The 103593-nt window shown below is 40.4% G+C and overlaps 1 protein-coding gene across 10 annotated transcripts; it reads right to left on the reverse strand.

The window, feature by feature from the left end:
- Nucleotides 1–1073: 1073 nt before the first annotated feature.
- GTF2I (general transcription factor IIi) lies at nucleotides 1074–81532 on the reverse strand. 10 transcript variants are annotated; one of them, XM_059866328.1, is made up of 47 exons: nucleotides 81399–81532; nucleotides 71065–71170; nucleotides 69593–69731; nucleotides 61246–61380; nucleotides 60706–60889; nucleotides 60486–60514; nucleotides 59423–59471; nucleotides 58667–58710; nucleotides 57495–57512; nucleotides 57319–57396; nucleotides 50142–50198; nucleotides 48597–48659; nucleotides 47386–47520; nucleotides 46319–46381; nucleotides 45352–45453; nucleotides 39006–39068; nucleotides 38548–38661; nucleotides 36898–36960; nucleotides 35671–35775; nucleotides 35290–35352; nucleotides 33489–33674; nucleotides 33110–33172; nucleotides 31930–32034; nucleotides 30233–30295; nucleotides 28869–28973; nucleotides 28031–28096; nucleotides 26152–26335; nucleotides 24750–24802; nucleotides 23052–23135; nucleotides 22174–22357; nucleotides 21793–21851; nucleotides 21071–21142; nucleotides 20385–20568; nucleotides 19751–19809; nucleotides 19022–19105; nucleotides 18461–18556; nucleotides 16851–16916; nucleotides 14601–14784; nucleotides 13704–13747; nucleotides 13045–13152; nucleotides 12147–12230; nucleotides 11158–11341; nucleotides 10212–10240; nucleotides 8331–8405; nucleotides 6982–7020; nucleotides 3347–3421; nucleotides 1074–1583 (listed from the first exon to the last, which is right to left on the reverse strand). In XM_059866328.1, exons 2-46 carry the CDS (start codon nucleotides 71161–71163, stop codon nucleotides 3363–3365), a joined length of 4122 nt encoding a protein of 1373 aa, XP_059722311.1. In that variant the 5' UTR covers nucleotides 71164–71170; nucleotides 81399–81532; the 3' UTR covers nucleotides 1074–1583; nucleotides 3347–3362. The 10 variants fall into 10 exon arrangements, with proteins under 10 accessions (XP_059722311.1, XP_059722309.1, XP_059722308.1 ...); XM_059866326.1 differs by having other exon boundaries at nucleotides 50142–50201; XM_059866325.1 differs by having other exon boundaries at nucleotides 57495–57515.
- Nucleotides 81533–103593: the final 22061 nt, after the last annotated feature.

Genomic DNA, 103593 nt, shown 5'->3' on the forward strand with positions numbered 1-103593 from the left:
CTGGCAGGACACAACCATGCTGCAGCATGTTCTACCTGCCTGCAGAATTACTGCTAGGACTTGATTTGCTGTAAAAGACATAACTGCATGGACAGTCTTGAAAAACATCAGAAAGGTCTTTATTTCTTCATCAGGGAACATCACTTACTATTTGTGCATAATGCAATCATCTCAAATTCATGCCGGTAAAAGAGAAACCTCTGCAAATAATCTGCATTTTTAGAGATTATCATATAGCCAGAACTGTACATCTCTTATGGTTTGAAATTTGGGGGAAAAAAAAAAAAAAAAGATGTTTTTACGTGTTGTGGTGCATAACCAGGACCACAGGGGACTTAATTTAATTGTTGTATTCAGAGAATATTCTGAGTTTTTGACATAATAGGACTTAGAGCAGGTTGTAGCATGCTTCCATAACTAGTTCTAGATGAACAGAAGAGCATCCCCCACAGCCTTCAGCAGAAAAGCTCTCACACAAGTCCACACAGCTATTGCCTATGGCAGGACTGAAAGACCAAACCCACCACATGTAAACTGTGTGATACTCTGATATAACATGTATTTATTACTTTGAATTATGAGAACAAACTATGATGAGGTTTCATTTCAGTTGGTTCCTAAGCCACACACTGGAATACTGACCATTTCACAGGATGTCACCAACATGTTTTATGAAAAATCCTTTCCTTAGGATTTTTTCCTCCTGAGAAGCTGAGAGGCCTCAGGAACAAACTGTAAACAATGATTATCTACTGCTGTGGAATGCAGCAGGTGGATCTGGGATTGGTCTCATCTGGTTGTTTCTCATTAATGGCCAATCCCAGCCCAGCTGTCCAGACTGTCTCAGTCAGAGACAAACCTTTGTCATTCATTCCTTTTCTATTCTTAGCCAGCCTTCTGATGAAATCCTTTCTTCTATTCTTTTAGTATAGTTTTTAACATAATATATATCATAAAATAACAAATCAAGCCTTCTGAACATGGAGTCAACTTTCTCATCTCTTCCCTCATCCTGGGACCCCTGTGAACACCATCATAACAGTCTATCTCATTAATGCACACTAACCATCAAGTGGATCATTTTAACTTTTATTTAGGAAAAACATATGAATTATAATAGATATAACAGGAAAAATTAATTCAAATATACAGATGCTGTTGTCCAATGAAACATTAAACTAATAGCTGAAAATTAATGTAGAGGATTTTTTTCCTCCAAAGTAAACAAACTGAACTCTTTGCAGGAATTTTTTCATTACAAAAGTTAGGATGCATTCAGGTACAGTGAAATTCAGCTTTATTGGAAAATGTACACAGCCTGAGCTATATCCCTGTTGATTTTAATCCCTGCCATCTCCCCAGCATTGCTGCACCAAATTTAGTCCTTAAAATATATTCCAAAGTAAACTCGTACAATCCAAATCTACAGTCATTATTGGGTCAATTCACAGAACTGCTGAAAAAGTAGACATTTCTATATAATAGTACAAAAGGGTTTGTATAGAAGATACTTCTCTTATACAATTATATTACACAGCTCCAGACAGGCCGAGCAGGCTCTTCTCAGAACAGGCAGCTTCTGACTAGGTAAGAGAAATAAAAACATTAAGTTAAGTTCTGTTAAAAGCCTTGTGCCTTTTTACAGCTATGAGCAGTTTGTATTCTATTTTCCAGTTCTTTAGGCCTAGATTTGTCACCCTGTTCTTCTAAAGTTCTCCTAAGCCTTCTGATGTTTACATTTTTGTGATGGAGTTTCTCACGCACTTTCCATGTAAATAATGATTGGTTTGCATTCCTTTCTGGAGGAGGAGAGAATTGATGGACTGTTGGTTGGCCAGTGTTGTTGGAGAGGTGGCAATTTCATCCTCCAATCCATGGTCACTTTTGGAATTCTATAAATATCCAGGCCCTGAAATAAATGTGCCTTTTTTGCCTTGGACATCTCAGTGTGTGAGTGTCGTTCACTTCGTGTCAGATTGCAACACAGATTCAGCATGCAGAAACTGAATATTGCTCTCAATAAATATGAGATTTAATGTGTGCTCTAGTGGTCTCTTGACAGAACTTAGAACAAATATTTATTTTAGTATCAATTCAGTGGATGGCCTAAAGCATCCAGAACCCTGAACTACTGCAGCATTAAATTGTGCAGCCATTGCTCAGACAACATTTTTGTGACCTTTAATTGACAGGTGAAATGGTTTTTTTATTTCTCACTGGCTGCAGTGCATCCTATGATGAATCAAAGTTTTTCCTTCAGTATATTTTATCCCGCCACATTCAGTTTTATGACAAACACAGACTTCACTGATTTAATAAGAGCCCCACTGCTGTGCCTGTGGTGCTCAGGGCACAGCTGGGATGCTGGTTTGGCAGCTCCTGCAGCTTTCCACCACATCATTTCATTGTCCTGGGCTGTGCTCATGCTGTACCCATGGAGGGCCAAGGCTGTCCCTTGGCTCCAAAAAGTCAGATGGTGCCAGGAGTGAAACCCACAGGCTCCTGGCTCCCCTAGCCAATGCTTCATTTAACTTTACACCAATTAAATCAAACTGCTGAAGCATCAAATGCTGCATAACAAGGAAGATATTTGGGGTTCAGTATTACCAAAAACACTGAAATGGGAAGAAGTAATACCATTTTCTTTGTATGAAGCACAGAGACTCCAAACCATGTGGGTCAGCAATTTGGATTTGGTGATGTGATAGCATTGCTAACACTGCTCTCCACCACCACAAAAACATAATTTTTAGGAACAAGGGATGTTAAAAATACAGTAAGAGAAAGATTTGGACATTTGGGCATTGTAAATTAAACTAGGCTTTTCATAAAAGTTAAATTTATGAAAAGAAAAGAAACAAAACTTTTAGAAGAGGTTGGTTTGTCATCACAGTTAATAGCTTTACTGAGTGTCCCAAGCTCAGACAATACTGCAATCATAATGAAGAGTTTTCCTGCTCAATTACAATTTGGAAATGTATGTGCATTACCAAGAATAATAATGCTTGTTCACACAACCATGTCAGAGCTTTACATAAACACTAATTCCCTCAGCTTTCACTTGCTCTGTTTGAGATATGTGATTACCATCACACATTTTAGGCCACATTTTTCTAGGACTTCCTCAAAATTTGAACACAGTGTGCTTCATATTGTATTTGTATAAGAAAGTGCAAAACATCTGACATCTTATATGTGAGAACTGAGACACAGAATAATTCCCAACCAAAGTACTGGCACCTTCTGACATTCAGTATTGTACTTCATCTCTCCTTTCCCCAGCCAAAAATAGAAAAATATTTTTTCTTGACAGGTGTTGACTTCAAGAAACACTAAATTCTTTTACCCAGTGTAGATGAGGTCTATGACGTCAGGTCTGGATCTCGCTTTATTTGAAAATTTTCTTCTGTTTCTGTCTTATCTGTTAAAAAGGTAGTAGTGAATTAAAAAAGTAGAACTCCCCCACCAATTTTGTTACTGTTTTACTTAAGTAAAAATTTATAAAAACACGAAAAGCATTTGTTATCTCTTTAAACTAATAATAATAAATAAAAGCATATTCACAGCAATCTGATTCTGTGAGAATTACCATTTCCACTGCAATGTAAAGCAGCTTAGGATCTTAGAGCACTCTAGTTCTTAATGAATGGAAATAAAATGGGCATTAGTAGGACTGCTTCTCTCTCAACTAGATACAGATTTCTGCATTATTCTCTTTCAGTCTCTCCAAAACAAATTTTAACCCTAGCTAATTTTCAAAGTACAGTATGACATAGGAAAGCATTATGATATGTTTTTTTAAAATATCATGTTGGCTAAAGCATTCATCACCTCTTGACATGGTTTTATTCATTGCAGGGATGCCTGGAGGTAAATCAAAGGAATCTCGTGTCTGTGTAGCACTGTCCCTATGACCCAGAGCCCGATTCTGTTCTTTTTACAGACAATATGATGGTGGAAGGAAATTGGTTTTTCCCTGAAGTTGTTTGGAAGGTTTGGGGTGACAGTAATTCATCAGTACAAAGCCAAGCTGTTTCACCACATGATCATTTTATACCTTCCAGCCTAGTTCTGAAGTGATTTTTGCCACTGTATGCCTTTTCACAAAAGCATTTCTGTAGTTACAGGGTCTGAAGCCAGTTTGGGATGACAGATTTGTAACTGCTTTTCTGTCTCTTCCAAACCATCACACTGAAGGCCCACAGCTGATTTTCTTCCATGTGACAGCATTCAGGAAGTAGTGTCTTTCTCCTGCACCATCTAGCTTCAGCAATCCCACAGAGTTTTGGCATGATAAAGATATCTGATGTTCCAGCCTTCAAAACTCTGAGCTTCAAATCTGCAGCTCAGCTCTGCTGTGACTCTAACATTTGCCTTCTTTCTGTCTTGATTGCTACAACTGGGTCAGCCCATACTCCAAGAAAGACTGACTTAAAACCCTTGGAGTGAACCTGTAACTCAGCCTGTAACACTCATTCTGGTTGAGAATCTTCTCTTGGCTTAGACTTCAATGACCTGACAGGGGGAGCGAAGCAATGGAGGCAGGAAAGGGAATTTCCATGGAAAAGGCAGGAGAAGAACAGGATCACAGAGATTTGCTGCTTTTTCTTTTGGGGCAATGTAGGCAGGATTAGGGAATGAGCCAAAGTTGAGAGTCTCAAGATGAAAATTGCTGATGCACAGCAGCCACCATCCTAGGGCTGTTGGCTGCCACAGACACATCAGCAAACCCTTCCTGGGAGCACATGACACAAAGGCAGCACCCCAGCAAACTACCAGAGCCCCCTGGATCACCTTGGAACCATGGCAGAGACATCCAGGCCCTTCTGACAGGCTGGGGTGTGGCAAAGGCAGCACTTACAGGAGCAGAGCACACAGCAGACAACAACATCCCAACTCTCGGGTCAGTCCAGTATTTCTAACTCACCAAGCCCACATGCAAAAACACCTGGGGGATACAAAACCTACAGCTCCCTTACACACATCTATAGACTAGAAAACACTTCTTCACCAAAAAGGTTGTCATGGCCTGGCAGAGGCTGCCCAGGGCAGTGGAGTCACTGAGTTGGAGGCATTAAAAGCTGTGTAGATGTGGCAATTGGATGGTTTAGTGGTGCACTTGGCAGTACTGGGGCAACATTTTGACTTGATGCTTTTAGAAGGCTTTTCCAAACTAAATGATTCTGTAATTCTATCCGAAAAGTTTGATGTTTTCTAGAGTTAAAGTGCTAGAAGAACAAGAATGCTCCCCTCCCTTGCCCCCAACACAGTGTATCCAGGCCACTATGGCAGAGTTTCTGATGATGGCAATCACTCACTTGCATCACTTGTGGAAACTACTGCACTGATCAACTAGGTTCATCATCCAGGATATGAAGTCACTCAGAGCCTATGTACAGGCAAGACTCACCAACACAAAGAATTCACAGAACTCCTTTGTAAAATTATTAGAATAGTAATTTTTGCTGCTAAGTATTTTTCACATGATGCAGCGTGGTATTACTATAAATGAAGAAATGTGCCAGTGTCGTGGTTTGAGAGGAAATGAAGTTTTTTTTGGGATGGTGTGGTCACGCCAATCGGTGTTCAGATTTTAATATTGGCACCTGGTTTGTCCACTGAGGGCATGGATACGCCTCTGAGAACACAGGGGGTTAAAAGCTGTGAACTCCCAGGGGACACCTTCTTTGAGTTCTGGCCCTGGACCAGAGCAGACCTCCCCCTGTCCAGCTCCGAGCTGGGCGGGGGAGGGGAGCCCTGTGGCCGGAGGGAGGTAGGCCAGGCCTGGGCTGAAGGGTGGGGGAGCACTGTGAGGCTTCAGGCAGCCATCTCTTATTTCCCCCCCCGGAGGGAGAGAGAGAGAGCAGACTGTGCCTGTGATAGCACGGCTGGAGTGAAGGAGAAGGGGGGGGTGCCCAGCAGGGCAGCCAGCCATGGGAGTTCATGAACCAAACCGGCAGAGCCTGGGACTTTTAACCCTTCTTGGGACGATGGAAACCTTGCAAATGCTGATTCCTCCTGGAGTTGGTGAGATTGAGAGAAGTTGAGAAGAATCCTAGGTGGGAGGAGATGATGGAGTGGCCTTTGGCTGGACTTTTCCTTGAAATAGTCATGACAGAACCTTGAAATCTGGGGGGCTCCTGTGACACAGAGACTGAATCTAGGGGGAGGCAATGGCTCAGAGCCAAGGGAGTGCAGTGATGTGAAAGTGTGTGAACAGAGATGACGGGTGAGGAGGGTGGTGGTGGTGCCCTCCATCTTCAGAGAAGAGGAAGAGGAAGATGATCTCTGTTCAAGAGACCCCTCAGCCCCATGGGGTGAAATCTGGGGGGGACAGGTGTCCCAAAAGGAGAGGGACTGTGCTCTTTTATTAGAACTGGACAAAGCATCCTCAAAGAGAAAAACCCCAGAAGCAGCTCTGGTCCATGTGCAGTGGTGAGAGCACTGGACATGGAAGGAAGATGTCACGATGGCAAAATGTTCTCCAGGCAGTGCCACACGTGACATGGAAACACGAGAAATTTCAACTGTTTCCTGGGGAAGTCTGTGGTGCAAGAGGGACTCCTCTCTTCTCAAAGAATTGAGAATTGATTATCTAAAGGGTGGTGATGGACTGAGAGCGAGTGATCTATAGGGTGGTAACAGAATTAGGAAATTTGGTGGGGGGAGGAGGAGGAAATTTGGAAGGTTTTCATCCTGTGTTCTGTGTTCCCTGTAGTTTTAGGTTAATAAAGTTTTTTTTCTTTCAATCTTAAGTTGGAGCCTGCTCTGCTCTGTCTCTGATCACATCTCACAGTAGATACCAGGAAAAGAGGTTTTCTCATGGGGGCACTGGCATTGTGCCAGGCTGAAACCATGACAGCCAGGAACCAGTAAAAGACCTTTTCTTGGTTTTGAGTGACTTGACTTAAAAAACAGATGCAGCTTTGTTCAACATTGCTTAAAAATATTTCTTGATAGTAACTGAAGACAAACACTTACCTCCTAGAGATACTTCTATTTGGCTTGGTTCAGCTGGCTCTTAAAAGAAAAAAAAATACAGTCAAATGAATATGAATATAGTTTCAACAAGATGAATCAGATTAGGGAAATCAAGTTTTCCCTCAAAAAAGCACCTCATTTTTCTTAAACAATCAGACTCATATCTCTTTGACTGAGATAAATTTGTGTAGCTTTCTATAGTCTGCAACAAAATGGAAAATATCCCCAAATATTTATTACATTCAACTATGTAACACTTTCTCTTCTAAGAATGGTTCACTGTGGCAGACGTATCACCAAGACCCAGAACAGCATAATGAGCATTTGCACAGAATACACCAAATTTGGAACAGCTTAAAGAAAGAGTCCCCACTTCTCCCAAGCATTGTATTTTGGGGCAGAGTGGGAAGGTGCATAACAGAGGACAAATATGCTTTAATTCCATGCTGAGTTTGCTACTATCTCTGCATGGATTGTAGATGAACATGTTCTGGGAAAACCATTTAACCTTTTTAACACTGAGATGTTAAGGACCAACAGACTACAGCAAGCTCACAAACCTCCAGCAGCTGATCTCTCCTCCCACACCTCCACATGGAAACAGAGGAACCAGCAGTTTCCTTTATAATAATTCTCATCAGACAAGTGTCCCTTAATCTTAAAATGTTTATCAGATATTTTCTCTTAGTTTCCCAGCTTATTTGTGTAATGATTCATTCAGCCAATTGCAGAAGTTTTCCCCACACTACACCAACTTAGCATACACATTTTTAAAAGGTATATGAACATTTAAAAGCTGTATTGGATCAAAGTGAAGTTGCCCAACCACATTTCCTTTAGTTAATTCACAGCCCAAAGCTAAGTTCTCTGTTCAGACTAGGATAGGTGATGTGTGTGCAGTCCCAGATGCAGTCTAGCAGGGGTTACAGAGCTTGGCAGCAGGCAGAAACTCCACCCAGACCCCACTGCCAGCTATGCAGGCAAACTTCACTGGGCTGTACATGCAGACATGCACACATTTGAGTTAAGCAGACATTAATAAATGGATTGCCTTTACACATTGCCCCCACTAATCCTTCTTTCCAGCTCACTCATCATCTGTAAAAATCAAATGAAGGAACACACCAATGACACAGCTTGAAGAAAGTTCCACTTTCCACTAATATTTAACAGCTATTAAAGTTATTTAAAGTTTAACAGTTATTAAAGTTAACAGCTATTCATTTCTCAAAATGAAATGGCTCATCATGAGCACCTTACACCTAGGACATGACTGTAATGGTATCTGCCAAGATGCAGAACCCCATACCCCACCCTCCTGCAAGGACACGTGTCCCACTCTGCATCACCTGGTAGCACTGCTCCAGTAGGGGCTGCTGCTGGTGCTTCTGCTTCTCCCTCTGCTTCAGCTTCTTCTAGCAGCTCTAAGATGAGACATGATCATTGTTTTACTTCACAATGAAAATGGTTCACATGCAACACAAGAAAAACCTTTGAATCTGCAAATCCTGAAACTTCTCACATGAACAGGTTACTAACACTATGACTGAGATGCAGTTCAATTCTTTCTGTTACAGGAAAAACATTCCCTGTCTTGCCTGCAAGCACCAAAACTTTCCTTTTAAGTTTCCACATGTTCTTTAGATGAAGAATAAAACATCACACTTATAAGCAGTTGGCTCAGAGCCTTTCAATCATTCACCTTGGTATCCATCAGTGTAAGATCATTTTGATCATAATTAGTGAGCCTGTCACTCATTCACCTTGGTATCCATCAGTGTAAGATCATTTTGATCATAATTAGTGGACACAGACAATGCCCAAACCTCCTGTGGTCCATGGCCAATCTGCTCCCCCAGTCCCAACACACAATGACAACTGACAGCAGCTCAATGGATCCTTTCATTTCTAACTGAATTCCCTGGAAATACTATTCCACATTTACTTGCCTGGAAGGCTCCCCCTTGCAGAGAGACCTCTCTGCCACCTCAGAAGTGCCCCTAAGTCTGTGAGCAGGTCAGTGGGAGTCACTGGCTGCAATATCCTCTTGAGGACATCTCCTACTTGCAGTGCATGGGCCTCAGCTTGTGAGCTGGAATCCACTGGTGGCTGAATGTATTTGAACAAACACTGGGTTCTAAGGCTCCAGCTGGGCAAGGCCAGTTTGTGACAGGTTATTTGGCCTCTGAATTTCTAATCTGACACTGGCTCACAAAGAACACAACACAAGGATGCTGTAGTTACAGACTTTGTGGTTTGCTTTTTCTCCTAAATGACATCTAACAACTAGGTAACAATTATTTTAGCAACCAAAATACTATACTGTCACAGACATATTTTATGAAAAATCCTTTCCTTAGGATTTTTTCCTCCTGAGAAGCTGAGAGGCCTCAGGAACAAAATGTAAAAAATTCTTATCTGCTGCTGTGGAATGCAACAGGGGGATCTGAGATTGGTCTCATGTGGTTGTTTCTAATCAATGGCCAATCCCAGTCCAGCTGTCCAGACTATCTTGGTCAGAGACAAACCTTTGTTATTCATTCTTTTTCTATTCTTAGCAAGCCTTCTGATGAAATCCTTTCTTCTAGTCTTTTAGTATAGTTTTAGTATAATATATACCATAAAATAATAAACCAAGCCTTCAGAACATGGAGTCAACTTTCTCATCTCTTCCCTCATGCTGGGACCCCTGCAATCACCACCACACTACACCTTTCCCTCCCACTAATCCAAACAATTTCATTGTGAGGGCCAAATTGGCCATGGCACTTCAGCTAACTACAGTCTGCCTCTCTAAAAAGTTATAGTTTCAGCAGAATGCAGAATTTTTCACTGGAACAAGGTTGTGCAGCTACTGGAAAACTCCTGCTTAGTAACTGCTACTGTGATGGCTTTAAACCTACAACACAGCAACTGTCATATAAGTGTGCTGCTCAATCAGGATCCTCAATTTCTTTGGGACTCTGCAGCTGAAAAATACAAAATCAGAGTCTTGCATTTCCATATCAAGTCAATGCTAATCTTATGCTGTTTAAATGTAAATTTATCCCCCTGCCCTCAAGTTAACTGTACATCCATGTTTAGTCAGGAAATTTTAATGAGAAATACACAGGCAAAATTATACAGAGACCTCAACAACTTGGGGCCTCTGCCACTAAGACACAATGTAGAAAATGAATGCTGGTAGGTTACAAAAATACATTTGTCATCTGGGTCTTATAAATACTCACGATTGTTAATCACAAGTCCTGGAAATGGCCTGGAAAAAAAAAATAAATTACTGATGCTAAAATGCTCTGCATGGTGTTTCTTCCCAATGTGACCTCCCCAAACCTTATATAACAGAGGTCATGCTAAAACATGAAAAGAAAGGCAAGTAAAACAGAAGGAATAGTAGCTCTTGGGACTTTGGTTCTTCAAAAGTAGCATTTTGAAAAGTAACATGTATGGAAGAGCTAAAGCCTTCCCTTGGTCACTGCTACTTGGCAAGGAATCACCTCTTCTTCAGGGCTCAATTCAAAGCACATCAAAGTCCTTTTGGTTACAATATGTCACAATTAAGGGTTGAGAATTCAGATTCCTTAGTAAAATCTAAGAAATTTATCTCTCTAAAGATAAACTGAAGCTTTTAAACTCCTGTGAAGTCATCTGTGATTTGAGAAGTTACAGAAACTGACCAATTTTTATTTTCAACTCCTCCTTAGAATGATTCCAAAGTTTGATCTGTTCTGCCTCAATGCATACAAATTAATATTGGATATGTGTGTGTGTCTGTCTGTGGAGATACACACATACAAATGAAATTCCCTTATACTATCATTGGACAATATTATATTTTAAAATATTGAATAGAAACCAATGAGCTCTGGACTTTATATTATGACTGGGAGAGCAAGGCCTATAAAACTATAGGACTTTTTTAGCATATTATGATTAGATTTGAACTCAAAAGACAGCTTGCTGTAATATGCAGTATTGCTAATATGCCTTTTGTCACACCAAATTGGACATGTCCTCCTACATTCAGGCTAGGAACATCTGGGCTTCATGTGACCTGATAGACTGTTATCCAAAAAGAGCCAACATCTATTTCAAGATACACTAGCACTTCAATTCCCTCACATTTATTCCAGCTCTGGGATTGTACTCACAATCTAATTAATGGCAACTACATACCTAATGACAGTGAACTTGATAAACTCTGCTGAATCCAAAATCTTCCTCATTGAGCTGAGTTCCAGATAACTGGGTGCTTTAAATGCCACACCTGGAGGCATTCCATCCACCAACACACAGCCAGGGTTGTTAGTGATTTTCCTATATGGAACTTTCACAGAACAATTCATACCAGTGGCTTCACCTAAGTGAGAGAGGTCATGTTTATTTTCAAGCCCACAGTATTTCTGATTACACTGAAGAAAAAGTCCTCAGATGATTAAAAAACAAAATTCAAACCATGCTTTCTATCAGATCTGAAACAATGAAAATTCACCTGACAATGAAACAATTACAATGTTAGAAATGAGGTTCTGGATTACTTTAATGAACATTCCTATGAGAGCATTGGTCACAGCTCCAACTCTGACAGTTCAGCATATGAAGAACACAGACTCTGCTCTTAGAGAACAGTACAGAACAGGATATTAATGAGATAGCTGCATGAAGGAAAACAAAGCATCTCCTGCAATGCTATGAAAAGCAATTCAATGCAGCACAAGTGAAGGAATTTCATAGAAGGAAACCCAGGTCATTGCTACTGTACAAAGCAAAGTATAAAAACCAAAACAAAACTATACACAGCAAAAGGGTTAAACTGCATTTTTAAAATTACTCTAATCCCAAGTATTAAGAGGTCAGGATTATGAAGCCCTGAGAAGAACCATGGACTGCCAGCAAAATGAATACTTCATCCATGCTGACACAGAAAAAAGGAAAAGGGAAGGGGAACCATGAAGCAATCCAGACTCTTAGGACTTTGTTTAAAACACCAAACTGTCCACATCACTTACAAAAGATTCTTTTTGGAGTCAAAGCACAACATTCATATACAATTCTCAAATTTTAATGACCATATATATAATTCACTGTGAGTGAATATTCATTCAGTATGAACAACATTAATTGCACTCACACCTATATAAAAATGGGGAATAAGAAGCAATTACCAAATTTCTGGCTAAAAAGATCATTTACTTGCTCTCTCAATTGTCTGGCATTTTCTGCTTTTGGCACTCGCTCATTTTCATCATCTGCAAGAAATTGTTAGAACAGCATGAGAATTAAGCACAAAATTCCCCCCCTGCTTGTTTACTCTGCCTGTTTACTCAAAGCAGGTATACCCAAGAGCTTCTAAACAGGAACTGTCTTTGTTCCTCATTTTAGTGGTAACACCAAATTGCAGAAATACACAATAGATGGTTGCTAAGAAATTACAGAATCCTAGAATGGTTTGGTTTGGAAGAGACCTTAAAGATCATCCAGTTCCAAACCCCTGCCAAGGGCAGGGACACTTTCCACTAGACAGGTTGCTCCAAGTCCCACTCAACCTGGCCCTGAACATTTCCTAAAAATGTCTAGAGATGATTTTGTAAAGTAATTTAAACCAACAAATTGTATTTTACTTTCTTATGGAACACAGAATGGTATGTAAAGGTAAAACAAAGTGATCATTCAGTAGATGGTCATGGCATGCAACAAAAGAAGAGTAATTGGTGTTAAGATAAAGCAGTTCAGCCTGCAAGGTCATTTAATTCAGTTCTAGTACTGACATCTGGAAATTACCAAGAACTGCAAGTCAATATTTAATTTATTGCATCATAAAAATATGGATACTTCTTAACAGGTGGTTGGACTAAGAATATTCTAGAGATGTCACTGATGAGATATTAATGAGTGTTAGATAATATTTAACATCTCAGCAAAACCAAAGGTAACTTATGTTCTTTCTTGACTGTACTTGTATTTCAGCAAACCAGCCTGACTGTAGGAAAACATCAAACTAAGCAGATCTCATGAAGAATATAAGCACAAGTATTATGATGTGAAACCAGCCAGTATACACACCTTTTATGGTTACTTTAACAACCTTTAGGTCTCCAGCACCTTCAGCTGTTTTCACTGTGTTTTCTGTGGTCCTTGCTGTATTGGCTTTACTGGAGGATTTTTTTTTTCCTAAGAGGATTAATTTAGAAAACATTTATAGAGAGCTCAAAATCTTCAGTCTCATCTATAAAGAAAATATTGCAAAACAACAAATATTGGCAAAGTTTTCAAAGAGGACCTAGTTTCAGTTTCAAAATGGGAGCACTTATTCCGTGACCTACTTGCCTGACACAATTTTCCACTGGCTATCTGCACTCCTGTCTCTGGTGCCTGTGTCATTTAAATGATTTACATACTAGGAGCAAATAATTTATCTCTAGACCTGAATAACTCCTGTGAATCCTACATTACTGGCTACATTTTGATGGAATGCAATAAAGAATATATCAGAGGCACAATTATTTGTGAATAACTTGGAAAAATTATAACTGCATTGTTAGAGCTATATTTAAACTGTAACTGGAAAGTGCTTTTCCCATCTTAAAAACAAATAACCAAGCAAGTGCAATGTAGAATAATATCTTTCAGGATTTTTTAACACTATTCTGCTCTGATAATTAATATTTAACCCTTGAAATAAACTGTTTTCTGGAAAGTTAAATAAGAGTTGCAAAACTTACCTTGGGCATTTCTATCTTTGATAACTGCCTCAAGCATCTCAGGCCTGCAAACAGATTGAACATTTTACATACAATAATAAAATTATACCATCAACATTAAAGAAAATCCCATTTTCTAAAAATGGTAACTAAGTGATATCCTCTCAGCCAAACAGACAGTCAAGAATGAAATGACTGAGAGGCTCCATAACTTCCCAGAATCACAGAATCTTAGACTGGTTTGGGTTGGAAGGAACCTAAAACCCATCCAGTTTCTTGCCCCTGCCATGAGCAGGGACACCTTCTACCAGACCAGGTTGCTCAAAACCCCATCCAACCTGGCCTTGAACACTTCCAGGGATGGGGCAGCCACAGCTTCTCTGGGCAACACCCTCCCAGGGAAAATTTCTTCCAAACATCTAATTTTACCCTGCTCTCTGTCAGTTTAAAGCCATTCTCCCTTATTCTATCACTATCTGTTATTGCAACTTCTCTTGCCTCTGTTTCTGCACTGGCACAGGAATATCTAAACCTGTTCTAGGAAAAAGAAAGAAAATTCTTACAGGTCTCATTAAAATAATCTCCACTCCTCAGCTCCCAATACACAACCAGCAAAGTTTATGAGTAGTCCATAAGTGCTCCTTGCAGTAGGAACTAAACCAGTGATGTGATAATTGTGATGGATTAAGAAATATGGACTTGCTCTTCCTCTCACAACAAAGTCTGAGAGTCTGTCAGAACAAAGAGATTATTGTATCTTGTTCCACTTGCACAAGAGCTTTCTGATCATTTCCTCAATAAAAATATCCCAGTGTGTATTTTATAGAGTAATTTAGCAACTTGGCAACACAATTTCTTTTTTTGGCCTACATTTCAATTCTCATAGAACAGATTATTAAAGACATATGGGAGCCTTACTTTTTAATAATAAATTTTATTTTGGATCTATTTCTCAGGATCTTCTCTAGTCTGGGAATCCCAAAGGTTGTAGGCTGGCGGAAGGGAACCCCCTCAGGCAGTCCTTCCACATAGAAATCCTCTGGGTAGGAATCAAACAGTGCATATGGCACCTTCACTGGTCCACTGCGTCCCAGAGCTTCCCCTGAAATGCAACAGAGCAAATAAGGTACAGTTAGGCAACTGATGTGGAGAGAAATAGAATATATAGAAATACCTCAGCTATAAATGGAACAGAGTACTTGGCACATCCAGACTCAATTAGGTAGCACCAGCAGGCTTTGCCTTTTTTGGTGACAGCTATGAGTATGCAGAGAGAAAATGAACAGTTTCAAACTTCACTCATTCTATTGCAGTAAATCTCACTGTAATTTGCTGAAAATTAGTAATTTGCATCCAGCTCATGTCACTGGCTTGGTCTGCACGAATGACTATCCTATCTGTAGGGCACTTTTGTGTTGGGTTGCAAATGCAAGATGTGGCTGGGGGTGTGTGTTCTGTCACCCTCTGTCAGAGCTGGGGCAGTTCTCTGCTGTTGATGGGGCAGGTTTCTTTATCTCTCCCACAGCCAATCCTCCCTCCAGGAGATCTCTGCTGTCCATGGCCACTGAGTGTCCCTGCAGGGCTGATCAAATTCCATCATCCCATGGGGAGATGCTCCACCCAGGGGAGGAGCCAAGCATTCCTACCTGGATCCAATCTGACCTAGTGATAGCGGGGCCCTGGGAAAATGTTAAGATAGACTCTAAAAGGTTAAGCTTTGCATTGTACCTATGTAAGTGGTATGATAAATGGTATAATTGTTAGATGTGATGATTGTTTAGTAATTAAAAATAATTATTGTATAATCATAAGAAGGATCATGAGAAACTGTATGCTCCTAATCTAAGAAGGCAATGCTTGGCTGAAATCTGTGTATACAACTGAACAATACAAGTTTAATAATTAACATGAAAGTTATATAACGGTAGAATATAAAAACATGTTCATCCTGAACTTATGTCAGAGTCAGATTTGGGTTTGTACCCCTGACACCCAAAGCTCTTCAATAAAAGCACCTGCATATAATAATTTCTCGTGATTATGTGTTCCTGAATGCTAACACTGGGAACAGCACAGCAGCCTTTGGCCACTGCATTCCCAGAGGAGCAGCTTTCTCCTGCCCTGCATTCCCAGAGGGAGAGCAGGCCCATCTCCAGCAGCCCTGGAGCTGCAGAGGAAAACTCCCCCCTTGTGCAGGATCCCTGCTCCAGCAGAGCCACAGCTGGCACTGCAGGAGGGCTGAGCCCCCCTGGGATGGGACTGTGCCACCACCCTGAGCCCCCCTGGGATGGGACTGTGCCACCACCCTGAGCCCCCCTGGGATGGGACTGTGCCACCACCCTGAGCCCCCCTGGGATGGGACTGTGCCACCACCCTGAGCCCCCCTGGGATGGGACTGTGCCACCACCCTGACACACAGGGGGGCAGGGCATGGTCTAACTCTGGCAGAGTTGTTTTGTATTACTGCATTTTTATTTTAATTTTCCCAGTAAAGAACTGTTATTCCTATTCCCATATCTTTGCCTGAGAGCTCCATAATTCAAAATCATAATAATTCAGAGGGAGGAGTTTTACATTTTCCATTTCAAGAGAGGCTGCTGCCTTCCTTAGCACACACCTGGCTTTTCAAATCAAGACACACTTTGTTGAAGGCAATGCATTCTGCCTCTTTCTCTTCTAGAGAACAGCACCAAGGACAGGTAAGATTCATGCTCTTGTTCTAAAATCCACACTCAGGCAAGTAAGGAGAAGCCATTACTTCCAAAAGTCACTAGTTTCCAAACAGCCTGCACTAGAAGAAGTGCTGGAATATAATGGAGCACATTTCTCCAGATACCACCCATAGCCTGTTTTGAATCATGCAGAGTCATACAAAGTCTAATTTATAAGCAGAGTGATGAAAGCTCAAAATGATGTGCCAGTATGTGAAATCACTCATTTTAAAAATTGTAATCCAATACAACTTCTCCATTTTCAAACCCAGGTAAAATAACAAGTGGAAATGGGACACTGGATTGCAAGCACATGAGAATGAACTCAGGTGGGAAACTCTAAGGTACACGAGGATTGCAGGACCTCTGGAATAAACATCTGAACACCTCTCATACATTTATCTAACTGCATGTTCGTAAGAAAGGCATCTCAGTAATAAAGAATCAATAAACATACCACATTTTTCATTAAAAAGATTTTCAACTTTATCCTTTAAGGCAGTGATTTTGGCATTCCACAGCTCTGCCAGGAAGAAATTGGAAGAATTAGAACACTCACACAATGAAACAGTCTTTGAATAACATTTTAACAAATATTTAATAAATTATTATGCTTGATAATTTACTATGTAAAAATGTGCAAAATGGCTTTCATTCTGCAAAACTATGTCCACATCAATCCTTATTTTCCTGAAGCTTTGGAAGATAATGTAACTAAATAAAGCAAAGGTGATTAAAAGTTAAATTAATCCAAGAGTGATCCAAATTTACTATCAGATAGCAGAAAATTTACCATCAGATAGCAGAAAATTTACTCATCTGAACCAGCACCCAAAATAGTGGCAGAAAGTTCCTCATGTGTTCAATGAAACACATGCCTCTCTCCTGAGAACCTTAATCTCTAGCAAAGTTTCTACTTTAGTGGTGAGATTAAATGTCCATTTAATTTAAGCATTTTGTTTCTAACAGGCATCAGAGCAATTTCTAAACCAGTTTACTTGTGGCTGAACTAAGTGGGCCATGGCTGATCCACAAAACTAAAACCTCAGTCTAAAGTTTAAAAAAGTTGCAGATAAAAAAAACAACAACCAGGTCTAACAAGCAACAGGACAGTCCAAGAAAACTGTACACAGCTCTGACTATGAATACCACCCGTGCCCAATCAGTATCTCATTCATTCTCAACTGGCTTGGAAGGAGTAAATAATTCCTTCCTTATAGGTTTTTTGACCATACAGCTAAAAACAAAGCACAGGGGACAAAAAAGATAAAGCAAATAACAGCAAATTCCTACACAAATATCAGCAAATAAACTCAGACTGTAAGTATGCTGAAAAAAAGGTTTACTGAGACACAGAACTCCTTACAGTTACTTTGAATGCACTCATCTCACTAGACAATGAAGAATTGCTCTGGATTGCAAACTGACCCTGCTTTCAACACTGATATTTCTGTTCCAGAGCACTGCACTATCAGCCCTGGGCCTCCATGGCCAAAAAGCTCTGGCCTACATTCATGAACAACTGCCTGGCTTCAGTCCTGCCCAGCTTTACTGATCTTCCAGAGCTGGAGAGGTCAGTCATGGCAATCATGCACAATCAGCTCTGACAAGTCATGGCTTGCTAATGTTAGTTCAAATCCTTCCTGGTCCCTACATCCCACCTAGTACCTCTGCACAGGGATGTCAATATTTCACATTTCTGCAGGGCTTATGAAATTTATAGGCATTACAGCTGGGTTTAAGCACTTGGTGGTACTTTGCACCAGAAAAGTCCTTCAAGGGTCTGCAGCATTGCACAGTAACAGAGCAGCAAAAATATAAAATTGACTCTGCCCCTGAATCAATAATATCTAATGGATCTGGGCTGCATTTGAGCAGCATACTCCACATATCATGCAGGATTTCTCTACTGAAGATTACTACACATAATGAAGAACTGAATGTACACAAAAGGGAGGACTTCAGTCATTCACTAAAGAACATTAACTCAAAATATCTGATAAGTAATCCAGGTGTTCCACACCAACATTAAAGGAATGCAGGTGTGCTGATTCCCCCAACACTTACCAAAAGAAAACTCTCTTCCTTGTTGCTTCAAATTTGTATTGGGGTCATTGGTAGGAGAATTAGTTTTTGCATTTGTGGTTTGGTCTTTTTTAGGACCTATGAAGAGACAGTACATATATAAGGTAGAGAGCAGAAACAAGACCTCATACAAAAACAACAATGTATCAAACTTGATTACTAGAGAAATCTTCAAATCTGAATCAAGAGTAGAATAAATTTAAAAAACCCTTTAGGAAGTTCTAGAGATATATTTAAGCATTTAATGCTACTGACCACATCTGTGATCTCTCTGCTCAGGACTACATCAGTTCCCACATCTCTGCTTGGAATAATGGGCCAAGCAAGCTGTCAAAGTGCAACATTTTACCTAAGCATCATCTACACAGTATCCAGCTTGTTCCAGAAATGAAAAATAAAGTTATTTTATACTGAAGTGTATCTGGAGCCCTCAAGAGTTTGCTACATGAGGTGTATGTTACTTATGGGCTATGAAAGCTTAGAAGAACAGAAAATATAGAAGAAAATAAGAAAAGGACATCAGAAGAATATTTATTTCCATACTGTCTTCAATAGTAACTTCAATCTCCGGGACAGTTGAATTTTCTGAAGAACTTTGTGACCTTTTGGAAGTCCTTGGACTAATTCCTGGAAGCCAAAAGAGCACAAGGTGTAAAGCACAAATTTTGCACACCTGACAAAGGAACAGCTCTATTCTAGGAATTCTAACAGACTGAACTAAGTAGAGTCTGCACAGTAAAACCTGAACAATCCAGCGATGCTCACAATCTCAAGAAGCAAGTTTAGTGCTCTTGAAAAAGACACATCTAGATTTTCAACTAATTCAGAACAAAAGACTTTGTTTCTTCTAAGTGTGAAGGAGAGTTTTGGTACTTTTTATTATCTAAAACCCCCCAAAATTACTAACATCTGAGGTTTCTACAGACAAAAGATTCTTTTATTCTTTTCTTATAAAACACCATTATTATTTACAGCAGTTCACACTTCTTAGTTTAAATGGTTGAAGCCATTAAAAGTGAAATAAAAGTTGTCAAAACTGAGTAAATTCCATTTTCTGTACTAGAACAGTCAAGTAGAAAAGCAGATACATTTATGGTTTGAGTGTCTTTCTCAAACAGTAGCAGATTTAGAGGCTGCTATGCTAGATCATCTAAATAATGCCTTTTATTTACAACATCTGTATTTTCAACCACAAAGATCTCTCAGTCTGCTAGGGAAGCAGAAAGGAAGTATTTCCAAATGGATGGCAGCAAATAATATTTAATTGTTTACCTTTTTTCCTTAGTTTACTAGCCAGTCTTAGAGGCAAATGGGAAATGATAAGATCAGGCCTAGAAGTTGAACAGAAGAAATCCAATCAATTGCAAGTCAAATCATACAGCAAAAAGTTAACAATTTCTTAGAATTCAGTTGATTTCCAATTCACATAACATCATTTTTCTACAAGGAAATTCTGTTAGAAGCACGGATGACTCTCCATCAACTATAACCACAAAAAAAAAATAGAAAACATAAAGCTGTGTTTTCTCTACTGCAATTTTCTTCTGGGTTTACTTCAAGCAATGAAAAATACAGAAAAAGAAAAAAAAAAAAAAAGAAGGAACAAAGCTTCCACGTACAAGACCATTTTCCCCCTCAATTCTTGATGCATAAAACACACAATTTATACATCTACAGAAATTGATTAAGGAATTCTTGATGCATGAAACACACAATTTACACATCTACAGAAATTTAATAAGGAATGTATGTCCTTGTATTAGATAAAACATATGTGCAAAATATTCTTTGTGCTTCAGGGAAGCAGAGTTTAGGTAGCACTTAAAGCCTAGAGTTGCTGGGAATGAAGTCAAGTAACTTCAAAATCAGAGCATATAATATAAAAATAACTGGATCACAGACTTACTTCTTAATAGTAAATTTGATTTTGCTACTGCCACGGATGATTCTTTCGAGGCGAGGAATTCCAAACCACGTGGGGCTCCGGAAGGGAACTCCTTCTGGCAAGCCTTCCACCACCAAGGAGTCAGGGTTGGACTCAAACACAGAATAGGGAACTTTCACTGAGTCTGAAACCCCCAGAGCTTCAGCTGAAAATAAAGATTAAATCATATATTACAAACTTAAATGGGTGGAATTTTATCTCAAGTGATTTTAAGAATCTTAAAGATGCTCTGTTACTCAAAGCTTACAAGCCTCCTGAAAATAAAAAATTGAAATATTTAAATACATTTGAACAGATTCCCTAGTATTTTCTGTGGAGTAACTGCAAATGGGGACTTGGCCCACCCTGTTACAGATAATATCTAATATAGGCCTATAGTGCCTAATGTTTTGAGAACCTATTTTCATCCAAAAGCTTTTGTGCAATCATCTAGTCACACAACTGGAAAAATAATGGCCTAGGATGCTTTCATAAAAACATTTATGTCAGTTACAGGAAAGTGTAAGTAAAACATAGGTAAGAGGAGTCAAGATTTCCATATCTGTCCTAGAATACCTATGATGATTAAGCAAATACTGTAACATTTAAACAGAGGAGTTTTAAAATGCAGCAGCAATGCAGAACAGTTAATTTAGCATTTAACTTACCAAACTTCACACTAAATATATCTTCTACTTGCTTTCTTAGCTTTGTGATCTTGGAATTCCAATCTTCTCTTCCTGAAAACCAGAAAGAGGTGTCAGAGAATCACCCAGCTCTGGATACAGAGGTACATTTGAACATACTTCTTTCCACATAAGAACATGAAAACTAACACCACAATTACATCTGATTAGGCAGGGACACACAATGAGTAATGATTATTAATAGCAGCTTAAATGATACAGGTAATTTCCTCTACATAATGAAAAATCTATTTAAATGTAGTTATGAATTTCAAACTGACCCTAGTTGAACAACTTGTTCTTCAGATGCAGGAAGAAATTATTTTAGTGGTTCTCCCTGTTAAAGGCACATCATGCTGTCAAGAAGACCCTACAATTCCTTACCAACAGAGACCTGAAAGAGCTCAGGCTCACCTGTGAAATCCCAAAGGACTCCAGACCTTTGATTCAGGCCAGGACAGTAACTCCAGCTCTCTGGGGCTCTGAGGTGACCCAGGCTAGCTATTCCAAGGCAGCTAGGACTGCATCAGGATTTCACAATTCAGGAAGCCATCCACATTTACAGTGATTGCTTCCAACCCTCATGAAGAATATGCCAGCACACCCATTACACATGGGCTCCTTCTGGAAAAATGCTGCATTGATCCAGATGTGTTTCCCCATCAAACCCTTCTACTCCCACTTGGAGACAGCACCTGTCTTACCTTGAGGGTTTGACCTGTGCTGAGTACCTTCGTTTGAAGCCTGAGTTAGCAGCTCTGGCCTGCAACCAGGACACAAAAAATCTGCTTATTCTTGCCATAAAAATTAAATACCACTAGCTATTATGATGTGAATTGAAGAATTTGAATTTTTCCATTATGTTTTTCACACTTGTCAACATATTAACAGATATGCAAAACATATTCTGAAGTATTTGTCTGGATTGCAAATGCCCACTTTAGGATGCAGAATATTCAATTTGTCTATTTGGTAACTAGAGACCAAATGCTTCATAACTTAATGAAACCAAGTGCTTGATTTTGATTACACACAGGGTGTTTGTTTGGACTCTTTCTTAAAAAACCCTCCATGTTTAGACTTACCTTTTGATCACAAATTTTATTTTGTGGCCCACTTGAATTATTTGTTCCAGGCAAGGGATTCCATACCAGGAGGGACTCCTAAAGGGGACGTTCTCTGGCAGCCCTTCAACATAGAGGTCATCTGGATGAGCTTCAAATTTCTTGTATGGAACAGCTCTGGGGTCATTGCTCCCCAAAGCCTTGGCTGTTGGAAAAAAATACATCCAGTAACTGGACAGATTGGCCAATCAACCTTTATTAAAAGCTAGCTGATACCAATTCCTCAGGCTGCTGCAACTGTGCTCTTAAAATGCCCTTACTATTTACAGGACATCTAAATCCAACAAAATCAGAGTCTCTGCATGTAAAAAATGTAAAAAATTTGCTATATTGTATGATGTTGCTGTTGGGCAGCCACAATACCAGACTGGACTGCTTACTGGGGCATAATACATTTGTTTTTTCCAAAGTTGTTATCTGTTATAGAGTATCATGAAAAAATTTATTCTAGGTCTTGCAAAGTTGACTTTTTTTACACATTGGACAGAACATAAAAATTCACCCAAAAATGTTTTAATACTAATTATGATGATATTACAGTGGATATAAGTAAACAGCTGTTTCACCACCAAAGGAAAAAAATCCAAACAGGAAGGAATCAAGAGCACTCAGAAGAGCTGTATATGTAAGACTTAAAATTCTTTTTAAACTATGAATTTACCTTGTATAAGCAGTAAACTAAAACATCTTTTTCACTGAACTTCCAGAATCTAAAATACTTGGGAAAAAAAAAATCTGAACAAAGGTCTCATTCACACAGACATTCAAAGGAAGGAATGAAACTATCCTTCAAGAAATACAAAGCCATTCAGAAAAGAAGATAATAATACTGCACTTACCATACATTTTACAGAAAAGTTGATCTACCATCTTTCTCAGTCTGGTGACTCTGGAATGCCAGCCCTCTACCCCTGTATTTGAGACTGACACAGAACAAAACCAACATTCCTTAATTGTACTGGTTATATTTTCAGTTGTTCAGTTTATACAATGCATAATCATCCTGCATTTTCAGGTAACACATAAGTGCTGTATGCAAGAAGTATGGATTCAATGAGGAACTAGAAAAAATGACCATAAAATAATGACAGAATATTAAAACTGACAAAACTCCACTGAACCAGTGACATCACTCTTGCTACAAAATACACACAATGTTTTGGCTTGAAGAACTGCAATACTTTTTCATCATCCACCTCCAAACTGCAGATTCCACTTGGAGATGGAAATAGTTTTTCAATGGTTTCATTTCCTGAAGAATTTATTGACATTCAGTGCAGAACTAGGCACATGGGATGAAAGCTTGCTTTTAAGGGATCAAAGCACATTAATACAAATCACTTTTTGCTCCTGAATATGTCTTTGTGACCAACAAGTGAATCTTCCCAGTTTCAAAGAAGACACTGGCCTGCTTACACACCATGGGTTCAGTCAGAATGCAAAAGCAATGGCTTGTGTTCCATACTTGCACCAGACTGGGCCATCAGCATAAGCAGCAGCTGACACATCCTGAGATCCACCTGCTCTGTCCTGCAGCCACTCTCAGTCTTCTCAGAGTCTCAGGACTGAGGCCATTCCACAAAAGCTTCCTGACCAGACTGCTTCCCACAGGAATGCAAATGAAAATCATCTTTTCCTCTGCCAGTCAAAATACAGGTTTCATACTCATCCCATCCCACCCCTGCTGGGGACACAGCTACCAGGGCCTATGGACAGAGCAGGAATTGGACATGGAGCCACAAGGAGCTGAGAGAGCAGGGGCTGGTGCTCCACAGCTCTGTCTCCTCAGATGGCAGTGGACACAGGGAGCAGCAGAGGAGATAACAAATAGGGAACACAGAATAGGGAACTTCCACTGAGTCTGAAACCCCCAGAGCTTCGGCTGAAAATAAAGATTAAATCTTATTATTGGGAAAGAGGGAATCCAAACAAGAAGAAAACTGCAGGAAAGGAGGCTCAGACAGCTTTGTCTCCTGTGTTCTCTGAGATGTTATTGACAGCTCCCAGGGATGCTCTCTTCTCTTATTAGAGAGGATGCAGAGGCCACACGTGTCTCTGTCAAGTGATAACTGGTGATGACAAGCCATATAAGAGCTGTTCAGAACCCTCTGCCATAGAAGTTGGTTACCACCAGATTTCTTAACTCATGGGGTTTATGAGTTGAGCAATGTACTTGCTTTGCCTCCATAATCAGTATGATTGTACTAAAAATTACTAAAACAACACAAAAAGGTTAATTTAAACAGCCACATAACAGTCCAGTTAAGGCTAAGGCTCAGTTACCAGCCTACCTACTACTTTTGTAGCTGAATTTTGTGCTTGAAGGTACAGTAGGTTATTAAGACTCACTACACTAAGTTAACTTCAGGAAAAGTTTAATTCCTGCACACATGTTAAACAGACATCCTTATGGTATACCTGCTTAATTTAGATCCTTAATATTCACTTTAATACTGTCTTTGACAGGAGACTATGAGTATATAGGACAAAGAGGAATATCACATGTGCTTGTACAACTCACACATTTGAAAACCTACCTGTTGAAGCTGTAGTGACCACTGGAGGATCTGTCAAATTCAGAAGTTCAGGCCTGAAAGATTTAAGGTACATCTTTCAACAGTGACAGACACTGGAGAAGCTGGACTCCAGCTACAGCCTCAAGTTACTACTTACTGAAGGATCAAAACAAAAAACCTCCCAGGAGACATAATGAACCCCAGCACTAAATTCCAACTAATGCTGAAAAATCCTAAGAGGTGGCTGGAACCCTACTGACAAAGCATTTTTCATGCCCAGTACCCATCCCTGATGATTATGGGTATCTACCCATTTCATGATGACATACAGGTTCCATTACATTTACCTCTGAGTTGTGTGATACACTTATCAGAAACAAAGATAGAAATTAAAAATTTAATCTCTAAAACAGTAAACTTCAAAGGAGACAATTCCGTTTCCAAAATTATCCACAGCTGAACAAACAAAAAATTAAACATTTTGATGCTTCTCACAGAGCCAAACTAGATTTTTAGCTGCTCTGGCTAAACATTTCAAAATCAATCAACACCAAAAATTAATTTCTGTTAACAACTAAGACATATTTGACAAAAGTGGGCACCAGCACTGCATAAATAATTAGATCTATCGATGATATCTGATTTTAAATGAGACACAAGGCAGATCTACATTTTTTCTTTTTCTAGTTACCTGCAAGCATTAGGATGATAGAAACTGACAGTGTTCCTCTCAAATGTAAGCAAACAGCACCCCTGATAAAGGCAGCATGCACAGAGGCAGGGGCTGTCACTGCCCCCATTCTGAGCCTGACCATTGCAATCAGCAGATTCCTGTCCATTCCAAAAACTCTTGCATGAGGCCCTACACCACTGAACACAGGAAAACATCAGCTGTTACTCACTGAAGCTTCCTTTAAACTTCAGTCAGTCTCCATCTGAGCTCTCCTTCATGTACACTACCTGATCTACCTCCAGACACACCAAGGACACCTAAACCACAGGAACCAGTAGCCATGTGTTGGCCTGAAGCTTGCCCTGGGAAATGCTTTTTACAAATATAGCCATAGACACCTTGATACAACAATCCAGCAAATTTTTAAAAAGAGCATAAGCTTAAATGAGGCCGGGATCCTCAAACAGGATCAAATATTCCAAAGTCAATGGCTTTCAACATATATTGCAGCTGCAGAGATCTGAACAGTACAAAGAGATATGACCAGAGATCTCTCCACTCCCACTCTCAGTGGTCCACTGGCCTGATAAGCTGAATATAGCAAAGTGGACATCAACTAAAACTCCCCCTAGTACCATAAATTAATGTACCAGTAGAAACCAGCTTAGAATTCCATGAAGAAAAATGAAGCAAAGTGGCAGAGGCAGAAAACAATGAGTAATGTAGAGACAGCAATGAACAGCTCCTCACTTTTTGATCACGAAGCGGATCTTCTCCTTGGCCAGGAGGATCCTCTCCAGCCGGGGAATGCCGTAGGTGGCCGGGCGCCTGAAGGGAATCCCTTCTGGCATCCCTTCCACAAACAAATCTTCTGGATGGGACTGGAAGGCTGTGTATGGGACAGATGCTGGGCCCTCTACCTTTATAGCTTCAGCTTTAATGAAAAAGGAGAATAAAAATATTAGACTAGCTCTACTCAATTACCTGTTTGATATCACTCTGATGAACATCATAATTAGCATGCAGGCAATAACCCCTCAGCACATTTAAACATTCAAGTACTCATGTTGTGAGGGACTTTGCTGAATAGCAAAATCACTTTGATTCACAGTAAACAAGCTGCAGCCCTGCATACGTATGCAGATCATCCTCTTTTCCCTTTATGTAAACATTTAATAACAGTGACCACATCTGTTAAGAGTGAAGAGTCTCATTATTTTCATAGAGCATTTTGAAAGATGAAGTTATTCTCATTATTTTGGTTTTGTTTAATAGAGCAGCTTGAAAGATGAAGTTATCTAGACTTAATGGCAAACCAAGCATGTTTCACTTCATGTTCAGTTCCTAGCTGTTATCACTTGTTACTACTATTGGCTTACAAGTCATTAATGCCTTGGAGTAGTGGCAGACATCCCTTCTTTTCAGTGAATTCCTGAAGTTTCTGTCTATTTTAGAAATCCAAAGAACCGCTAATGAAATAAAAAATACGCTTCTAACACTGCTGAAAAAAGCATGGCCCTCCAAATGAAATCTTTGAAGCAAATGAAAAGCAAGTAACTAGCCACTGGGGATGGGGGGGTATACCCCATCATTCTGGATTTCCCATTGTTACCATGGACTTCCAGACATTTAGCAATTTTGTATTTAATGATTATTTACTCTTACTTTTTGCCCCTTGCTGTTTTGCTTGTAATTAGACTGTTATTTTTTCACTACTTAGGTGTAGTATTGCTGGAAAGGGATTAGTTAATACCATCATGGGAGGCAACTCATTCCATAGTGTCTGCCTCTTAAATTGTCTTAAAGCAACTTAATTTTCCTCAACCAACTTTGCTACGTGCAAACATCAAAATCAAAATCAAAGCAATTCACTAAGAATGATGCTCCTTTCTAGGGCAATTAAAATACAGTGAATCAGATTCTGAACTGCATTACCTTGGTGCAAGTTGCTTTCAGTGGGCTGTTTAAATGTCAGATGATAGTCACATCCCAAACATGTAGTAACTCCAAATCACAAGGGCTATTCTGAAAGCACTTCCACTTTTCGTGGCAGAGACACACCAGCATTTATTTTTAAATCTTTACTGATGCTGTTGTAGTTTGTGATATGTGGACACAAAACATATCTAAGTGCAGCATTTGGAGACAAATTCCAAAGTCTACCACATCTGCTGCTTTTTCTTTCCAAGAGCCATTAGGATATATAATTTTTGCTTCACTGTAAAACAATCATTATCAAAAATGAACAATCAATGAGTGTCAGTGCCACTCTAAAGACTCCTTCACCTAAAGACTCAGTGCAATTGCAGAGAAAAAGACAGCTCTCTCAAATGTGGGTGGCCAAGATATGTGAGCATGCAGGTGCTCCAGGAGACTGAGCACAACTGAAAAATAAAATCTAGCTTCCCACTTTGGTGCCAAACACAGATATCCCATTTTGAAATTACTCTGTTCATCAAAAAAGCTACTTTTCTCAAAATGTTATGTCTTCTAACAGTATTTAGCCCTTTGGTGCTGTCAGTTCTGGTGTGCTCCTGAGCCAAGAACAAGATGCATGCCAAAGAGCAGTCTGTCACTTGCTGTGACAAAGGACTACAGGCAATGGCTTAGAAAGGTGTGTAGCACATACCATATTTTTTATCAAACAGCACTTCAACTTCCTTTCTCAAGTCTGTAATTCGTGTATTCCATTTGTCTGCAAAGAAAAGAGGAGGACATGTCAGACTACAAACAAAACTGAGAATCTTGTCAAATCTCTGTTGCCACTAAATGAATTATGAAGTGTGTACTTCTACTTGCAAACAGGTGCCTGCTGAGTACAGTACAGACTATCTTTAAAATGCAGGGATATATTAAAAAAACAAGAAAAGTACAGAATAAAATGTTAAAAAATTACTTCCGAAAGATGTATATTAAATGAAGTTAAAAAAACCACAACAAAAACAGGTTAAAGTAACTTCCAAAAATTATTTCTCTCTTTGATGGTTCAGTCATCAGCTCTTGCTGCCTCCAGGGGTAAAGGCAGTTTACAGGTGCTGTTGACAGTTACCTAGATTTGAGTGCTGCAAAGCTTGATAAAGCTTACAGAAAGCACATGGGATTGTTTTGGTGGAAATCTGTACAACTACATGGATCAGGAGGCATCTGCCCTTCTCTACTTTAATCCAGTATTTCTCCAAGTCCTGGTGTTGCAAAATACCCCCAAAAACCCTATTTCTGAAAGAAAATACAGCTGCAAAAAAGAAGTTTATCCAAATCCAAACCTGTGCATCCAATATTGTCAAATAACAAAAACCAACAGAGGCAGCCTGTGATGATGATTATACTGCTGCAGTACATCTAAACAGAGACAAGGGCTATAAATGAAGGCTTGAACTCAAATGTCTCACTCCTGCCCTACAAAATAACCCAAAACCTTTTCATAAAAAAAAGCAGGGAAATGAAATCATCTTGAATTTTCATCTTACCAAAATTGAACTTTATTCCTCTGCTTCTCCCACTACTGCCCAAGTCATTGGCTAACTTGGGGCTCCTCTGTCTCTTCTCATGGGGTACGTAGTCATCATCATTATCTTAAACAGACAAAAAAAAAATCACTGGGTTTTGGTCCAGGGAACTTGTGTGAAGCACTGGAACTGCTTTGAATTTCAGAACTCTAACAGAGTTATGAAACTGTGATTACCAGGGCACCAAATTTTCAACAAATTACTTAACTGAGCAATTTCAGAAAGCTCCATCTCCTACCTGTGAAGGAACAATTTGTTCCTTCAAAAGGGCCTCTGCAAAGCCCAAGAGAGCAAAAACCAAAGCTGCTCCTGTACTTGCTAAGCAAAACAACATTGTCTTCTGAAACATGACTGGGCATCACATGATCCTAAAACAGCCATGCAACAGCAAAAGGAATCACAGAATAAATTGTGCAGATAGGGACTACCTCTGTTATCTAACTGGAAATAATATCACTCCACTAGGAGATCTCAAAAGAAAGCAACTTTTGTTTTTTATTATTATACTTATTGACTCTTCTCATATAAACCTTTCTGTCAGGGTAATGGTGGAGTTGTTTCCATGCTGGTTTGTAAAACAATGAAAGTAATGCCAGAAGTGCCCACTTTCTCAAAAATGCCCTGCCTACTTTCTAAATTGATGATTGGGTGCTCCTACTCTAATTGCACAAGCAAGCACTGCAAAAGCCAATCTCAGCAGTGTTTTAAAGCAGTTCAGGATACTCCATCACAAATACAAGAAACACAGCTCACCTCCTACCAAGATCCTAGCAGGAGAACTGCAGGGACACTGCTTAGCAGCTTTAGAGCCACTTGCATGACAAAGGGAGCTGCTCAGGGCAAAGGTTTGGACCTCACAGTTACCAATATCAGACAGACACCTTGAGGCTCCACTTACACCACCTGCAACACAGCCTTTCTGCTCTGGTACCATTCTTCCCTGAAGCATTTGGTAACTACAAATGTTTCATATAACTACAGTATGGTTATAAAGCAATGTGCACTCCAGAATGAAGGAATGTTATAACATCTTGTCTGTTCAATGAGTATTTTTCATTAACAAGACTTGAAAATTATGCAAAAGCTACAAATTGCTGTCAGGCATCATTTTAAAACCAGCTCACCAAGTCCAACATGCTTCAGTATATTGTGGTTTTCTAATACTCGTCCACCGATTTCATTGACTAAGTAGTGCACAATCCAAACTGCACTCAACACCAACACACAATTCTCTTCATTCATTGCCAAGTAATTCAGGTTTTGGAAAACAGAATTTAGATAGAAAAATGCCCAACCAACTGCAATCAGTGACCTGGGGAACTGACCTTCACTAGTGAGGTCAGCCTCAGAAACCTCACTTCCTTCTGATGAGTCATGCTGGGAGGAATCTGAAGGGAAAACACAGGACAGTTGAATGGTGGACATGGACAAGATTTTAAACCAAACACTCCATGCCTTTGTATCTAAACCAACATTGTCAAAGAAGCCCCTTGCGTTCACAGTGGGTATCAAAAATAGAAGTAAAGATATATTTACCATGAGCCTTTGAGCAATTCCAGACAAAGGCAAGGAGATGAAGATTACACATACTCAAAAATATGTAATTGATAACCAGCTGACTGTATGAAAAAGCTGGGTTTTTACAGTGAAGGGCTCACCTTTGCTCCTGCCTGGGGACCCAGCATCACCACAGACCCTCATCTCACACTATTCAGCAAAATCACATTCAACTTTCATACTTCTCTTACAGAAACTTGTAAAAACCAACAGATGTCAGAAAAAGGTGTGTTACAAATCCTTAGTCTGACTCAAAGGGCCACACTCAGTATCTGAACCTATAAAATTCTAGTCAAAACCAAGGCACAGTCAGAGTCCAGGTCATTTCCTATCACACTTCCCCTTCCTCACACTCCCTCCTCACAGTCAGGTATAAAGCACATGGCATTATTCTGAGGAAAACAAATCACCTGGATTTCTCTTCTCCAATGAGTTCAGTTAATACTGCAGCCAGCACAGGCAATGAACTTCATTTTCCTTTATCAGGAGAAATGGTGCTGAATTTCATTTAATGGTAACCCTAACTATGGTGATTCCTACCTTCAATCAAAAACTTAATACCATTTGCAAGAAGGAGCAGTGCTGCTAGCAAAACCTGCCTTGAAAAGCACACAGCTCAGGCTGGAGAGCCATGTGCTCAGAGAGGAGCCAGCAGGACAATGATGTACTGTTCACACCCTGCCAAAGCACCAAACTTTGGGTGATGAGCACCTTACAAATGCCTTTCATGACTTTAAATATTGATGACTACCATCACAATATGCTTATAGAAAGCCCCAGAGTGGTGTGATTTGGGAGATGAAAAACAAAACAAAAGTCAGAGAAGCCAACCTGGTGGAAAATATGAAAAGAGAATGATTGGAGAAGATGTAAAATTTCAATTAGGCAACATCGTTGCAAATATTTCTATGAAAAATAATCCAATTATGGTAATTTATAAGCACAAAAACCACATCTGAAATGCCAGAACTTTATTTCCACATCTTTTCCTTCACAGATATCAGAACTCTGGTGACTGCCTTCAAAAATACAAAGGAAAAAACTTATCCCTGACTGCACAGAATCTTATAAAAGCAGACAGATTAATGTGCCCCTAAACTAAAAGAAAGCAAACCACAAGATAAAGAAGAGGTACAGAAAACATCCCAGGTGAAGCATCTTAAACCAGACTAAACTGAAGCAAATGGAATGCATTTCTGTGGAGAACCCAACAGAAGGGATCAGGAAAGAACACAACCAAAAGATGCCAACTTCCTGTGAGTCCATTTACGTAATGAAGTCAAATAGCAAAAAGCAAAGGAGGTAACCTGTGATGTTTATACTGCTGCAACTCATCTACACAGAGACCAGAGCTCTTAAATGGAGGCTTGCACTAACATGTCTCACTCCTGCAGCAAAAAACTTACAGAAAACTTTTTCATGAAACAAAACAGGGTGATGAAATAATCTTCAATTTTCATCTTACCAGAATTCAACTCTTCTTCTTTTCTTCTCTGAGTATTGGACTCTTCATTAACTGACTTGGTGCTCCGCCGTCTCCGCTCTCGGTGTGTGTAGGTATGGTCAGAATCTAAAACAAAACAAACAGAAATCACTAGGTTTCTCTGCAGGGAATTCACGTGCAGCACTGGAACTACCTTGAATTTCTAAAATCTAAAAGGAGTAAAGAATTGTGTTTATGAGGGGACCAAATTTTACAAGACATTACGTACATGAGCAATTTCAGAAAGCTCCTGTTCCTACCTGTGAAGGAACAACTTGTTCCTTCAAAAGGGCCTCTGCAAAGCCCAAGAGAGCAAAAAACAAAGCTGCTCCTGTACTTGCTAAGCAAAACAACATTGTCTTCTGAAACATGACTGGGCATCACATGATCCTAAAACAGCCATGCAACAGCAAAAGGAATCACAGAATAAATTGTGCAGATAGGGACTACCTCAGTTATCTAACTGGGAGCAATATCATTCCACTAGTAGATCTCAAAAGAAAGCACCTATGTTTTGTCTGGAAGAGCTCAAATGTTCTAAAACCACATTTTAAACCAATGTAAAGCTAAGGGGAACCAATGAAATTCATCAAACAGGCCAAATCCACACTAAACACACAAAAGTGGACAGACAGGAGAACAGCAAACCTAGCAATGTGGCAGAGAGCTGCTACTCAGCCAGGCACTTCCCAATCCATCCCTATCTTCCCTAAGCTAATGAGCTTTTTAAACTGCCCAATTACCAATACCTCCAACCTCAGAGAGAACAAATGGGTAAACAAAAAAAAAAAACAATTTCACTTGCAGAAAAGCCTGCACCCACATCACCAAGGGTATGGTTTACTTAGCAAGAATAATATCACATATTGCCATATCTCGTACCAATTCAGTTCTGTTATACTCTGTCAGAGAAAACCTTCTCAGAGCACTTTACTTTTGTGGTAAAGGCCTTTACATATAAGCAGAGCTGAATGACTCCTCTCAAATAAACCTTTCTGTCAGGGTAATGGTGGAGTTATTACCAAGCAGTGCACAAGCCAAACTACACTCAACACCAGCACACAATTCTCCTTATTCACTGCCAAGCAATGCAATATATGGAAAACACATTTTGGATAGAAAAATGACCAAAAAACTGAAATTAAGGACCCGTGGTACTGACCTTCAAGGGTGACCTCAACCTCGGGATTCTCACTTGTTTCTGACATATCATGGTGGGAGGTCTCTGAAAGAGAAAGACAGGACTGCTGTATGATGGACATGGAGAAGATTTTCAGCCAAACACTCCATGCCTTTGCATCTAAGCCAACATCTTCAAAGAAGCCCCTTGCACTCACAGCATGCAACAAAAATAGAAGTAAAGATATATTACCATGAGCCTTTGAGCAATTCCAGACAAAGGCAAGGAGGTGAAGATTACACTTGCTAAACTGCACATGCAGCAGAGCACAGCTGTTGCTATTACTGAAGGGAATTCCAGCTTCTTGGCTTTTAAGGGTTAATACAATCATAAATATTCTCATCTAGAATTTTTATCTTACCAGAATTGAACTCCTCTTCTTTACTTCTCTCAGCATCGGGAGATTCATTTGCCAAATTGTTGTTCTTAAGTCTCTTGTCAGGTGGCAGGTTGTCTTCACCATCATCTTTAAGAAACAATAAAAAACCCCCTGTTTTTTTGTCCACGGAATTCGCATGCAGAACTGGAACTGCCTTGAATTTCGAAACTAAAACAGAAATAAGGAGTTGTGTTTATGAGGGGACCAAATTTTACAAGACATTACGTACATGAGCAATTTCAGAAAGCTCCATCTCCTACCTGTGAAGGAACAACTTGTTCCTGCAAAAGGGCCTCTGCAAAGCCCAAGAGAGCAAAAAACAAAGCTGCTCCTGTACTTGCTAAGCAAAACAACATTGTCTTCTGAAACATGCCTGGGCATCACATGATCCTAAAACAGCCATGCAACAGCAAAAGGAATCACAGAATAAATTGTGTAGATAGGGACAACCTTTGTTATCTAACTGGAAATAATATCATTCCACTAGTAGATCTCAAAAGCACCTATATTTTGTCTGGAAGAGCTCAAGTGTTCTAAAACCACATTTTAAACCAATGTAAAGCTAATGGGAACCAATGAAATTCATCAAACAGGGCAAATCCACACTAAACACACGAAAGTGGACAGACAGGAGAACAGCAAACCTAGCAATGTGGCAGAGAGCTGCTACTCAGCCAGGCACTTCCCAATCCATCCCTATCTTCCCTAAGCTAATGAGCTTTTTAAACTGCCCAATTACCAATACCTCCAACCTCAGAGAGAACAAATGGGTAAACAAAAAAAAACCAATTTCACATGCAGAAAAACATGCACCCACATCACCAAGGGTATGGTTTACTTAGCAAGAATAATATCACATATTGCCATATCTTGTACCAATTCAGTTCTGTTATACTCTGTCAGAGAAAACCTTCTCAGAGCACTTTACTTTTGTGGTAAAGGCCTTTACATACAAGCAGAGCTGAATGACTCCTCCTCTCATATAAACCTTTCTGTCAGGGTAATGGTGGAGTTGTTTCCATGCTGGTTTGTAAAACAATGAAAGCAATGCCAGAAGTGCCCACTTTCTCACAAATGCCCTGCCTACTTTCTAAATTGATGATTGGGTGCTCCTACTCTAATTGCACAAGCAAGCACTGCAAAAGCCAATCTCAGCAGTGTTCTAAAGCAGTTCAGGATACTCCATCACAAATACAAGAAACACAGCTCACCTCCTACCAAGATCCTAGCATGAGAACTGCAGGGACACTGCTTAGCAGCTTTAGAGCCACTTGGATGACAAAGGGAGCTGCTCAGGGAAAAGGTTTGGACCTCACAGTTACCAATATCAGACAGACACCTTGAGGCTCCACTTACACCACCTGCAACACAGCCTTTCTGCTCTGGTACCATTCTTCCCTGAAGCATTTGGTAACTACAAATGTTACATCTAACTACAGTATGGTTATAAAGCAATGTGCACTCCAGAATGAAGGAATGTTATAATATCTTGTCTGTTCAATAAGCATTTTTCATTACCAGCACTTGATGAAGTCACAAAAGATACAAATTGCTGTCAAACATCATTTCAAAACCAGCTCACCAAGTTCAATATGCTTCAGTATATTGTGGTTTTCTAATACTTCTCTACCACCTTCCTTTACCAAGCAGTGCACAATCCAAACTACACTCAACACCAGCACACAGTTCTCTTCATTCAGTGCCAAGTAATGCAGGCTATGGAAAACAGAATTTAGATAGAAAAATGCCCAACCAACTGAAATCAATGACCTGCAGAACTGACCTTCAACAGTGACCTCAACCTCAGGATTTTCACTTGTTTCTGACATGGCATGCTGGGAGGTATCTGAAAGAGAAAGACAGGACTGCTGAATGGTGGACATGGACAAGATTTTCAACCAAACACTCCATGCCTTTGTATCTAAACCAACATTGTCAAAGAAGCCCCTTGTATTCACAGCAAGCAACAAAAATAGAAGCAAAGATATATTACCATGAGTTAGTCTATGATGATGATTATACTGCTGCAATTCTCCTACACAGAGACCAGAGCTCTTAAATGAAGGCTTGTGCTAAAATGTCTCACTCCTGCAGCACAAAATTACCCAAAACCTTTTCATAAAACAAAGAAGGGAAACAAAATCATCTTGAATTTTTATCTTACCACAATTGACCTTTTCTTCTATTCTTCTCTCAGCATTGTCATCTTCATTAGATGAATTGCTGCTCCTCTGTCTCTTGTCAGGTAGTGGGTAGTCATCCTCATCATCTTTAAGAAACAATTAAATAAAACCCTGGTTTTTTTGTCCAGGAAATTCAAGTGCATCACTGGAACTGCCTTGAATTTCTAAACTAAACCAGAATTAAGAACCTATGCTTACCAGGGCACCAAATTTTCAACAGATTACTTAACTGTGGAAATTCAGGAATCTCCTGTTCCTACATGTGAAGGAACAACTTGTTCCTGCAAAATGGCTGTGCAAATCACAGGAGAGCAAAAAACAAAGCTACTTCTAAGGAAAGCTACCTTCCCAAGGAGGTAGCTACTTTCCTAAGGAAAACAACATTGTCTTCTGAAACATGACTGAGCACTGCATGATCGAGAAGCAGCCATGCAACAGCAAAAGGAATCACAGAATAAATTGTGTAGATAGGGACTACCACTGTTATCTAACTGTAAGCAATATCATACCAGCAGTAGATCCAAAAATACAGTCCCTATGTTTTGTCTTGAAGAGCTCAAATGTTCTAAACCCACTTTCAAACCAGTGAAAAACCAATGGGAACCAATGAAATTCATCAAATAGGTCAAATCTGCCTTAAACACACACAAGTAGACAGATAGAAGAACTGCAGGGACACTGCCTAGCAGCTTTAGAGCCACTTGGATGACAAAGGGAGCTGCTCAGGGCAAAGTGTCTCACAGTTACCAATATCAGACAGACACCTTGAGGCTCCACTTACACCACCTGCAACACAGCCTTTCTGCTCTGGTACCATTCTTCCCTGAAGCATTTGGTAACTACAAATGTTACATCTAACTACAGTATGGTTATAAAGCAATGTGCACTCCAGAATGAAGGAATGTTATAACATCTTGTCTGTTCAATAAGCATTTTTCATTACCAGCACTTGATGAAGTCACAAAAGATACAAATTGCTGTCAAACATCATTTCAAAACCAGCTGACCAAGTCCAATATGCTTCAGTATATTGTGGTTTTCTAATACTTCTCTACCACATTCCTTTACCAAGCAGTGCACAATCCAAACTACACTCAACACCAGCCCACCATTCTCTTCATTCAGTGCCAAGTAATGCAGGCTTTGAAAAACAGAATTTAGACAGAAAAATGCCCAACCAACTGCAATCAATGACCTGCAGAACTGACCTTCAACAGTGACCTCAACCTCAGGATCCTCACTTTTTTCAGACAAATCTTGTTGGGAGGAATCTGAAAGAGAAAGACAGGACTGCTGAATGGTGGACATGGACAAGATTTTCAGCCAAACACTCCATGCCTTTGCATCTAAACCAACATTGTCAAAGAAGCCCCTTGGACTCACAGCATAAAATAAAAATAGAATTATAGATATATTACCATGAGCCTTTGAGCAATTCCAGACAAAGGCAAGGAGGTGAGGATTACACTTGCTAAACTGCACATGCTGCACTGCAGGGTTGCTGCTATGACTGAAGGAAATTCCATCTTCTTGGCTTTGTAGGGTTAATACAATCATAAGTATTTTCCCCTCCCTTACCCAGGATTACTGAAAATATAAACAAAGGCTGTCTGTCCCAACACATTAGGGATTTTTTTAGAGCTCTACAGACTCATGGTTGCTATGCTATCAAGAGTTCCATAACAGGCTGCAAGGCCAACAATCAACCATGGGAGGGAAATTCATGATCACAATGATTTCATTGGGGCAGAGTGCACCAACAACACAAGCAGGATTAGCCAATCAACACTAACTGTGAGAAAGAGCAATTTATACTTAATTGCACTACAGTTAAACAAAGTGAAGCAAATTGTATCAGGAACTGTATCATAATTTCATTCTCTGTTTTCAGGAGAAATGGTGCTGAATTTCATTTAATGGTAACCCTAACTATGGTGATTTCTACCTTCAAAGAAAAATTAATGCCATTTCCAAGAAGGAGCAGTGCTGCTAGCAAAACCTGCCTTGAAAAGCACACAGCTCAGGCTGGAGAGCCACATGCTCAGAGAGAAGCCAGCAGGACAGTGATGTACTGTTCACACCCTGCCAAACCACCAAACTTTGGGTGATGAGCACCTTACAAATGCCTTTCATGCCTTAAAATATTGATGACTACCATCACAATATGCTTATAGAAAGCCCCAGAGTGGTGTGATTTTGGTGATTTAAAGTTATCAGAAAACCCAATCTGGTGGAAGTATGAAAAGCGAGTTACTGGATAAAATTTGAAATTTCAATTAGGCTATATTTTTGCAAATATTTCTGTGGAAAAAAAAATCTTAGGATGGTACTTTATCCTCACAAATACACTTCACATCTGAAATGTCTAACTATATTTCCACACTTGTTTCTGTGCTGCCATCAGAACTCTGGTGGCTGTCATCAAAAATATAAAGGAAAAAACATATTCCTGACTGCACAGAACCTAATAAAAGCAGACAGTTTAATGTGTCCATAAGCCAAACCAAACGAAATCAAACCACAGAATAAAGGAGGATCACAAAACATCCCAGGTAAAGCATCTTTAACCAGACTAAACTGAAGTGCATGGATGTGTTTCTGTGGAGAGCCCAACAGAGGCATCAGGAAAGAACACAACCAGAAAATCCCAACTTTCTGTGCATCAATTTACACTGTCTTGACAAATAACAAAAAACACCAGAGGTAACCTATGATGATGAAGTATATACTGCTGCAATTCACCTACATGGAGCCCAGGGCTCTAAAATGAAGGCTTGCACTAATGTGTCTCACTCCTGCAGCACAAAATTACCCAACACTTTTTCATAAAACAAAGCAGGGAGATAAAATCATCTTACTGCAGTTCAAATAGTTTGCTTTTCTCCTCCTTGTATTGGCAGTTTCCTTAGCCAACCTGGTGTTCCTCCTCCTTTTTCTCTTGCTAGGGGGCAGGTACTCATCATCATCATCATCTAAAAAAAACAATTTTAAAAAAAACATGGTTTTTTTGTCCATGGAAGTCAGGTGTAGCTCTGGAACTGCCTTGAATTTCAAAACTTAAACAAAAATAAGGAACTGTAGGCACCAAATTGAGCAGTAAATTACTTACCTGAGTAACTTCATAAAGTTCCTGTACTTACCTGTTTTCTAATACTTCACCACAAGGCTTGTTTACCAAGCAGTGCACAATCCAGACTACACTCAACACAAGCACACAATTCTTCTTATTCACTGCCAACTAATGCAGGCTATGGAAAACACCTTCTGGATAGAAAAATGCCCCAAAAAACTGCAATCAATGACCTGCAGAACTGACCTTGACTAGTGATTTCAGCCTCAGAATCCTCACTTGTGTCTGACGAATCATGCTGGGAGGAATCTGAAAGGCAAAGACAGGACTGCTGAATGATGGACATGGACAAGATTTTCAACCAAGCACTCCATGCCTTTGCATCTAAACCAACATTGTCAAAGAAGCCCCTTGAACTAACAGCATGCAACAAAACCAGAAGCAAACATATTTTGCCATGAGCCTTTGAGCAATTCCAGACAAGGGCAAGGAGGTGAAGATTACACTTGCTAAACTGCACATGCTGCACTGCAGAGTTGCTGCTATGACTGAAGGGAATTCCATCTTCTTGGCTTTGTAGGGTTAATACAATCTTAAATCACTCTCTGTTACCCAGGATAACTGAAAATATAAACAATGGCTGCCTGTCCCCACACATTAGGGATTTTTCAACCAGCTCTACAGACTCATTGTTTCTGCACTATCATCATTTCCATAACAGGCTGCAAGGCCAACGATCAACCATGGGAGGGAAATTCATGATCACAATGATTTCATTGGGGCAGAGCACACCAACAACACAAGATGGATTAGCCAATCAACACCTGCTGTGAGAAAGAGCAATTTGTACTTAACTGCACTACAACTATACAAAGTGAAGCTAATTGTATCAGAAACTCTATCAAAATTAAGCAGAAGTACATGAAGGAACATATTTTAGTTATTCCAGCAGAGTAAAGCTGCACTTGTGCATTTTGAAGAGCATCTTCTTTCAGATCTCTGTAAGCTGGGGTATGGTATCATGTGGGAGCAAGTCTGAAGGAATCTTTGCTTCAAAGGTTTCTCTTCACATGATGTGTGTGGTGTAGAGCAGAAATTCAGCTCTATCTACTGGACACCTTAACTGGAGTATATTTGAACTATGTCAAATAGGTCATCCAGTTCATGGAAAACAGTATCATGTTTTGGTCTCATTCCAAGGGATTGCTGGGTACATAACTAGCAAATGCAAAGTACTTCAAAAAGGAAGAATTAGGATTTGTTTTACTAGACATGAACATAAAATAGGGTTGTAAAAAAGCCTGTCACATCAACTGATCACTCAGAACCCATTTGAGAGAGTTAACTAAGATTACAACAATTAAAAATATAAAACATTTTTGGAAAACTTGAGACTGGAAGATTATCCATCTAGTCTGGCACCAAATCCCTGACAAACACTCATAGTTTCAGATGCCTGCAAAAAACTCAAAACACATGGCAGCAAAGTCCTGGAAGAAAACTCCCACATGGGACATTTCTTCTTAAGACACATTAAACCACTGGTGTTACACATTGAAGTAGCTTTTTTTTAACAACATATCATCATCACTATGTCTCCTCTGATCTTGAGTAAACACACACAGCTCCTATGGAAGAAGCCTTTAGAACAGTTCTAAATGTTCTCATTCACCAGCACTGGCTCCAGCTTCTCAAACATGATTTTCTTCCCTTCAAAACAAGTTCTTCTGACACACATAACCTCAACTTTCTGATTGCTGAATTCCAATCACACCATGCTGCCCACTCATCCAATCTCATTAAGACCCCCTCAGACACCTTCATCAGCTACAGCAAACCTGGGGGATTCCAGGCACACCATAGTTTTGCCACTTCCCTTTTCATCATCTTGCCAAGGTTACTGGAGGGGAAAAACAGTAAAAACCCCCAGTGACATAGAACAAAATAGACCCAATTTAAAGGTTTTGAGAGAAACAATCACTTGTGCAAATCTGCCTCAACAACTGTAGTTTTCTGACAAACTGCTGGAAGACCTTTAACTGCCTCTTCTGTGTATTTCTTTACTAATACATGGATTAAACCCAAGACTCTATAAAATCCAAACACTGCCACTGATTTGTCAGTGTCATTCATTTATGTGAGGATTGGCAATAAATAATTTCATTTTAAAGAATCCAGACAAGGCTGCCTACTCTCTATGCCTATTTAAACCACAAATGAAATTAAAGTTAGACTGTTACCTGCAACTTTTAGCTACTGCCTCAAGATCTCTTCATAAATACCAGCCTTTATGAACAAGAGATATTCAGCAAAACTTCATGCAACTTCCACGCTTCTGTTACAGAATCTTGTGAAAAAGAACAGATCTCAGAGGAAGGTGTGTTACAAAACCTTACTCTGACTCAAAGGGCCCCACTCAGCATCTGTAGCTATAAAACTCTAGTCAAAACCAAGGCAGAGTCACAATCTCAGTTATTTCCTCTCACACTTCCCCTTCTTCATGCTCCCTCTACACAGTCAGGTGTAAAGTGAAGAGGGTTCCACGGAGAGTCAGCTGAGGAACAACAATCACTCCAATGTGGCTCCATGTCATTCCTCTTTATTAGGCAACTCTGGCATATTTATCCTTATCTGTACACTGTCTCACACCACTAATGCTTAATGCTCATTGGTTAAGTAGCTCTGTTCACACATATGTGTTATTTACTGATTGGTTGGCACACTAGAAGTGTTTTTAGCTAAGGTGTGCTAAATTAACAGCTCCCACAACGTGCTTGGCATCTGATCTTGCCTTGGCACAATGCTCATTCTTCCTTGTTGTATCTATTTGAGGACAGTACATTGTCTTTAAAGCAACTCTGTAATCAGGCCAGGGTGGTCCAATTCCTGTAAGACAACAGCGTGCCCTTGTTCTGCCAAGAATTCTTCTACAATAAAGCACATGGCATTATGCTGAGGAAAACAAACTACCTGGATTTCTCTTCTCAAATAAGTTCAGCTAGTACTGCAGCCAGCACAGGCAATGAACTTCATTTTCCTTTATCAGAAGAAATGCTGCTGAATTTCATTTAATGGTAACCCTAACTATGGTGATTCCTACCTTCAAAGAAAAACTAATGCCATTTGCAAGAAGGAGCAGTGCTGCTAGCAAAACCTGCCTTGAAAAGCACAGAGCTCAGGCTGGAGAGCCACGTGCTCAGAGAGAAGCCAGCAGGACAGTAATGTACTGTTCACACCCTGCCAAACCACCAAACTTTGGGTGATGAGCACCTTACAAATGCCTTTCATGACTTTAAATATGACAACTCCCATCACAATTTGCTTATAGAAAGCCCCAGAGTGGCATGACTTGGGAGTGTTGGGGGATAGGAATTTTTTTCTTTCTCAGGGAATTTTCTTCCCATTTGTTGCCAGGGAAATGATGAATAGACAGCAGTCAAGAGAGAAAATAGGTGGTTGATTGCCTTGGCATACTGCTGGAATGTTTATGGGGGCAGGAAGGGGAAGCTGGGTTGTTTTGGCAGTCTCTTAGCTGGGTGTGGGCAGCCTGCCTGTTTGGGAGCAGAGATGGTCATGTGCTCTTCCTTCACCTTGGACCTCTCCTATGCAGTGTTTTTAAACAATGCCATGGAGCTCTGCCTGCTGCCATCTTGTTAGCCTGTTGCTTGCAGGAGAGATAATCCTGGCTGCTACACTAAGATTCACCAGCTCCAAGAGGGACCAGCATGGTCCACGTGGGTGCCTGGGGAAGATGTCCCTTCCCATCTTTTCCCCTGGAGCCACTGCATGGAGGGCCAGCTTGAGCTGGAGCAGGACTTCCACCAGACCTTTCCTTGCACAGTAGTGTGACATGGTGATAAAGTGCTTCCTGCTTTCCAAGCACACACCAGCTGCCATTCCAGACCAGGGCAAGGAGGTGAAGATCACACTTGCTAAACTGCACATGCGACACTGCAGAGCTGGTGTTATGGAATGGAAGGAAATCCCATCATCTTGGCTTTGTAGGGGTTAATGCAGTGGCAAAGACTGATCACCCTTCGTGGGTGCTGTCACGATCTGCTCATACAGTGATAGTTCATTAACTGATCTCAGAGTGCAAAAGCAACAGAGAGGGGACTCCAGTATTGATCAAAACAAAGGCACCTTTTATTGAGTGCCCACAGCAAAGAAATGCAATAGAGCGATAGAGGGATTAGAAAAGGAGATAAAGGATGGGGGGGGGGGGGGGGGGAAGGGTATAGCTACCAATGTAGAGATGAAATCCTTGTGGTTCGGCCAACAGAATCCATCTTGTCACATTAGGGAGAATCTCAAAGTCTTGGTTAACTCAGGGGTCTATTATAGTCCTCCACCCAGGGGGGAACAGGTAAAAGACAATGGAGAATAAGTCTATTGAAACCACTGAGGAGGAACAGGTACAATAAAGAATAAGTGCATTGAAGCCGCCGAGGGGGAACAGGTCATGTTCTCAGCAGTGAGTGAGAGCAATTGTTTTCTTGGTCCAATGACCACACCTGCAGGCAACACTGGGGCAAACATCTCTCTTCGGTCAGGCCAGCCCCAGCTGTGTAAGAATTATGAGGTCTCAGTCTCAGTCCTTGGGACAGGGCTTCAATCTCCGTCTGTCACGGTGGTCGTGAAGCAGATGAAGGATTTTCCGTGGGGGACCACCAAAGTTACCCCAGTAAGTTCATTTGGCCAAGAGGTGGGGAAATTCACGGGCTATTGTCATGAAGCAGGTGTAAGCACATAGCGGGAGTCACTCCTTTGCCAGCCCCCTGCTCGAAGCAGCATACCATGGCAGCACTGCAAACACAGCTGCAAACAATCCCTTGGCGAGCACCCACACCAGCCAGGCCAGAACTCCAGTCAGGGTGCTCAGGATCCTGATCTCTGTCCTTGTGATAGTCATGAGGAAAATGAGGGGCATTTCAGACCATCTCTTACAGGGGCCTGGGGGCGTCGGGCCTTCTTCCCCCTCAGGGGAGCCATTGGCAGCCCAGGCAGCCCCGCTCCTGTGGCACAGTGCCCCCTGCAGCCGCGGGCAGGCACTGCAGCCTCCATGGGTGCCAAGAGTGCCCTCTGCTGGCTGTCGGTGCAACCACACCGCAGTGGGCGCGGCTGCGCGGGCGGGAAAACGCCGTTACTGCGCTTTCTTCTTTTCGCTTGTTGCTGATGTTGCTGTGCTTGTTTCTTTCATCTTGTTGTATAGATATCAATAGGCAGATAGATAGATCGAAATAGATATGTGAGAAATGCTACTCACTTCCAAAATTTAGAAGGTTTACTAAAACCTTATCAAGAACACAACAGAAGACAGAATTGAGGGAGTATTACGGCACCAGGAGCAAAGCTGCTCCACCATGTGCCCACCCACACAATGGAGGTTTCCCCTTTTAACCCTTTAGCCCTCCCAAAGTTCTGTCCATGGACTCCTCCTTCCCTGCCCAGGGCTGGAGATCACTGCCTGACACCGTGATTGGAGCTCAGGTGCTGCCATAGGAATGAGTGACCCCCCCAAATGTCCCACACCCAGGGCAGCCCTGAGAACAGCACAAGGGGGGTAAAACACAGCTATAAATCTATAAAACTGCTCCTAACTTATATACAGGGTATTTGCCTTTTAATTGAGAGATTCAGCCATGGCATTGCTCATCTATCACACAAAAACTACAAAAAATCTATTATTCATTTTCCCATTCCTTTACAGGGAAGCCATGTATTTCAAAGTCATTAAAATTTGGATGAAGGGGGTTGTCTTTCCATTCCAGAGACAGCCCCGACCTCTTGGAACACTACTGTGTTTTAAAGCAATGAAAGGAGATGAAAAGTAAAACAAAACAAAAATCATAAAAGCCAACTAGGTGAAAATATGAAAAGTGAATGCTTGGAAAAGACATACAATTTCAATTAGGCGATATCTTCCAAATATTGCTGTGAAAAAATATCCTAGGATGTTAATTTATCCGCACAAAAAACATTTCACATCTCAAATGCTCTAACTGTATTTCCACACTGGTTCCTGTACTGCCATCAGAACTCTGGGGGCTGCCTTCAAAAATATAAAGTAAAAAACATATTCCAGACTGCACAGAACCTTATAAAGCAGACAGATTAATGTGTCCATAAGCCAAACCAAACCAAACCACAGAACAAAGGACAGGTACAGGATCACAAAAAATCCCAAGTGAAGCATCTTCAACCAGACTAAACTGAAGGGCATCTATGCATTTCTGTGGAGAACCCAACAGAAGGGATAAGGAAAGAACACAATCAGAAAATCCCAACTTTCTATCAGCCTATTTACCTCACCATGGCAAATAACAAAAACCATCAGGGGTAGCCAATGTCGACGATTACACCGCTGCAACACATCTACATAGAGCCCATGGCTCTTAAATGAAATTCCAAAAATGCTCTCTATATTTTAATTTTTTAGCTTCTATAATTCTCGTAAAAAGGTTCTAAATAATCAGTTAATGTGACAGTTATTTTTGCGACAATACTGATTTTTTTTACCAGCAAAAAATCACCCAAAACCTTTTCATAAAACAAGGCATGGAAATAAAATATTTTTGAATTTTCATCTCACCAGAACTGGACTCTTCTGCATTTCTTCTCCCAGTATTGCTCCCTTCATTAGCTGACTTGGTGCTCTTCTGTCTCTTCTCAGGTGGTAGGTAGTCATCATCTTCTTTAAGAAACAAAAAAAAAAAAATTGTTTTTCCTTTTGTGGTAAAGGCCTTTACATATAAGCAGAGCTGAATGACTCCTCTCATATAAAATTTTCTGTCAAGGTAATGGTGGAGTTATTTCCATGCTGCTTTGTAAAATGCAGAAAGCAATGCCAGAAGTCCACTCTGACCCAAATGCCCTGATTGGGTGCTCCTACTCTAATTGCACAAGCAAGCACTGCAAAAGCCAATCTCAGCAGTGTTTTAAAGCAGTTCAGGATACTCCATCACAAATACAAGAAACACAGCTCACCTCCTACCAAGATCCTAGCATGAGAACTGCAGGGACACTGCTTAGCAGCTTTAGAGCCACTTGGATGACAAAGGGAGCTGCTCAGGGCAAAGGTTTGGACCTCACAGTTACCAATATCAGACAGACACCTTGAGGCTCCACTTACACCACCTGCAACACAGCCTTTCTGCTCTGGTACCATTCTTCCCAGAGGCATTTGGTAAGTACAAATGTTTCATATAACTACAGTGTGGTTATAAAGCAATGAGCTCTCCAGAATAAAGAAATGTTATAACATCTTCTCCCTTCAATAGGTATTTTTCATTAAAAACACCAGAAAATTACTCCTAAGATACAAATTGCTGTCAGGCATTATTTCAAACCAGCCCATCAAGTCCAATATGATTCAGTATATTATGCTTTTCTAATACTTCTCTACCAGGTTTGTTTACCAAGCAGTGCACAATTCAAACTACACTCAACACCAGCACACAATTCTCTTCATTCACTGCCAAGTAATGCAGGTATTGGAAAAAAACATTTTGGATAGAAAAATGCATAACCAACTGAAATTCAGGACCTATGGTACTGACCTTCAATGGTGACCTCAACCTCAGGTTTCTCACTTGTTTCTAGCATGTCATGGTGGGAGGTCTCTGAAAGGGAAAAACAGGACAGTTGAATGATGGACATGGACAAGATTTTCAACCAAACACTCCATGCCTTTGTTTCTAAACCACATAGGTAAAACCTTATGGAACAAGGGCCTTGTTACCCTCATAAAATCATGGCTCAGGCCTGTTACTTCAGCTAAGCAGAAAAGGACTATGGGAACGTGACACAACTGCACTGGAGACAGAAAAACAACTTATATAACCATGATGTGCTCACATCGTGCTTTAGGGTGGTTGGTTGAATTATATCTGTTCTACTAAAATGGAATGTAACAGGTAATGGGCTACCTGCTAAAAAAGGGCCTGCTTTTGCAATATACAACTCTCCTGTGCACCTGCCTGGGGACTCTGCATCACTCTGCTTCGTACTATTTATCCTCACAAAAAAACATTCACATCTCATAGGCTATAACTGTATTTCCTCATCTGTTCTTTCATTGCCATCAGAACTCTGGTGGCTGTCTTCAAAAATATAAAGGAAAAAACTTATTCCTGACTGCAAAGAATGTTTTAAAAGCAGACAGATTAATGCGCCCCTAAACTAAAAGAAAGCAAACCACAGGATAAAGGAGAGGTATAGGATCACAAAAAATCCCAGGTAAAGCATCTTTGACCCGACTAAACTGAAGTGCATGGATGTGTTTCTGTGGAGAACCTACAGAAGGGATCAAGAAAGAACACAACCAGAAAATCCCAACTTTCTGTGCATCAATTTATGTCGTCACATCAAATAACAAAAACCAACAGAGGTAACCTATGATGATGATTAAACTGCTGCAGTTCACCTACATAGAGCCCAGGGCCCTTAAATGAAATTCCAAAATTGCTTATTTTTTACCTTAATTCTGTCAAAAAGGTAATAAGTGATCAGTTGATGTGACAGCTATTTTTGCGATGATACTGAACTTTTTGGCACCACAATATCACCCAAAACTTTTTCATAAAACACAGCAGGGAGACAAAATCATCTTTAATTTTCATCTTACCAAAACTGAATTCTTCTGCATTTCTTCTCCCAATATTGGCAGCTTCAGGAGCCAGACTGGGGCTCCTCAGGCTCCCTTCAGGGGGCATGTACTCATCATCATCATCCTCATTATCATCACCAACATCAGCATCATCTTAAAGAAAAAAAAAAGCCAACTGGTTTTATTTCCAGGGAGCTCATGTGCAGCACTGGAGCTGCCATGAATTTCAGAACTCTAAAAGAATTAAGGAATTGTGTTTATCAGGGCACCAAATTTTGCAACAAATTACTTAACTGGGTAACTTCAGAAAGCTCCTGTTCCTACCTCTTGAAGGAACAATTTGTTCCTTCAAGAGGGCCTGTGCAAAGCACAAGAGAGCAAAAAAGAAAGCTGCTCCTGTACTTGCTAAGGAAAGCAACACTGTCTTCTGAAACATGACTGGGCATCACATGATTGCAAAAAAAAATCATGTAACAGCAAAAGGAATCAAAGTATAAAATGTGCAGATAGGGACTACCTCTGTTATCTAACTGTAAGCAATATCATTCCATAGTAGATATCAAAAGACAGTACCAGTGTTTTCTCTGGAAGAGCTTAAATGTTCTAAATCCACTTTCAAACCAGTGAAAAACCAATGGGAACCAATGAAATTCATCAAACAGGTCAAATCTGCCTTAAACACACACAAGTGGACAGACAGGAGAACTGCAGGGACACTGCTTAGCAGCTTTAGAGCCACTTGGATGACAAAGGGAGCTGCTCAGGGAAAAGTGTCTCACAGTTACCAATATCAGACAGACACCTTGAGGCTCCACTTACACCACCTGCAACACAGCCTTTCTGCTCTGGTACCATTCTTCCCTGAAGCATTTGGAAACTACAAATGTTAGATGTAACTACAATGTGTTTATAAGGTGTTCTCCAGAATAAAGGAATGTTATAATATCTTGTCTGCTCAAACAATATTTTTCATTAACACCTGAAAATTATGCAGAAGATACAAATTGCTGTCAGGCATTATTTCAAAAGCAGTCCAGTACTCCAATATGCTTCAGTATATTGTGGTTTTCTAATACTTCTCTACCAGGCTCATCTATCAAGCAGTGCACAATCCAAACTACACTCAAGACCAGCACACAATTCTCATCATTCACTGCCAAGTAATGCAATATATGGAAAACACATTCTGGACAGAATAATGCCTGAAATCAATGACGTGGGGAACTGACCTTCATTACTGAACTCAACCTCAGAATCCTCACTCGTGTCTGATGACTCAGGCTGGGGGGTCTCTGAAAGGCAAAGACAGGACTGCTGAATGGTGGACATGGACAAGATTTTCAGCCAAACACTCCATGCCTTTGCATCTAAACCAACATTGTCAAAGAAGTCCCTTGAACTCACAGCATAAAATAAAAATAGAATTAAAGATATATTACCATGAGCCTTTGAGCAATTCCAGACAAAGGCAAGGAGGTGAGGATTACACTTGCTAAACTGCACATGCTGCACTGCAGGGCTGCTGCTATGACTGAAGGAAATTCCATCTTCTTGGCTTTGTAGGGTTAATACAATCATAAGTATTTTCCCCTCCCTTACCCAGGATTACTGAAAATATAAACAAAGGCTGTCTGTCCCCACACATTAGGGATTTTTCAACCAGCTCTACAGACTCATTGTGTCTGCACTATCATCATTTCCATAACAGGCTGCAAGGCCAACAATCAACCATGGGAGGGAAATTCATGATCACAATGATTTCATTGGGGCAGAGTGCCTCAACAACACAAGCTGGATTACCCAATCAATACTCACTGTGAGAAAGACCAATTTGTACTTAACTGCACTACAGTTAAAGTGAAGCTAATTGTATCAGAAACTCTATCAAAATGAAGTAGCAGTGCATGTAGGAACATATTTTAATTATTCCAGCAGAGTAAAGCTACACTTGTGCATTTTGAAGAGTATTTTCCTTTAGATCTCTCTATGTTTAAGTATTATAACATGCTGATGATTTCCTTTACAAATATAAAGTAAAAAGATACCACAGTCAAAATACGTAAGAAATTTTTAACTATTTTTAATCCTTACTGTTCAAAGTAAGGATTTTCACAGGAGAAATTCCAGAATTAGTTTGTTCACGTGAACAAGACTCAGGACACTGTTTTCTCATCTTAGAAATTTATGGCAGCAGGAACATTCTGACCTTACTACGAAATTCACAGTGTTAAATGCAGGTTAATATTTCCTAGTCTTTGCAAATGGGCAATCTAATACTTTTAATGTAAACTGTAAACAGCTGAAAAAAATTGCACCATTTTTTTGTAAAGGCATTTCAGCTATTACAGAGTTTTGGTAAGGTACTGCTTTGACTAACACAGACTTTATTTGTTTATGTGCTCATTCACATCACACTAAACTGAAAAACATAGTTAAGTTGCATTTATAATTTAAAAAGCAGAGTTTTATCAAACTCCAGAAGTCATTATGAAACAGACTGAATTTCTTGAGAAACATATCAATTTACACAAACAATGTGTGCTTTAAGATGATCCTCTTTGAAATTAAAAAAGGAAGAAATTAGGCTCCCATCTACATGTCTGTCTACTTGGATAGCTGGAAATTGAGGCAACAGTAATTTTTATTTCTATTCATGTTTAAGTTCCAACACCCTCAGTTTTATGGCAAATCAAGTAGCAAAGCTGTGAAAAGCAAAACTTGCACACTCAATTTCTAAAACAGATGTGAGGAAAAAATACAAGTAAAAGATCTACCTGTGTAACTTTTTCCAGGAGCAACGTTTTCCTCTATCTCTGGTGTTTTGGAAGGGCCTGCTTGAGAATAGACAGAACAGTTTTTAAGGGTATCTCACAACAAAAACATACTTCCAGCCCATACAGGAATTTGCCAAGAAACTTTTAATTTCCTATATTATGTGCTCACTTCATACTTTCTGTAATGCTAAACTTTGGAAAGACTCTGTTAAATATTAAATATTTATAAATCCTTACTTACTTGCTTCAACAGAATAAAAATGGGTTTAGTGTCAGCATTGTTCATTTCTTGGACTACTGAACAGTCTAGAGACTCATGCTGAATAGCAGGTTTCAACTAATAAACTAATTTTTAAGAAATAAATGTTGATGCTTCTGCCTTTCTTCAATGACATTTTAATAAGTTAGATCTTTTTCCTGTTCATTAAACTTTATATTCCTAAGGAGTATTCTTTGACTTTAACATTCCCACCAACATTAAATACATAAATTCACAGGGATTAAAGTAATTTATGACACTCCAAGACTGTTTACTTTTCATTACAACAGTTCTTTTGAAGACTACAGACTGGTTAAAAAAGACTGATGCAGAAAGGCAGCACAGAAACTACATTTAACCTATTAAATTAACACTCCTAAAACCCTGCTGCTTACAGCTATGGCTCTCCTGCAGCTTTGCTAGAAGGGTGAGCTGCTAACAGCACAAACAACACCCTGCTGAGCAACAGGCCATTCTATACCACAGAAATAGCACAGGCATGGAAAACCTGCCTCTGTGTGGCAAACAGGAATAACTGGTTGGAACTGACTGAGTTGGACAAATTGTTCTGTGCAAATCTGATAATTTCTGTGTGCATTGGCAAAAGCAATCTGCAGAAGCTCATGTAGCTGACCAGAAATTCTAGTTGTTTAGAGATAAGTTCATAAATGTATCAGCAAGAGTATTATTAGTTCCACAAGAGAAAAGCTACTGTTGATTAATAAGGCAATGAAATATTCTAAACCCTACTGCATCTGCACAGTAAGAAAGAAAATACAGAAAAGACTATTGTCACAATCAGACTTCTGAAGTATTTCAGTCACTGAAAGTACATATATAGTATCAAATAAGTGAATATCTAACTATTAAAGAAAATAATGATAATTAGGTGGTTACAATCATGCTAATTTGAACAGTTCTGCCTAATTTGATTATTCAGATTTTCAAAGAGATTAAAAATGAATTTTAATCAGCATTTCAAGTAAGGAAGCTATGCAAAGTTCTTTGCTCGAAACACATTTCTTTCAGCAAGTGCTGCTTAGATCTGCTCCTGCCACTTTTCTTTGCTGGGGAAAGGTGCTACCCTTTTTTTTTTTTTTTTTTTTAAATCTGTTTACTTCAGAGGAGCTCCCTGATTTTGTTCAAAACACAGCTCCACAAACACTGATGTTGGCACAGCCTAGATCATAGTCCAGAGATGGGGAAAAACAGGGAGGAAAAGGACCCAGAGGCACTGGTGGCCCTCCAGGCCTCAGCAGAAAGAATTCTCACACCAATAGTGTGATCTGCAGCTGTTAGGGGTGGGTGGGAATAGAACACAACCCCTCTGGGTGTGCTGAAAATGTCTCCTCTCCATGGACTAAATTTGCTTTTATTTAAATCAGCATATTCAGCAGATGCACCCAGTCAGGTTTAAGCACTCCTGTGAACATGCAATTATTGTTACTCATAAGGCACTGACACACAGAAGTATGCATCCCACTATAATCAAACATCTCAAAATATGCACAGCTTTGCATTTATTCCTTAATTCAGAAATCCTGACAGGATTGTTTTATCCCCATATTCTGAAGTATTCTCTGTATTGCATTATCTTTGTGCCAAATACATGCTGTGACAGCAGTAAAAAAGGAAAACTAATAGTCTTTAATGCTTTTAAACTTGAAGAAATATTTCTGTAGTTAAAAAGATAAACTTAGTAGATTTACAGTCCTTGAGATTAAGCACAGAGAATTTAGTCCTTTTATCTGTAATATTGATAAAAACTACAGTACATGTACTAAAACCATTTGATTTTTTTTTCAAGAGTGACCAACACAGATTATTTCATAAAACTTGAATACTTTTTCCATATTATGAAGCTTGGACAGAGGAAAAAAGCAGTGTGAAAAAGTTGTTTCAGAAATTAAAACATGTCAAACAATAGATTCTGCTATCCTAATTTAGTGAAGACTAGAAAATGAAATTTAGAAGAGTTCTACCACCAAGAGATATTAATAAAAATATACATTTCCACTTTACTGCATTAATGCACACAACAGGCAGAAATTACAGATATGACATAACCAAGGAAAGCAAAAATCAAGTACAGTGGTAACCAGATCAAAAGAAGTTCCATCCAGAAATAAAGATATGAAAAAAATCACAAAATAGAAAAATAAGAAAACTCAAGAAAGAACTAAATTCTGCCAGTGAAGGTAGGATGTAGGATGAAGGATGGACACAGAAGTGGGAGATTTAATTACTAAAACCACAGGACACCTTAGAAGTAAAATCTTTCAGTATGTTTATGTCTTGGAATCTGAACTTCAGATGTGTAGGCAGAGCTAAGCAGTTTCACCTTGAACCAGAGACAGTAGAGGTATGCTCCTCAGCAAACAGCTCTCCTACACAGCCCAGGCACTTGGCAACTCTCTAACACTCACACCAAACCCTGGTCTTCCATGAGCAGCTAAATACAGGACAGATCACTGCACCCAAAGCACGTGCTCAGTCTAGGATTCAGCAGTACAGTGGAACCTCTGGAAGAGATGGCTGTTGGCATAAACTGAAACTCCTGAAATGCCTCTTACAAACAGGTGATTTTTCACATTCCAACAAATCCATTAAAAACAAGAGCAGATGTCACTCCCTCAACAGTCACAGCTATTCTTTCTGTCTACACACCCACACACCATTTACTTACACTGATTCCAAACATTTCAGCCTCAGTTTCTAATGGATTGTGTCCTAACATCCTAACACTACACAGCCAAACCTGTGCCACTTGGCAGAAGGAATGGATTTTTCACCTCATGGATAAGCAATGCTCACTTTTCTGGCCTTTTTATAGGCTACCCATATAGCAGCAATGTGAACTAGATGTGATTCCCTTCAGGAAGCACAAGACTGTGCTCACTATATATTCTGGAATTTCTTGGTTTAAGATAATACCTGCACACTCAGAGTTACATGCCAGCCTAGCTTCACAGATTTAGCTCCAATAAAATGGACTTTATGTCTAGTATTCTGAGAGATCCACAAAGGAGAAATATTTTGGTGTTAGAGACATACTAACAGACATTCATTAGTTTTAAGGTTTCAGTGAGAATAAATGCAATGTTTACATTCATATTTTGGGTTTTTTCTTTGTAGAAGAAGACATTTTCAATTTCATTTGGGTTTGGATGAATGTCCTTATTTTAACTGCCTCGCTAACATTGTCAAGAATTCCAAAACTGACAGCACTGTTCAACTACATGGTGTTTTAAAGAGAAAAGCTGTTAAGCAGTTTTCTACTCGCTTCCAGATGTTTTATAAACTGAATCAGGCAATTCACAGGACAGACTGTTTACAGCCTTTTCCTTCTGCTTCCATTTTTCTTAATTTTAACTTCAAGGCATCAGTGAAGACCTACACTCACAAAATTTACAGGATAACATGCCACTTTTACAAAGTGTTTGGTCATAAGTCAGCAAATAATTAAGTTCTGTACGGGTTGTGTCACCAAAAAACCCTGCTTTATCCTGTGATGATAAAGCACAGAGCACTCAGCACTCACTCAGCAGTACCACACTTATAAGCCCCAAAGGCTTGTTTTTATATAGCACAAATGGGGTATTCTCAAATCTGAAAATACATCTGACTCTTGAGAAATGACTATTTCATTTCTTCGTTTCTAGTAAAAATACTAAATTACATTTAAACCACTAAAGCAAGAAACAGCATTCTCAGTTATGTTTCTTTTCAAAAGAGCCATAGGAACTGATACCTACAGACAAGGCACATGCAGGAATACTAGCTAACATAGCTGGAATGCCCCAGGATGTGTCACTTAGTCCTGATGATAAATACTCAGTCCTTTTCCTCATTTAGTCAATCATCAAAATCTGGACCTTTATCCCAGAACAGGTTGTCTTTGGTCTCCCCAAAGTTTAACACTGTACTAACCTTCACATTTGTCCTGGACACTTGGAAAAAACATCCACTGCCATAGTGTTTGCACTAGTTTGAAAGCAAACCAGTGGGAGACTCCAAGTCAGGACAACCATTTAACAGGAAAATTAAAATAAAAAGAGAAAACACTGGCTAAACTGACAGAGTCAGAATAGAAAGTGATACCCTGTTGGTCAGGGTGGTGGTAGTAGTCCAATTAAATGGTGGCTGCACATCTGTTGGAGTGATAGATGTGGCTCTGCTGAAGCAGTGATCCTGTAGAAGGGCCTGGGCTTCCTCTGAAGGTCCAGTGGTGGTTATGGAGCTCTTGTCCTCCGGGAATTCAGTAGGTAAGGCTTCCCATGGTGTTCCAAGCCTTAGATTGTATCCAGGTAGGAATCACTGGTTCCTCCCCCTGGGTGGAGCATCTCCCAATGGGATGATGTAATTTAGGAGTCATGCAGTGAGACTTGATGGCCCATTAGCAGAGACAGACCCCAGAGTTATCAGGGATGGGTCATGGAGGAGAGATAAGGAGCACTGCCCCACCTGTTCTAACAGCTTATGAAGATAGTAACAGAATACATACTTTTGGTTACATCTCACTTTGTAACTTAGGACAGTTCTAGAGCCCACTGACAGAAAACTGCCCCTTATTCTCTGTCAATAAACCCACAGGAAGTGTCAGATGGCTGAAGTCCCTATTTCTCAGTCATCTTATTGTGTACTGCTAAAACAATTCTAAATTTAGTAATTCAGTATTAACTCATGGCATCATCTAAATGGTGCAACCTTCAACTGGGATGAGAAGAACATCCACCTACAGATATAACTTCCCCTCTTTGATTAACAGGAAGAGTTAGTGTGCCACCCAGGCACACAGCACATTGATCAGCATTACAGATCTTTGAGAGGAAGCACTTAGAGAAAAAATACAACCATGAAACTTTATCACTGAATCACTTTCTCCAGGAAGCCCAAGCAGATTGCTGCTCTCTAACACTTTAGATGTTTCGTTCTCAGAAATTGATAAGCCTGGGTTTTGCTTATTTTTAGCAAAATTTATTACCTTATCTGTTTTCTTTATTTTGTAGCACATCTCTCCAAAGGCAATGAGGGGCAGACTATGTCACTCCTCAGGAACACTCCTCAGAATAACCACTTTTTAAAGGTTCACTTTACAGGTTCACCACTTTAAAGGTTCACCATCACCCACACACAAACACCAATGTGCCTCCAGAATTTATAGCTCTATAGTTTGGACAACCTTTGGCTTGAATCAGAGTGGTAGCTGCACAAAGAATGAAGGGGAAGCTGCTTTACTTGTCTAGTCAGCATGACTTGATATAAAAGAGAAAACGTCTTTTAGCTCACAGCACACCATCACTTCTACCAATATACTCAGTTCTGTCCTGTTTTAAAATGCCATTTTGGACAACTACACTGCAGGCAGAGAGGGGGAGTCATCTCTCAAGCACCACTTTATCAGAAAGAGATACATATTTCTCTCCAACAATCAGAATATTTAAATTTAGAGTTCTTTGAAAGACAACAGAAATCCCCCTGTCAAAAGTGCTTAGACTTCACTCTGGAAGCATATTGCATGACTTGGATTTTTCAGATGCAGTACAATGGATATTATTTTGTAAAGAAGCAATTTCAGTGCAGACTCTCCTCAGATGGCATTGAGTTACACTGTGGGCTATTGGCCAAATTCTGACATCGTTTGTATGCGTGAAATGGAAAACCACAATGGGGATAAAAAGCAAAAGAATGAGAAGACTTGGCGTTGGAAGGAACAATGATTAGGTTGTCTTCACACCAGCATCTACTTTTACTACATTAAATCATGCCTGTAAACCACTAATTTGCCTAACCTGTAAGGCTCCAAGGCCAGGCAATGCACACATATGAAGAGCAGATAATCCTAACAACTTTCCAGTTCTCCACTCAAAGGGTGACACTTTGCTATGCAATGGTTGAGGTCTCTCTGAATGATGCTCTTATGTTTCTTGAGATATGCCAGGATGAAAATATTGATTCCACATCCCCACAGTTAGTTATTAAAGCACATTAGAAAATAGTCTCAAGAGTCTTCCTGTCTGAACACACACAAAATGTTATCACAATAATATATAATATTACAAAATGAAGGGATGTGCTGTTTTGCACTTCACTGTTGAACATTTAACTGTCATTGAGAGATGTGTGGCAGCTTGCCCATGTTTCTTTGTATTACTCAATTAACCTAATGACAAGTACACATAGGTTGAAATTATAAAGTTTTAGTTATTTTATATTGCCATTTATAGTCACAATTTCTTAATTACCATTCATGCCAACATAAAAAACAATTTCTGTTTTCTCCTAGCTGAGGTGAATGTGTAAACTGCATACATAGAGGTGGGGCAAAACAACTGGGAGAGAACTTAAAACATACATGGAGGCTGAGCCATGGGACTCATATATATTGTTTTGCTTAGTCCACATATATGAACCTTTCAACACAATTTTGACACATATTGGTCATTCCTACAAAGGAAGTGATTGATACACTTCCAATCATAGAATCACAGAACAGCTGATTATATGATGTACCATGTATAAAAGTTACCGAAACTTTAAACTAAAGAAAAAATTCAAGCAGGGCTCTAGAAAGCATCACTATAAAGGTTTATTTCCTGTTCAACAAAGTCATTGAATTATAAAGTTTGCACATTGTACCCTCAGAAAAATATATCAAGCAGTTTCAAAAAGACTCCTGGAACTTCTTCAAACCAATCACACACATATGGGTTTGGGATGAAGTTGTTCTTTAGGTCTTTTGGTATTTCCTCATAACAACTTACATGATAGGCAGCATGGAAATGCTGTATCCTAACAGAGCTAAGTAACTGCATGTTTAATGACCAAAAATTACTAAAAAGAGAGGCATGGAGGGATCAACACTTAGGCAACCAATCCTTTCATGAGATAAACACATATGAAAATTACTATCATTACCTGGAGTATTAAATTGATAGTAGTTAGGATCATCTCTTTCCTCTTTCATTGTTACTGATGACATTTTGGAAGAAATTCCTGTAGAAGCAACAAAGGAATCAAATATGGAAACCAATAATAAGCAGATTCTTAAAAAAAAAACAAAAAAAAAAAACCAAAAAACCAAAAGCACTCACCATGATCCTTGTTGGTCTCTACTGGAAAAAAAAAAAAAAAAGAAATGAAAAAGGAAAAAAATACAAAACATTACACATTTGTTGAGCTAAAACAATGGTAACAAAGTGACCTGCTGGATTCTTATGTTTCAGCTTGGTCAACCCCAGAAATAATCTAGGATTAAATATCTCCCTACAAATTAGGCTTCCCTGATGATGCTGTCTAAGATCTGAAGAATATTTTTTAAATGGGCTCCTTCCTCTTTGCATGCTACCACAGGAAAAAAATATATTTTATCACTCATTGTACTAAAAGTCCTGGGAAAGCTCCTGCTTCCTCTTCTGTGAGAATTACTTAAATACAGCACTGGAAATAGTCTGGGACTGACTTAGCAATAAGTTCACGTTAATGCTTTGTGTATGTCAAGCCAAACGTTAAAAATGGAGGGTGCCTAAACCACAAATTTAAAGTTGTGAAGCACAAATAACAAGAGCAAAAAGCTGGACTACACATGAAAACTTAATTCTAATAGGAAATTGAGCAGTGCAGCCCAACCCAGCAAAAGGGAAAGCCACCAGTTTATCTCCCAGCACACCTGCTGCCTCACTGGCTTTACTGGGATTACCCAGGCTTTTATCTCACAGCACACACTTCAGCACTACTCTGCCACAGATCACAGTGCCTTGGGCAATCATCTGCTACCTGCAGAGCAACTTAGGAATCATCTGGCAAATTTTTAAGTAACAAATAACACATCTTGTTATTTATGAACTTTTGATTTCTATTTTAGCTAGAAAAAGGACATTTCTTAATTTTCAATATTTTAGGAATATTATCAAATAAATTCTTCTCTAAATTACATAAAGATAAACTTAGTCTACAATGTATTACAAATTTTTGTAATTTGTAATTTCCCTCTTGAAATGGAAGCATTTGGCTAGGGTTTAATATTTGATAAGAACTCCAACTGAAAAACTGACAGTTTCAAGCAAAGAGATGTTTTTCTGTGTCACCAAGGATGTATCATTGCTACTTTTTTTTTTTTTTTTTTTTTGGAGCTTTTTTCCCTGTTTTTGCTTAAGTTCACTCTTCTAACAGAATATGGGGTTTTTTCTTTTTTTTTTTTTTTTTTGCTTGTGTTATTTTGGTTGGTTTTTTTTCCCTGCAAATTAAGGCAAAATTTTGAACATACCAGAATCCTTGCTTGGTTCTGTTTTCACATTAACAGGAGGACAACTATAAAATTAAGCAAATCAAACAGAATGACATTATTAAAAAAAAACCTTAAATTTCTGGCAAGTTCTTAAAGCTTTAGAGCTTGTTATGCAAAATCAATCTCTCAGAATTTTTTTTCTAACAAGAACATAAAATTAAAAACCCCTGCATATTGGCTTATCTGATTTTTTACAACTTAATTGCCAGCAATCTCCTATTCCTATATTTTTTTGAGGCATACCCAATATTCAGATCATGTTCAGTATTTAATGAGAGGCAAACACAAAAGTACAAAAAACTGATCACATTAACAATTTTTTGATATGTTACAGACACAGTATCTTCATTTACTGATTCAAAAAAAAAATCACTTTTTTCAAAAGTGGAAGGAGGAGGAATTGAGGAGGGGGAAGGAAGCAACATTACATCTGTTCTCCCTCACTGCTGTACCATAAAACATGGCAAACTTATCCCTGACTAACAGACTGTGAATTAAGAACACCCATTAGGCTAATTAAACTAAAGAGAAACTTTGCCATTTGTTTAACTTGTAACAGTTTCTTTACAAACAATGATCAAAAGAAAGAGAAGATTGAGCTTCATGCTTTTTATAATGCCAAGCAAGCAAAGGTTATTCAAAGGTCAGCAGGGCAGAAAAAGCACATTAAGACATGGATAACAACATGAAAATAGATAGTTGATTTAAAAAAAAAAATCTACATTTTAAATTCACCTTTCACATGGGGGTATAAATGAACGTGAAGGATCTATCACACCAGCTTCTGAAAGTTAAAAGATAATATTTGAATTTCCTGTATTCCATTTACTTTAAACACAAATTGAAAATGTAACATTGATTTCACAAAGCAAAAGCCTGTTCACATTTTACAAGCATATGTGCATGTTTTCCTCATTCACAGATAATGAAAGATCCCATTAAACTGTTCTGAGACACAAACAGCTTTAGAATGTCACTTAGCACACTGAAAACCTACCTTGTATTTTTGATAGAACTATATTATTAACAGAATTTCTGTAATATTCCATATCTAGTCCTCAACCTGAGCATAGGCAACACATCTCCAATTTTACTAATCAAGCATCAACTTCTGGCTCTTTCACTTAAGAAATTAAACTTTTCCTTTTTGACTACATTCCCACAGAGATTGCTTCATCCTTTTCATAAAACAAATCCCCACACCTCTGCATTTAGCAAGTAAAGCAACATGATACTATAAAAGGAAGAGGAGAGAGGATTTCTCCTAAGCTAGAAGTGAATCTCTCTAGAGTTTTACAATACTCACTCTAGCTCAGAATTTTTCATATATGGAGGCTTTCATAGGAACTACAACACCTAGCCACTTCAGAAGATTAGGTTACTTTTTAAAATTAAATGTAAATGCCAAACTCAGCTGGGTAGTGGAACACAAGCACTAGAGTGTCTTGGCATCTTCTAAAAACTGAAAGCAGTCCTTCCTATGTTCACTTCTCCTAGGATATATACAATTCACATTAAACTTAAATTCAATATAAGGATGAAGAATGAAACAAAATGGATTTGTCTAAGACAAAGAATGAAATAGAATGAATTTCATCCCTAATGAGTTGCTCCTGACCAATGCATAAAGGAAAGGCTTATATATAGGAAAGGGTTACTTATAAGTAAGGCAACTCACACTCTAGAAATTTCTGCACGGTTTGCCAGTTTATTTACATGACCAAATGCTCTACATATATTGCTACCTAAACTAAAACTCCAGTCTTTTTCTGTTTAGTCTGAATAAGCATTGACTTACCTATCTGTTTCTTTGGTTCTACGAAAGGCCTGTGTGGAAATATGGGAAGAAAAACTCAGTTTTAACAAAGACATTGTTAATTACTTGGTAGTGTACATTACAGAGAGAATTCCTGTTTAAGAGAAACAGTCTACAGTGTATTTAATTAAAAGTTAAAATTAATTTTACTTAAGTACAAAACCAAATTGGACAGACCAGCACAAGAAAGAGAGCAAATAACCTGTTGATACTAAATGAGATCTCTGATTTGTTTTCCAAAATCCGTTTCAGGGTGGAAACATCATAATTTGATGGATGTTTCAATGTGACTCCTTCAGGCAGGCCCTGCACTATCACAACAGACTGGTTCCTCTGAATCTCTTCATATGGCACAGGTACTGCTGCTGACTTTCCTAAAGCTTTACCTAGAAAAAAAAGAGGAGTTGTTTTGATGTTGAGACTGCTGAAGTTAGCAAAAGGATGAGTCCCTCATAAAACCTTGTAACTTTGGACAGAACTGGAGCAAAAGCAAAGTGTGGATGCAAATCTTCTCAGAAAACCAAATACTTCTGGCACTAATGTGCACTGTACAATGATCTCAAATGACATCCCACAAAACACATCAAGAAGAACCACTACGTGTGTATTTCTTAGAAACAGCTACTAAGTTTCTAAAACCAGCAGTGTAAGTGGAAGGCTGAGATCATGCAGTTTTTTCCTCCCAAAAGGAATAAAAATTTAAAAATCTAGAACAGCTCTTCGAAGAATTTTAAGCACCCACCATAGGAAAAGCAGAAAAACTCCTCCACAGACTTTCTAAGAGCCTCCAGCTCCTCAGCATCCAAAGTCTGTCTGTTTACAGGTGATGTAGTCTTTGTTTTCTGCAGCTCTGGAGGCCTGTCCTCTTCTGTAACACCTGGCAGTTATTTATAAAAATAAGACAAGCATAAAATAGTAAGTTATTAGAAGTGCCTAGTCCCACCACTTTAGACTAGAGATTCTCAAGCAGGAATCCTGACAGGAAATTGCAAGAGTTTACTTGAATTAGAAGCAAACGCACACATCTATGCACATAAGCAATGAGCAAATTTAAATTTACACCAGAATTATTATATCCTCACTACAATCTTTGCAAATATCACCCCCTGAAGAACATGAATGACAAATTCAGAAACATATCCAAGGAGGCTTCTTTTGGCATGAAGAGGTTGAAAAAAACTATTAATCTCACAGGAGCATAATACAGTCAAAATAAAATGCTAAACTGCCAAGAAAAGAAGGACCAATAGAGTCACCAAGGAAAAGGTAAAATGCCAGTGTGAAGGGTCCCATAGTGCTCTAGTGCTCTGCATGACATCTTATGCAGCATTTCTATTATGTCCTGGTTTATTTATTCTGTATGTGCTTTGTAGAACATTTTACAGAAGGGATCTGACTTTTGCCATGACAGCTCATCTTTTTCAAAGGACAATTTAACTACACACCTCCTACTGCTGAATAAGAGGAGCTACAAACAAGACATCATCACGCAAAACAGAGAAGATTGCAGCCCTACATCTTGTTCTAGTCTCTGAGCAATAGTCATTGCAAAAGGAGTGAGGAAGTAAGAACACTTCCAGCATTAAAAAGATTAAAAAGCAAATAGAAGCGATGGCTTCGGGTAACAGCTTTCCTTTCTCATAATTCAGTTCTTGCTAAGATTTACTGAGAATCATCCAGCAAAACCAGAGGCAAACAACAGAGATATGCTTGCCTACCTTGCAGGAAAGGCAAGGGAGATCTGTGTTCCTTTGTGCAAGAGCATGATCAGTGCTGAAGCTGTGTCATGACTTCACCACGAGCCAGCACAGCAGTAAGCCTGAAACACTGCGATGTGCATCACCAGGACTGCTGGCATCAGAATTCTACACTGACACAAGAAAACAAACATCAGTTTGAACAACTGATTACAAATGGGCTGTGAAATGAGCTGAAGCAGCAATGCTTTTAGTAAAACCATATTTATCATCTTAAAAACTCGTATCTTCATTTCAAAGAGAATCTCATCCTTCCTCTGCAGATCACACGTCTGCTCCATGCCCTGGAAACCCACCTCCACGTGACATTTAGCTTGCCAGCTCTTCAGGCCTGAAACTTTTGCATTCTCTGCAGTATGACAGGGCCTATCAGAACATGAAAAACAATGCAAAACTGGGATATTGTTATATACCTGTAACACAGGTGCTTAATCAATTAATCAAATCATTTAAGGTTTGCCTGTGGACTTGGGATTACACATCAGTCTCCATTTACAGCTACATCTAATGTAGCTTTTTGAGTGGGTGTTTTTCCTATGTAAGAAACTGATTCACTTAAAATGCCTTTACTGCCAGCAGCTTCAGAAAGTGTACCCACACTTTCTAAAAATAATAAACAAACCAAAATTAAGATGACAACACTGCCCTCTTCATTTGAAAATGAAAAGCAGACAGAAAGGTGGAGAAACTTTCTTTCTTAACTAGAAGACAAATCCTCATGTTTTTTTTTAATTACATGAATTTTTTTCATTTTCTTAAGATCACATTATGCATCTGCCTCCCTAATCCCTCCCACAATCATTGGCCAATTTTAATCAAGACTCACAGACAGGATTAAGTTTCAAATGCAGTAAGATTTGTAACAGCCCTGCAGAACTGACCAAACCTAGCAGGCATTCACTCCTCTTGGCCCTACTGATGGACACACTAACCCTTGGAGGTTAGACAACTTCACAAGCTCTTCCAAAGCCCTTGCCAAAATTACTGGAACCCCGAGCAGGATTTAGGCTACCACTGGCAGGGGATGTCTAGGACATATGCAACAAGATCTGTGCAGAAGAGGGATGAGGGGGCTGTATTTATGGCTCATGAAGGGGGAGGAATGGTTATATGGCAAAGAATAGCATTCTGCACAGTTGTGAGCATCCTGTGGAATTAGTCTCACTACTCTTCTGGATTCAGCAAGACTACAACTACCCAACTCCCAGCAACCTTCATTTTGCAATGAGAGTCAATATATGCTCAAGTGTCTCTTATTTTCTTCAACTGTCTAGATGTTTTGGGGTTCTTTAGAACATCCTTCCCTCCAGGTGTGACAGTCCAGCAAACCACTCAGCTGGAAAAGCAATCTCCCAGCTGTCCCCATTCTAAGCAACAAATCCAGCACTGTCCTCATCTCACCAAAGAATAAGAAACAAAGAAATCAAGCTTTAGCAGAAAAACAACTTACTTAACTGAAACTTCCTCAAAAAAAGACTCGAAGATGAGATGCTCAATAGAGAACAGCTGGCACCATTTGTTATCTGAAGCTGACAGAGCTCAGTACTCCTCTAGCAAAAGAACTGTCAGTCCCATGGCAGTTAAGGCATCTTAGAACATCTGAAGGTTTTTTAATCAGGTAGCTCTCAAGCCCTCAGGGAGGGAAAAAGAAGAAGTAATTTTAAGAATATGAATGTGACCCCTGCACAGGCACTCTGAGATGCAACTTAAGAGCAACAAAAATCTTGTGACACCACTCCTATATATGTATTTCATTGTTTGTACTTAAGGAAAATTACTGCAATGAAAGAGAAAAAGTAAATGGGTGCACAGCTAAAAGCATTTTGCTTTGGTTATAATGTCATTCACTCAATTCATCTGTGAGCTTTTCAAGGCCATCCAGCTTTACAGTTCATGAAATTGGAAAATTTCCTCAAATTAAAGAAAAGTCATTTTATAATTATCAAAGGATCACTTGAACCACACAAAAAGCAAATTACCTGAAGAAGAATTTAGGAGGCACGAAATTTCAAAAATACTATCTACAGTAATTTTCTGTGTGTTTTCAACTCTGAGGAACAAGATGTGTGGTTTCCAAGGAAATGGGACTGAAGTTTCCCCACAGGTTTTTAAACCAGCTGTTAACTTCATACCCCTTAGCTGCCTGGAGAAACAGAACATTAAAGGTTTGTGGCAATCAAGTCAAGCAACCTCAATATACAAGTTACTCAGAAGGATTCAGTGAGGCAGAAGCCCAGCTGCAGATCTTCAAGCAGGTCCACAGCAGCCTAGTTTACAGAAAAAAATCATTTTGCTTGTCTGCAGATGATGGAATACATTCAAGAGGAAACACATATTCACATACCAAAAAAACACACTGAGGAGCCAAAGCTGACCAATCTTTCCCATAAAGTCTGTGGAGAACTGCATTCCATTCATTCTTCCTGAGCAGCAGGAATGGCTGTGTTCTTACATAAAGAACACAGATTCTGAGCATTCCTGAAACTACAAGAAGTTCTCCCAACCTGTGGCTGGGTGGACATGGAGGTACAGGTAAGAAGAGTAGAAGACCCTGGCCCAAAGTCTCTAGCAGGACTTGAAGTCAAACTCAGGCCCATACCAGATGCACTGTTAAGATCAGTGTGAAAACCCAAGACCATCACAAGAAAAATGAAGGCTCCAAAAATGAAGGACCTATCAAAGATGAACCACCTACAGGTGCAAGATGGCCCCACCTCAGGCAATTGAGCCCAAATCCCTGGCACCACTGAAAGAAAAAGCAACATGACTGGGAGAGCCACCAGAAGTTGGAGAACTAGCAGAATTAAGCTTCTCTGCAATATTAATGGTGTAGCAGCCAGTACCAGTGGAAATGCTAGCAGAGGCAACTGGGATTTGTGGATAAGAACTACCTCCTTGGCAATGGGATGGAACACATGGTGCTGGGTAAATATCTTTCCAAGTCCAGAACAGGTGACCAAAAAGGTGCTTCTGAGTCAGGAAGCTCTTCTGAAAGTTCCCTTCTGACAGGCAAATACAACCTGGGGAAAATAAGGCTTCCTCTGGGTTTTGGGGTTTCTTTGGATGTCTTATAAACTATCTCCAGCTCACAATCAAATGAGAATGTTCCCTTGGGCTCTGAAGAATTCAATGACAAAGATAAGCACTGAAGAGCATTCTTCAGGTACCCCAGGAGTAAGTCCCCTGTTCAGGACAGCTGATAATGCACAACTCCAGAGCAATCCAGAGATGACAATCCAGAGGCATTTTATATTGCCAAGGCCACACAAGAGGAACTGAGGACCACACAATACACTTTAGCACGGGACAGCAACCAAAACAAAGAGGTATTGTTGGAGCAAGATTTATATGATCTTGATTGCTTACAGTGCAGAAGTATCTACACTTGTCCATAAGCTCAGTATTAGTAGGTGCTCAAAGAACATGCTCTTTCCATACACAATACAAATTTACACAGGCCTAGAATGTCTGACACTGCAGGTTACCCAGGTCACATGTTGTGGATACAAGAACATGAAGTTCTACACTGACTGAAACAGTCTATTTCACCATGACACAGGGCTCACAGCCATCTTCATTAAGCAGAGTTCAGAAGAATATAGTATCTGACTCAGTTTTAAATAATTAATGTCTGCTGACTGGTTTTTCAACACTTACTACACAACCACACTAAAATTTAAAAAAGCATTGTTATTATTAATTCCTAACACATTGTCTTAAGGTAACAAGGAAAATGAGCTATGGTCAGGGCTCATCCTTGCCCTGCAGCAAGGATTTAGGGAACCCAAGTGGGCCAACATCATCATTAATGAAATGCACAGGAAACCAAACTCCAGTGCTGCTTTCATTGAACCACTATTACTTTTATTAGTTCTATACTGCTAAAAAGTGTACAAGCTACTTCCTTCAGAAACCTCATAAATACACTTCATCAGTTTAGCCCACTAAATAACATTCATTAATTTTAAAAAAGCAGCAGGTTTGAATTCTGAAAATATTTCATACACTACTCAAATTATACAAAGAAACTGAAAAATGTGGAAATAAAGACTGAAGATATGTGCTAGCTTGTAGAGAGTCAAACATAACCAGAGGTGTGCTTAGTAACCAGACTTCTCTTTCCATATTTAAAGAAATTTGAAGACACCCACAACTGGAGAGGTAACTCTCAATATTGTCAACACCATGTGTTCCAGGGACTGACATCACAGATGAATTTTTAAAGGCTTAATTCTAACAGCAAGGTAAGAATCTCTTAGAAGCCTTTATCAGTCCTAAAGTAACAAGAAGGACTCAAGTCTCACTTGTTAAATAGACAAAGAACTGTGTCCTTCCTGGATTCTTACAAAACACCTACTAAAATCTTAACTACCACTGCCTATTGCTCACTTTCATAATCAACTGAAGAAACAATACAACAAGGAACTGTTGCCTCCACAGCTCTACATTTTAGAGCAAAAGATACTACACTAAAAACTTCATCAATACTTCAAAGCTGCCAAAGGCAGTGGTGGAATCAGCATCACCAGGGATACGTAATGCTATTATTCCTAAAAATTGTTGCTCTGAAGTAATGTTTTCTGGAATTATCAACATCGTTCTCAGGAACAAAAGAAAACTACTTCCAGCATCAAGACTCCCTTGAAAGCATGGGAGATGTGCACTTAGTGAAACCATGAAAGCAACGACTGACAATAGTTGACCTTGTTCACACAGATCTACACCATAATGTTCTGTGAGAACCATAATGGAAACACTGCTTTCAAAGTTAATATTCTTTAATCCTGTCAGCCTGACAGTACAAAAACACAGCCCAAGAACAAGTATCCTGTAACTTGAATAAAGCAAAAGGTGAGGATTATCAAAACTTTTGTAGGATTTAAACACAGGCATGCATCTACAGAAACAACAACTCATACAGCCAAATAGAAGCATGGATGAGAAGCCAGTGCTTCCCACAGTACAAAATCTGAAACAGAGATCTAGCCAGGAGATCAAATAGCAAATCCCCGTAATTTCTGATTTCCTACTAATAGATGTGTCCAGTACACAAAGTCCCTGGTATTTCAGGGCCCATGATAGCACTGTACTGGCAATAAAACATAGTACCAGGATGTCAGGGAAGTCCTTTAAGCAAAAAGAACAAGACAAAAAAGCAATTAAGTGAAAAACTAAACTCCCTCCCCAGCATTCAGATAGCAGTTTTCAGAAACAAAGGTATATAAAGATTGTCCCTGTAAAAAATGGAAAAAAAAGAAAAAGAAAAAGAAATTGATTCTTCTTATACTTGATTCCTCAATCAGGTTACAATTCTACATTTTGACATCAGTGATCTGTTACAACCCAACATTGTTTTGACTTTCCTTGGAATATATATGTGCACAGAAAGTCACTGTCCATGCCAGTAGGACAAAAAAAAAAAAAAAAAAAAATCCAGAGCCCTACTGTCTTGGGCTGCAAGATGTGGCTGGGGGTGTGTATTTTATCACCCTCTGCCAGAGCTGGGGCAGTTCTCTGCTGTTCATGGGGCAGGTTTCTTTATCTCTCCCACAGCCAATCCTCCCTCCAGGAGATCTCTGCTGTCCATGGCCACTGAGTGTCCCTGCAGGGCTGATCAAATTCCAGCATCCCATGGGGAGATGCTCCACCCAGGGGAGGAGCCAAGCATTCCTACCTGGATCCAATCTGACCTGGGAACAGCCCAGCAGCCTTTGGCCACTGCATTCCCAGAGGAGCAGCTTTCTCCTGCCCTGCATTCCCAGAGGAGAGCAGGCCCATCTCCAGCAGCCCTGGAGCTGCAGAGGAAAACTCCCCCCTTGTGCAGGATCCCTGCTCCAGCAGAACCACAGCTGGCACTGCAGGAGGGCTGAGCCCCCCTGGGATGGGACTGTGCCACCACCCTGAGCCCCCCTGGGATGGGACTGTGCCACCAGCCTGAGCCCCCCTGGGATGGGACTGTGCCACCACCCTGAGCCCCCCTGGGATGGGACTGTGCCACCACCCTGAGCCCCCCTGGGATGGGACTGTGCCACCACCCTGAGCCCCCCTGGGATGGGACTGTGCCACCACCCTGAGACACAGGGGGTCAGGGCATGGTCTGACTCTGTCAGTGTTGGTTTTGGGGTGGTTTTTTTTGTACTATTGCATTTACATTTTAATTTTTCCTAGCAAAAAACTGTTATTCCCAATCCCACATTTTTGCCTGAGAGCCCCTTAATGTCAAAATTATAGTAATTCAGAGGGAAGGGGTTTATATTTTCCATTTTAAAGGAGGCTCCTGCCTACCTTATCAGACACCTGTCTTCTTCAAACCAAGACACCTACCACAAACAACTGACCTTGAGACAGAGCCTCCAAAATAATTTTATGTAGCAGCAAAAGCATTTTTGGGAGTAAGTCTTTCTGTTACAGACTAAACACAGTTGCTTTCCAAGCAGTATTTAACTTGACAACAGCTTGACAGTTTTTTAAACTCTTAAACTCTTCCTCAGACTGATTCTTCTGTCATACCCTACCTTTGACCTCCATCTTCTCTCTTTCTCCAGGAAAATAATTTTGTTATTTATTAGGCAGCGTCCACCACTAACACCTTCCCAAATGAGTGCATCAATGCTCCCCTAAATCATCAATGAATCTTTGAAACTTATCCCTAAAAATACTGTCCTGTGTGAATGAAACAATGAATCAAGTTTTTTGAACACAAAAGTTGCACAGTTTTATGGTAAAAATGCAATTTAAACAAAAACCACACCCTAGATGAACTTAGAGCATTACAAAAGTAATGCAGATATAATTTTAAGTCATTATGATACAACTGCTTACTTCTGTCTACTAAATCAAAGTGATGCAAAATAGCTACATGAAAAAATACTATCTTGTCAAAATTGTGCATCTGCTTTAGTAAGGTATGAAGTGATCTCAAGAACCAGGACCACCTGAGTTGACAGAAGTACTTCTCTGCCTGTTCACTTTCCTCCTCAGTCTTCCTGAGTGTAAAAAGGGTTTGGAGGAGAAAGGATACAAAGAAACACACACTAGGAAATGCAGGATGTATTATAAGGGTGGACCATCTAATACTTCTTATTGTTCTAGTTTTCACATTATCTAAGAAAAAAATGAACATTTCCAGCCATTGTAGAAATAACACTACAATCAAGACCACTGTTACTGCTCATTTTACAGCTTGATTTGCCAACATAATTATAGCATGCAGCCATACATAAATTATAGCACACAGCCATGATAAACAGAATTTTGCTCCCAAAATTATTAATATTATGCAATATACATTAAGCAGCTTGTGACATACAAAAATAAAACATGGAAACTTACAGTATTCAATAAAATCCGTCTTAAAATCTTCCCTAGAGTTGACAAAGGCTTTTCCTCTCTCAGTTCCAAGAACAAAAACAGTTTTTGCAAATACACCAATACAGGCAATTTCTGCCTTGGACTTGGAAAGTTCTTTACACTATAAAAAGAAAAAGAAAAAGGTTTTCTTACCATAGTTAAGATGCAGTTAATAAAAATGTATGTGATATCATGTAAAACAATTACTGTACTGCTGCCAGCACCCACCCTTTAGAAGGTACTGTGAGCAATATAACATCAGCCAGTAGCAAAGTACAATTTACACATCTGGAATGCTTTTCATCAGAAATCTTAAAAACACTGTAGATTCATTAGCAAATTAAGACCTTGTATAGACTCAGAGATTGCATTGTTTTTAATTAAAATTATTTATGACATAAACATGGAAGTGGTAATTTAACATGGATTAATCATATTGAGTGCCTTACTCCAACTTTCAACAAAGCATACAGAAGTTTTGTATATTCACAGCACACTTCTCACACACCATTTTCTGCTCAGAAAGGTGTGGTTGCAAGCAGGATGCCTCTCTGTAGTCTGCCCTGTCCTGTCTGCTGGGCCCAGCCTCAGGTGAATGCTCCCAAAATGGAAGGATTGCACCATCCCTGCAAACACCCCCAAGCGTTCTGCCAGGAGAAATTTCTGGCAAGAATTAAGGCAGGAAGCCTATGGAGAGAACAAGATCCCAAAAAAACTGGTGAGATGACCAAGTAGTAATCACAGAAGGTCAGTCTCTCCTAGGAACTAAATCAGAGTTTGCTACAACCTATAAAAACACTAACAGTTGAGCACGGGAGGAGAAAGTAACACAAAAACTTTAAGAAGCAACGGGATAAAAGACTTGCAATATATTGTCTTATAATCATTCCTCTGGAAGCTTCATTGCTAAAAAGAAAATTCTTGCTTATCATTTAAAAACCCCACTTTTAAATAAACAAATCATGGACAGTGCCTCATTTTCAAGGAAATGGGACAGGCCTAGCCAACCATAAACCCCATCAAAGAATTTAATAACTTCTAAAAAACAGATGATATGCCAACAAAAAGAAGTATTTTCTGAACAAGTTTTGTTGAGTTTCTACAGCAGCTGAAGACAAGGCATTAGCCTCAAAACCATTTATTCACTCTACACTACATATGACAAAGACCAGAACATGCTCTTGCCTTTCAGCCACACTGTACCAAAGAAATCAACAAATATTTCCCATGTATTTGACAAAATAATTTTAAAACAACCACACCACAACAAGAAACAAGATTACTGATAGCATTATCACAAGCAAAGATACAATTACAGCTGGTTGGAGAACACACATTACAGTACAAATACAACAATCCACCTTCCCTGCTGCCCAGTGGGAAGCAATATACTGATGTAATCCTGCAAATACCAAAACACATTTATGATGCAGAAACTTAACTTCTCTACTAACCATTGAATCAAGTCCTGACATGAGGAATGTAACCACCATTCTGCTTTCCAAGGATTCCTCATCATGGATGGATGTTGCTGGTCCAAGAGTTTGAGCCATTCTCCTCCTGTAAAATGAAAGGAAAAACCTTTTCAGATACATACAATGGTGGAAAAAAGAAATCTCTTATGCAAGAAAAGAAAAAAATAAATTCAAAATCCCACAGAACATAGCCCACTACACACCAGCAACCAAACACATAGGTAAATAAACAGGAGAAAGTGCCTGCTCTTCTTTCATGCTTCCTGCTGTTTCATTCAAGGCTTGAGCTAAACATAAGATTAAATGTTGTATCGTGATCTGGACACAAACTATCTGTGCCCAGAAAAATGCATTTTAATTGATTAGCTGAATTTACATTGATTTTCCTTTCTTAGCATGTCCAAATAAACACAGCAACAAACACTGGCAATAACCAAAAAATGGCAAATTGTAATTATGACACAAGCATGAGAACAACCTTCCCTTATAATTATCATAGCCTAGCTCAAAACAATCACCATCCTGCCCCAAAATCACAACCTCAAAGACTACAGTATCAACCAGAATGTGACACTCTTATTTGCATATTTTTCAGTTGTAAGATTATCTCAAAGCTAAATAGTCTCAACTAAGGTGCTAAAATTAATAACTAAATTTCAGCATCCCTCCATTCTATAGGTCATTCAAGACATTTTCAACTTATTTAAAACATAAGTAACAATCAAGATTTGTTTATGCTTCTGTTAGTAGAATTGTTTATACAAGACTGCTGCACATTTTTCTAAAATACTTTAAAAGCATTTGTATCCCACCATAAATTCAGATTCTTTGACCATGACACTGAGTCCCTATCTTTCTCTCTTCATCGTCAATAGTGGCTTTTCTTTTTCCTGGAACTGTAGAAACCTGCTCTGGACTGAAAACCCAGAACACCGGGAGCTCCCCACCAGGGCCGGGACGTGGCATTTTCCAGTGCAGGAGGGACTGATAAGAGACTGAGAGAGCCAAGCCACCCCTTATTGCAAAGACTTCTGAATCTGCCATTTCTTCAGAACAGCGAGAGATTCAATTGTTTAATATTATTCATTTTTTATGCTTGTTAATACTTTGCTTGTTAAATAAACATTTTTTTTCATTTTTCCCCAAGGAAATCATTTCCCAAACCAGTACTGGAAGGGGTTTGAGTCTGCTTTCTGGAGGGACGTTTCTGGAGCTTCCTCCCATATTTGCCCTAAACCAGCACAAATACATTTTTTGGAGCCCAACGTGGGGCACGAGAAAGTGGAAAAACCCTGTATTGATTGCATTTTGGTTGTACTTATTCTGTATGAGAATGAAGCAGTCAGTAGCCATATTGCTTGAATTGATAATATCTCTCTGGGTGGAGGCCTTCATGTGTCTCTGGTCCCCAGGCTTTTTTGAGTTTTTAATATCTTTCTGGTCCCTAGATTTATTTTCTCATCCAGAGATAGCTCCAGTATTGTCCCTAACATAGTTTTTACAGTAGAGAGGCACACCTTAGAATAGCTATTTTCTTGGCATGGTGATAATGATTTATAGAAGTTTAGAAAGGTACTGAAGTTTGTTCCAGATATATATAGTTTGTGGTTTCTTTGTCCTACCCTGTGTCCCAGTTCCAGTAGCATGTTTTGGGGGTTTATTAGTAATTCCACCCAGTTTGCTAGAGGAGGAGCAGCGGATGAGGTTTTTCAGCTTTTCTTTTCCTTCTTCTCCTTTGAATATGTTACATCACTATTTGAGAATGTTCAGTTTCCCCTGAATATTAAAGACACCACTTTCCTGGTATTTTATCTGGTAAGCTTCCTTAGTATGGTCTGCAGCTTGGCTAGAATGAGGGTTGAGATATCCAGAGGAGCTAATGAAACCCCTGACCCAGAAGTAGAACCAGGCATGAAAAATCCTGAGTTGACGGAGTCGACGGGAGACAAGCACATCCGATGATGATCAACAAGTCTCAATTTATTGATTTAACATGCGTGCTCTTATAACAGTGATAATAAGGCTCATACATATTGCAAAACTAAAGCTCACTATTGGGTCACTATAAGAGGTCAGCTCAACCTTTGCTATCAGATACTCAGGATGCCTATGTTTTCTCCCCTCATTAGCTAGTCTCTGCTTCTGCATCCCGTTATCGTATAACTTCCTGCTCAAGGACACTCTGGCCCTGCCAAAGGCCCCCCACCAGAGGCCCATTGCTTTACCAGCTGTATTTTATCATGTCCCTTCTCTTCAAGCCACGTCTCCACAAAACTCTCCACACTGAGTGGCATGGAGAATGGGAGGATATGGGCCAAACCCTGAAGAATTTTCTGACCCTAGAGCCTGGGACTTTCCACATGAGCAAATACAGAACCCAGCTGAGGTTGGGTAACACCTGAAAGAGAACTGCAATAATGACTCTAAGGAGAAAAACTTATTGCAATAAGCTGGGCGCTGGCCTATGCTTATAGCACACGGTATTATATACTGAATATATACTGTATTATACATACACTGTATCATATATGCTGCATTATATATATACTGTATATATACTGTATTTATACTGTATTATACACTGCAGGGAAGCAGATAGAGGCGGGGGGGCAGGGAGATAAATCAGCAGCTACCCCAATCACTGAGGCTGCAGCCAACACCCCAGCTACTCAGGTTTGTAGCTAAACCAGACAGTGAGCCTAAGCCAGCAGCTAAACCAGTCAGTGAGCCTAAGTCACTGGCAGTTGCTGCTGCAGGAAAGAAGCACAAAAACAAAACCAATCAACCAATTGTCCATGTCAAGTGGACAATTGTCTTGGGGGGAGGGTCAGATACCGTTTTCCCTTTGCTTCCCTACACGTGGTCAGCCATGGCAGGTGCCATCTTGGAAAGGGTATTTCTGCCATTTTGGGTGTCTCTTTGTTCCCCAGGAGTTGGTGAGATTAAGCAAGTTTGTAGCTAGTCATTATTTACTGGGGTTTTTTTTGCCTGTTCCTTGCTAGTAAACTGTTGTTTTTCCACTTACCTCTACTCATATTCATTTTCTCCTTATTGGTAAAAAAAGACTGATTGAAACTAAGGGAAGGTAACTCATTTAGAGTGTCTACCTTTTAAAATTGTCTTGAACCAAGACACCAGGATTCCATGCCATCTAATAGAGACTTGAAAAAACAAGTGCCATCGCTCTGAACGTGTACCCCTCCCTTCTTCCTCCTGCTCTGTATGCTGAGCACGACATCACACCCTCTGGGATGGCCCTGGGGTCAGCTGTCCCAGCTGTGTCCTCCCAACTTCTTGCACACCCCCATCCTCCTCGCTAGTGGGTGAAAAGCAGAAAAAGCATTGGTTCTGTACAAACACTGCTCAGAGGTAATCAAAACAACCTTGAGTTATCATCACTGTTTCCAGCAGAAATCAAAACCAGGGTACTATACCAACTACTAAGAAAACTAACAATCTCAGAACCAGCACACCCCTAAGGTGAAGACCGCGACAGTACAGCGCTAAAAATTTTCAGTTTAGAAGGACAAAACTAAAGACCAAATGTTATAACCCACCTCTGAAGGCAGGGTAAATGAGGTTCATGTTAATAGACCCTCTGGGGGCAGATTAGAGTGAAACAACAGCAGAAGACCAGTGTATGTGTGTGTGTGTGTGTGTGTGTATATATATATATATATATATATGTATATAAAAACTTAAACCCATACATATACATTTATTTATGCATATGTGTCTCAGTTTGAAAGAACACGTGTCTGCCAAGGAAGGTGGGAACCTCCCTTGGAATGGAGAGTATGACCCCCCTTCCATCCAAATTATTATAACTCTGAAATTAAGGAGCTTTCAGACAAAGATATGGAAAAAGAAGTAACAGTTCCTTACTAGTATGCATGTGTATATCAAGGCAAACAAACAACAGAAGCAGCAACAAACAGAAGCACAATCCCAGCCCAGCCTTGTCCTGCTGCAGGGAGAAGGGCAGTTCCATGCACAGCCAGCAGGGGCACTGCTGGCTCCCAGCAGGCAGGGTGGGTGCAATGGTTATTGCTTCTGAAATATTGTGCATGCTAACGACAGAAAACTTCCTGTTTATATACTGTATTTTATATATATATTCACTGATTTTCCCAGAATAAACATACATAGGGTAATATTTTCCCCAAAATCATTAACATATTTTTTCTACCATTTATGCATGCATTTTCCTGTCCTAGGGGTCTTTTTGATGGTCCCTGGTGGTTGGCAACCCCGAAGTCATACTGACCACTCAGGGAACTGGTAGAAGCTGGCATGGCCAGGCTGGTTGTGTTCCAGCTCTTCTTACAGAATGGGCATTGAGCAGCTCCAGAACATCCAACAGCACTGATTCAGCGCCGAGTCACAAGAAACTAGCAGCATTTTGGTAGAGGAGGATGAGGCGGGGGGGAGAGCTCATCACACATCTGAGAACTTCACAAAACCAAGGATAATTAGTTCCATTCTTTTCCAGGTAATTTTATGGTAGTAAGCACTGTGACTTTTTAGTCAGCCTACATGACCTCTGATACTATTAAGAGCAATTAAAAGAGTAAAACACAATTCCAGCAGCTGCTATTTGAAGTGTCCTAGTGCAGCACCTAGGCATTCATAAATTACACAGGAATCATGTTAACAAAATGAAATATTTAATCACAGCACACCTGACCATCTGATAATTCCTGTCTTTACCAGCCTAATTTTATTTACTTAGTCAACATGATGATCAGGTTCAATAAGAATGACTTTAGTATCAATCAACACACAGAATACTTGAGAAGTGAATTCACTTAATCTAAACTCTACTGTACTTCTTTACCTACAATAGCATTGGGGCTGACACATTTTTCAGAGAGAGAAATTGCCGTCCTCACCGGTGCAAGCCATTACTCTGTATTTCTGTACTACAAAGGTCATGTACAGCAAACAAAAGACTGAGATCTAAAGACAAACAAAATTTTTTAAATTTTGCTGGGGCTCTCACAAAGAGCTAATCCAACACTAAGCATCCATTCACATTCCTTCACCTTGAGGAAAAAAATCATCTGGTAAGTTTACAGGTGGTATCCAAAGCGAGCACCTTTGCACAGTGGCTTCATGCAGTCAAGTCCCCTGTGTCCTCATTGGAGTACTGCTGCCTACCACAGCACACATCAGGGCACTGACTGGGAAACCCATCATCCCACCACTCTTTAGCAGGAATCAGCCCCCTCCACTTGGTCATTTCATTCCCTCTGCAGCTCTTTCCTTTGTTCTTATTATTACATTGAATCAAATGAACCAGAGCACTGATTTCCATGGAATTAATTACATGTGTTCTTCCTTGTGTTAAAAGAAGAACATTGGTCAATCCTATTACGAGGCTCCCTTCACCGAGGAAAAAAAGTCCAGGGACCAGAAATAAAAGTCAACTCAACCAGAGTTTGGGAATGCGTTAGAAAATTACAAATACACAGTCTTTTCAGAGGAGCACAAGTTTCAATCAAACATCTATGAAAAGGTTTCATGTCCTGATGGATAAGAAAAAAGGTGGTACCTCAGTCATCCCTAGGGCCCCTTATACTATGCTGCTTGAGAGACAAACTTTTATGCCATCTAATTTACATAACAGAATTACAAGCCTATTTTTTAGTTTAGTTACTGTTTCCTTTAAAATGCTTTATTGGATTTTGTTATCTTAAATGCAGAGTTTAATTAAACAAGCAGAAAAAATATGAGATATATTTACAAAAGGAGTCTAAAAGTTGTTCCACATTGTGAGATACTGACTGAAACATTTGTACACTAACAACTCCGCTACATGATTAGCTTACAGCAGGCAGCTGCACTCGTGAAATAGTCACCATGCAGATGTTTCTCTCAAGCACCTCACATACCAAACCTTTGGTAAAAGAAGACTGCAAACAAAAAACTGGCAACACAACAGGTGATACCCAAAATACTTCTGTGATTGAAAACGTTGTTGTGAAGCCAAGAGAGGCCAATAAGGTTTTATGTCCATAGAGATGTACAATTATATGCCAACCTCTCTTCAACACCAGGCTAACAGGCTTCTGCAGCAATTTTTTGTTGTCAGCTGAAGCTGTTCTTTGCTGGTGGCTATGTTGTTGCACACAGAGCCAATGATATGGGAACCATATGTTTATGAAAACTCAGAATTTTAGAAGCATATAATGTACTTAAGCGAGTGGAGGAAAACAGCAATATTTATATAGGCAAATCAGCAAGTTTGTGAAAACAAGAACAAGGCTTGTAACAAGAATGCAACTTGTTAGGTAGAAACAACTTGTAACAGAACACAAAATAGCTGCTAGGTAAAGGCAATAAAGATAAGAAAACTGAGTAAAGCAAGGCTCAGGTACTGTTGAAATCCATAAAGCAGAACCCAAACCAGCCAGGACCAGGCTCCTGGCTTTGGCCAGGACAAACTGACCTGGGAGAAAGCCAAACCTCCACTGCACTTGAGCAGAAGTCAAGTGGTGAACACCAAGGAAGAAGATCTTCAGCAAGAAGACCCCTGCCCAAGACCCCCAGGGGCCACAGCACCACAGAAAACTAATTATAATATGAAATGCAGGGAAGCAGAGTGGGCAGGGAATGGGTGGGCAGGGAGGTGTGGGCTTGTGAGATCAATGTGTATTTAAACCTGAAACCTGTCTCACCAGGTACGCATGTATGAAGGAAATATCCCTCACATGTCCCACCTGGTAATAGCATATCTACTTTACAATTTTAATTGTAAAGTGCTTATTCACCAACCCACCACTAATATGCTTAGAAAGATGGATCAACTCTTCTACGAGGAAAGGCTGAAAAAATATATTTTTACATAAATATTAATAGCAAAATAAAGGGTAATACCAACTTTGTTCTCAACTGGATGCAGGAGGGAACTTGGTAACTGCAGATAAGGTGGAAATACACTTTGCCTCAGTTTTTAGTGGGAAGATGGCTCATTCTCAGGACAATTGTCCTCCTGGGTTGGTAGATGGTGTCAGGGAGCAGAATGATCCCCTGCTATTCAGGAGAAGGCCATCAGAGAACTGCTAAACCACTTGGATGTTCATAAATCTACTGGCCCAGATGGGATCCACCCCAGGGTGATGAGGGAGCTGGCAGATGAGCTTGTGAAGCTGCTCTCCATCCTTTACCTACAGTCCTGGCTCACTGGTGAGGTTCCACATGACTGAAAGCTGCCCAATGTGACACCCATTTACAAACAGAATGGGAAGGAAAATTCTGGTAATTACAGACCAGTTAGTCTAATCTCAATTTCTGGTAAGGTAATGGAACAGTTTGAGCATCATATTGAGCAGAATCACACAGCATTTACAGGATGGCCAGGGTATCAGACCCAGCCAGCAGGGGTTTAGGAGGGGTAGGTCATATTTGACCAACCTGGTCTCTTTTTATGACCAGTGACCCTCCTGATGGATGCAGAAAAGGCTGTGGATGTTGTGTACCCAGACTTAAGCGAGGCCTTTGACACTATCTCCCACAGCACACTCCTGGAAAAGCTGTAGTCCACGGTGTGGACAGGAGCACTCTATGCTGGGTTCAGAACTGGCTGGATCGCTGGCACAGAGAGTGGTGAACAGTGGTGAACGGGGCTGCATCCAGCTGGCAGCCAGACACCAGGGGTGTCCCTCAGGGCTCTGTGCTGGGGCCAGCTCTGTTCAACGTTTTTATTGACAACAGAGATGAGAAAATTAAGTCTTACAATAGTAAATCTGCAAGTAACACCAAGCTGGGAGAGTGTGTTAAGCTGCTGGAAGGCAGGAGGGCTCTGCAGAGACTGGAATGGTTGGATGGATGGGCAGAGTTTAATAAGAGGAAGTTTCATAAATCCAAGTGCCAAGTCCTGCATTTTGACCACAATAACCCCTGCAATGCTCTAGGCTGAGACAGTGTGGCTGGACAGTGCCCAGGCAGAAAGGGACCTGGGGGTACTGGTCAACAGTGACTGACCATGAGCCAGCAGAGTGCCCTGGTGGCCAAGAAGGCCAAGGGCTCCTGGCCTGGATCAGGAATGGTGTGGCCAGCAGGAGCAGGGAGCTCATTCTGCCCCTGTACTGGGCACTGGTGAGGGCACACCTGGAGTGCTGTGTCCAGTTCTGGCCCCTCAGGTTGGGAAGGACCTTGGGACACTCGAGCACATCCAGAGGGGGCAACGAGGCTGGAGAGGGGCTGGGAACACAAACCCTGAGAGGAACCACTGAGGGAGCTGGGGGTGCTCAGCCTGGAGAAAAGGAGACTCAGGGGTGACCTCATCACTCTACAACTCCCTGACAGGTGGCTGTGCTCAGGTGGGGTTGGGCTCTTTCTCCAGGCAGCAATGCCAGAACCAGGGGACACAGCCTTAAGCTGCGCCAAGAGAAATATAGGTTGGATATTAGGAAAAAGTCTTTTACAGAAGGGGTGATAAAGTTCTGGAATGCCTGCCCGGGGAGGTGGTGAAATCACTGCCCCTAGATGTGTTTAAGAAAAGGACTGGATGTGGTGGCATTAGGTGCCATGGTTTAGTTCATGTGTTAGGTCATGAGTTAAACTATCTGATCTTGAAGGTCTCTTCCAACATTGTGATTCTGCCGTTGGGATCGGCCAGTCTGGAGAAAAGAAGGCCTCAAGATGACCAAATTGTGGCCTTCTAGAACCTAAAAGTAGCCTACAAAAGACCCAGACAGGGAATTTGATCAAGGGCCTGGAGAGACAGGGCCAGGAGGAAGGGCTTCACACTAACAGAGGACAGGGTTAGACTGGATATTTTGAGGATGGTAATGTCTATATAGATAGTTTGAGTTACAAGGTATCAACACAATGTAATACATCTACATAATTAGATACCAATATAACCTAAATCATAGCTTCTTATACCTATAAAACCCGATACAAATAACTTTCTATACAATGTAATGGCTAGTAAATGGTTAACTAGTTGTTTAACAATTAATAGAAAAAAAAGAAGAAAAAAATTTCCAGGTAGATAGCTTTAGAGACAGACACATATAGTACTAATGAGAAAATGGCAAATGTAAAGCAAATTAGCCATGAAACAAATAATTTAGGACCAAACAGACCAAAGAACACCATAACTGCACATGCTCCAAAGACAAAGTTGAAAAGTTCAGGTGTGAAGAAGACCTTGAAAGCCTTCATCAAAGACCCCCTGTAAAAAAGCATTTTTGTGATTCATGTCAATTGGCAATGGAATCAGCAAATGCTTGTATCTGCTGTGTCAAAAGCGGACACGTTCTCTGGAATAACTACAAAGAACGGTTTTGAAATTTTCTGACCAAATAGCCAAATAAAGCATCAAACAAGAAAACAGAAGCAGCATAGTAAAGTGAAGTACCAAACAATTGATGCTTAGAATAAAATAGAGGAAGTTGCAGTACAGCTAAGGGATATTGTGACAAAGTGACTAAATGTTTATGTATAATAAAAAGCTTGGTGCATTTGTACCAGACTAAAATTAAGTAGAAGACACCACTGAAAGGCCTCCCTCCAGATGACCACAAGGACAGGAAGCCAACGACCACCCAGAAAGACGAAATTGCTGATCCCAGCTTATTGATATTTGCTGATTCAGACTAACACAAGCTCACTGGAAAATGCTTTGTAGACTTAAAAATAATATATATACTTTGTTGAAATTGTAAGTGGTGCGCGCTGTTAGTGGAGCAGTGACTCCCTGGCCACCCAGCGCCGCTTACCAGCTTGCTTTAAAATAAAAGATATAAAAAATAAAATTCAGTTTGGCTATCGAAATTTTATATCACCCCAACAACCCCCAAACTGGGGAGACCCATGCGAAATGCAAAAGAACTATCTAATAACCATGAGCTCATAGTACGTAAATTACTTCTGGCACGTATATCATATTGTTATGTTAGTAACACTAAGCAATACTTACTGTATAAATATACCACAGCAGTTTACAAGGCTGGGGGAGTTAGCCGGAGATATCCTCCTCACCACCAGCAGGCCGTGCCAGCTTCCACCCCTCCACTCACAGCCCTCGCTCCACCCCTTCCCTTCCGCGCCCGACGGCCGCCGCCACGCGCAGGGCTCGGGCACGCGCGCGCCGCCCCGCCAGCCAATGGGAGGCGGCGGCGCGGCGGTAGCGCCCCCTCCTGCCCGCGGCGGAGCAAGGGCACCCCGCCGAGCCAGCGCCGCGAGCCGTGGCCTGGACCGCCAATCCCCCCTCAGCCCCTCAGCGCCGCAGCCTCCGGGACCGCGCGTCACGGTCCGTCCCTCGCCCCACCTCGCCGGCCCCGGGCCCGCCTCCCACTCACCCGCGCCGGGCGCAGGTAGTCCGGCTCCTCTGGCTGGAGACGCCGCACGGCTGCGGGAGGAGCGCCGGACCAGCGGAGGTTTTTCCGCGGGCTCTCGGTGCTGCCGAGCGGCCCCGCTCCTCGCGCGGTGTCGGGCCAACCCCAGCGCCGCGCCGGGCGGGGGAATGATTCGCTCGCGCAGCCGCGGCGGCGCAGGCGCTCGCGGGGGCCGCCGGGAAGCGCAGTCTGCGGGCCGGAGCTCCCGCCGGGCAGCGCGCCAGGGGCACGGGCCGGGCGTGCCCGCCGCGCCCCTCCTGCCGCCCGCAGCCCCGAGGGTCCCAGGACCTCGGCACATGCCCCTGTTCGCTCAGAGCGGCCATGCTGGACACCCGGAACTGCTCTCCATGTTATGAATTGAAGCAAACTCCGATAAGCTTAGTCCAATTGGAATTTATTAATTACAGCAAGCAAGGCATAAGCAAAATCAGCGCTGGGCAACAGGGGAGCCTCCGCTTGCCAAGGACTGCCGAGCCCACTGTTCGATACAGTCTAGCTTTTATACTGTATCTCTTCTCGTTGGTGACGTGTCCAGAAAGTACTCTGCGGATGTGTCTTCTTGGTGCTAAGGGGTCGACCTTTGCTGGTAGTCGTCTGATGAAGGCTGCTAGTCTTCCTCGGTCGTCCTCTGGTCGACTTCTCCTTATTTAGTGGTCATGCCTAAAATTCTAGAACTTGTGGTTTATTGAGCAAGCACTTATTAAACAAGAATATTTTAAGCAAGCATTTATTAAGCAAGAATATACTTGTGATTGTATGCGGTTTTGGTTACACGTGGTTTTAGATCTAAGTATTTTATTCCCTCTATCTTTAGCCCTTTAGTGAACAGAACATGAACAAAACGCACCAGGTTCCATCACATCCAGAACTAACTATGGGAGCAACAGCCTCCACCAGCGGGAAGCCTTAAGCCTAACTTAGGGTTAATCATGACCTTCAAAGTAAAGCTGTCTTTTATTTCATTTTCAAAGACGTTAAGCATAGTGAATGCTTATCTATGAGATATTTTTTCCTGGCTAAAAAGAGTCAAATATTTTTTCTGACATCACTATTCCTTTTCTTTGAATTTAGCTTCAATGTAGTAAATGTGGATGGAAAGTTTTCCATTCAAAGGAAAATGTTGCATTTCAAAATTTGATCCCAATCGAAGGTACTGCAATTGAAACCAAGATATTTTAAATCAAAGCACCATTTCCATAAATAACATTATTTACAGTATGTAGACTTCCAGAACTGCTGATGTATTTTCAAAATGTTCACAGTGTGTTTTAGAGTTGGTCAAGAGTAACCACCAAACACTACACCTTTAAGTAAATCTTATTCATAAAGAAATTGAAGTCTTTAGCTTCCTCCTAGTTGTCATAAATAGCAAGAAATCGCTCTGGGGAATAAAGCTCAGAAGCTGGGAAAGGGCCCTGCAGGATATGCTTTGGCCATTTCTGAACAATCAGTGAAGGCTGTGGACTTGTACAAAGCAAATACCCAGCTGCAAACACTGACCAGAGTACCCGAATAAACAGTTGATCTGAGTGATTCAAGAGATCATGGCTTTTGTGACTTCCTTGTCACTGCTCAGCTGGACACATCTGTCCTCATCATTTACATTGTGGGAGACAGAAGCATTCTGCAGCAGCCTAGAAACACAAATCGCAAGCCCCAGCCACAAAAACACTTCAAAACCCTAAAAAGATTAGAAATCATCGCCACCTTAACTGAAACTAGTAGATTTCACCGTGCAGTACTTGGATGGTTTCTTTTTACAGACCCTGTGCAGGGGAAGGCATAGCTGCTGGTGAAGAACTTCAGCACAAAGGACACCAAATCTTTCTAAGCAACCACAACTATTTACTATGTCAATTTGTCAATTCCCTTGCTGTTTAGATGGCGTTTTCAGTAGAAGGTATCCATAACTTCATGCTCCACCATATCTTCACGCTGGCATCTTCCAGTTGCACCTTACTGCACACACATCTGATATTGACCATGTCATACAGATTTAGATGTCATAAGTACACCCTGCTCAAAAGTGACTCAAGCAAATCCTTCTGGGAGACCAAGTTTACTTGCCTATGAAATGGAAGCCCACTGCCAGGACATCATTCACAGTTTGTGTCCAGACTGTTACCCTGCAGGCATGGATTGTTCTGGGGGTGGAGAAGATGCCTTTTGATTACAAATCACAATCATTATTCATTTTGAGAGTTATTTGTACCAGCTGCTTCCTGCTGGTAAGACCATTATTGCTATGACATGGGTTCTCAGAAGAGTGGAAATTTGGTATTTCTCCAGGTCAGGATTCTTCCCATTCTTCTGTATCCCTCTGTGTGAATCAAGACATATAAGTAACCAAGGATAACCATCAGACCACAGCTGAAATGCAAAGAGTAGATTTATTTCATTACATTGCTAATAACACCTTGTGGAAGACACCTGGAGACACAGGCTCTGTTTGGGTTAGCTCATTTTAGCAGACATTGGAGGGGTGCTAACTGCCTGCCTCACTGAAACAAACGGGTTTACATGTTTTTGACAAAGCAGAGAATGAGCAACATTAAGCATAATAAATGGAGTATTCTCACACCAACATTTCTCACATTCCCAGATGCAAAATCACTTTGATCAAAATTATTCTCTCCTCCTCACCAAACCTTCCAGTTTTTACTTTTTCCTCCCAACATACTCTCTATAACCTCCTCCAGCCACATGAGCTATGAAGCTGGATAAAGTTAACTGAAGTCATAAAGTCACAGACTAAGTGGAATAGTGTTTACCCAGCATGATTACAAGATGACTAACTGAAAAAAATAAATTTTTAAAGACTTCCAAATCTATCAGAAATGTTTGATGTATGCTGAATCAATGTTCACTCTAGAAGTAACTTACATGTTTTTAGCAGATGGAGTAATGTACAAGTGTAATATATTACCATAATAATTGCTACATCAGTTCAGAGCCTGGAAATTAAGAACTTACATCTAGAAAAGATATTCAGTGTAATACACAGCCTCCATGGAGTTTTGCTATTAGATTCTTAAACCAAGTATAATATATATAAAACACCTCACTAATTAATCTTAGTCTTCTTTCTAGATTTAAAATTCAAGAACGAGCCTCCTGGAAGAAAATGTTTTGATCTAAATTCCTTGGTTTAAAGTATTTAGAATCACTTTGCTCTTCTACTTCTACTAGTCAACCAGCTGGTCTTCAACAGCAGATTGAAAGAGGTTTTCATGTAACTGGCTTGTGTACTGTAGCTCTTCTAAAAGAAGAGGAAAAATTTAATAATAATTTACCTTTTGTGCCAGACGGTTACAGTGACAGTAGATACACATTTTTCCAAAGTTCACAAATAAAACCCCTCAACTTAACATGCTATCCCAAACTGCAGGCACTAGTAATATGTCATAGGGACCTCTAGGGGCATCTTCAAGCTAAAAAAGAAGCTGCCACTTTGAAAATCCGGCAAATATGTGTGGTGAGATGCTTCAAAGAGCATACTGGTTAACAGTGATATTAAAATCATTCATGGCTGATGAGTAAGCATTCATGTCTCTGAACAGTTGCTGCTGTGATAAATAGATATGTTTCACGCTAATGCAATTGTAACTATATCAATATAAAATAAAGGAAAAGTATATGTGATTAGTGTTCCAAAGCAGATGGGCCCCTTTGCAGATGTGACGTGAAAAACAGGATACAGGAGGTAGTATTGAGATAAGCAAGATCCCAAAACTGAATCGGCCTTGGAATGAACAAAGTTGGGATGATTCCAGGTACAGGCTTGATTATATTTAACAAACTTGATTGTATTCACTTCTATAAAAAATTGCTGCTCAATTAAAATTGCTGCTAAATTCTATTTTGTTGTTTATTAAATAAGACATCTAGAACTTCATAACACTGCCACTGCAGGCTTGTACAGACACTGTTGCAACAGTTTGTGAATCACAAATTTTCCTCCAGCCACACCAGCCAGGGACCAAGCATCTCTAAAATCAAAGCCAAAAGGATTGTACACAAGCTGGCAGAGCAGAAGAGGTCCCAGCCACCACCAGGCTTAGATGGCCCTGCAGAGGGTCCTAGGCAGCAGACAGAGGGACGGGAACAACTGGAGTGCCCGAAAATCACATTTAATAATGGAAAATAAAAGGTGCACTAACAAGCAATGCACAACAAAACATAATCCATACATTGTATAAAGCTGCTCCAGAAGACCTCGAAATGATGCAAATGCAACCTTGTATAGACATTATTTGAGGGCAGGGAACCAATGAACAGAGAGAATCAGAAACAATACCTTATATGGAACACAACATTACCCAATCAGACGGTGAGGTTTGGAACATAACCTTATATGCAATGACTTAATCTACATTACTGTTCCCATCATTCCTCTCTTCTGACCCTAATTTAACTAGATGTTTTCAGTCTTAGCTTCTTGCCTCCCAGGCCCTAATATTGTTACCTTGTGAGGCCAGCCCACAACCCGTCCTTTCCAGGATGGACAGCCACATCTCCCCCTTTTAGTTTTTCTTTAAAAAAATTGAAAAGATCTCAAGGTCTTCTATAGTAGCATTCGGCAAACAAATTTAACAAGGCTAGCGTTAATAACTCCTTAAACAAAAACAAATCTTGGTATAATTATTGTTGAATAAAACTTTTAACAGGCAACCTAACATAAACACAATCACTACCATAACCTATGTTAACAATTCTATTTTAATCAACAAGAACAGTTGCCTTAGTGAACCTTTAACTTTTAAACTGTTTTACCTGACAATGTGTGGTATTTGTAAAAGTAATGATGAAAATCAACAACAGGGAAACTGGTATTAATGATGAGAAGGATTTTTATAGCTACTGCCAGTTTGTAAACTGCTGATATATTTGAGTTAAGAATGAAATGTGGTAATTATTCAATAATTTAAAATAATAATATGGTTTTGGAAAGTGATTATGATTAAAATCTTAGGTAGTGTATGCAAGTAACTATGATTGGCTTCTGAAATTAAATTAAAAATAAAATCTTCAAGTTGAATTAAGAAGACAGACAAGAAGTACACCACTATAACACAAATACCAAATAAATTCAACATTTGGAGGGAAATGAAAACTACAATTTTCATATAAGAAATTGTATAAAAATGTATCTATGTAATTGCTTTACAAATGCACAAAACAATTGATTAAATAATTACAAGGTTTGATAACTCTATGGGATAAACCTAACTACTTTAAAGTATATTAAGTAAATCTATGGACTCAAACTGTAAAAAGAGAAATAAGAACTGGAACTACTTGGCTAGATTGTTACTGAAGGTATACTAAGTGATAACTAAGATAAAACAGAAGGAATAATTGTTGCACTTTCCGTAATTGAAATCATATAAAAATTGATTAGTGCAGTGTATAAAATGAACTATTTACATTTCTTAAATTGAAAACTGGACAAAAAACCTTTTCGATTTGTTGAAATATACTGAATTATCTATGTTTAAATAAAATTTAAACACTATAAATAAAATACTATCAAATTTATACAGCTCAATTAAATCAGTCAAAGCTTATAAAATGAAGACACTTTCTCTACCTGGCACTTGTAATTAATATTTTTGGTTGTTAAGCTAATCTAAACCCCTAATTATTTTATTGAGACAATAATTATATTCTTCAACATAGAGTGGTGTTGATGTCGCTGACTCCAGGACCTTATTTGCTGAAATTGGTAGATGATAAAGGCTGACAACATATAGTTGCTGCTAGGTATTGTCTAGTAATATCTGAAGAGCTTCAGGTGGTAGGTTTGTGAAGCTGATAGACAGAATGGTGATGTTGTCTTCCTAATTTTCTTTTTCGCATGATGTTGTTGGTGTTTGGATGTCAGCCTCAGCTTTGTTGCTTCTCGTGTCAGTGATGCCATTTTGTAGGATGGTGTTCTTGTTAAGATGGCGAGTTGGGAGGATGTAAAAGAACGGTGATTTCTGGAAGAGGAGGAGGGAGGAAAAGGTGGAGTGGCAGGAAGGGGAAGGTCTGGTGGGTCCAAGATGGTGTGACCATTACCATCCTGGACCGATGGAGAAGAAGGAGTAGGAGGACACAAGATGGCAGAAGGACGGTAGCTCATGCGTGCCTCATGGTGGCTTCCATCTCGTCTCTTATTTATGGCACCAAGGGACAAAGAGTAGGGGACGGTGCTGTCTTGGCTTGGGTAGAGGTGGTAGTGGCTAAGATCACGTGGAAGGCAGAGGCATGTGAGGTGCTGCGGAGCCTCTTTTTGTAAAGTTTTGTTCCCACCGAGTCCCAGAAATCAATGTAAAGTTGTTTGTAGCCAAGGAATTGGGGAAATTACAGAAGACCCACTTCAAAATCACTTTTAGGGCACATTTCTGGACTTCCTTCCTATGATTAGCCGAAAGTAATTGTAACCATCCATATATATGTCCCTCTGCTGGTTAGATATCCTCAAAAACATTTCACTCTCTCTGATTCAGCAATGGGCCAATGTCCCCCTGGTCCCTGCAGCTCATCTGCAGTCCATCACAGAAATCCTCACCTCTTCAGTCAAGGCAAGGTCGATTTCCTGCCACCCCTAGTCCACTATAGTCTAACACCTTCAGAGGCACAACCTATTGGTCAGCACCCCTGAGGAGCCAATCCCAACAGTACCCTAGAGATCAGTGTCCCTGTTCGGGCGCCACTTGTTGCATTGCATCTGACGAATGCAACTTTCAGACTGGACTAGCCAGGAGTTTTGTGGCAAAATAAAAAGGGACGGGAATGACTGGAGTGGAATAACAAAGTTTAATAATGGAAAATAAAAGGTGCACTAACAATCAATGTGCAACAAAACATAATCAGTACATTGTAGAGAGCTGCTCCAGAAGACCTCGAAATGAGGCAAACACAACCTTACATAGACATTATCTGAGGACAGGAAACCAGTGAACAGAGAGAATAAGAAACAATACCTTATATGGAACACAACATTACCCAATCAGAATGTAAGAAAGTGACTTCCACCACTGGATGGTGAGGAAGGAGTTGACTGACAAGGCTCTAGGAGGGGCTAGAGATATAAAAGGCTGAGCATCTGTTTTGAAGATGAGCGACATGGCTGGTAGTCACGGGGGAGGGCTCCCAGCACTGTATTTTTTCCTTATTCGGTACTTTTGTTGTATTTTTTGTTAAGGTTTAATAAACCTTTAAAATTTTAAAAAGTGAGCTGTCTTTTCTAACAAGGGGCAGGCAGTAACACCTGTAAATATGAGAGTGAGACAGCTCTGCTGTACATTTAACAAAAGAGTTTAGTACTCCACTGGCTTTCCTTGAAGCCAGTGTCCATAAAGGAGACAGAGGAGTCCTACAACTTTATTTGAATAAAGGGAAAAAGGCCTTGAGTGCTTTTTCACTTGAGGTCTTGGAGGGCGCAGCCTCTTTTTATCCTAAATTTCCAGCTGCATGCTGCCTTCCTCCTTTCCCAATTGGCCGAGGTACTAGGAAGATACAACCTTCCTGAACAATCTACCATATATGCCTCCTTGAACCTGTCATTTTTCCCCAAAGTTCAGAAACTCAAGCTTGTGAAGACCCACTTGAGTGTTTCAAGAGTCAGGCTGTCTGGGCTCTGCAACAATCCTGCTGCTTCAAGTTGGTAGAGACATTAAGACCCATTTCAAAGCCATTAACACCCATGCCTTCACCCACAGAATTGTTTGTAAAGACTTAACACACATCTTCCCTAGTAGGGTTGACTTCAAGGGCAGCACTGAGCCCTGGATGGAGCTGCCTCGGAGCTTCCAGAGCAACCAGGCCTCTCACAACATGTCAGCCTCCATTCCATAAGCTTTAGCCTCGGATAAGCAACTTGCTTTAAGCCGTGTAGGCTACAAAGACCTACAGGTAATGTCTGTGCAGCCATGCTTGCTTTGTGCACTGCTAGAAGGGTCTGGATACTGCAGGAAGGAATGGGTTATAATGACTGCTGGAAAACAGTCCAAAACTGCATTATTGGTTGCAGCTAAGACATAGTCTTACTTTGGCAACAGCTGAACTCTCAAAAAATAAAAATAAACATAAAAAACCAAACCAAAACAAAAAACCAAACAAACAAAACAAAAACCCAAAAACCAACCAACAAACAAACAAAACAAAAATAAAAATAAAAACAAACAAACAAAAAAAACCCCTACCCAGATAGGGAAGAAAGACTGCATTATTACTATACACTCTTGACTGCATTATTACTTTCCCAGCCTTTCCCTAAAGTCGGTGGAAGTAAGATCCTCTGGAGACACCCTCTGGCCTTGCTGCCTGCCGAGCTGCATCTACAACCTGGGATTACTCTGGAAGATGTCACAAAGGGGTTCCTCAAAAATGCATTCAGTCTTCTGAATAAGAGCACAGATGCTGTTTATGCTGTTCTTTAGTGTCTCGGTGCACTATATTTTTTTTAAATTATTTGAATCAAAGCTCTCATTCTTTAATTAAATTTCATTTAGTTGCCATCTGCCTGGGATCAAAATGGCTTCATGTTTTGCAGCTCTTAATGAGGATTGTTATTGGATTTGTAAACACATAAACACCACCCCCAGCCCCCTCTATAATACCAAAGAGTTTGAAAGGTGATAAATGAGAAACAGAGCTCAAGCGTTAAGATCTGTATCTTCGCTCGTGTAGTATATGGTAGAGATAATTCATGCTATTTGTGTGCATAAAATATTGTAAAATCCGAGTTATATCTTTGACCACCCTGGCTGGGAGCAGAGTCTTATTTCTATTCAGTTAGTTCCCAGACAACATTAAGATAATATCAAATCTGTTAATGTAAGAATGAAACCTTCCCGGGCCATGATTGCTGACTTCCCTGGAATGTCTGAGCCACTCACAAGGGCCTGCACCTGGGAAAATTGCATCTGCCATACTCAAGCACAGGCACCACTCTGCTACCAGTAAATGTAGGTTCTTCCGAAGAGTTCAGATAGCCATCCAGACACCTGGACTGACTTTTGTATATTTCTGCACATGTATGGCCCCAGCTCTACATGTGAAGGGACACAAAGGAACCTTCTGTCATTTCTGCCTCAGGCAGAATAAACTGTATATAAGCTGGCTGCATGAAGCAGTTGGGGTGAACCACTGGGGAGATGCTGACACTTTGTCAGTCGGATCCAGGTTCACCCAGCACCAACACCCGGGGTTGACGCTGCCTTGGCTGTGGTGATTTTTCAAAATTCTATTTTTGTTAACGATCTAATAAATCTTTGTTAAATTTTATTATAAATTTGGCTGATGATTTGATAATTTATAACATCTCATCTAATTGTAATTGCCAGGAAAATTGGTCCACAAACACCAGAAGTCTGTGTCATAAAAGGAGACAGAAGAGTACCGTAACTTTATTTGAATAAAGGGAGAGGACATGGGGTATTTCCCCTGGAGTCTCTCAAATTTTTGGAGGACACAGCCTCCTTTCTTTCCTAATTTCCTGAGTACATGTCCCTCTCTCTTTCCCCATTGCCTGAGGTACTTAAAAGGTACAGACTTCCTGAAACACCTAAGACCCCATTCTAAAGTTAACCCCCCCACTTTGTCTTTTCCTTGTGTCACTCAGCGGAATTTATGGTTCTTCCCATTGTTTCTTTCATCTCTCAGTATCCAGTTTTATTTATCAGCAGACCTACAGTTTGTAAAGATAAATCTCTCATTCCATTTATCAATCAGTGGAATCTTTCCCATTGTTTCTTTTATCTCTCAGTATCTAGTTTTATTTACCAGCAGGCCCAGTTTGTTTCTAAAGACAAGTCCCTCATTCCTTTCAATCCCTCCTTTTTTTTTTTCCTCAATAATTCTTTTTACAAACCTTAGTTATTACTGACTTAACTTTCTGTTCATGGGTCCTTTTTGGTTTAGTAATTATTTGCAGTGACATAATTTTCTGTCCTTTTGTAGCCATTTCTGGATCTGTAAGCATGGTTACTACCTGTATCCCTTTGGTCACATGTTGACTAAATTGCAGTAAGCAAGGGATTATACATGGTAAAAAGATTAGAGTTACTAAGCACATAAGAGGAAAAAGAGCATTCATTTAACCCATAGTCCACCATGTAACCGTGAGAATATGTCCCATTCCCATCCTTTCCACGTTTGGAGTGGTACATGAGCTGACTTTTTTATCTCGTTTGTTATTTGTTTCACTACTTTTTCATTGTCATCTATTTGCAAACAGCAGTTTGAGTAATTTAATTTTCCACGCACTCTGCTTTCTTCTTAACTGAGCTTGTAGCAAAAAGAACAATAGTCTAATATATACTATATAACATATTCCTGACCAGTTTGAGGTAACCTGTGATAGGCATGTTGATAACCCATGGCCTGTTGTCAGATCATCCTGGCCTTCTGCAGATCCAACAATTGCTAATGTTAAAGGTTTTTGCCCTCCTCTCCTAGGACTAAAGAAATCGATTCTCCCACTTCTGGCCCAAACTTAACTGACAATATAAAGCTAAGATTAAGAAAAACATTCTAATGGTGCAATCTCATTTTCTAATCTAATTTTCACAGTTGTCTTCCGCACCACCTGTGGTAAGTGAAGTCACAGAAACAGCTTAACATAAAGAAAACAAGGAGAGCAAGGATTAGCCCCCAGTGAGTGGAGATTCTAAAGAAGAGATGCCCACACAGACTATTTCAGCAGACAGTCTGTGGGTAGGCACAAAGGGCTTCCACCAGTGTCGATGCACTGGCTGCTGCTCCAGACCACTCCTGTGGAGTGTCAGTCATGGCCTCCCATCCTTCTTCAGCTGAGATGTCCAAATCTTCAGGGCTTCAGAGACCTTGACCCGAGTGTGATGGGTCACCCGTGTTCAGCTGTCTTGATGGCTGTTTCTGTGGTCAGTAACACCTGGAAAGATCCACACCACTTCGCCACCAGGGGTGCTTCTTTCTACTCCTTAACTAGGACTCAGTCTCCTGGATGGATGTTATGAGCAGCAAAGTCCAGAGGCAGCATCTGTGCTGACTGGGCTTTCTGTCAATGAGATTTCACAAGAGACAGGATGCTGGCCACATATTGTTTTAAATATACATCACTTATTTCCACACCCCCCCCCCCCCACCCCCAGCCTGCACCATGTTGAAAATTAAATGGGTAAGGAATTACAAACATTGATTCAAAGGGAGATAATTGAATATCTCCTCTGGGGAGCCCTTTTCCTTGCCAGAGCTAATGGCAAAAGCCATGCTCATGGCTTCTTAGTTTCTATCACCAGCTTCAAAAGATGTTTCTTATTTCTCCATTCATCTGTTCTAATTGCCCTGAATTCTCAGGGTGCCGCGGGTATGGAGGTCCCACTGAAGTCTCAAAGCAGCCATAATCCCTTGAAGGATCCCCCTGTAAAATGAGTTCCCCTGTCCAAGCCCACTACCTTCACAACCCCATATTCAGAAATCATTTGTTAATTGATCGAATAGTTGTTGAAGTGACTAGAAACTCCCTTGGCCACCCTGCCAGGGGGCATATCACTAACACTGCCTAAGCCCTCTTGCCTAGGGCATCTCAGCAAAATACACCATCCCTGGAGAGGACACATAGCCCAAGGTCATTTCCCCTGCTTTGCAATCTTCTCTGCAGGCTGGCTGTTGCTGGCATCCCTCAATAGCTCGTTTTGCTAAAGCAAAAAGACTCAAGGTAGTCCTGGAGAGTCCCAAGGACTGCTCCTGTTGAGCTGTCTCAGTATTTGCAGTCTCAAAATTCTTGGCATCTACTGTTTGCTCTTCTTTGTAAATCAATTCTCCCCGCTTTCTTCTGCTCTACCACCTTTAATTATCTCCAACTCCTCTGCTGCAAAAGACAGCACTACCACTTCCTCCCTCCCCCTGGCAACAGCTGAGCCACAGACACAAAGGGAGGATCCCAGGGAGGATCACTCTGGCATAAGTGCTGCTTTTTGAACACCTCCATTGACCAGGTGATTACCTACTGTCTCTTCTGAGCACTCTGCCTGATGTCACTTAACAGCTCTTACTTCTGCCTCTTAAGGGAAATTCACCACCTCCAAGAAGTCAGTAATTGAGCTTTCCTTAGGGGACGTTTTCCCTGCAAGTTTAACCTCTTTCCTCCCAGCCTTCCAAACTCACTTACTACCCCACATGCATTCATAAGACCTTTAGGCACACCATTATTCAATAAAAAGACAAAACAAGTTAGACAGAAACCAAACTCAGTAATATGCAGGATACTTTAACTGATATTAAATCTCTCACCAAGTCACTCGAACTGAAAACACAAATTACAAACAAACAAACAAACTGAAAATGCAAACACTTATAGTTTTAAATTTCATTGGTTTTCACACAGCTCCATCTCATGGATTGGTAGGTTCCTATGAAAAAAAAAAAAGGTGAAAATTTGGCCTACTAGACAGATTATTAAAAAGAAAAAAATACCTCTTTTGGCTTACACAAAGTGACAGAGTCCACTTGAAGAAATGGTTATCACATTTAGGTATGATTTTGCTGCTTGCAGTTTCTCTGCTCTCAAATGGTTTTCCTTATCTTTCATGCAGGGATGCTTGACATTCCTAGAAAAGAGAAAAGAAACAGACTCCCTGGCAGAATATGCCTGAGTGAAACAGTTAATTGCATTAACTTATTCAGGTGGAGTTTTACCTTTTATTCTATGAAGTGCTTGTTGCACCACTTCTGTTGTTTCCCACAGGTCTTCAGTGAGGTTTCCTCTTGGAAGGAGTGAGGGACTTGTCTTTAGATACAAACTGTGGGTCTGCTGGTAAATAAAGCTAAATACTGAGAGATAAAAGCAACAATGGGAAGGATTCCACTGATTGATAAATGGAATGAGACATTTGTCACTACAAACTGTAGGTCTGCTGATAAATAAAACTGGATACTGAGAGATGAAAGAAACAATGGGAAGAACCATAAATTCCATAAGGAATTCCACTGAGTGACACAAGGAAAAGACAAAGACATTAGAAGAGGGTCTTAGATATTTTGGGAAGTCTGTATCTCGGGCAATGGGAAAAGAGAGAGGGATATGTGGCCAGGAAATTAGGAAAGAAAGGAGTCTGCTTCCTCCAAAAATTTGTGTGATAAAAGGAGACAGAGGAGTCCTGTAATTTTATTAGAGTAAAGGGAGAGGACATGGGGCATTTCCTCTGGGGTCTCTCAGATTTTTGGAGGACACAGCCCCCTTTTCCTCCTAATTTCCTGACTGCATGTCCCTCTCTCTTTCCCCATTGCCTGAGGTACTTGAGAGGTACAGACTCCCTGAAACACCTCATACCCAAGACCACCTTCTAAGGTAAACCCACCCCACTTTGTCTTTTCCTTGTGTCACTCAGCAGAATTTCTTATGGAATTTATGGTTCTTCCCATTGTTTCTTTCATCTCTCAGTATCCAGTTTTATTTATAAGCAGACTTATAGTTTGTAAAGACAAATGTCTCATTCCATCTATCAATCAGTGGAATCCTTCCCATTGTTTCTTTTGTCTCTCAGTATCTAGCTTTATTTACCAGCAGACCCACAGTTTGTTTCTAAAGACAACTCCCTCATTCCTTTCATAATGGAGTGGCTCCACTTCAGCAATTCCCACAATCCATCACATCATACACAAAACCCATGTGTAGAATTACTCTTCTACTGCAGGAACAAGATTAGGGAAGCTGTGAGAATTAAAGCTGAGGGAAACCAGTAATAAAGTACAATCTGACTTTTTTCAAAGTAGGTCAGTATTTCTGGGTCACAATGTTACTGTTAAGCTTTGATTCATTCTTTCAACTTTCCTGCTCCACTTAGGTCTCCATAGAGTGTGCAAGTCTCACCTCACCCCTACTGTTTTATTTGGCCTTTGCTCTATTTCAGCAATGAAGTGAGAACCACTGTCTGATGACATTCCCACTAGCAGTCCAGACCTCAGGATAATTTCTTTGAAAATCTTTACCACCTTGCCAGCTTTGTTGGTGGGACAAGGAAAAGCTTCTCACCATCCTGAAAATGTATCTACTGGTACCCATTTTGTGGAGAAATCTCTGCAAAGTCTATTTGCCAATAATCTCCTGGTCAATTTGCTTTCTAGACACAGTCCCAAGTGCAGGCTGCCTAATCTAATGTGCCTTCTTTAAACAGGTTTGACACTTTTTAACAATGTTTTTATAGTACCAGTCATTCATATGTTTGAAACTTGAGGTTTCAGTCCTTCTACCATAGACTCTATTCCCCAGTGAACAACCTTCTGTTGTTTCTCGGCTGTTTTCTTCATAAGGTGTTGGGGAATTATTATGTGTTTGCTGGGTGTAATTCACCATCCTTCAGTACTCTTTCCAGCATCTAACAGTTTTGCCAGTTTCTCATTTTCAGTCTGATAATCAGCAGCCTCCTTGTCCAAGTCCTGGTACTTCTTAGGCAAGAACAACAGGATGTCCCCACTGGCAGCCTCCTTGGCTGATTTGTCAGCCAGGCCATTTCCAATATTTACTGGGGTCTCTCTGAATTGATGAGCTTTACAATGCATTACTGCCACCTTTTGAGGTAGCTGCCCCCCTTCTAACAACCTCTGTATTATTTTTCTGTGTTTCACAGGAGATCCCTGAGACGTTCACAGCTCCCTCTCTTTCCATGTGAATTCATGTAGACCTCTCCAAAAGTAAATTTTGAAGCAGTCCATATAATTACAGTCTGATCCAGTGAGAGACATAATGCTCTTGTCAAATGCAATCAGTTCTGCTTTCTGAGCTGACATGTTGGGGATCAGAGCTTTGGCCTCTGTTACCTTGGGCTGAGTTACCACCACATTCCCAGCTTTTTGGATTCCATTTTTCACAAAGCTGTTCCCATCCATGAAGAGTTCCCAACTGTATGGAAAATCACACTTTGAAAACCCAGTGTTCATAAAGGAGACAGAAGAGTCCTGCAACTTTATTCAAATAAAGGGAGAGTGGCCACCGAGGCACACGCCCACAGGGCTTTCTCTCTCAGGTTTCTGGGGTGCACCCTCTTTTTATCCTAAACTCCTGGCCTCATGTTGCCTTCTTCCTTTCTCCATTGTCCAACACACTGGGAAGGTACAGCCTTCCCAAACTGCTTACCACATGTTCCCCCCTTGAACCTGATTTTACCTCAAAGTTCAGAAACTCAAGCTTGTGCAGACCCACTTGGCTGTTTCAGGAGTCAGGCTGTCTGGGCTCTGCAACAATCCTGCTGCTTCAAGGTAGTAGAGACATTGACACTTCAAAGTCATTAACACCCATAGAATCGTTTGTAAAGAGGTTAGCACACATCTTCCCTATCAATCCTTTCTCTTAGTATTTCTCAAATTGTCTTTAGAAGACCTAGTCATTATTAACATAAACTTTTTTAACAGCCTGGCATGGTATAAAGATTAACTCTTGAAACATCCCCTCCCAACTTTTCTGCGTCTGGCCCCTGCAAGAGGTGTGGCAAGTAAATACAGAGAAACAGAATACAGTAAATACAGTGAAAAAAGAAGACATAAACAGTTCATATTAGCCCACTAATCACTAGAGGTCCTTGTAGATGATCAATGGCTACTGATGGCTGAGGACTCCCATCCTTTTCCTCCTGCTGAGAAGTCCAGATCTCTGGGGTTTTAGAGACCTTGACTCAAATATGATGGGCCTACCCATGTTCAGCTCTCCTGACTTCTCTTCCTGCAGTCCTGGTTGGATGTTAGGAGCAGCAGAGTCCAAAGGCAGCATCTGTGCTGACTGGATTTCCTGTCAAAGAGATTTCAAGAGACACAGTATCCTGGACATGTACTGGTATACATCTTCCCTCTCCCTCCCACATTGAAAATTAATTCCAAGGGGAATGATTTCCTCAGGTTTGGCTCTTGTTATAAATGATCAAATCGGCAGCCAAATTTATAATAAAATTTAACAAAGATTTATTAGATCAACAACAAAATAGAATTTCAAAAAATAAAACCACCACAACCAAGGCAGCCTCAACCCCGGGTGTTGGTGCTGGGTGAACCTGGATCCAACTGACAAAGTGTCAGCGTCTCCCCAGTGGTTCACCCCGACTGCTTCGTGCAGCCAGCTTATATACAGTTTATTCTGCCTGAGGCAGAAATGACAGAAGGTTCCTTTGTGTCCCTTCACATGTAGAGCTGGGGCCATACAGATGCAGAAGTGTACAAAAGCCAATCCAGGTGTCTGGATGGCTGTCTGGACTTCTTTGGAAGAGCCTTCTTTCACATGGAGCAGAGTGGTGCCTGTGCTTGAGTATGGCAGATGCAATCTCCCCTGGTGCAAGTTCTCCTGAAAGGCTCAGAGGCGCCTGGGAAGGTTTCATTCTTACATTAACAGACTTGATATTATCTTAATGATGTCTGGGAACTAATTGAATAGAAATAAGACTCTGCTCCCAGCCAGGGTGGTCAAAGACATGAGTTGGATCTCATAATATTTTATATACAAACACAGCATGAATTATCTCTGCTATATACCACACTCTCATTTTTTGCCACAGCTCATGACAGAAGCTGTGCCCATGGCATCTTAGTTTCTGTCACAAGCTTCAAAGGTGTTTCTTTATTTGTCCATTCATCCTTTATACTTGACTTGAATTCTCAGGGTGCCAGGGGGTATGGAGGTCCCACTGAAGTCTCAAAGCAGCCATAATCCCTTGAAGGATTCCCCTCTAAATGAGTTCCTCCAGCTCAGTCCACTGCCTCCACAATCTCATACCCTGGAATTACTTGTTCAAAAAATACTTTAATAACTGACACAGTAGTTGCTGATGTGACCAGAAATGCCTCTGGTCACCCTGCCAGCTGGCATACCACTACCAGAAGATATTTAAGCCCTCTCATCCAGGGCATCTCAGCAAAATGCAGCCAACATCCTTGGACACATAGCCCAAGGTCACTGCCCTGCCTTGCACTCTCCTTTGTAGTCGTAGTCTGGCTATCAGCTTTAGCTGGGCAGCCCTCAATAGCTTGTTTTGCTAAAACAAAAAGACCCAAGGCAGTACATCTCAAGGAAGGTCTCTGCCAATCTTCGAGAGGCCAAATGACTGCCTCCGTGGAGTTGTTTTAATATTTGCAGGGTCAAAGCTCCTGGCATCCACTGTTTACTGTCCTTTATATAAATTCTCCCCTCTTTCTTCCACTCCACCACTTTTCATTATCTCCAACACCTCTGGTGGAAAAGACAGCACCACTTCCCCCTCCCCTGTCCCCCCCAGCAAAGGCTGGGGAGCAAAAGGAGGATCCCAGAGACCCGTGGCAAAAGTGCTGCTTTTTGAGCATCTCCATTGGCCAGTTGATTGCCTAGGGAGCCCAGAGCATCTCCATTGGCCAGTTGATTGCCTAGGGAGCCCAGAATCCTGAGACAGACAAATGGGTCTGCACAAGCTTGAGTTTCTGAATTTTCAGGTAAGGGGGGATATGGGGTAGGCAGTTTGGGAAGGCTGTACCTTCCCAGTACCTCAGCCAGTGGGGAAAGGAAGAGGGCAAGATGTGGCTGGGAGTTCAGGATAAAAGGAGGCTGTGTCCCCCAAGACCTCAGGAGAGAAAACCCCCCAGGCAGGCGTGTGCACACAAGTGGTCTCTCTCCCTTAATTTGAATAAAATTGCAGGACTCCTCTGTCTCCTTTGTCAGGAAAATTAATCCACAAACACCAGAGGTTTATGTCCAAAAAGAAGACACAGGAGTCCTGTAATTTTATTAGAATAAAGGGAGAGGTCATGGGGTATTCCCCATGGGATAGCTCAAAATTTTTAGAGGATGCAGTCTCATTTTTCTCCTAATTTCCTGGCTGTATTTCCCTCTCTCTTTCCCCCTTGCCTGAGGTACTTGAGAGGTACAGACTTCCTGAAATGCCTAATACCCCCTTTAATGCATACCCCTCCTGTTTTTCTTTTTCCTTGTGCCCCTGTTATTTTTCTCTAAATCCAAAGATGTAGCACAGTCTTGAGTGAGTAAGTCTGCGTCAATTAGGGGAATTCCTATGGAATTTATGGTTCCCCCCATTGCTGCTTTCACCTCTCCATATTTGGCCTTATCTACCATCAGGGCCACAGTTTGTTTGTAAATACACCTCCTTCTCATTCCTTTCACCTTTGTGGACACTGGCTTTTCATAGCCTGATTTTCCACACATCTGCAGCTGGAAGAAAGTCTGTCACCCCCTCTCAGCCCCTTTTGAGTGTTTGTTTATTCTTTTAACACCATGCGTATATTTCTTCTGCAACTCAGGATTATTCTGCAAATCAAAAATTATAAACCAACATACAGCTCCATTCCACTCCTACAAAGCAGCATTAGTTGCAGTCAGGTCAGTCCCATTAGCAGGCCCCTTTTTGTGATTGTTTAGCTCATACATCAGCCACCGAGGATAATAATATTCAACTAGTTGTTTTCATGCCAGGGGATCACATACACACCCCTCACCCCACACCTTTTCCAGTTCCTTAAAATACAACTCAGGGGGAGATTTGGGGAATCTCTTCTCCCAGGAGCTATGAAGATAGTCCCACACCACATTTACCACCTTACGAGAAAAAATCTTTCTACACCTTTAAAATATTTTTAAAACCTCTTACAATTTTTTTTTAAAATGACCTTTTACAACCTTTCAGGAACTTTTTACAACCTTCCCCAAGACTGAAATTGTACTATGGGCATTCCTGTGTTAGCTAGTGCATGATCTTACATCTGCCAGCACAGTTACAAAAACCTCTGAGCCCTGCATTGCTTCTGTTAACCACTTACAGTTTTCCAATTAGCTGGGGACTTGTACTCCCTTAAAAGTACACTTTCCTAATTAGCTGGGGACTTGAAACCTTTTGATACTCACTTATATAGTTTTACAATAATTTTTAATAGAGAATAACAAATTATATCATTACTTTTATAACCCAATTGTATTATAGAGCTCCATTTCTGGAGGGATTCTCTGCTGCAGCTTATGGTTAGAAATAATTTTATACCCTCAATAATGTCTTAATAAAATCCAGAGGTTTTCCCTTGAATTCATTGGATTATAGGATCAAAGGATTTCCCTGAGAAAAGCTTTTGATGCACATCAGAGTCCTCCATCCTGTAAATCCATGGAGCATCAAAAGCATTGTTCCAGCTTGGGTCGCAAGTAAATTGTTGTCAAAATCATCAGGATAAATCAAAAATCATCAGGATAAATAAGAGTCTCTAACACTGTCTTTTCAGTGTTAGGGAGTAAGGCATTATTTTATTATTGTCCCAGGGGTGTGTGTGTGGCTGACAAAGTTCCATCCTCCACACAGATGCAGATACAAATCCTTTTCACTTATTTTTTACATTTTTACCAAACAAAGAAATTAATGTTCATGGTTTCTAAGTTACATAATTCTTTTCATTAATTAGCATTCTATCCTTTATTGGTTATTGATTTTTTACTCTTCATGCTAATTTGATCCACATTCTTTAGTCCTCTTATCATCTTTTTCTGAGATAGGGGCTGTCCAACTTTCCAGGCCTTAATCTCTTCTGTATCTTCTGGTTACTCCAAAGGCCTAGAAGGGTTATAAATTTAAGATCCCATGTGTCCAGTCTTCAACTCCCTTTGGCTTTGTTTATTGAAGCTTGTCAGGGTTAGTTTTAGCAAACTTAACGTTTCAGTGATTTAATGATCAAAGTAACAATAAGAGCCTGTAAAGAAACTTAATTAGTGCTGGCTTAAAGTGGGCACTGCTTGGTGTTAATTGAAACAACTAATTAAGTTAATAGTTAGGAAAGTTCTGTTGTTTCCAACAAGCAAGCACAGGCACCAGGGCAGGATTTCCCCACCCCAGCCACAGAAAATGGAAAGTGGATGTTGTGGCCCTGCAACTCCTCAAAATCCCAGCAGGAATTACTGCTATTCACTGCTCAAAATGCATCTGTCACCCGAACCCAGCAGTGGGGCACTGGAGGTGCCAGGTGGATGCAGAGCTTCCCAGCTAAGCAGGTGGAGAAGGGCACAAGCTGCCCTTTAGTGAGTGGGATATCCATATTCCATATCACGTGTGATAAACAGGTATTATTCGTGCTGACAAAATTGAAACAGTAATCAATATTGATACAGTAATTAATATTTGGAAATAGTAAAACAGGTTAAAGGGTGCAATGCCAAGAAAGAAAGGGAGAGGAGGGGCTCCACCCCACCCTTTTCCTGCAGATGTTCAAAGCATGAAGAAGCAAGAGATAACAGTTACTAAAAATTACCAGAAAAGAAGGAAAATCTGGGTAGGTCTCAAGAAAATGTTAATTATATGAGATTTATTGCTTTGGTGCTTGGATATGGTATTATGTTAGTTTTGCCTTACATTATACTAGCTTGGTGTGCATGTGTAACCCCAAGGTGAATTAAAGGACAACGAGGAAGAGGAGAGGCCTTCATCAGTGGTGACCCCCGAAGACCAATGCGACCCCCTAGAAGAGTGGTGGAGCAGGCATGGCAAAGGTGGTGATGGGGCAGAGGCAGAAGTGTGATGAATCAAAAATGGGAGGAGATGGCATTGACATATGGCATTAAAGGGGGAATTTTCTTTTGGCAAACTGGTATGTGAGGTGGCAGGGGTCCAAGGACCCTGCACTCCGTACCCCGTGGTTATTTTTTGCTTATGTGCTATTACTGGAACCAAATTATCCCTTATTTTAACCAAATTGTATCTGATTTTTTATATTTAAGCTATTCAGTTAAAATTGCTGCTACCTTTAACATTGTTTAGTTTTTTTGATGAAGGGATAATTGGGCAAACATAACACATGGCTCAGGAAACTTGGGGAAGAAAACTTGAGGCCAGTGTTGTGACTCAGCCCGTGCCCTAGTGGCACAGCCAGCCCTCCCCTGCCTCATCTTGCTCACCAGGCTCTGAGCTGGGGATCCTGGTAGGGGGAAGAGTCTCTTTGCTCAGTTTCCATTCACAGCCTTTATGATTCCATTCAGCTCTCTGAACTAAATCATTACTCCCCCAGCACAGTTCCCATGCCCTAATTCAACTCCACTGCTTGCACTCACCTCTGTCTTTTGGCAGCATCATCAGGCCCTGTGTGGGTACAGCACTCCAGAGCCTCCAGCAGCAGCCTCTAACATCCCTGTCATTGCTAAACCATGCTAGCACCTTCAGTGTTATGGCATCTGACTTTTATGTCCTTAACACACACACAAAAAAAAAAGTAACGTGTGCCCTCTTATAAGACATCTACTTGGTGGGGTATAACCTGCAAATAAAACCCTTTCAGACATTTGGGAAGAGAAAATGAGTTTTTATCTCTGAATCATGTTTCCTAATTGGAGATGGCACAGGTTTAGTACCAGGCAGAAACAAGAAAGACTCAGATTTTGATGCAACTGTTCAGATGTTAAACTGTATTTCTAACTGGGGTCACTGATACAGACTTCACCACTTTTGTGCCATATCCTACATTTACTTGGGATTTTGTTATCTTGTGTGATCATTTACACCTAACTCCAGAGCAAATTCAAGTCCAGCTCCAGGAGACTGCAGCTGCCTTGAAACATGTCTACTCACCATCAAATAACACAACACTTCCATGCCCTGCCCAAAGCCTTCTCATGGCCTGAAGAGACACAGACTCAAGCAGAGCAAACACATGTAAAACAAATAAAACAGCAGATTCCACTCAGAAAAGCTGTCAGGAGTGATTCTGATCCTCTGTCTGCCACCATCTACCCACCAGCAGACCACAGCTGCTGCTGTTGGGGCAGGTTTGCTGTGACAAGCCTGTGGTGACCCATCCTGCAGTCCTGGAGGGACACTCAGCAATGGTCACCTCACAGTGAGGCCACATATCACTGTTCATAATGACTCCAGAGCTAGAAGCCCCAGGGCTCTTGCTTCACTGGTGGCTCATGCTGGGCTGCATTTACCTGCACACAAGCCAGGATTTTTCTTCTTCTTCTTGGTGTCTCACACTGACGTTCCCACCGTGGCTCACCCATGCACAGCTCTCAGCAGGCACAAAGCACAAGTTAAACTCACACAGAGGGAAGTAACAGCATTTGCATCTGCAAACTCCAGGAATGGAATGGAAATTTAAAGGCAGGAATTTCAAATTATATCCCTCACTTTATTGGTTTGTTTATTATATGGGGCAAAGTCCAGGGTACATGGAGGAGTCTGGGGCCACCCCTGCA

The sequence above is a fragment of the Haemorhous mexicanus genome, chromosome 22 (genome assembly GCF_027477595.1).
Source record: "Haemorhous mexicanus isolate bHaeMex1 chromosome 22, bHaeMex1.pri, whole genome shotgun sequence".
Lineage (NCBI taxonomy): Eukaryota > Metazoa > Chordata > Aves > Passeriformes > Fringillidae > Haemorhous > Haemorhous mexicanus.

Coding starts and splice junctions, on each gene's coding strand:
- GTF2I (XM_059866323.1), bottom strand. CDS start 71,163: ATGGCTCAAACTCTTGGACCAGCAACATCCATCCATGATGAGGAATCC. Junction 32,035..33,109: donor GGTTGAGGTCACCCTTGAAG/GTCAGTACCACG, acceptor GTTTTGTTTTAG/ATTCTGACCATACCTACACA. Junction 8,406..10,211: donor AGGACTTGTGATTAACAATC/GTGAGTATTTAT, acceptor GTCTCATCTTAG/AGCTGCTAGAAGAAGCTGAA.